This window comes from Coregonus lavaretus (genome assembly GCF_964263955.1).
Source record: "Coregonus lavaretus genome assembly, chromosome: 3".
NCBI classification, from domain to species: domain Eukaryota; kingdom Metazoa; phylum Chordata; class Actinopteri; order Salmoniformes; family Salmonidae; genus Coregonus; species Coregonus lavaretus.
The window spans coordinates 26,349,183-26,463,712 of record NC_139990.1 but is presented as its reverse complement, the minus strand read 5'-3'; the positions used below and the strand labels follow the sequence as shown (position 1 = coordinate 26,463,712).

The 114,530-nt window shown below is 43.7% G+C and overlaps 2 protein-coding genes across 4 annotated transcripts; both read right to left on the bottom strand.

Annotated features, from left to right (window-relative positions):
• Window positions 1-30,293: 30,293 nt before the first annotated feature.
• On the bottom strand, window positions 30,294-59,400 carry LOC311110368 (cell adhesion molecule CEACAM20-like). Of its 2 annotated transcripts, XM_084153001.1 has the most exons (9): window positions 59,285-59,400; window positions 58,655-58,993; window positions 48,921-49,205; window positions 47,991-48,257; window positions 45,029-45,307; window positions 44,526-44,780; window positions 44,200-44,320; window positions 32,425-32,465; window positions 30,294-31,887 (listed from the first exon to the last, which is right to left on the bottom strand). In XM_084153001.1, exons 1-8 carry the CDS (start codon window positions 59,331-59,333, stop codon window positions 32,447-32,449), a joined length of 1,614 nt encoding a protein of 537 aa, XP_084009127.1. In that variant the 5' UTR covers window positions 59,334-59,400; the 3' UTR covers window positions 30,294-31,887; window positions 32,425-32,446. The 2 variants fall into 2 exon arrangements, with proteins under 2 accessions (XP_084009127.1, XP_084009128.1); XM_084153002.1 differs by lacking the exons at window positions 30,294-31,887; window positions 32,425-32,465 and adding an exon at window positions 42,995-43,084 and having other exon boundaries at window positions 59,285-59,371.
• Window positions 59,401-62,972: 3,572 nt separating this feature from the next.
• On the bottom strand, window positions 62,973-92,094 carry LOC311122849 (glutamate receptor ionotropic, kainate 5-like; the record flags this gene model as incomplete). Of its 2 annotated transcripts, none has more annotated exons than XM_084158110.1 (19): window positions 91,941-92,094; window positions 90,868-91,032; window positions 89,012-89,109; window positions 86,468-86,633; window positions 84,359-84,537; window positions 83,451-83,504; window positions 81,230-81,391; window positions 79,248-79,400; window positions 77,243-77,347; window positions 76,949-77,056; window positions 74,157-74,360; window positions 71,988-72,101; window positions 71,008-71,117; window positions 70,559-70,732; window positions 69,596-69,761; window positions 68,880-69,105; window positions 67,240-67,368; window positions 64,569-64,735; window positions 62,973-63,626 (listed from the first exon to the last, which is right to left on the bottom strand). In XM_084158110.1, the coding sequence occupies exons 1-19, from the start codon at window positions 92,047-92,049 to the stop codon at window positions 62,973-62,975; spliced, it is 3,243 nt and encodes a 1,080-aa protein (XP_084014236.1). In that variant the 5' UTR covers window positions 92,050-92,094. The 2 variants fall into 2 exon arrangements, with proteins under 2 accessions (XP_084014236.1, XP_084014237.1); XM_084158111.1 differs by having other exon boundaries at window positions 64,614-64,735.
• Between the last annotated feature and the right edge of the window lie 22,436 nt (window positions 92,095-114,530).

Genomic DNA, 114,530 nt, shown 5'->3' with positions numbered 1-114,530 from the left:
ACTGAACAAAAATATAAATGCAACATATAAAGTGTTGGTCCCATGTTTCATGAGTTGAAATAAAAACTCCCAGAAATGTTTCATATGCACAAAAAGCTTATTTCTCTAAAATGTTGTGCACAAATTTGTTTACATCCCTGTTAGTGAGCATATCTCATTTGCCAAGATAATCCATCCACTTGACAGGTGTGGCATATCAAGAAGCTGATTAAACAGCATGATCATTACACAGGTGCGCCTATAAAAGGCCACTCTAAATGATACACAGGGACGATAAAAGGCCACTCTAAAATGTGAAGTTTTGTCACACAACACAATGCCACAGATGTCTCAAGTTTTGAGGGAGCGTGCAATTGGTATGCTGACTGCAGGAATATCTACCAGAGCTGTTGCCAGATAATTGAATGTTAATTTCTCTACCATAAGCCGCCTCCAATGTTGTTTTAGAGAATTTGGCAGTGCGTCCAACCGGCCTCACAACCGCAGGTCACGTGTATGGCGTCATGTGGGAGAGCGGTTTTCTGATGTCAACGTTGTGAACAGAGAGCCCCATGGTGGCAGTTGGGTTATGGTATGGGCAGGCATAAGCTACAAACAACGAACCCAATTGCATTTTATCGATGGCAATTTGAATGCACAGAAATACTGTGACGAGATCCTGAGGCCCATTGTGAGGCCCTTTTTAAGATATCTGTAACCAACAGATGCATATCTGTATTCCCAGTTATGTGAAATTCATAGATTAGGGTCTAATTTATTTATTTCAATTGACTGATTTCCTTATATGAACTGTAACTCATTAAAATCTTTGAAATTGTTGCATGTTGCGTTTATATTTTTGTTCAGTATATATACAGTTGTGGTCAAACGTTTTGAGAATGACACAAATACAAATTTTCACAAAGTCTGCTGCCTCAGTTTTGATGATGGCAATTTGCATATTCTCCAGAATGTCATGAAGAGTGATCAGATGAATTGCAATTAATTACAAAGTCCCTCTTTGCCATGAAAATGAACTTCATCCCCAAAAACCTTTTCCACTGCATTTCAGCCCTGCCACAAAAGGACCAGCTGCCGTCATGTCAGTGATTCTCTCGTTAACACAGGTGAGAGTGTTGACGAGGACAAGGCTGGAGATCACTCTGTCATGCTGATTGAGTTAAAATAACAGACTGGAAGCTTTAAAAGGAGGGTGGTGCTTGAAATCATTGTTCTTCCTCTGTTAACCATGGTTACCTGCAAGGAAACACGTGCTGTCATCATTGCTTTGCACAAAAAGGGCTTCACAGGCAAGGATATTGCTGCTTGTAAGATTGCACCTAAATCAACCATTTATTGGATCATCAAGAACTTCAAGGAGAGAGGTTCAATTGTTGTGAAGAAGGCGTCAGGGCGCCCAAGAAAGTCCAGCAAGCGCCAGGACCGTCTCCTAAAGTTGATTCAGCTGCGGGATCGGGGCACCACCAGTGCAGAGCTTTCTCAGGAATGGCAGCAGGCAGGTGTGAGTGCATCTGCAAAAAAAAAGACTTTTGGAGGATGGCCTGGTGTCAAGAAGGGCAGCAAAGAAGCCACTTCTCTCCAGGAAAAACATCAGGGACAGACTGATATTCTGCAAAAGGTACAGGGATTGGACTGCTGAGGAAGGGGTAAAGTCATTTTCTCTGATGAATCACCTTTCCGATTGTTTGGGGCATCCGGAAAACACTTTGTCCGGTGAGTGCTACCATCAGTCCTGTGTCATGCCAACAGTAAAGCATCCTGAGACCATTCATGTGTGGGGTTGCTTCTCAGCCAAGGGAGTGGGCTCACTCACATTTTTTGCCTAAGATCACAGACATGAATAAAGAATGGTACCAACACATCCTCTGAGAGCAACTTCTCCCAACCATCCAAGAACAGTTTGGTGACGACCAATGCCTTTTCCAGCATGATGGAGCACCTTGCCATAAGGCAAAAGTGATAACTAAGTGGCTCGGGGAACAAAATATCGACATTTTGGGTCCATGGCCCGGAAACACCCCAGACCTTAATCCCATTGAGAACTTGTGGGTGATCCTCAAGAGGCGGGTGGACAAACAAAAACCCACAAATTCTGACAAACTCCAAGCATTGATTATGCAAGAATGGGCTGCCATCAGTCAGGATGTGGCCCAGAAGTTAATTGACAGCATGCCAGGGCGGATTGCAGAGGTCTTGAAAAAGAAGGGTCAACACTGCAAATATTGGCTCTTTGCATAAACTTAATGTAATTGTCAATAAAAGCCATTGACACTTATGGAATGCTTGTAATTATACTTCAGTATACCATAGGAACATCTAACAAAAACATCTCCTAACACTGAAGCGGCGAACTTTGTGAAGACCAATACTTGTGTCATTCTCAAAACTTTTAACCACGACTGTACAGTGCAATCAATATACTAGAGATTATGATTAGCAGAGTGCACCGCTCGCCTTCAAAATGATTAAAAATTGTTCCATGTAGGCTATTGTAATAAAAAAGTGTGTATTTTTTTCTGCGCTTATTTTCCTTTGATCAGCCACTAGAGTGCACCACTAGCCTTTAAAATGCTTTCATGTACAGTGTGTACAGTTGTCTATAATCATTATACAGCTACAGTAGTAATGCACTTCTGTAAACAGTTTTATTTTCATGACTGAGTCTGAGGTAAAAAAAATTCTGGTAAGTGAACTACTGTCTATTTATTAAAGGTGTGTACAATTAAGACTATTAGGTGACTGACAAGTGTGGAAAGGGAGTTGTATAGGCCTACATACACGTTGCATACAAAAACTACATTGATAAATCATTAATGTTTTTTCAGCATTGATTCAAATACGCAGGTCATGGCAACTCAATGCTGCCCCACTTCTTGTGTAGTGTTTTCACTTTGAATGAGAAGGGGGTAGCTGCATCCCAATATTGCGACCGGAGTTTGGGCGGGTGGGTGTATCAAAAGGAAAGTAGTGGGCATGTGGAAAGGAGTGGGCGTATGGAAAGGAGTGGGCGTATGGAAAGGAGTGGGCATGTGGAAAGGAGTGGGCGTATGGAAAGGAGTGGGTGTGTCGAAAGCGCTCTGCTATAGGTTGGACAGTGTTTATTGAGCAGTAGTTTTTTTCTTCAGTTTCTTACCACACAAGCTAACGTACTGCGAGAGTTTGGACTTCTGTTTTTAAGCCAGAGGATGAGTCTGAGTCGTATTTCACTGTTAGTTTTACACAAATAATTGTACATATCAAACTGACGATTGTTTATTTTTTATTAAAAGTATTTATGATAGGTGTACTGTCACCCTGATATTGGCTACTAGGTAGCTACTTCCCACGCAGTTGCCGGACAGTAGTGCTTGTCAAGCGAGAGCGAAGGGCACTGTGTCCCGGTGTTACCCTCCCCATAGAGTAGTAGACTTTATGTAGGCTATGTATCAAGGTGACATCTACAGCGCATTCGGAAAGTATTCAGACCCTTTACTCAATACTTTGTTGAAGCACCTTTGGCAGCGATTACAGCCTTGAGTCTTCTTGGGTATGAAGCTACAAGCTTGGCACACCTGTATTTGGGGAGTTTATCCCATTCTTCTCTGCAGATCCTCTCAAGCCCTGTCAGGTTGGATAGGGAGCGTAGCTGCACAGCTATTTTCAGGTCTGTCCAGAGATGTTAGATCGGGTTCAAGTCCGGGCTCTGGCTGGGCCACTCAAGGACTTTCATAGACTTGTCCCGAAGCCACTCCTGCGTTGTCTTGGCTGTGTGCTTAGGGTCGTTGTCCTGTTGGAAGGTGAACCTTCGCCCCAGTCTGAGGTCCTGAGCGCTCTGGAGCAGGTTTTCATCAAGGCTCTCTGTACTTTGCTCCGTTCATCTTTCCCTTGATCCTGACTAGTCTCCCAGTCCCTGCCGCTGAAAAACATCCCCACAGCATGATGCTGCCACCACCATGCTTCACCGTAGGGATGGTGCCAGGTTTCCTCCAGACGTGACGGTTGGCATTCAGGCCAAAGACTTCAATCTTGGTTTCATCAGACCAGAGAATCTTGTTTATCATGGTCTAAGAGTCCTTTAGGTGCCTTTTAGCAAGCTCCAAGCGGGCTGTCATGTGCCTTTTACTGAGTAGTGGCTTCCATCTGGCCATTCTACCATAAAGGCCTGATTGGTGGAGTGCTGCAGAGATGGTTGTCCTTCTGGAAGTTTCTCCCATCTCCACAGAGGAACTCTGGAGCTCTGTTAGAGGGACCATCGGGTTCTTGGTCACCTCCCTGACCAAGGCCCTTCTCTCTCGATTGCTCAATTTGGCCTGGCGGCCAGCTCTAGGAAGAGTCTTGGTGGTTCCAAACTTCTTCCATTTAAGAATGATGGAGGCCACTGTGTTCTTGGGGACCTTCAATGCTGCAGAAATGTTTTGGTACCCTTCCCCAGATCTGTGCCTCGACACAATCCTGTCTCAGAGCTCTACAGACAATTCCTTTGACCTCATGGCTTGGTTTTTGCTCTGACATGCTCTGTCAACTGTGGGACTTTATTTGGACAGGTGTGTGCCTTTCCAAATAATGTCCAATCATGTGAATTTACCACAGGTGGACTCCATCAAGTTGTAGAAACATCTCAAGGATGATCAATGGAAATAGGGTGTATCTGAGCTCAATTTCGAGTGTCATAGCAAAGGGTCTGAACACTTACAGTGGGGAAAAAAAGTATTTAGTCAGCCACCAATTGTGCAAGTTCTCCCACTTAAAAAGATGAGAGAGGCCTGTAATTTTCATCATAGGTACACGTCAACTATGACAGACAAATTGAGAAAAGAAAATCCAGAAAATCACATTGTAGGATTTTTAATGAATTTATTTGCAAATTATGGTGGAAAATAAGTATTTGGTCACCTACAAACAAGCAAGATTTCTGGCTCTCACAGACCTGTAACTTCTTCTTTAAGAGGCTCCTCTGTCCTCCACTCGTTACCTGTATTAATGGCACCTGTTTGAACTTGTTATCAGTATAAAAGACACCTATCCACAACCTCAAACAGTCACACTCCAAACTCCACTATGGCCAAGACCAAAGAGCTGTCAAAGGACACCAGAAAAAAAATGGTAGACCTGCACCAGGCTGGGAAGACTGAATCTGCAATAGGTAAGCAGCTTGGTTTGAAGAAATCAACTGTGGGAGAAATTATTAGGAAATGGAAGACATACAAGACCACTGATAATCTCCCTCGATCTGGGGCTCCACGCAAGATCTCACCCCGTGGGGTCAAAATGATCACAAGAACGGTGAGCAAAAATCCCAGAACCACACGGGGGGACCTAGTGAATGACCTGCAGAGAGCTGGGACCAAAGTAACAAAGCCTACCATCAGTAACACACTACGCCGCCAGGGACTCAAATCCTGCAGTGCAAGACGTGTCCCCCTGCTTAAGCCAGTACATGTCCAGGCCCGTCTGAAGTTTGCTAGAGTGCATTTGGATGATCCAGAAGAGGATTGGGAGAATGTCATATGGTCAGATGAAACCAAAATAGAACTTTTTGGTAAAAACTCAACTCGTCGTGTTTGGAGGACAAAGAATGCTGAGTTGCATCCAAAGAACACCATACCTACTGTGAAGCATGGGGGTGGAAACATCATGCTTTGGGGCTGTTTTTCTGCAAAGGGACCAGGACGACTGATCCGTGTAAAGGAAAGAATGAATGGGGCCATGTATCGTGAGATTTTGAGTGAAAACCTCCTTCCATCAGCAAGGGCATTGAAGATGAAACGTGGCTGGGTCTTTCAGCATGACAATGATCCCAAACACACCGCCTGGGCAACGAAGGAGTGGCTTCGTAAGAAGCATTTCAAGGTCCTGGAGTGGCCTAGCCAGTCTCCAGATCTCAACCCCATAGAAAATCTTTGGAGGGAGTTGAAAGTCTTTGTTGCCCAGCGACAGCCCCAAAACATCACTGCTCTAGAGGAGATCTGCATGGAGGAATGGGCCAAAATACCAGCAACAGTGTGTGAAAACCTTGTGAAGACTTACAGAAAACGTTTGACCTGTATCATTGCCAACAAAGGGTATATAACAAAGTATTGAGAAACTTTTGTTATTGACCAAATACTTATTTTCCACCATAATTTGCAAATAAATTCATTAAAAATCCTACAATGTGATTTTCTGGATTTTTTTTTCTCATTTTGTCTGTCATAGTTGACGTGTACCTATGATGAAAATTACAGGCCTCTCTCATCTTTTTAAGTGGGAGAACTTGCACAATTGGTGGCTGACTAAATACTTTTTTTCCCCACTGTATGTAAATAAGGTATCAGTTTTTTCTGTTTTATAAATTTGCAAAAATGTCTAAAAACCTGTTTTTGCTTTGTCGTTATGGGGTATTGTGTATAGATTTATGGGGACATTTTTTTAACATAATCCATGTTAGAATAAGGCTGTAACGTAACAAAATGTGGAAAAAGGGAAGGAGTCTGAATACTTTCAAAATGCACTGTATGTACTGTATAAGGATAATGAAACGGTAAGACAGACATTTCTCAACATGCTCACAACCTGCCGTTGTAAACAAATTTTGAAAAAAAATTGTGCATGTCAAGTTATAGTTAAATACTGTAAGGAAAATGATATTTACCATCTACTATTCGTTCTAGTCAGCACTTCAAGAAGAACAGTTTTGAAATATGTATCTTGTATTTTTTGCTATTGGATTAAAGGTAGTTAAAATGACTAAATGGTGATCCTATCACAAAAGGTTCTTATGGTATTTCATGAAAAACTTTGCATGAATGAAAGATGTGTGAAACCCCAAATGAATGCACAATCAATGGTTCTGAACATAAGATTGGGCCATTACTAGTGTTATCAGTTTTGAGTTTTGAAAATTCACAACATGCTTGGGAAAAAAGTTCCAAAGCGATAAAAAAAATACTGTAATGACCGGTGGAGATAAATGATGTAAATTCAATGTCTTTAGGTGTGTGTGTGTGTGTGTGTACCTTAAACTTACATTGTGTAGGTTTACTAGGCTACACATTACATATCACATTGAGCCAGACAGTAACAAAAGGTTAATTCCCGTTTTTTGTGTCTGTTACTGTGTCACTAAGTCTTCTCACATCAGAATGCTGTGTGATACTCCCCTGGATTCATTCACTATCTGGGAGTTGGCAATGTCAAAATAGATATGGGAAGTGGGTGACTCCTTTTCAAGGGAATGCTGATCTTGTTTACTTTAGGATGTTGAGTAATACTATATGTGTTTGGGGGTTGGGAAGGGATTGGGAAATGTCACAGTGTGTTCCTGGTACTATTATAAACCAATACAAGCCTGCCAGAATGTGTGTGTTCCTACTACTGCTTTGAAGCAACTGATAGAATGCAGGGGAGTTACTGTGACACAGGGGGAAATTATTACCATTAGGCTACACTACTGTAGGGCCTAGCTAGCTAGTCTGGCCAAGCAAGACTGAGGCCTAGCAAACCTAACTACCAGCATCAAATTCTGAGTTTGTTTTGGTAAGGATGGTATGATTGCGCAGGCATAGATAGACAGTTGCACCACTCCCTCTGTAGTGCCAAGACAAAAAGGGAATAACATTCAAAAGTCATGTAGAAACCAGTGTTGGGGTCAATTCCATTTCAATTCCAGTCATTCAAATGAGTAATTGTAATTGTAGTTTTGTTTACTTTCTGAATTGACTGAAATTTAAATGGAATTCAACCCAACCCTAGTAGAAACTGAGGATAACTGGATCTGCTCACAAAAGTGAGAGGAATATAAGGAGGCTTAAGGACCAGCAGGTGGCACTACAGTCATTGTGACACCCAGGCTGAAAAGCACACCATTAAAGACCCAGTGCAGTCAAAAACGAGATGTTCCTGTATTTTATAGATAGTTCCACACTATGAGGGTGGAATAATATTGTGAGAATTATGATAATGCCCCTTTAGAGTTGTTTAAAAAATGGAAGCTGGATTTTCAGCCCGTTTTGGTGGGATGGAGTTTTGGCCTGCCTGGTGACATCACCAGGCGATAAATTAGTTAATAGACCAATAGGAAAGAGAGTTCCAAACCTTTCTGCCAATAACAGCTAGTTTTCAGTTTTCCCCACTCAGATCCCTCCCAGACAGTCCTCGGAAAATTCTTGCTTGAGAAATTGCTTTTGCGAAGAAGCTATTTTTGTTTATATTTTACCATTTAGATTGAAAACAATCACAGTAAGGTAATTCATTGTTAGCCAGAAATATTTTGATATTGAGATAAAAACAGCTGCATTGGACCTTGAAATTTCCCCCATTAATGTTATGGTTTACAAACACTACCTGGTCAAAGGTCAATGGACTTAAAAGATGAAATATCTTGAGTGAGTGCCAAAATGGTCACATGCAAACACCTCTGATAATACACATCATGTTGTGCATTGCTGCTTTATCAAACCATAGTAACACTGTCCCAAACAAATAACATATTAGTGCCTGTTTGAATCCTGAAACTACTTTAACTTCCGCACAGACTAATAGATGACCAAAGACCACACTGGTTCTACTGAATCTACATAAGCTATGAGAGAGGATATGATGTGGTCATTGATGCCTCACAGGAAAGTATGCATCACTTAAAGAGATGTGACCCAAGATGTGGCTTTGTGGCTTGCAGAGTGTGGTGTTACTATTTCTTGGTAAATGTTATTTCAACACTTTCCCACAATCAGTAAGTCATGAATAATTTACCCCAAACTTGTACAATTAGGGGTCTGTTTTGGAAACTATGAAACAAATCGTTTCATAGAAATCAACAATCTGTTTATTTTTTAGCATACAGCAATGTAGGGCTAATGTATGAAACAATTTAAAACCGAAACTAACTTAATTTAAATGAACTTCATATTCATCGTAAAATCAATTTGTAGTAAATACCTTTTTAGGGTCAATGAAAAGTTGTGATGGTATAGAGCATCTCAAACATGTGGACACCTGATGACATTTCACTTAGTTTTGTTAAGAAGAGAGATCTGGACAAAATTAAAATAAGAACTCCCTCACAGTGTTTAGTCTTGTTATTGTTTAGTTTTTCTGCTCCATCCTTTGCACTCAGGCGTACCAGGTAAGAGCATGCCAGCCAAACCTGTACCTCCATTGTCAAGGCGTCAGTGTAATGCGGTAGGACGAAGTGAGGCGCAGGACACAGAGCTAAATGAAAAACGTACTTTACTCGTAGGTATCTGAATGAACAAACCCGCTCACATACGACAACCAAAACATGAACAAACACGCACAACACACAGTGTGAGCCAGAGGGTTAAATAGGGAAGACATAATTACATGATGGGAAACAGGTGAGACCAATACAGACAAAACAAGTAGAACATAGAAACATGGATCGGTAGCAGCTAGTACTCCGGTGACGACGAACGCCGAAGCCTGCCCGAGCAAGGAGGAGGGGCAGCCTCGGCTGAATCTGTGACAGTAACCCCCCCCCCCCCCCCCTTGACGCGCGGCTCCAGCCGTGCGCCGACCCCGGCCTCGGGGACGGCCAGGAGGACGCGGAGCAGGGCGAGTTGGATGACGACGGTGTAAATCCCTCAACATGGAGGGATCGAGGATGTCCCTCCTAGGGACCCAGCACCGTTCCTCCGGACCGTACCCCTCCCACTCCACAAGATACTGCAGGCCCCCCACCCGACGCCTCGAATCCAAGATGGAACGGACCGAGTACGCCGGTGCCCCCTCAATGTCCAGTGGGGGCGGAGGAACCTCCCGTACCTCAGACTCCTGGAGTGGACCAGCTACTACTGGCCTGAGGAGAGACACACGGAACGAGGGGTTAATACGGTAATTAGGAGGAAGCTGTAACCTATAACAAACCTTGTTCAATCTCCTCAGGACTTTAAATGGCCCCACAAACCGCCGACCCAGCTTCCGGCAGGGCAGGCGAAGGGGCATGTTTCGGGTCGAGAGCCAGACCCGGTCCCCCGGTGCATACACCGGGGCCTCACTGCGGTGGCAGTCGGCGCTCGCCTTTTGTCGCCTGATGGCCCACTGCAGGCGTACATGGGCAGCGTTACAGGTCTCTTCCGAGTGCCGAAACCACTCATCCACCGCAGGAGCCTCGATCTGGCTCTGATGCCAAGGTGCCAGGACCGGCTGATAACCTAACACACACTGAAATGGAGAAAGGTTAGTAAAGGAGTGGCAGAGTGAGTTTTGGGCCATCTCTGCCCAGGGGATGAAACCCGACCACTCCCCCTGCTGGTCCTGGCAATATTTTTTGCTATTGGATTAAAGGTAGTTAAAATGACTAAATGGTGATCCTATCACAAAAGGTTCTCATGGTATTTCATGAAAAACTTTGCATGAATGAAAGATGTGTGAAACCCCAAATGAATGCACAATCAATGGTTCTGAACATAAGATTGGGTCATTACTAGTGTTATCAGTTTTGAGTTTTGAAAATTCACAACATGCTTGGGAAAAAAGTTCCAAAGCGATAAAAAATACTGTAATGACCGGTGGGGATAAATGATGTAAATTCAATGTCTTTAGGTGTGTGTGTGTGTGTGTGTACCTTAAACTTACATTGTGTAGGTTTACTAGGCTACACATTACATATCACATTGAGCCAGACAGTAACAAAAGGTTAATTCCCGTTTTTTGTGTCTGTTACTGTGTCACTAAGTCTTCTCACATCAGAATGCTGTGTGATACTCCCCTGGATTCATTCACTATCTGGGAGTTGGCAATGTCAAAATAGATATGGGAAGTGGGTGACTCCTTTTCAAGGGAATGCTGATCTTGTTTACTTTAGGATGTTGAGTAATACTATATGTGTTTGGGGGTTGGGAAGGGATTGGGAAATGTCACAGTGTGTTCCTGGTACTATTATAAACCAATACAAGCCTGCCAGAATGTGTGTGTTCCTACTACTGCTTTGAAGCAACTGATAGAATGCAGGGGAGTTACTGTGACACAGGGGGAAATTATTACCATTAGGCTACACTACTGTAGGGCCTAGCTAGCTAGTCTGGCCAAGCAAGACTGAGGCCTAGCAAACCTAACTACCAGCATCAAATTCTGAGTTTGTTTTGGTAAGGATGGTATGATTGCGCAGGCATAGATAGACAGTTGCACCACTCCCTCTGTAGTGCCAAGACAAAAAGGGAATAACATTCAAAAGTCATGTAGAAACCAGTGTTGGGATCAATTCCATTTCAATTCCAGTCATTCAAATGAGTAATTGTAGTTTTGTTTACTTTCTGAATTGACAGAAATTTAAATGGAATTCACCCCAACCCTAGTAGAAACTGAGGATAACTGGATCTGCTCACAAAAATGAGAGGAATATAAGGAGGCTTAAGGACCAGCAGGTGGCACTACAGTCATTGTGACACCCAGGCTGAAAAGCACACCATTAAAGATCCAGTGCAGTCAAAAATGAGATTTTCCTGTATTTTATAGATAGTTCCACACTATGAGGGTGGAATAATATTGTGAGAATTACGATAATGCCCCTTTAGAGTTGTTTAAAAAATGGAAGCTGGATTTTCAGCCCGTTTTGGTGGGATGGAGTTTTGGCCTGCCTGGTGACATCACCAGGCGATAAATTAGTTAATAGACCAATAGGAAAGAGAGTTCCAAACCTTTCTGCCAATAACAGCTAGTTTTCAGTTTTCCCCACTCAGATCCCTCCCAGACAGTCCTCGGAAAATTCTTGCTTGAGAAATTGCTTTTGCAAAGAAGCTATTTTTGTTTATATTTTACCATTTAGATTGAAAACAATCACAGTAAGGTAATTCATTGTTAGCCAGAAATATTTTGATATTGAGATAAAAACAGCTGCATTGGACCTTGAAATTTCCCCCATTAATGTTATGGTTTACAAACACTACCTGGTCAAAGGTCAATGGACTTAAAAGATGAAATATCTTGAGTGAGTGCCAAAATGGTCACATGCAAACACCTCTGATAATACACATCCTGTTGTGCATTGCTGCTTTATCAAACCATAGTAACACTGTCCCAAACAAAAAACATATTAGTGCCTGTTTGAATCCTGAAACTACTTTAACTTCCGCACAGACTAATAGATGACCAAAGACCACACTGGTTCTACTGAATCTACATAAGCTATGAGAGAGGATATGATGTGGTCATTGATGCCTCACAGGAAAGTATGCATCACTTAAAGAGATGTGACCCAAGATGTGGCTTTGTGGCTTGCAGAGTGTGGCGTTACTATTTCTTGGTAAATGTTATTTCAACACTTTCCCACAATCAGTAAGTCATGAATAATTTACCCCAAACTTGTACAATTAGGGGTCTGTTTTGGAAACCATGAAACAAATCGTTTCATAGAAATCAACAATCTGTTTATTTTTTAGCATACAGCAATGTAGGGCTAATGTATGAAACAATTTAAAACCGAAACTAACTTAATTTAAATGAACTTCATATTCATCGTAAAATCAATTTGTAGTAAATACCTTTTTAGGGTCAATGAAAAGTTGTGATGGTATAGAGCATCTCAAACATGTGGACACCTGATGACATTTCACTTAGTTTTGTTAAGAAGAGAGATCTGGACAAAATTAAAATAAGAACTCCCTCACAGTGTTTAGTCTTGTTATTGTTTAGTTTTTCTGCTCCATCCTTTGCACTCAGGCGTACCAGGTAAGAGCATGCCAGCCAAACCTGTACCTCCATTGTCAAGGCGTCAGTGTAATGCGGTAGGACGAAGTCAGGCGCAGGACACAGAGCTAAATGAAAAACGTACTTTACTCGTAGGTATCTGAATGAACAAACCCGCTCACATACGACAACCAAAACATGAACAAACACGCACAACACACAGTGTGAGCCAGAGGGTTAAATAGGGAAGACATAATTACATGATGGGAAACAGGTGAGACCAATACAGACAAAACAAGTAGAACATAGAAACATGGATCGGTAGCAGCTAGTACTCCGGTGACGACGAACGCCGAAGCCTGCCCGAGCAAGGAGGAGGGGCAGCCTCGGCTGAATCTGTGACAGTAACCCCCCCCCCCACCTTGACGCGCGGCCCCAGCCGTGCGCCGACCCCGGCCTCGGGGACGGCCAGGAGGACGCGGAGCAGGGCGAGTCGGATGACGACGGTGTAAATCCCTCAACATGGAGGGATCGAGGATGTCCCTCCTAGGGACCCAGCACCGTTCCTCCGGACCGTACCCCTCCCACTCCACAAGATACTGCAGGCCCCCCACCCGACGCCTCGAATCCAAGATGGAACGGACCGAGTACGCCGGTGCCCCCTCAATGTCCAGTGGGGGCGGAGGAACCTCCCGTACCTCAGACTCCTGGAGTGGACCAGCTACTACCGGCCTGAGGAGAGACACACGGAACGAGGGGTTAATACGGTAATTAGGAGGAAGCTGTAACCTATAACAAACCTTGTTCAATCTCCTCAGGACTTTAAATGGCCCCACAAACCGCCGACCCAGCTTCCGGCAGGGCAGGCGAAGGGGCACGTTTCGGGTCGAGAGCCAGACCCGGTCCCCCGGTGCATACACCGGGGCCTCACTGCGGTGGCAGTCGGCGCTCGCCTTTTGTCGCCTGATGGCCCACTGCAGGCGTACATGGGCAGCGTTACAGGTCTCTTCCGAGTGCCGAAACCACTCATCCACCGCAGGAGCCTCGATCTGGCTCTGATGCCAAGGTGCCAGGACCGGCTGATAACCTAACACACACTGAAATGGAGAAAGGTTAGTGGAGGAGTGGCAGAGTGAGTTTTGGGCCATCTCTGCCCAGGGGATGAAACCCGACCACTCCCCCTGCTGGTCCTGGCAATATTTTTTGCTATTGGATTAAAGGTAGTTAAAATGACTAAATGGTGATCCTATCACAAAAGGTTCTCATGGTATTTCATGAAAAACTTTGCATGAATGAAATATGTGTGAAACCCCAAATGAATGCACAATCAATGGTTCTGAACATAAGATTGGGTCATTACTAGTGTTATCAGTTTTGAGTTTTGAAAATTCACAACATGCTTGGGAAAAAAGTTCCAAAGCGATAAAAAATACTGTAATGACCGGTGGGGATAAATGATGTAAATTCAATGTCTTTAGGTGTGTGTGTGTGTGTGTGTACCTTAAACTTACATTGTGTAGGTTTACTAGGCTACACATTACATATCACATTGAGCCAGACAGTAACAAAAGGTTAATTCCCGTTTTTTGTGTCTGTTACTGTGTCGCTAAGTCTTCTCACATCAGAATGCTGTGTGATACTCCCCTGGATTCATTCACTATCTGGGAGTTGGCAATGTCAAAATAGATATGGGAAGTGGGTGACTCCTTTTCAAGGGAATGCTGATCTTGTTTACTTTAGGATGTTGAGTAATACTGTATGTGTTTGGGGGTTGGGAAGGGATTGGGAAATGTCACAGTGTGTTCCTGGTACTATTATAAACCAATACAAGCCTGCCAGAATGTGTGTGTTCCTACTACTGCTTTGAAGCAACTGATAGAATGCAGGGGAGTTACTGTGACACAGGGGGAAATTATTACCATTAGGCTACACTACTGTAGGGCCTAGCTAGCTAGTCTGGCCAAGCAAGACTGAGGCCTAGCAAACCTAACTACCAGCATCAAATTCTGAGTTTGTTTTGGTAAGGATGGTATGATTGCGCAGGCATAGATAGACAGTTGCACCACTCCCTCTGTAGTGCCAAGACAAAAAGGGAATAACATTCAAAAGTCATGTAGAAACCAGTGTTGGGGTCAATTCCATTTCAATTCCAGTCATTCAAATGAGTAATTGTAATTGTAGTTTTGTTTACTTTCTGAATTGACAGAAATTTAAATGGAATTCAACCCAACCCTAGTAGAAACTGAGGATAACTGGATCTGCTCACAAAAGTGAGAGGAATATAAGGAGGCTTAAGGACCAGCAGGTGGCACTACAGTCATTGTGACACCCAGGCTGAAAAGCACACCATTAAAGACCCAGTGCAGTCAAAAACGAGATGTTCCTGTATTTTATAGATAGTTCCAGACTATGAGGGTGGAATAATATTGTGAGAATTATGATAATGCCCCTTTAGAGTTGTTTAAAAAATGGAAGCTGGATTTTCAGCCCGTTTTGGTGGGATGGAGTTTTGGCCTGCCTGGTGACATCACCAGGCGATAAATTAGTTAATAGACCAATAGGAAAGAGAGTTCCAAACCTTTCTGCCAATAACAGCTAGTTTTCAGTTTTCCCCACTCAGATCCCTCCCAGACAGTCCTCGGAAAATTCTTGCTTGAGAAATTGCTTTTGCAAAGAAGCTATTTTTGTTTATATTTTACCATTTAGATTGAAAACAATCACAGTAAGGTAATTCATTGTTAGCCAGAAATATTTTGATATTGAGATAAAAACAGCTGCATTGGACCTTGAAATTTCCCCCATTAATGTTATGGTTTACAAACACTACCTGGTCAAAGGTCAATGGACTTAAAAGATGAAATATCTTGAGTGAGTGCCAAAATGGTCACATGCAAACACCTCTGATAATACACATCCTGTTGTGCATTGCTGCTTTATCAAACCATAGTAACACTGTCCCAAACAAAAAACATATTAGTGCCTGTTTGAATCCTGAAACTACTTTAACTTCCGCACAGACTAATAGATGACCAAAGACCACACTGGTTCTACTGAATCTACATAAGCTATGAGAGAGGATATGATGTGGTCATTGATGCCTCACAGGAAAGTATGCATCACTTAAAGAGATGTGACCCAAGATGTGGCTTTGTGGCTTGCAGAGTGTGGTGTTACTATTTCTTGGTAAATGTTATTTCAACACTTTCCCACAATCAGTAAGTCATAAAGAATTTACCCCAAACTTGTACAATTAGGGGTCTCTTTTGGAAACTATGAAACACATCGTTTCATAGAAATCAACAATCTGTTTATATTTAAGCATACAGCAATCTAGGCCTAATGTATGAAACACTTTAAAACCGAAACTAACTTAATTTAAATGAACTTCATATTAATCATAAAATCAATTTGTAGTAAATACCTTTTTAGGGTCAATGAAAAGTTGTGATGGTATAGAGCATCTCAAACATGTGGACACCTGATGACATTTCACTTACTTTTGTTAAGAAGAGAGATCTGGACAAAATTAAAATAAGAACTCCCTCACAGTGTTTAGTCTTGTTATTGTTTAGTTTTTCTGCTCCATCCTTTGCACTCAGACGTACCAGGTAAGAGCCTGCCAGCCAAACCTGTACCTCCATGCTCTGAGCCACTTGGGACAACGTATCAAAATGGAAGGGCATACCCCATCGCTGCTTTACGCTGCTAAGGTGTAATATGAATGACAGTTTTACATGTTTTTGGATTCTGCAGACTTCTTTTGTGGTGTGTGACAATTCGAATGCCAGATTTTCAGGCCAAGTCTGTCACATACATTGAGTGTACAAAACATTAGGAACATCTTCCTAATATTGGATATGCAACCCCTTTTGCCTGCAGAACAGCCTCAATTCGTTGGGGGCATGGACTCTACAAGGTGTCGAAAGATTTCCAAAGGAATGCTGGCCCATGTTGATTCCAATGCATCCCACAGTTGTGTTAAGTTGGCTGGATGTCGTTTGGGTGGTGGACCATTCTTTATACACACAGGAAACTGTTGAGCTTGAAAAACCCAGCAGCGTTGCAGTTCTTGACACACTCAAACCGGTGTGCCTGGCACCTACTACCATACACTGTTCAAAGGCACCTTTGTCTTGCCCATTTACCCTCTGAATGGCACATACACAAATCATGTCTCAATTGTCTTATAAATCCTTCTTTAACCTTGTCTCCTTCCGTTCATCTACACTGATTGAAGTGGATTTAACAGGTGACATCAATAAGGGATCATAGCTTTCACTTGGATTCACCTGGTCAGTCTATGTCATGGAAATAGTTCCTAATGTTTTGTACACCCAGTGTTGTCTCCTTAAGATCCTATCAGTAATATCAGTTATGAAATATAACATCTTAGTCAATCATAATGTCAATGAGTTTTTATATTATCACGTCATCACTAAAGGCTGTTGTAATTCAGTGTTTTGTAAAAGAGGGGGGAATAATTTAAATAAAGAGATACATTATATTACACAGACATGTTTTACTTTAACAACAATTTACAGTTATCAATTTATCCTTGGCAAACAGTGACATTAGATCCCAGTTAAGCTGCAAAGGCTGCTACTAGTTTGGGCTCTGCCTCAGCAGAAGTTTTTTGGGAAAGGTTGTCACCGACACCTCGCCCAGTCTACTATGGTGGCAGCAGTAGTTGTAAAGATCACTCTTAATCCTGCAGGTCTGGTTCATCAGGATTTCCTTCGAATTCTATAAACTATGTAAATGATGAATGCAAATACTTTTATCTTATGTCTCTCGTTTGTAACAGACCATGAACCCACAACCAGGATACAGTCTGGGCTCGATTTTAACAAACCTAACGCAATGGTTCATCTTAGCACTGGTGATAGCGTTATATAGGTTCGGGGGCGTTCATAATTATTAGGGGTTCAGAAGCAAAGCTGGTTATTTTTTCTGCCAATTGGTGAAGAAATGCTAATTCCTATGAGATGGTAAGGCCTAGGAGGTTGCAACTTTGCTTGATGGTAAAGGGGCAAGGGCCACACCCTCTCATGCAATGTCATGACAATTGGCCACATGGTGGCGTAATAAAAGGCCATAGAAAATGCTAACTTTGAAAGCTCACGCCCCTCATCCCATTTGAGTCCTGAAATTTGGTATATAGGTCCCTCTCCTCACAACGAACACATATGCCTCAAGGACCCATAAGGTCCGCCATGATGAATTTTGAATTTTGTGAAAAACACTTAAAACTCTACTTCTCTGGTACCAAATGACCGATCTGCACAAAACTTGATAGTTGGCATCTATGGACCAAGCTCTCACAAATTATGTTTATCCAGGATAGTATCTCAAACAACATGGCCACTACAGACCAATAAACATTCATGTGGGTGTAGTCTGGCACATAAATACATATAACTCTGACACAGATATTTGTATTGTAACAAAACTTGGTACACATGTTCCAAACATTGCAAGACTCAACATATCTAAGCACATTCAGAACGACCACACGGTGACGCTATAACAGACACGTTTATATGTTTGACTCAGTGTGATGAAATGTAGCACATGTGCTCAGGGATATGAGTCTAGCTAACCTGTAAAGTATGATTAAGTTTGGCTGCATGGTGGCGCTGTTTGACAGGAAAAATAATTAATGCAAGCTCATTGGCTCATAGCGGCTATATTGTGTTGCGCAAGAGTTTTGGAAAATATTGAGTTTGAAGATGTGCATCTATAAATGCTATATATCAAATTTGGTGCCAATCGGTTCAGCGGTTCTGGAGAAGAAGACGTTTAAAGTAGTCAACCTCATTGAAAATGGTCCAAAATACATCAAAAGCATCATATTGCATGATCTGTTTGATGTTGAGTTCTGATATTTAACAAGTGTGGTACGGAGTACAGAAGTAGCTCATCCTAGGGTGATGTGTCCAATTTGTCCTGATGTTGGCACAGTGGGCCCACTGTGCTTGCAGCTGCTTGCAGCTATATTTATTATTATTATAATTGCATTGCTTCAATATGGAAATACATTGTTAAACATAGGCTACTGTAAATTGCAGTCTGGACATGGACATACCAAGCTTAGTCAATAAGCAAGATTAAATTCACTAGGTTCTAAAAAGACAGGCCTAAAAAGGCCTAAAAAGACAGCGTGTAATTCTAATTATAAACTGGGTGTCGAGCCCTAAATGCTGATTGGGTGAAAGCTGTGGTATGTCAGACCATATTCCATGGGTATGACAAAAATAATACTTTTTACTGTTCTAATTACGTTGGTAACCAGTTTATAATAGCATTGAGGCACCTCGGGGGTTTGTGGTATAAGGCCAGTACACCACGCCTAAGGGCTGTGTCCAGGCACTCCGCGTTGCGTCATGCGTAAGAATAGCGGTTAGCTGTGGTATATTGGCCATATAAATCAAAATCAAATCAAATCAAATTGGATTGGTCACATACACATATTTAGCAGATGTTATTGCGGATGTAGCGAAATGCTTGTGTTCCTAGCTCCAACAGTGCAGTAGTATCTAACAATTCACAACAATAACAAATCTAAAAGTAAAGGAATGGAATTAAGAAATATATAAATATTAGGACGAGCAATGTTGGAGTGGCATTGTCTAAAATACAGTAGAATAGAATACAGTATATACAGTTGAAGTCGGAAGTTTACATACACCTTAGCCAAATACATTTAAACTCAGTTTTTCACAATTCCTGACATTTAACCCTAGTAAACATTCCCTGTCTTAGGTCAGTTAGGATCACCACTTTATTTTAAGAATGTGAAATGTCAGAATAATAGTAGAGAATGATTTATTTCAGCTTTTATTACTTTCATCACATTCCCAGTGGGTCAGAAGTTTACCTACACTCAATTAGTATTTGGTAGCATTGCCTTTAAATTGTTTAACTTGAGTCAAACGTTTCGGGTAGCCTTCCACAAGCGTCCCACAATAATTTGGGTGAATTTTGGCCCATTCCTCCTGACAGAGCTGGTGTAACTGAGTCAGGTTTGTAGGCCTCCTTGCTTGCACACGCTTTTTCAGTTCTGCCCACACATTTTCTATAGGATTGAGGTCAGGGCTTTGTGATGGCCACTCCAATACCTTGACTTTGTTGTCCTTAAGCCATTTTGCCACAACTTTGGAAGTATGCTTGGAGTCATTGTCCATTTGGAAGACCCATTTGCGACCAAGCTTTAACTTCCTGACTGATGTCTTGAGATGTTGCTTCAATATATCCACATAATTTTCCTTCCTCATGATGCCATCTATTTTGTGAAGTGCACCAGTCCCTCCTGCAGCAAAGCACCCCCTCAGCATGATGCTGCCACCCCCGTGCTTCACGGTTGGGATGGTGTTCTTCGGCTTGCAAGCAACCCCCTTTTTCCTCCAAACATAACGATGGTCATTATGGCCAAAGCGGTTGCAAACCGTAGTCTGGCTTTTTTATGGCGGTTTTGGAGCAGTGGCTTCTTCCTTGCTAAGCGGCCTTTCAGGTTATGTCGATATAGGACTCGTTTTACTGTGGATATAGATAGTTTTGTACCTGTTTCCTCCAGCATCTTCACAAGGTCCTTTGCTGTTGTTCTGGGATTGATTTGCACTTTTCGCACAAAAGTACGTAAATCTCTAGGAGACAGAACGCGTCTCCTTCCTGAGTGGTATGACGGCTGCGTGGTCCCATGGTGTTTATACTTGCGTACTATTGTTTGTACAGATGAACATGGTAGCTTCAGGCATTTGGAAATTGCTCCCAAGGATGAACCAGACTTGTGGAGGTCTACAATTTTTTTTCTGAGGTCTTGGCAGATTTCTATTGATTTTCCCATCATGTCAAGCAAAGAGGCACTGAGTTTGAAGGTAGGCCTTGAAATACATCCACAGGTACACCTCTAATTGACTCAAGTGATGTCAATTAGCCTATCAGAAGCTTCTAAAGCCATGACATCATTTTCTGGAATTTTCCAAGCTGCTTAAAGGCACAGTCAACTTAGTGTGTGTAAACTTCTGACCCACTGGAATTGTGATACAGTGAATTATAAGTGAAATAATCTGTCTGTAAACAATTGTTGGAAAAATTACTTGTGTCATACAGAAAGTAGATGTCCTAACCAACTTGCCAAAACCATAGTTTGTTAACAAGACATTTGTGGAGTGGTTGAAAAACAAGTTTTAATGACTCCAACCTAAGTGTATGTAAACTTCCGACTTCAACTGTACATATGAGATGAGTAAAGCAGTATGTAAACATTATTAAAGTGTGATGACCCTCCCACTCTGTCTGCTGTTTCTCTCTTTGCTCTTGTTTCCTTAGTAGGATGCCGGTGGGCGGAGTTGGGAGGGTCGTCAGCTACATGGGAAACACCTGGGCCGGGTGTGTCCCAGCATAAATGGACCTCTTCCACATTCATTGAGAAGTCTCTCTCCAGGCAGATACTTTGACTTTGGTTGTGGTATTTTTTGTGGCTTTTTGGTTGTTGCTTTGGCACCTCTCAACACCTTTCCATATTACATTTATGCATGCAAACACTCACTTGCATTACTGATTACACACACCATTGTCATTTGATTTAGTTTACTTTAGTTAATAAATATATACTTTGAGTATTCCTTGTCTCCACGTGTCTCCCTTTTGTTACGAACTTGAGCCGGTTCGTGACAAAAGTCACTAGTGTTCCATTATTAAAATGTCAGTAATTCCATGTCTATGTATATAGGGCAGCATCCTCTAAGGTGCAGGTTGAGTAACCAGCTGGGTGGTAGCCGGCTAGTGATGGCTATTTAACAGTCTGATGGACTAGAGATAGAAGCTGTTTTACCACACCTCCTCGGGTCTTATTGCGTAATTATACAACGGGTGGTTTGGAATTCCCATTGTTAGTCTATCCTGCCCATAATATACTAGACAACATCGGGACGAGTAATGAGACAGACAGGCAGCTTTTCTCAGCTAGTCGAAATCTTGAATCAGCATAATTTTATGGATATAGATACAAAGAAATGTCGATAGAAAAACAGGTAAAATGAAATGAAATGCTGCTAGTTTGCTGTCTTCCCAGCTTCAGTCTGAAGTGATTGTGTTAGCTGTGTAGTTGGGTAACTATCAAGGGGGTAGAGCCTGCATAGCAACCATTATTGTTTACATGGCAGTCAATAGGAATAGAACTAACCAGAGAACACCTAAAACTGGACTTGACAACAAGTGTTAGTGAATGGAGCATCAGTTTTGGTTGAAAAATTGATGGCTTGGGAAAGAGTCTTGCTTTTTAATGCTGGTAACCCGTTGCATAAAAGTAATAATACACTTGAGTCGATGTGTTATGACATTTTTATCATGGCTGTGACATGGTCATAGCCACAAGTTCTCTCCTGTATCATTTATTAATCAAATTCTATTAAAAACAAAACAACATGTTTTAAATAGGCTATATCTAAATACAGTACAGGCACCATAATTGCTCCCCGTGGGCGTATAATACAGACAAGGCAACATAGACTATGGAGGGTTTTACGCACATCCAAACTTTTCACAGGAGCTGGATAAAGATCCAATATAAAGAGAAAGGGGGAATGTCCATTCACCATTATACTGCTCGCAAATGTAATGTTTTCTGGAACCATCTTACAGATCATATTTGCACTTCTCCAGAAATAGCAGACAGAATTGCATTGCATTCGAGCCATGTACGTTCTTACCATAAACCCATGGACAGTTAATCTTTCTAATACATTTGGTTTTTAATCAAATTAAACAAAAAACAATCAATCCATTTTTTAAACCAACAACAATATTTCTAAATAGGATCGGGTCAGAAGCATGATATCATAAATTGCTTCTCTCGTTCCATGGCACTGTGTGCGCACGTAGGCCTAAATGTCTTTATGCATTACAGTTGCACGTCTATACAAATACTAGGCTCCTGTTAATTCTATCGCTGCCTATATGTGCGAAGCGTATTCCCCCAAAAAATCTGCCATTGATATATGGCATTATAGGAAGATTGAATAGTTTGGAGGAGCGTGTCTTTGGTAATCTTAGGTCCCCTGTAGCTCAGTTGGTAGAGCATGGCGCTTGCAACGCCAGGGTTGTGGGTTCGTTTCCCACAGGGGGCCAGTATGAAAAATGTATGCACTCACTAACTGTAAGTTGCTCTGGATAAGAGCGTCTGCTAAATGACTAAAATGTAATCGGGCGTTCTTTGTAAATGGAGATGGATAGCCTACTTGAACAAGTGAAATGCAGGTATGTGAATTGTGAATATTTGGTCTTCAAAGCACTCTCAGTAGACCATTTAAAACCCCTTTATTCATAGGCTACTTTTGGCTAATGGCCAGGAGAAAAAGACGCACCTATGCCATGCTGCTAAACCAGCCATGATTAAGGGGAGGGTAGGCTATGCTTGGTTTTAATCAAATTAAAAGAAATGGGATTATTTAAGATACTCTTTGAAGAGATAGGGTTTCAGATGTTTTCGGAAGATGGGGTTCCACCATTGGGGTGCCAGGACAGAGAAGAGCTTGGACTGGGCTGAGTGGGAGCTGCACTCCTGTAGGGGTGGGAGGGCCAAGAGAACAGAGATGGCAGAATGGAGTACTCGGGTTGGGGTGTAGGGTTTTAGCAGACCCTGAAGGTAGGGAGCGGCAGTTCCTCTTGCTGCTCCATAGGCAAGTACCATGGTGGATGCGCGCTTCGACTGGAAGCCTGTGGAGTGTGCGGAGGAGCGGGGTGACACGGGAGAATTTAGGAAGGTTGAACACCAGGCAGGCTGCAGTGTTCTGGATAAATTGCAGGGGGTTGATGGCACAAGCGGGGAGCCCAGCCAACAGCGAGTTGCAGTAGTTCAGACAGGAGATGACAAGTGCCTGGATTAGGGCCTGCACCGCTTCCTGTGTGAGGTAGGGTAGTACTCTACGGATGTTGTAGAGCATGAACCTGCAGGAGTGAGTCCCTGCTTTGATGTTTGCCTGAGAAAGACGGGGTGTTGTCGAGGGTCACGCCAAGGTTCTTTGCACTCTGAGAGGGGGACACTGTTGAGTTGTCAACTGTGATGGAGAGCTCTTGGAGCGGGCAGGCCTTCCCCGGGAGGAAGTGCAGTTCCGTCTTGTCGAGGTTGAGCTTGAGGTGGTGGGCCGACATCCAAGATGAGCTATCTGGCAGGCACGCAGAGATGCGTGTCGCCACCTGGGTGTCAGAATGGGGGAAGGAGAAAGGTGGTTGAGTGTCATCCGCATAGCAACGATAGGAGAGACCATGTGAGGATATGATGGAGCCGAGTGTCTTGGTGTATAGAGAGAAGAGGAGAGGGCCTAGAACCTAGCCCTGGGGGATACCAGTAGTGAGAGCATGTGGTGCAGACACAGATCCTCTCCACGTCACCTGGTAGGAGCGGCCTACCAGTTAGGATGTAATCCAAGAGTGTGCAGAGACGCCCAGCCCTGAGAGGGTAGAGAGGAAGATCTAATGGTTCACGGTGTCGAAGGCAGTGGATAGATCTATGAGGATGAGAACAGAGGAGAGAGAGTCAGCTTTGGCAGTACGGAGAGCCTCTGTGACACAGAGAAGAGCAGTCTCGGTTGAGTGACCCGTCTTGAATCCTGACATGTCAACCAACATACATGACACAGTGGTAGACACACATACACACACCAACACAAATGAACACACACAACGCACATTCCATGAGTATTTTCAGACTGACGAAGCCCCAAAACACTGATAAGGGGAAGGAGGGCATACTGCAAGAGTTGCACAATCTCACTACATCAAGTTTCACTGCTAAACTTCCTCTCCTCGTTTCCGTGGAAACTGGATCTTGACCTCTGACCCCTGGTGTCACTAATAGTGACCCTGTCCCTGGGTGTAGGCTAGGCTACTCAATCTACTATGGGCATTGTGACTTTGAGCGAGCTCATAGTCATAGTGGGTACATTCCAGTGTAATTGCTTTGGGCATGTCCCATCCTGTACCCTATACCTCTCTCAGAAAGGCTGGGCTTTTCACTAGTGATGGGAACTTCAGCTCTTTTTACTGGCTCTGTTCTTTTCCACTCATTCAGTCAAAATAACTAATCTTTCGACTCATTTCGTTCATTTGAGTCAGTAATACCAGAGCATGCAGGACCCCCTACCGGCGAACGATGAACTGAAGGGGGCTTATTGGAGCTGTCATTTGTGACTGAGACTTAGAGGTGTGCTTTAAACAATGTACATTTGTTGATTGCTAGGCATACAAATAAGATTATTTCTTGATTCATTTGAAACTAGGTCTATTTGTGGCTGCAACCGAACTAGTTTGTGAATGACGGAATGTATTGCTTGACTGTCATGAGGGTGATAAGTAGCCTGACGACTCTTCCGATGCTCTGTCATTCACTACATACTTCTCATTATGGAGAAGAAACTAACGTCCGTGGGCGTGGCATAGCGTTTGGCCGGAGCAAGTAACCTAGGTAGCCAGGCAAGGTGGTAAGCACAGTCTTTCGCGAACTGCAGCCCCCCAAACCATTCGTTCTCAAGTTCGAGTTTGTTGAGCAGAGGCTGTGTATGTTTTGGTTCTACAAAGCTGTGTCCATCATAACATTCAATAATCAATCAATTGCATTCATTCTTGCACCATGCGATCAATGATCAGTGCTAAACATGTATTTTTCTTCTCTAAGCTCATGATCTATTTACCTGCCCGCATATGACAGACAGTTAGTGGTCAGAGCACGTCTCTGGAGCTGTTGAGCTAAATATTGAGATAAATAAACACACCCATGTTTTCGTTATAAATCAGACCCGTCCTGAAACTGTGTGCGCGTGGAGATGATTGTGGACTACAGGAAAAAAAAGAGGACTGAGCACGCCCCCATTCTCATCGACGGGGCTGTAGGGGAACAGGTTGAGTGCTTCAAGTTCCTTGGTGTCCACATCACCAACGAACTATCATGGTCCAAACACACCAAGACAGTCGTGAAGAGGGCACGACAAAGCCTATTCCCCCTCAGGAGACTGAAAAGATTTGGCATGGGTCCTCAGATCCTCAAAATTCTACAGCTGCACCATCGAAAGCATCCTGACTGGTTGCATCACTACCTGGTATGGCAACTGCTTGGCCTCCGACCGCAAGGCACTACAGAGGGTAGTGCGTACGGCCCAGTACATCACTGGGGCCAAGCTTCCTGCCATCCAGGACCTCTATACCAGGCGGTGTCAGAGGAAGGCCCTCAAAATTGTCAAAGACTCCAGCCATCCTAGTCATAGACTGTTCTCTCTGCTACCGCACGGCAAGCGGTACCGGAGTGCCAAGTCTAGGTCCAAAAGACTTCTCAACAGCTTCTACCCCCAAGGCATAAGACTCCTGAACAACTAATCATGGCTACCCGGACTATTTGCACTGCCCCCCCACCCCCACCCCCCACCCCATATTTTTACGCTGCTGCTACTCTGTTAATTATTTATGCATAGTCACTTTAACTCTACCCACATGTACATATTACTTCAACTACCTCAACTAGCCGGTGCCCCCGCACATTGACTCTGCACCAGTACCCCCCTGTATATATACTGTTATTTTATTTTACTTCTGCTCTTTTTTTCTCAACACTTTTTTGTTGTTGTTTTATTTTACTTTTTTATTAAAAATAAATGCACTGTTGGTTAAGGGCTGTAAGTAAGCATTTCACTGTAATGTCTGCACCTGTTGTATTCGGCGCATGTGGCCAATAACATTTGATTTGATTTAATTTGAACAAGCATTAAAACGCCGCCTGAAAAAACGCACATCGTTCACCTTTTATGATGACAATAACGCCCGTATTTGCTGTATACTTTGGAAGTATTCGAATTAGGACGAGGCAGTTTTTTAAAAGGAAATAGCAATAGCGAACTTAATCAAATGTCTTTATTGGTGATGGCAGAATGTTAAACTTTTGCAGTGACATTTGCTGTAGGTTTAGGCTATCTGTCAGACAAAAAGTTTATGAAAGACAACAGCAATTGCAAACAGACCATTTAAATTGAATAGGTCCTCACTTATTGCATTTACTTTTTCTCAAACTGATGCTTCACTGCCCGAATTCTGAAACATTGTCTACTTACAGTGGTAGCCATACACACTTCAACGCAAAAGATAAACTGTTAGATTCTACTGTATGTTATAAACCACGCTTCCTTTCTGATGCATAGAACAAAATACTTGAAATAATAGCATATCTAATAGGCCCAATTAAATGAGAGATGCGCATGGTCATTTGTTGTACGCTATGGCTACTTCGGAATATGAACCTACCATGGCCAGAAAAGGTGAAGACTTTATTCTGCAATGGTTATGAAAATATTAATTATGTGTATAAATGCAATATTGTCTACTCGAAAAATGGGAAATTACAGTATTCAGACGTAAACTACAGAAGTAATCTACAACCGTCATCAATAAACTGCGCTCCGGATCGGATGGCATAGAGTAAAATACTTGAAATAGCTTATCTGTTTACTACTGTGAAGTGGGTCCAATTAAACTAGAGATGGGACGAATGGTATCCTTGTTGTAGGCCTATGCAACTTCGTGAGGATGAAACCATGACAGAAAAGGTGAGGAATGTATTATGCAATGATCATGGAAATGAAATAAATAATAGCCTAGGAAATGGATGCCTATTTTTTATTATTTTAAAATGCAAAGATAAACAAAATAGATTTTTCTCTCTTCTCACTAACGGCAAAGGATTGCATCTTGTTATTAACCTGTTTATTGTTATGAATAAGCCGGTCTATCATATCTCCCATTTGCACAAAATACTAATCTACTTGCCTGCTTGAAATGCAATACTTTAACCACTAGAAACTGTGAGTGCTCATTATCTAAAGTTTGTGGGAAGGTGATCACACAAAGTTCAGTTTTTATAAATGCCAACTTTAGCGTGAAAACTGGCGCACGCATGTTTTAGGGTCTATTTTTTAAGTACGCATGGTTTTACAAATGAGGCCCCTGGGCCTTGGACGTGGAGGGGGATTCACTCCAAGGTACGTTTCAGGTCTGTGCGCTAGAGAAGCCATTGGTAAAGAAGTAATTGACACCAAGTTTTACTATCTAGGAAACTGTCTGTATGTTGAGGATAAGTGTGTAAATGCAATGGTAGAGGATTGAGAGAGCTGAATGGACACTGCCCCCATGACATTTCAGCAAAACCTGAAAGTCCTCATTTGTGACTGGGGGCTATTCTTTAGCCAACACTCTTCATGGGTGAGACACTCACTCACTCACTCACTCGATCTGCCAAGCAGACTTATTTATGAACTAATGTCCTGGGCAGGCACACCTTCCTGACAGTGACAGGGTTATTGAAAGTCAGGTAGAGGTAGCCTACACCCAACATAGCCTTCAAACCACATGGCCACAACAAACATGTTACAATCAAGTTATTAAAGAATTATACAAACTCCTCTTGGCTTTAATTTTCAAGATAATTGCTCAAAAAGTCATTACATTCAGTAGATTTGATTTCATGGCTTACTACACACTGTTGTTTGACAAGCAGAACACTTTGCACTCAATAAAACTAATACACTGGCAACAAAAAGCTTGAGATCCTAGATGTGGTGTAATCTTATAAGACATAAAGACAGCTTTAAACGGGATCCAGATATATTTTTGTACACTTACATTTGATTGAGTTTTCTTTTACATTCAAGTACAGTGTTACACAGTTGTCCCATTGTTTTAACACCCAACCAGACAAATATTTTAAAAAGCCATTGTTGACTCAGGCAAATTGACTTGATAGACTTGTCACTACCAAGAGCTTCCTGCACCTTGTAGTGTTTGTTCATCCAACCGTGCATTCGTATTCCCTTTCCAATTACACTAGACAGGTTAGCTCATTTTATATGAATGTGTTTACAAGAGGATCAAATCCAGTTCAAATGTAAATATGTGGTTTCAAATCCAGTCTATTATGGTTTGGATAAAATATGGATGCTTTATTTAACCCACCCCAGAGCTCAGGGTGTCGGTTTCCCACCCTGAGCACACAACTTGCCCACCGCAGTGATTCTCTGTTGTTAAAGCAGGTCTTTACATCGTTTCTTTCTTTCTTTCTTTCTTTCTTTCTTTCTTTCTTTCTTTCTTTCTTTCTTTCTTTCTTTCTTTCTTTCTTTCTTTCTTTCTTTCTTTCTTTCTTTCTTTCTTTCTTTCTTTCTTTCTTTCTTTCTTTCTTTCTTTCTTTCTTTCTTTCTTTCTTTCTTTCTTTCTGAGGCATATCTGTGAAGAAACAGGGGGACTGGTGTGGCAGGAGAGGAGAGCACCATTGCATACACACACACCAACTTCAGCAAAACAGAAATCCTCTCAGTTATCTCACCAGTAAAGAGTAAACACAGGATTTCAAAAATGAACCGTTGGTCCGCCTTTATGTTCTGTCATTCCAAATCCCAGGAACGAGAGAGAGAGAGAGGTGATTGGGTGTTTGGAAACACAGCGACTGGGTTGGCTAGCTAGACATAGGTAGAAAAGTTCACTTTGAAAAAAAACAAGACTGTAACACATGCAAATCGCATTAACAACAGAATAATAAATACAACTAAAAATGATTAATGAATATAGGCTGGTCAGTCGTTAAAGAATAATACGCCTTTCTGTAAAAAACCTGAGAAAGTTTCTGACATTTGAAATATTCAAATTAAGATAAAGCAAGAAACCCCAAATAGATGACCGAATGAAAAGCCCCAAAAATACAATGTTCATTACAGTATACATTTACATTAAGTAAATAATATTTACAAAGGGAGCAGTTTATCGATGTGCCATTTTTCATCAGAGCTGGTCTATCCCTTTAATAAAAATGCTCAGCTACACTAAAACACTGTTCAGGTAAAGTTGTCAATTTCTCCCTGTTTATCTTCAAGAATTAGACCAACTAGACAAAAACGTAACAATCGCATTCTTCCTCAGTCAATCAAGTTTCTTATTTAGATCTCTTTGACAACTAATGAGCCATATGACAATATCAAATGCAGTGGTAAGACCAGTGTATCTATGCTGAACAAAAATATAAACTCAACATGCAACAATTGCAAAGATTTTGCTGAGTTACAGTTCATTTAAGGAAATCAGTCAATTAAAATAAATTAATTAGGTCCTAATATATGGATTTCACATGACTGGGCAGGTGGGCAGCGATATGGCATAGGCCCCCCCACTTGGGATCCAGGCCAACCCACTGGAGAGCCAGGCCCAGCCAATCAAAAAGTGCTTTATTGCAGACCACCCCCCCGCAGGTGAAGAAGCCAGATGTGGAGGTCCTGGGCTGGCGTAATTACACGTGGTCTGCGGTTGTGAGGCCGGTTGGACGTTCTCTAAAACGACGTTGGAGCGGCTTATGGTAGAGAAATTAACATTACATTCTCTGACAACAGCTCTGGTGGACATTCCTGCAGTCAGCATGCCAATTGCACGCTCCCTCAAAACTTGAGACATCTGTGGCATTGTGTGTTGTGTGACAAAACTGCACATTTTAGAGTGGCCTTTTATTGTCCCCAGCACAAGGTGCACCTGTGTAATGATCATGCTGTTTGATCAGCTTCTTGATATGCCACACCTGTCAGGTGGATGGATTATCTTGACAAAGGATAAAATGCTCAATAACAGGGATGTTAACAAATTAGTGCACCAAATTTGAGAGAAATACGTTTTTTGTGTGTATGGAACATTTCTGGGATCTTTTTTTCAGCTAATGAAACATGGGACCAGCACTTTACATGTTGCGTTTATATTTTTGTTCAGTGTATTTGGTTACTTTCTTCAAATTCTGGTGTCCGTGTATCTGTCTTTATGTGTGTGTCTTTCTGTTTGAATAGACCGAATGCTTTATATAATTACATGTTTTAACAGAGTAGGTCAAATCACAAGAGTAAACACCTTCCACAGCCAAGTGACATTAACATCACCAGGCCTACCAGAGTAACTGCCCTGTACTGTTCATGCAACGCAAAACCCCCCACTGGCTTTGATTGGCGGGAGAAAACTCAACAGATAAAGAACTCTTAACCCATAGTACTGTGTGTTCTAATTGAAGGTGTGTATGATTGAGTGTCACACACCTGTGTGAGCTGTTAAACAACTAATTGTTTGACAGCAAACAACTCATTATCATTCATTAGATAAAAGAACATCATCAGCTCAGTGTATTCATCTGAGGGTTCCAAAAAAAACAAAGCTAAGAAGCAGGTAAAAAGGGGTTGTGTTACAGTTAACATAAAATGGCACTTGTTCATTCATGTTTCTTAAAACATAGTTATGTATTTTTTTGGTTTAAACTACAAAAGCCCAAATTATAAAAACAATATTCCAATTTCAACGATGGATCCATTTGAAAAGTGGAATACAGCAAATAACGAAACTCAATAGCCCTGAAGCACACACATTTTCCCTCCAAAACCAAAGAATGTCTTTGCCCACAAAAATTCCTACCTTTCTTTTCTCCCCCGAACATTTGCTGCGTGTTGGATCTTGTCATTGCTGTCTTCACATTAAGATCTTACGAGCAGATCTTGGAGAAGTAAAGACCAAAAAATAAAAGGGAAAAAAAGCAATCCTTGGGATCAAGCAGACACCCGGCTGTGGTAACGTCAGATTTACAAACCTGTGTCCGTCAGGTGTTAGAAAGTTTCAGACGATACTTGCCCATTCGCCTTGATGTTGTAATCAGTGAGAAGTGACCAAGTGACTAAGGACTCCAATGTATTGCACCACTAAATCCTCCTCCAGTTTCTCAAAGCTGAAAGGATCACTTGTGACGGACAGGACATCACCATCGCTCAAGTCTATGATGCGATTCATTTCCCAAGGAATGTGTGGAGAAATTGATGTATGCGATGACATTCCTCTGTTTTGTGAGAGGAAGAGTCAGCATCCCAGGGAGTGTTGGAAGCTGTTTACCTTAGCCAATGGGATGGATGGAGAGGAGGGAAGGTGTGTGAAGGAAAATAAGTCATTTCAGACAGATAGATGTTAGATGGGATAGATATGTTGGAGCTTTCTGGTCCAATCCAAGCCCAAGGACCCAGAGTTCCAGACACACACCACCATTTTCAAAGGAGATGACCAGGTCCTCTGATGTGTGAGGGTTAGGGAGGGGTGATGTTGTGACCACTGGGGTTATGTGGACTTTGTGATTAATAGTTTGTATGGCTGGACAGACCTGGGGGAGGTTTCCACCTGAGTGGTCTTCCTGACTGCAGAGATTGATCTTGAGGGGAATAATTGGCTGATTCTTTGGGCTGATAGCTCCTGTGGGGAAGAAGAAAGGGGTCACATGACTCATAGTTTACCACTAAGTGATACTTACAACAACAAGAACAACTTCTGAAGTTAAATAACTTTTTATTCATCATCCCTCGTCTGAAAGTCTTTCACCTCTTAGGTGAACATTGGCAATAGTTAGGCTATACAGTATCTAATGGCTTTTGTTCTACTTCAACTCCCAAAATGCTAATAGGCTAAAATTAAATAATAACAACAATGAGGACCTTTGCATTACTTGTTCATTCAGATGAAAGGACACACTGATTTACTGTAGCTATGCCAGACTCGGACTTGGTGCCAGACTTGGTACCCACTCCCTCCGTATAAAGTCAACATTCTTATCTGAAAGTCAGAGGCCTTTCAGGTCAAATGTGAGTGATAGGGAGTGGCATGTTTGTCCCAGGTCAGTGGAGACAGCCTTGATAACTGTTGTCACAACACAGGATAATGCTAGCCTGCGTTGCCTGACAAGGGAAATCAAACAACTTGAGGATAACATAGAGTTATCAAAGAGCGGCTTACCAGCTTTCCTCTGGGCACTCTTCTAGTAGGGCGACTCGATCCTGAAACAGAACATAAAATAAAATAGTGGCGATTACTGTAATGATGACCTCGCTTTGAAGGGATTTGAGAAAACAAGACGCCTCACTATTGTGGGGATGATAACTTCACTTTGACAACCTGAATTACATGATTTTAGGTCATATACCCACATGACAGCAACAAATATAAAGCAGGCAGCTATTATTTCAAAGGAATTGTGTCTCCTAATTTGAAAATGGCAGATTTGGACACTGATAAGCACCTAAATTGGTACGCAGTGGCTGTACAGTAACATGCTATACATAGTTTATTTGGTACACCCATCTAGGACCGGGTCAGACACCCATTTGCCCCCAGAACAGCCTGAATTCTTCGGGCATGGAAACGTTGCTCAATTGGTATCAAGGGACCTAGCATGTGCCAGGAAAACATTCCCCACACCATTACAGCACCACCACCAGCCTGTACCGTTGACACCAGACAGGATGGGGCCATAGACTCATGCTGCTTACGGCAAATCCTGACTCTGCCATCAGCATGACGCAAGAGGAATCGGGATTCGTTGGACCAGGCTATGTTTTTTTACTACTCCTCAATTGTCTAGTGTTCGTGATCGCGTGCGCACTGGAGCTGCTTCTTCTTGTTTTTAGCTGATAGGAGTGGAACCTGGTGTGGTCGTCTGCTGCAATAGCCCATCTGTGACAAGGATTGACGAGTTGTGCGTTCCGAGATGCCGTTCTACACACCACTGTTGTTGCCGGCCTGTTAGCTTACACGATTCTTGTCATTCTCCTTCGACCTCTCATCAACAAGCATTTTTCGCCAACAGGACTGCCGCTGACTGGATGTTATTTGTTTGTCGCACCATTTTCGGTAAACCCTAGACATTGTTGTGCGTGAAAAGCCCAGAAGGCCGGCCATTTCTAAGATACTGGAATTGGTGGGACTGGCACTGACGATAATACCATGCTCACAGTTTTACCCATTATAATGTTCAATTGAACAATAACTGAATGCCTGGATGCCCGTCTGCCTGCTTTATATAGCAAGCCACGGCCACATGACTCACTGTCTGTAGAAGCTAACCATTAGGTGTACCTAATAAACTGTCAACTGAGTGTACATGACGTCAGAGCTCAAAGTCTCCGCCTCACAGCGCGGTATGGGTTTTGACTGACAGCGGTTCTGAACTTGAGCACCCCGAGCGACAAGATGTTGCCCCCATCCCTCCGTCTAATTGGGTAATTTGAGCAAATGTTTTGTTGTCTGAGTGAGGGAAATGCTGTAAATAAAGAGGACTCAATGTATTTTGAAAGATGAGACGTTGGGGATTATAATAAATATCGCTTTTATGCCATAGAAACAAGCCAAACACTTCACATTTCCGTATCATAAAACTCATGTAATATACAGTACATTGTCAATGTTTATGATCACTATGCTTGATGTTCAGTTACAAGATGACGTGGAGTCATACCCTGGGTTGTTCTGAACAGAATGAGCCTGTGTCAAAATAACTACAAGTCTGCTTGCTCTACTTCCTCAACAGCACAGCTAGGAGAGCTTGAATTAGCACCTTATAGTTAAAGACTCTTCTTTGAGTCATAAAAGTGCATTAAAATTGCTTAGGAGCTGTGCACACTTTGGAGAGGTGTGTAGCCACTTGGAGACACCAGTTAGACCTCTCACTCAAACCCTTGTCATTTTTTGTCTTATGTTGTACCTACCCCAAATCTTCCATGAATATTCTTATCATGTTACTGAATGTATCCAGAGTATTTCCAGATTTCGTTATCAACAAATGCGGCGAAAAGTACAGTAAATGTAAAATGCACATACAATCAACAGTGTAATGTTTGGATTCAGTCTTGTGTCAGATTAACTGTTTTGTCCTTGCCTTTAGTCTAATAATTTTCCCATAATCTCTAAACTGTTTCCTTTTAATTGCTACCATGGTCATGCATACGGTTTTCATCTTTCTTCTGTAAGAAACATTTCTTTTTAGCCCTATCCATATAGGCCAATTCCTACAAGTTTAAATGGTTCATGAACAAATCCTAATGCCCTGACGAACACGAGCAGTGTTGGTAGGTACTGTAACCTTTTTAATGCTGGGATCTCATCTCAGAAAGCACCTAAGCATCTAGCCTAGTTTTGTGCCATTGATAAGAGCAGTAGACATAATAATGGGGACAAACACAGGAAGAGGATGACTCATTAACTTGCCAGTTTTCACATTGATCCTGCAGGTATGCCCGTGTACCATTACTATGGCTGAATTACGGCATGCCTTCAGATAATATGAGTACTTCCGTAAGGAATGACCCTCAGGACAAACTCTATGGAGGACACTTTAAGTCATAGTGGAAGGTAAGCGAGGACAGAGGGAACCAAGTGGAAGAGAGGAATGTTGAGTAAGAATGTTAGAAAGAGTAAAAGACAGTAAAAGACAGAAGCGGTGAGAAGAAGAGGGAGATGGACAGAAAGCGAGAGAGAGACCTGTGCAGACACGACGGTGACATTCCAACCATACTCTCAACTCAGCCTCTCCCCTATAACCAGTGACTACCCTGGAAAGGGGGAAAATCCAAGTGATGGCAATAAAGAAGAGCATACCTTTATCTAATCATTGTTCCACTGACTCAATCTCTGTCCACCTCTCTAGTCCATCAAAACGTACCCAAAATCTGATAGAGGGAGATGCTGCTTATAAACAGGGCAAGGTGACCAGGGACAATTGTTTGGTTAAACAGTACAAATATGACTTACGCAGATCGATCAAGATGGCGAAACACAAGTATAGGGAGAAAGGGGAGGAGCAATTTAGCGGGTCGGACACAAGGCGTATGTGTCAGGGGCTCCTAACGATCACAGACTATAAAAAGAATGCCAGCCACATCACGGTCACCAACGCCACCCTACTGGACGAGCTAAACACCTTTTTCTCAAGATTCGAGCACAATGACCCTGAGCTGCCAAGGAGAGCCCCCGATGACAACACACTCACCGTCTCCACTGACGACATATGTAAGTCATTCAAACGTGTTAACCCTCGCAAGGCTGCCGGCCCAGACGACGTCTCTAGCTGTACCCTCAGAGCATGTGCAGACCAGCTGGCTGTTGTGTTCTCTGACATTTTCAATCTCTCCCTAGCTCAGGCCGCTATCCCCACCTGCTTCAAGATGTCCACTATCATTCCCGTGCCCAAGAAAGGGAAAGTAACTGAACTGAATAACTACCGACCCGCAGCATTCACTTCCGTCATCATGAAGTGCTTCGAGAGTCTGGTCAAAGACCACATCACCTTCTCATTCCCCGACACACTCGTCCCTCTCCAATTCGCCTACCGCCCTGACAGATCCACAGACGACGCAATCGCTATTGCACTGCACACTGCCCTTACCCACCTGGACAAAAGGAATGCATATGTGAGGATGCTGTTCATCGACTACAGCTCAGGCTTCAATACCATAGTGCCCTATAAGCTCATTACAAAGCTCATGGCCCTGGGTCTAAACTCCTCCCTATGCAACTGGGTCCTGGACTTCCTGACAGGCCGCCAGGTGGTAAAGGTAGGCAACATGACCTCCTCGACACTGATCCTCAACACATCCTGTATTCCCTGTATACCCATGACTACGTGGCCTCACACAGTTCCAACTCCATCATCAAGTTCGCTGACGACACGACAGTAGTAGGCCTGATCACCAACAACAACGAGACAGCCTACAGGGAGGAGGTAGGCCCTCTGATGGCTTGGTGCCCAGTAAACAACCTCTTAGCAAAACAAAGGAGCTGATTGTGGACTTCAGGAGGAACCAGGCTGGACACGCCCTCATCCTCATCAATGGGGCCGCCGTGGAGACGATCAATAATTTCAAATTCCTCGGCATACACATCTCAGAGAAGCTGAAATGGTCTAACCACATGGACACCGTAGTGAAGGCGCGACAGTGACTCTTCAACCTCAGGATGCTGAAGAAAATAGGCCTGTCCTTGAGGGCCCTCACAGTGTTCAACAGCAGCACCATCACAGCCTGGTACGGCAAAACTCCACTGCCGCGGACCGCAAAGCTCTTAAGAGGGTGATACGTGCAGCCGAACGCACCATTGGGTGCACACTATCTGCCCTACAGGACACCTACAACACCAGGTGCTGTAGGAAGGCCAAGAAGATCATCAGGGACCCCAGCCATCCAAGCCATGCCCTGTTCTTCCTGCTTCAATCACTCAGACGCGGGCAGTACAGGAGCATCATTGCAAAAACTGAAAGACTGGCCAATAGATTCTACCGTCAGACCATCAGACTGCTGAATAGCCACCACTAGTCAGCTACCTGCTATACCCTCCCCCCTGTTACTCCCCCGATGGACAACCCCCCCCCCAACTACTTTATTTATTTATTCATCACCGCCACAGTTGTTATTATGTGTATAGTGCTATTTCTTTTTTATTACCAGTTCCATTATTTTATTTCACTTAGTCCTGCATGTTGTAGCTCGAAGCCTAAGATTTTCACTGTACCCTGCAATCACACCTGCAACTCTGTACATGTGACTATTAAACACTGAATCTCTGAATCTGAAGTGAGGAGAGGGGCTTAAGCTCGGCTGGAGGGGCCGTTCCACTCCTGGGGCAAAACATTCCGACAGCTTGTTATCTTAAGGTGATTCAGAGAGGAGCGAAAAGAGGCGGACCCCGCTGTTGAGATGGAATCTTCCTCTCCTGAGTGTGATGCTAGAGAGAGTGTTGGAATGTGGTCCGACTGTGTTTTCAAAATACTGAAACCCACAGCGTTGATCCAGGCTGATAAGGCCAGGCAGAATGAGTAGAGTGAGCCAGCATAAATACATATGCAGGTCTTTGGCAGTGGTTTATCTGTGAGTGACATATCACAGTTATCTACTGTAAACATGTTGTCATGGTATTGATCTAGCAAATATCAACAGAATCATATCTTAGTTGCTTAAATCAGTCTTGGATACTCTGTAAAAGTGTCATGTAACGTATATCAGAACATGGTTAAACAAATTCAGTGTACACCTGAGAAATAAATCTACAGTTGAAGTCGGAAGTTTACATACACTTAGGTTGGAGTCATTAAAACTAGTTTTTCAACCACTCCACAAATGTCTTGTTAACAAACTATAGTTTTGGCAAGTCGGTTAGGACATCTATTTTGTGCATGACACAAGTAATTTTTCCAACAATTGTTTACAGACAGATTATTTCTATTATAATTCACTGTATCACAATTCCAGTGGGTCAGAAGTTTACATACACTAAGTTGACTGTGCCTTTAAACAGCTTGGACAATTCCAGAAAATGTCATGGCTTTAGAAGCTTCTGATAGGCTAATTGACATCATTTGAGTCAATTGGAGGTGTACCTGTGGATGTATTTCAAGGCCTACCTTCAAACTCAGTGCCTCTTTGCTTGACATCATGGGAAAATCAAAATAAATCAGCCAAGACCTCAGAAAATAAATTATAGACCTCCACAAGTCTGGTACATCCTTGGGAGCAATTTCCAAACGCCTGAAGGTACCACGTTCATCTGTACAAACAATAGTATGCAAGTATAAACACCATGGAACCACGCAGCCGTCATAACGCTCAGGAAGGAGACGCGTTCTGTCTCCTAGAGATGAACGTACTTTTGTGCGAAAAGTGCAAATCAATCCCAGAACAACAGCAAAGGACCTTGTGACGATTCAGGAGGAAACAGGTACAAAAGTATCTATATCCACAGTAAAAACGAGTCCTATATCGCCATAAAAAAGCCAGACTACGGTTTGCTACTGCACTTGGGGACAAAAGATCGTACTTTTTGGAGAAATGTTCTCCGGTCTGATGAAACAAAAATAGAACTATTGGCCATAATGACCATCGTTATGTTTGGAGGAAAAACGGGGTTGCTTGCAAGCCAAAGAACACCATCCCAACCGTGAAGCACGGGGGTGGCAGCATAATGCTGTGGGGGTGCTTTGCTGCAGGTGGGACTAGTGCACTTCACAAAATAGATGGCATCATGAGGAAGGAAAATGATGTGGATATATTGAAGCAACATCTCAAGACATCAGTCAGGAAGTTAAAGCTTGGTCGCAAATGGGTCTTCCAAATGGACAATGACCCCAAGCATACTTCCAAAGTTGTGGCAAAATGGCTTAAGGACAATAAAGTCAAGGTATTGGAGTGGCCATCACAAAGCCCTGACCTTCACCCAACTTATTGTGGGAAGCTTGTGGAAGTCTACCCGAAACGTTTGACCCAAGTTAAACAGATTAAAGGCAATGCTACCAAATACTAATTGAGTGTATGTAAACTTCTGACCCACTGGGAATGTGATGAAAGTAATAAAAGCTTAAATAAATAATTCTCTCTACTATTAAGGTGGTCCTCTGTAGCTCAATTGGTAGAGCATGGCGCTTGTAACGCCAGGGTAGTGGGTTCGATCGCCGGGACCACCCATACGTAAAAATGTATGCGCACATGACTGTAAATTGCTTTGGATAAAAGCGTCTGCTAAATGTCATATTATTATTATTATTATATTATTCTGACATTTCACATTGTTAAAATAAAGCGGTGATCCTAACTGACCTAAGACAGGGAATTTCTACTAGGATTAAATGTCAGGAATTGTGAAAAATGAGTTTAAATGTATTTGGCTAAGGTGTATGTAAACTTCCGACTTCAACTGTACCTGTATCCTCTACCGGAGAAAATAATCTGCTCACTATAAAGACAGTGACAGTGACCTTTACCAGAAACCTACACTATCGGCACCTGTCATCTCTAATCCCCCCCATTTTACATAGGGGCCTGGCCTGCTGTGAACTAATTTACCAGTCACCTATCACACTAATCAGGAACAGGATCGTGTTTGGGGCTTTGAACCTGCAAGTCCCTCTCTCATATAAACAGGTGTGCATCTGTGTGAACCCAGTTGTGCACACAGGGTGGTCTAAACCTAACCAATCAGGTCTGCTTTTAACACCACACTGCATTCCCCTTGTTCACTGGCTGTAAACATGACAATGAAGTGAACTCAAGTAAAATGTTGTATCTTTTGTGTTTTTTATCTTTTTGTCAGCTTGTTAGTTATCCAGCAGGAAGTCTGCAATTTTTGTGAAATGCATGTTATGCTGGTTGGTTATCTGGAGGCTCATCTTCCTGTCTGGATAAAGGCGGTTGGTCTTTGCATCAGTAATCCCTGTAGCTATATTTCCCTTTCCTTGTTTGAAATCAAATCAAATCAAATTTGATTTGCCACATCCGTCGAATACATCAGGTGTAGACCTTACAGTGAAATGCCCTTAACCAACAATGCAGTTTTATGAAAAAAATATAAAATAATTAAAGAGCAGCATTAAAATAAAATAACAGTAGGGAGGCTATATACAGGGGGTACCGGTACAGAGTCAATGTGCGGTGGCACCGGTTAGTCGAGGTAATTGAAGTAATGTGTACATGTGGGTAGAGTTAAAGTGACTTTACATAGATAATAAACAGAGTAGCAGCAGCGTAAAAGAGGGGGTGGGGTGTGGGGGACAATGCAAATAGTCCGGGTAGCCATGATTAGCTGTTCAGGAGTCTTATGGCTTGGGGGTAGAAGCTGTTAAAGAAGCCTTTTGGACCTAGACTTGGCGCTCCGATACCGCTTGCCGTGCGGTAGCAGAGAGAACAATCTATGACTAGGATGGCTGGAGTCTTTGACAATTTTTAGGGCCTTCTTCTGACACTGCCTGGTATAGAGGTCCTGGATGGCAGGAAGCTTGGCCCCAGTGATGTACTGGGCTGTACGCACTACCCTCTGTAGTGCCTTGCGGTCGGAGGCCGAGCAGTTGCCATATCAGGCGGTGATGCAACCAGTCAGAATGCTCTCGATGGTGCAGCTGTATAACTTTTTGAGGATCTGAGGACCCATGCCAAATCTTTTCAGTCTCCTGAGGGGGAACAGGCTTTGTCGTGCCCACTTCACGACTGTCTTGGTGTGTTTGGACCATGATAATTTGTTGATGATGTGGACACCAAGGAACTTGAAGCTCTCAACCTGTTCCCCTACAGCCCCGTCGATGAGAATGGGGGCGTGCTTAGTCCTCTTCTTTTTCCTGTAGTCCACAATCATCTCCTTTGTCTTGATCACATTGAGGGAGAGGTTGTTATCCTGGCACCACATGGCCAGGTCTCTGACCTCCTCCCTATAGGCTGTCTCATCATTGTCGGTGATCAGGCCTACCACTGTTGTGTCGTCGGCAAACGTAATGATGGTGTTGGAGTCGTACCTGGCCATGCAGTCATGGGTGAACAGGGAGTACAGGAGGGGACTGAGCACGCACCCCTGAGGGGCCCCTGTGTTGAGGATCAGCGTGGCAGATGTGTTGTTACCTACCTTTACCACCTGGGGGCGGCCCGTCAGGAAGTCCAGGATCCAGTTGCAGAGGGAGGTGTTTAGTCCCAGGGTCCTTAGCTTAGTGATGAGCTTTGAGGGCACTATGGTGTTGAACGCTGAGCTGCAGTCAATGGATAGCATTCTCACGTAGCTGTTCCTCTTGTCCAGGTGGGAAAGGGCAGTGTGGAGTGCAATAGAGATTGCATCATCTGTGGATCTGTTGGGGCGGTATGCAAATTGGAGTGGGTCTAGGGTTTCTGGGGTAATGGTGTTGATGTGAGCCATGACCAGCCTTTCAAAGCACTTCATGGCTACAGACGTGAGTGCTACGGGTCGGTAGTCATTTAGGCATGTTATCTTAGTGTTCTTGGGCACAGGGACTATGGTGGTCTGCTTGAAACATGTTGGTATTACAGACTCAGTCAGGGACATGTTGAAAATGTCAGTGAAGACACTTGCCAGTTGGTCAGCGCATGCTCGGAGTACACGTCCTGGTAATCCGTCTGGCCCTGTGGCCTTGTGAATGTTGACCTGCTTAAAAGTCTTACTCACATTGGCTATGGGGAGCGTGATCACATAGTCATCCAAAACAGCTGATGCTCTCATGCATGCTTCAGTGTTGCTTGCCTCGAAGCGAGCATAGAAGTGATTTAGTTCGTCTGGTAGGCTCGTGTCACTGGGCAGCTCGCGGCTGTGCTTCCCTTTGTAGACTGTAATAGTTTGCAAGCCCTGCCACATCCGACTAGCATCGGTGCCGGTATAGTACAATAAAATCTTAGTCCTGTATTGACTCTTTGCCTGTTTGATGGTCGTCGGAGGGAATAGCGGGATTTCTTATAAGTGTCAGGGTTAGAGTCCCGCTCCTTGAAAGCGATAGCTCTACCCTTTAGCTCAGTGCGGATGTTGCCTGTAATCCATGGCTTCTGGTTGGGGTATGTACGTACGGTCACTGTGGGGATGACGTCATCAATGCCCTTATTGCTGAAGCCCGAGTGGCGCAGCGGTCTAAGGCACTGCATCTCAGTGCTTGAGGAGTCACTACAGACTCCCTGGTTCGATTCCAGGCTGTATCACAACCGGCTGTGATTGGGAGTCCCATAGGGCGGCGCACAATTGGCCCAGCGTCGTCCGGGTTTGGCCGGTGTAGGCCGTCACTGTAAATAAGAATTTGTTCTTAACTGACTTGCCTACTTAAAATAAAGGTAAAATAAAAAAAATTATCAATAAAATGTGATGTACTCCTCAATGCCATCGGAAGAATCCCGGAACATATTCCAGTCTGTGCTAGTAAAACAGTCCTGTAGATTAGCATCTGCGTCATCTGACCACTTCCTTATTAACCAAGTCACTGGTGCTTCCTGCTTTAGTTTTTGCTTATAAGCAGGAATCAGGAAGATAGAATTATGGTCAGATTTGCCTAATGGAGGGCGAGGGAGAGCTTTGTACGTGTCTCTGTGTGTGGAGTAAAGGTGGTCTAGAGTTTTTTTTCCCTCTGGTTGCACATTTAACATGCTGGTAGAAATGAGGTAGAACAGATTTAAGTTTCCCTATATTAAAGTCCCCGGTCACTAGGAGCGCTGCCTCTGGATGAGCGTTCTCCTGTTTACTTATGACCTTATACAGCTCATTGAGAGCAATCTTAGTGCCAGCATCGGTTTGTTGTGGTAAATAGACAGCTACGAAAAATATAGAAGAAAGCTATCTTGGTAAATAGTGTGGTCTACAGCTTATCATGAGATACCTCAGGTGAGCAAAACTTAGAGACTTCCTTAGTATTAGATTTCATGCACCAGCTGTTGTTTCTAAAAATATACACAGACCACCACCCCTTGTCTTACCGGAGTCAGCCGTTCTATCCTGTAGCGGATATCCCGCCAGCTGTATGTTATCCATGTTGTCGTTCAGCCATGACTCGGTGAAACATAAGATATTACAGTTTTTAATGTCCCGTTGGTAGGATATTCTTGATCTTAAGTCGTCCATTTTGTTTTCCAATGATTGTACATTGGCTAATAGGACTGATGGAAGAGGCAGATTACTCGCTCGCCGTCGGATCCTTACAAGGCACCCCGGCCTACATCCACGATATCTCTGTCTCTTTCTCATGGGAATGACGAGGATTTGGGCCTTGTCGGGTGTCTGTAGAATATCCTTCACGGTCGACTCGTTGAAGAAGAATCTTTGTCCAATACGAGGTGAGTAATCGCTGTCCTGATATCCAGAAGCTCTTTTTGGTCATAAGAGACTGTGGCAGAAACATTATGTACAGAATAAATGACAAATAACGCGAAAAAACACACATAATAGCACAATTGGTTAGGGGGCCGTAAAATGGTAAAAATTAAGTGAGCAATCCAAATAGTTCAACTTCACTTATAGAGTTCCTGTTTTTCCATTGACAACCTTACAATAATTGCCTGCCAATGATCCAAACCTGACATTCTTAGTCAATGGAGACAGGCATTTTCCTGTCTATGACCTCCAGGAGTGCGAACGCCGTCATGGAACAATAGCCTCAAATATCAATTTTGAGTTTGTCAGATTATGACGATGAGGAGCAGGGAGACAAACTCTGAACCTTGGAGTGGTGGTGGTGGTAGACCGTGCTCTGCAGGTACACTTGACCTCCAGTGATCTCTTTCACGTCAGGTGACTTTTTTGTCTGCTCTGTCTGACAACACTCTTATTAGCGAGGAAGGGGTGAGGAATGAGAACGTGAACATGTAATACAACAAGCTGGAGTTCCAATGAGAAATGGGTTTTGATGCAAAACCGTGAGCAAGGACACCTGTGTTATATTTCTCCCTTTCTGGTTTGTTCAGAATGGGGTGTTTTCATAGATTTCTGTTGCCAAATGCTGGAATGTGCGAGGCGTGTCACCCTGTGTCTGCCTTGACTAAACTGTTTGTTCTTTGCTTTAAGATAATGATTCCTGAATCCACTGGCAGTTAACTCAGAGGATGTGGTTTTTTGCATCACTTTCACTTTGGCGAGACGATTGATCAGAAATGACACTTTGGAGTTCCATATGAAACCTTGCTGTAAATCCAATAAAATCAGTATCTTTATCTATGTTGAGGCAAAGGAAACGCTACAAAGAGTTTGCTGAAACAGGGATTTGGAAGTGCAGAGAGTTTGGATGCTATGAACAGAGTGAAGATACTTGGTAACAACCTGATGTACAAGTTCTGGGATGCCAAAGAGTGAGAGGACTGAAGCGAGGACTGGAGATTCACAGGAAGAGCATTTAGAGACGATGACATATTGTGTATCATTACACACAACAGCTGTGTCTGCAAAGCCATACTGTATTTTATGGAATAGCATAAGTGGATCAAAGGTAAAACCAAGAGAACTCACGGTCTTTTTTTCCGTCTCATGTAGAGGACTCCAGCGATGATGAGCACTAGAGCGATAAGCACGCCGATGATGATCCCAGCGACCTGCCCACCCGTGAGACCATCATCCAGTGTTCTCTCCTCTGCGGAATCACAAGAACAATCCATCGTTTATCATCATCATCATCATCATCAGAACATCTCAAAGTAATGCAACAGCTTCATATGAGATAAACGTGTACAGTGGTACATGATTTATGAGTAGAATATCCCTACAAAAGTTGAGAAGACATTCTAAGAACCATGGTGCCAAATGGTAGAATACTCTTATAGCCTCCACTATCAAACCTTTGACGGACAGCTTGTGGGCAACGGCAGTGCTCAGCCCGGTGATGGCGTTGCTGGCTTCACAGGTGTAAATCCCAGTGTTCTTGTACACAGCGGCTTCGATGATGTACTCGGCTGTCATCACGCCGGTCAGCGTCCCGTTGAACTTCCAGGTGTAGGTGGCAGCAGGGAGGGAGACTGAGGTACACTTCAGCGTGACAGGGGCATTCACCTCTACGGCAATTTCCCCCTTCACGGACACAGCCTCAGGACCAACTGAGATACAGGAAAGGAGAATTTCAGCTTTTCCCTTCATAAGCTTTATACCTGAAATTCACCTGGATTTGGCCATCTGACCTCAATAATAGTACACTGTAGCATTCAGAAAGTTTATCATGGATTTGGGTAAAACACAAAGCTTTTGTTTTTGGATAACTGTAACATTATGAATATACAGCAGAATATAAAGTAAACTTTGTTTATTGGTGTTTATTGGTGTTAATGGTCAGGATGCCTATACTCACAGTTGACTAGTATCTTGAGGCTGGCAGAGTCTGTGTTCACAGCATTGGTCAGCTTACACTGGTACTCCCCACTGTCTTCCTTTTGCACTGGCTCGATCATGACCGAGCTCTTGTCTGCCGAGACCACGACCCTGTTGCTAGGAGACAGTGCCACGCCATTCTTCAGCCACTCTCGGGTGCCGGCGGTGCCGGCGCTTGCCTGGCAGCTCAGGGTGGCCGTGCTAATACCTGCGACGAGCGTTCCATTGGGGCCTGTGATCTTAGTGCCGGATATGGCCTCTACAAACACAGGGGGAAAATGGAGTTAGGGTTTATACAGACCAGATGATAACACTCTGAGAAACAGCTTGTTTCACTCACAACTACCAGAGTGCTAGAACCACAAAGTATTTAGAACATAAACACCCCATGAAGCTTGATGAACTATTCATTAGAGTTCAGTTGGATGGATTTAACGATGACTACTAAATTGGAAGACATTGTACTTTCATTATACCTTAATGACATTACATCTAACCACTGGGTACACACTGGTTGAATCAACGTTGTTTCCAAGTCATTCCAAGGAAATTACGTTGAACAAATGTGGAATAGACGTTGATTTGACATCTGTGCCCAGTGGGTAGCTACTATATCACTGTCCAGCTTATACCAGGCCACGTTTCCATAAAATGTGACATCAAATCAAATGTTATTTTACAATGAGTCTTTGAATGCCCTGATGTACCAAAAACTTGTCAACCAAGCAGAACCAAATTGCCTACAGTTGAAGTCGGAAGTTTACATTCACTTAGGTTGGAGTCATTAAAACTCTGCCGCTCAGCAAGGAAGAAGCCACTGCTTCAAAACCGCCATAAAAAAGCCAGACTACGGTTTGCAACTGCACATGGGGACAAAGATCGTACTTTTTGGAGAAATGTCCTCTGGTCTGATTAAACAAAAATAGAACTGTTTGGCCATTATGACCATTGTTATGTTTGGAGGAAAAAGGGGGTGGCTTGCAAGCCGAAGAACACCATCCCAACCGTGAAGCACGGGGGTGGCAGCATCATGCTGTGGGGGTGCTTTGCTGCAGGAGGAACTGGTGCACTTCACAAAATAGATGACATCATGAGGAAGGAAAATTATGTGGATATATTGAAGCAACATCTCAAGACATCAGTCAGGAAGTTAAAGCTTGGTAGCAAATGGGTCTTCCAAATGGACAATGACCCCAAGCATACTTCCAAAGTTGTGGCAAAATGGCTTAAGGCCAACAAAGTCAAGGTATTGGAGTGGCCATCACAAAGCCCTGACCTCAATCCTATTGAAAATGTGTGGGCAGAACTGAAAAAGCGTGTGCGAGCAAGGAGGCCTACGAACCTGACTCAGTTACACCAGCTCTGTCAGGAGGAATGGGCCAAAATTCACCCAACTTTATTGTGCAAAGCTTGTGGAAGGCTACCCGAAAGGTTTGACCCAAGTTAAACAATTTAAAGGCAATGCTACCAAATACTAATTGATTGTATATACACCTCTGACCCACTGGGAATGTGATGAAAGAAATAAAAGCTGAAATAAAGAATTCTCTCTACTATTATTCTGACATTTCACATTCTTAAAATAAAGTGGTGATCCTAACTGACAGAGAATTTTTACTAGGATTAAATGTCAGGAATTGTGAAAAACTGAGTTTAAATGTATTTGGCTAAGGTGTATGTAAACTTCTGACTTCAACTGTACATGAATAGATAATGCAATTAACATGCTCACTGTCATGCTAGACCACTTGAAAGTGTGACTAAGGGCAAGTTTGTATTTTGGTTTTGGACCAGCTGAACAGGTGAACAGGAGAAACCACTGTCTTGTTTATCTTGATATCTTCTTTCTAGACTAGTAAGTGTTGGAAAACTAATGCCAAGATAATATGTTTTAAACACAAAGTTCATGGCCCTCAATGGTGACTCATAACTGCCTAATCAATACTTTGGCCAATAAGTGTCAGGCTTGAAGGTAAACATTTTCGGAGGCAAAGTCTTATTTCCTCAGCTTTAGTCAGTCATTAAAAGTAAAATGTGTCACTATGATTCATGGCGGAATAATTGGACTTGAAGTCACTACTGTTTACCAAGTAGAGGGGAGCATTCATAGAATAACTGAACCCCCACATCCCACAATATCTCTTCCTTTGAAAAAACAATACACGACTCAAGGACTCCAGGCATTTTGAAAGACCATCCCCCCAACCAAGCAGGTTTTAGGCACTCACAACATGGTAGACTGTCTCCCATTGTAAAAAGTTTCAGTACACACCGAGGGCCATACACTCTTTGTACTGTATGGCATGGAGCACATATTTCACAAGCTTTAAAAACCTATAAGGGAACGTACAAAGTTGCCATGATACGAGGTCACTGGGTTTGAAACTTGTACCGTATGCTTAAAAATTATATGAAATCCATTCAGTGTTCGGTGTTATGCCTTTGGGGCGTGAAGCCAAGAAACAGGTTTCATTCTGTCTGTTCATGGTATCACCTTAATAAGGATGATACAATCTCTTTGAGACAGGGCTGCAGGACTAACGGCAAATTCTTTATCTTACAGTTACAGAAACCGTTTTAAAAGTGTTTAATTGGCTGTAACAAACCTTTTCCAGGCAATATTCACCATTAAATGGAGAAAGGTTAATAACAACCTCCTTGTAATTAGTTCAACAAGAACAGGTCAGTCTATAAGTCTAATAAAATCAAATGAGTGTAACATCTGAAAAACATGTTACTGACAAGAACCTCAGAAGAATACTGTAGCTCAACTGAATGCAACAACCAGTTTCACTACTTTGCTTTCCATTAGAGCAAGATTTGCCTCTCTAGGTCTCTACCAGTATACTGTACATGGCTACCCTTTGTATTTGCTAAAGCACCCGTCCTATTCATGTATAAAACCTTGATTTCCCATTGGCTCTTGTGGTTCTTCTACTCACCTACTACAGTGAACTTGGCTGTGGTGGATTCCAGGTATCGCAAGGTTTTGGCATTGCTGGCCATGCAGGAGTAGTTTCCACTCTGTGCCTCTGCAATGTTGGCCAGTACCAGCTTGGGGCCCATCACATTGAGCGGGACTCCATTGTGGATCCACTGAAGCACAGCCACAGGGCTAGACTGGGCTGAGCAGGTCAATGTAATGTTGGAACCCTTCTTTTGGACCTCACCGGTGGGGGTGACTGTCATGGTGACGTTTTCTGGCCCATCTGCAAATATATTGGAAAAGAGGTCCAGCTGTTTTTAATTTAGGCCTAGGCCTAAGGCTGCAAACCACAATGTAGCAGCTCATTAAATTCTTAACAAAAACAAGCCGCAAGTTCTATCCCCTCCCAGGTGCTCTACTCAGATGGGCTAGGACGAAATGTGGATCTTATCTGACCATTTTCCTGTCGCCTGCATTGTACTACCCTGAGCTGGATGGCTGATTTAGATCAGCAGCCTCTCACTGTTACAATATAGAACATGGCTGGCATGACTTATTCTAAAGCCATCACACAAACTAATTTATCTACTGCTTAATATCATATCTAAGTGTTGATAAAACAGATATTTTTTTCTTCTTCACTCTCTTGAAAAGGGTAAATCAGCATAACCATCGGACCACAGGCATGGTGTAAACAGGAGAGTTGGGTTTGGGTGTAGAAACCCCTACCGGGAGTGTCCCAAGTCACACAAAGCCTCCTAAGACTCTAAACTTAACTCTACCTGAGCCTTTCAGATAGCCTTGCATAGACGTGAGTGGAATCAATGGATACAAATATTAGCCTGGTCCCAGATCTGTTCGTGCTGTCTTTCTAACAATGACCATAGGAGTAGGCGAGACAGCACAAACAGATGTGAGACCAGGCTATAAGAACATATGTACTTACAGCTGACAGTGAGGTTGAAGGGGGCACTGCTATTGCTCTCTAGTTTGTTGGAGGCTGTGCAGTAGATGGGTCCGACCAGATCCTTCCTGAACACTCCAGCCACGGTCAGCACTGTGGAGTTTGCACTCAAAGTCACATGATTCCCATCGGCGACCAGCGGGGCAGTGCCGTTGAGCCACTTGTACATGAGGAAGGATCCTTTGGCCGAACAGGTCAAGACCACAGTGCTGTTGAACTCGAACGCTTCATTCAGGTTGGACTTGATGGTCACGACAGAGACCGGTTCTAAAGAGGGGAGGGAGGAGGTAGAGGAGGGTGAATGGGAGGATGAGGTGATGTGATAGGCAAACAGAGCAAGGGGTGTCAGGGTAATTGTTATGTCAGTGCTTGAGTTTTGAGGCAGAGTGAGGGGAGAGTGGCGGATTAATGAACCTGTACTCTAAGGCTAAGCAATGTTCTTTGGTAGTAGAAGACTAGGGGGGATGGAGCGAAAGTATTAAACTCCTGAATAGTAAACAACAGGTTGGCAGCAAAGGCTTTCTGAACATGTTGTGAACTGAACAAGTGCTCATTCAATGGCTGTGATGTCATAGAATAAACTGCAGTTTAACTGACCAAAAATACACATGGGTCATTCTAATCTGACCTAACAAAATGGTATATAACCTCTTAATGGTTTTACACTTTGCCATAAACCTGAAAGTCCAGTTAACGTGTCAGCCATTTTCCCTAGTTCTGACTCATCATTGCCATCCTTCAAGCTTTGAATATGTGACGCAGCACGCAAATGGGGCAGATGACGAACGTTACTACTTTACATGAGAAGCATTTGAAAAAATGCAAACTTTTTGCATCAAAATGCATTTTTGGGGGGCAGATATGCCTTCTTGAACATGTGAACTTTCAATTACAAACCAGTATGCGAAAAGTTCATGCTAATAAAAAATGTAAATTGCGAGCCTAGTTGGTAAGGCACGGAAAAAGACAGGAACCTTCCCGCTAGCCGTGATTGGTTGAAATAATAGAGGGGCTGGACATGCAGAGGGATGAGTTCTGATTGGTCTGCTATGTCACAGGCTTCTGTCTATAACAAGAATGGGAGCTTCTTTGGTCAGTATGTAGATCATTTTTCTACCACAGGATTTTTAAAAGATATAGCCATGGACAACCGCAAATGTTGGTACAGCTCTCAACAACATTGCTGCCCTGAATTTAGTTGGAGCTATCGATAAATCTCAGTGCGAAAAAGTTGTGAGAGACTACTTTCTGGAGGACGATCATCATGCCATGCTGACTCTCTGACTCTGAAAAATAATCAGACGACGAGGAAATTCCTGACTTTAGTAATGTTCAAAATGTTGTCAGAGAACGAGACATTGCAGAGTTTTCTGATGACAGTGATGGGGAAGAACCGGAGATCGACAGTGTTTTTTAAAATGGACAGCTTCAGTCGGCTGATTCTAGCCATCCCTTCTGGTTAGTTCTAGTCGGGCAGCTTAGTCTCCCATTCAGAGGAGACTTTTGTTATTGTCTTATTGATGAAGATCACGCCAATTACTTATCACCACATCTCGTTCAGCCTATCAGCGGCCTAGATTCCCGGGACTTGAGTTTCAGTTAGTGTATGACCTCACCATGTGGTCAGAAAAGTGCTTTCCCAATCCTGATGAGCACTACCACAGTTTCCCCCCTGCTGAACTTTTCCTCCCGTGGACTGAATCCCTGTCTGTCTGATTAATTGTGTGTGCATCTAAACGTGAGATCTGTGTCCTATTATGTGGAGCTAAGTTGTGTGATCTATTGTGTTGAGCTTGTTAGCTAGCTCCCGCTACCGTTAACATTTTGCATTGGAATGCATGAGCATTTAGCAAGACTGTTAGCGATTAGCCGTTTATTAGCATTGCTCATTTTATGATGCTAGGTTATTTTCTATTCTACATATATCGCTCATGCTCATTGTGTTTATATTATGTATTCATTTCAACATTACTGTAATGTTTACTTGAGCACATTTGCCTGAGTTTCATGTGTACAAGTCCACTAGGCTGTTCCCTTACGAAAAAAGATTGCAGTCAGAGTGCAGTATAACTGCAGTACACTGCAGTATAACTGTAGCATGCTGCAAATACTGCGTCCAAAATACCACAGTCGACTGCAGTTACTGCACTTTTACTGCAGTTTCAAAACTCGGTCTTGGACCCCTTGTCCCTTGTACCCCTCCTGGTCTCGGTCTTGACTCAGTCTCGGATTCGATTTGCTCCGGTCTTGATCTTGAATCGGTCTTGCTTTAGGTGGTCTCGAACACAACACTGACTAGGCCTTATGCCTGATGTAGTGTATAGCCGTTGCTGTTATGTACTTAACCTGCACTAGCTTCTACAGCCATGTCATTCATATTATAGCACTGAAATCAGTGTAATGCCTGTTCTCATAGACTAGACGTAACATAGTAAACATAAATCCGGGACACTCAAATTGGTTACATAAGGCAGAAGGTTACTTAAGGCAAAAATAAAATTAGGGTGGATGGGTGGGCATATAACGTGAACATCTAGCAACCTAAAGGTTGCGTGTTCGTATCTCATTACGGACAACTTTAGCATTTGAGCTAATTAGCAACTTTGCAACTACTTACAACTTTTTAGATACTTTGCAACTACTTAGCATGTTAGCTAATCCTTCCCCTAACCTTAACTCTTTAACCTGACTCCTAACCTTAACCTAGCCTTGCAATTCGTAACATATCATACAAATTGTAATTCGTAACATATCATACTAATTGGGGTGTCACGGATTTACATTTATTATGTTACGTCTACCCTGGAGTCCAGGTTGATGCCCGGTAAAACGTTTACGTTGACACGTTTATCTATTTTGATATTGATACTGCACTATTGAGGAAGAGCTTGCAAGTAAGCTGCAAGTAAGCGTGTCACTGTACCGTTTACACTTGCTGTATCCTGTGTATGTGAAAATAAACTTTACTTTGATTTGGTTTGATATAGTGTGTGTTTACCAGAGACAATAATGTAAAGACCAACATGACCTGCATCAAATTCAGGTTAGGATATAAGCCAAGGACTAGATAAAGTGCATTTTTACCTGGAGTTATTTGTTGTTGTAGGCTACTACTTTCACCACTCTCACTCAGTTTAGCACAAGGCCATAAACTGGTTGGTTGTTTAGCAACAAAACCGAAGCATGTGCAAACAGACGGGGCTGGCTTAGATTGTTGACAACAATATTTAGTCTCCAAAGGTTTATTGAAAACATAAATACATTTGCACAATGAGGACTTGGTATCTCTCAAATACATCGTTCCAGTTGTTGGTTAGCTAGCTAGCAAATTTGAGCCATATTAGCGTTGACATGAAATCAGTAAAAACACCTCAAAACAGGACATGGTAACAAGAACAAGATAAAACTATCTGAAACGAGCCGCCTACGATTCCCCACATGGCAGCTTCTTGTGATTGTTGCTAGCTATCTAACCGTTCAGATTCATAAAAAAAGCATGGCTTCCGGCCCCATGGATGCGCGCACATCATTTTTGTGACGTTGTCAGCCAACCCGTCTATAGACAGAAACATGTCCCTATGTGAATCCTTAAAGAGATGGGTGGGGCTAAGGCTTAAGAGGTTGTGAGCGATGCTGAATGGGCGTAAACAAAGAATAGCTCTCTGACGAGTGTGAAAAACTTTGAATGGCTTTTCTCAACAGGGTATACAAGATTATCAACGTTTAAAGCAGCATAGCTTTCCCATAGCTTTCTCCAACTTCAGTGTATGATATACAAATTTGAAGCTCTGAGTCTGTACTTTTATGCATTGTAAAAAAAAAAGCTAATTACTTAAAGCGGCAATCAGCAGTTGAAACAATAAAAAAGCGTTTCCCCGCCCCTGTTTTGGTAAAAAGCTGAGGGATGGGGCTGGAGAAATGTAACCACTCTCAAATTCATAGACAGAGCTATGGATGCAAGGACTGATATCAAAATGATAGATTTAACATTGTTTTGAGGCTATGTAGTCTTTGTTGACATTTCCTTTGTTTACATTGGAGTACTACAAGCTTATATTTTCCGTTCTGATGGAGTACGACAGTTAACTTAAACTAAGCTCATGAGGCATTTATAAGTTAGATTTTTCAGGAATCAGTGGGTACATATCATTAATTTATTAGTCCAAAAATGGATGTAGCAACTGCTGATTGCCCATTTAAATTTGACTTAAGACCCCAAAGATAAATTGCGTCACATAGCCTACAGTGCATTCAGAAAGTATTCACACACCTTGACTTTTTCCACATTTTGTTGTGTTACAGCCTGAATTTAAAATGGATTAGATTGAGATTTTGTGTCACTGGCCTACAGACAATAACCCATAATGTCATAGTGGAATTATGTTTTTAGATATGTTTACAAATTAATTAAACATTAAAAAATGAAATGTATTCAACCCCTTTGTTATGGCAAGCCTAAATAAGTTCAGGAGTAAAAATGTGCTTAACAAGTCACATAAGTTGCATGGACTCACTGTGTGCAATAATGGTGTTTAACATGATTTTTGAATGACTACCTTATCTCTGAGGTATGACTACACATACAATTATCTGTAAGGTTCCTCAGTCGAGCAGTGAATTTCAAACACAGATCCAACCACAAAGACCAGGTAGGTTTTCCAATGCCTCGCAAAGAAGGTAGATGGGTAAAAATAAAAAAGCAGACATTGAATATCCCTGAGCATGGTGAAGTTATGAATTACACTTTGGATGGTGTATCAATACACCCAGTCACTACAAAGATACAAGCGTCCTTCCTAACTCAGTTGTCGGAGAGGAAGGAAACCGCTTAGGGATTTCACTATGGTGACTATAAAACAGTTACAGAGTTTAATGGCTGTGATAGGAGAAAACTGAGGATGGATCAACAACATTGTAGTTACTCCAGAATACTAACCTAATTGAAAGAGTGAAAAGAAGGAAGCCTGTACAGAATAAAAATATGCCAAAACATGCATCCTGTTTGCAACAAAGCACTAAAGTAATACTACAAAAATGTGGCAAAGCATTCAACTTTTTGTACTCACTCAAGTGTTATGTTTGGGGCAAATCCAATACAACACATTACTGAGTACCATTCTCCATATTTTCAAGCATAGTGGTGGCTGCATCATGTTATGGGCATGTATATATTTTTTATTATTATTATATATATTTTTAGGGGTTAGGTCAGCTTTAATATTGCATATAGATTATGGGTTCTATCAATGTAATTGTCTGCATCATTTCCAATCCCCCATATAGTTTTTTCTTCATTATTTTACCCTAACCCTACCACCCCTCCCATAATTGGAGTAAACTAATGGAAAACAATACTTAGGCTTCTACTTCCATCTTATACATACTATATACAGTGCATTCAGAAAGTATTCAGACCCCTTGACTTTTTCCACGTTTTGTTACGTTACAGCCTTATTCTAAAATTGATTAAATATTTTCTTCCCCCTCATCAATCTACACACAAGACTCCATAATGACAAAGCAAAAACTTTTGCAAATTTTTGCAAGTGTATTAAAAATAAATAATGGAAGTATCACATTTACATAAGTATTCAGACCCTTTCCTCAGTACTTTGTTGAAGCACCTTAGAAAGCGATTACATCCTCGAGTCTTCTTGGGTATGACGCTACAAGCTTGGCACACCTGTATTTGGGAAGTTTCTCCCATTCTTCTCTGCAGATCCTCTCAAGCTCTGTCAGGTTGGAAGGGCGGCGTCACTGCACAGCTATTTTCAGGTCTCTCCAGAGATGTTCGATCGGGTTCAAGTCCGGGCTCTGGCTGGGCCACTCAAGGATATTCAGACAAGCCACTCCTGCGTTGTCTTGGCTCTGTGCTTAGGGTTGTTGTCGTGTTGGAAGGTGAACCTTCGCCCCAGTCTGAGGTCCTGAGAGCTCTGGAGCAGGTTTTCATCAAGGATCTCTCTGTACTTTGCTCCATTCATCTTTCCCTCGATCCTGACTAGTCTCCCAGTCCCTGCCACTGAAAAACATCCCCACAGCATGATGCAGCCACCACCATGCTTCACCGTAGGGATGGTGCCAGGTTTCCTCCAGACGTGACGCTTGGCATTCAGGCCAAAAAGTTCAATCTTGGTTTCATCAGACCAGATAATCTTGTTTCTCATGGTCTGAGAGTCCTTTAGGTGCCTTTTGGCAAACTCCAAGCGGGCTATCATGTGCCTTTTACTGAGAAGTGGCTTTCGTCTGGCCACTCTACCATAAAGGCCTGATTGGTGTAGTGCTGCAGAGATGGTTGTCCTTCTGGAAGGTTCTCCCATCTCCACAGAGGAACTCTGGAGCTCTGTCAGAGTGACCAATAGGTTCTTGGTCACCTCCCTGACCATGGCCCTTCTCTCCTGATTGCTCAGTTTGGCCAGGTAGCCAGCTCTAGGAAGAGTCTTGGTGGTTCCAAACTTCTTCCATTTAAGAATGATGGAGGCCACTGTGTTCTTGGGGACCTTCAATGATGCAGAAATAGTTTGGTACCCTTCCCCAGATCTGTGCCTCGACACAATCCTGTCTCGGAGCTCCACATGACAATTCCTTTGACCTCATTGCTTAATTTTTGCTCTGACACTCACTGTCAACTGTGGAACCTTATATAGACAGGTGTGTGCCTTTCCAAATCATGTCCAATCAATTGAATTTATCACAGGTGGACTCCAATGAAGTTGTAGAAACATCTCAAGGATGATCAATGGAAACAGGATGCACCTGAGCTCAATTTCGAGTCCCATAGCAAAGGGTCTGAATATTTATGTAAACAAGGTATTTCTGTTTTTTATTTTTTATACATTTGCAAAAATGTATTTGTTTTCGCTTTGTCATTGTGGGGTATTGTGTGTAGATTGTTGAGCCATAAAAATTATGTAATCCATTTTAGAATAAGGCTGTAACGTAACAAAATGTGGAAAAAATCATGTGGTTTGAATACTTTCCGAATATACTGTACATTTTACACTAGTTATCTTATTTTGTTTTACTTTTTGTCCCACCCTTCAGCTACACTCAACCCCTCCCATCGATCTCTGAAAACCCATCAGTTTAGATTTCTACTTTCCATATATTTTTCAACTGTGCTGTGATGTTTCACAAAAGCTCTGAACTTTTCTATTCTCATAGTTTCTACAGATTTTAAATTAAAGATGAACATTTTTACTAAGAGTTTTATTATATTATTGACGATCGAATGACTGTGGCTTTTCAAGTCACCCAGCAGTGCTATTTGCAGAGTTAGGTTTAGGTAAATGTCGACAGACAAGTTCCTTAGCTTCTCCCCCTTTCATATTCCTCCTCCATTTGTGTGGTAATGTGGCAATCAGTTGGTTGTAATTTTGGATCGAGCAGACATTTGTTAGCTGCATGTGTGACAGCTTCACCAACTCTATTTATGATATCATTAACAAAGATTATACAAGTTTATTTATATTTGTTGTAATATTTGTTCTGTTATGGTGGATTAAACTGAAATTGCAACCAGCTTTCTATGGTTAAAAAAATAGCGATATTTTAGAGATGATTTCATTTCACCTCAAGGTCAAGAGGCTAATTTTTAACACGGGGTGAGCCTTTCTTACTTCTGCTGGAGAACCAGTTCAGAGTTTAAGTATAACTTTTGTATGACTCGAAGCCTTTAGTGAGCGGTTCAATGCTTTAACATTTAATAATTTTAGCCCACCGAATTCGTATTTATTATATAAATAGGCCCGTTTAATTTTGTAAGGCTTGCCGTTCCAAATAAAATTTAATATTTTTTGCTCATAGAATTAAAAAAACTAGTTGTTCGGTGTAGGCAAGGCCATAAGTAAATAGGAAAACTGGGATATGACTAAAGAATTAATCAGGGTGATTTTTCCACAAATAGACAGGTATTTACATTTCCATGGTAGCAAGATCTTATTAATTTTTTGCTAACTAAAAATGTATAGTAGTGAGATTATTTATTTATTTTGGGATATATACCGAGTATGTCCACTTCACCGTCAGACCATTTTATTGGTAAACTACACGGTAATGTAATATGGTACACTTATCATAGTTCGGTTGTAATCCAGAGAGGTTAGAAAAGTTATCTAGATCCTCTATGAGGCTGTGCAGGGATCCAAATTGCAGATTTAAAAGAACATGAGTCGTCAGTGTTCAATGACACCTTTGTTTTTAAGCCCTGGATTTCTAGCCCCTTGATTTTATTGTTGGATCTGATTTGAATAGCTAACATTTCGATGGCCATAATAAATATATATGCCGATAGTGGACAACCCTGTTTTTGTCCTCTTGACAGTCTAATACTTTCTGAGAAGTAGCCATTATTTATTATTTTACACCTGGGGTTACTATACATACCTTTAACCCATTGTATAAGAGATTTTCCTAAATTAAATAGTCCAGGCATTTATATATATTAATTATAGTCGTACTTTATCAAAAGCCTTTTAAAAATAGGCAATGAATACCAGGCCTGGGTTCCCAGATACTTGTCTTATATTATCTCCAATGTATCGTGTAAAAAAACCTGTCTGACTAGGATGAATAATATCTGACAATACCTTTTTAATTCTATGCGCTATGCATTTTGTTATGGGTATGCTTGTAATCGTTAAGGACTGGGGAGTTTTCAGGATAAAAAAATAAATATAGAATGTATCTAAGCACAGGAAAACCTGATTCAGTCTGCTTTCCAACAGACACTGGAGTTGCTTACCAAGAAGACAGTGAATGTTCCTGAGTGGCCGAGTTACAGTTTTGACTTAAATCTACTTGAAAATCTGTGGCAGACCTGGAAAAGGTTGTCTAGAAATGACCAACAACCAATTTGACAGAGCTTGAAGAATTTTGAAAAGAGTAATAGGCAAATATTGTACAATTCAGGTGTGGAAATCTCTTAGAGACTTACCCAGAAAGACTCACATCTGTAATCGCTTCCAAAGGTGCTTCTACAAAGTATTGACTCAGGGGTGGGAATACTCATGTAAATGAGATATTTCTGCATTTCATTTTCAATAAATGTGCAAGAATGTCAAAAAACATGTTTTCACTTTGTCATTATGGGGTATTGTGTGTAGATGGGTGAGATTTTTGTATTTATTATACACTTTTAATTCAGGCTGTAACACAACAAAATGTGGAATAAGTCAAGGGGTATGAATACTTTCTGAAGGCACTGTATGTGTCTAGCTGAGATATGGCAAAACTAATTTGGGATATTGGCATGGATAAGCATCAATCCGGGAAATCCGTTGTGCCATCACAGACACCCACACTGCTGAAGATAGGCCTAGGTCTGTAGCAATACAGTATCATGCCAGTGACATAACTCCATCCCATATTGCTAGAGTGTGGTAGTAGGTTAGAAGGTCCCTTTTCCAAGCAACAGGGCCACACCCTAAAGATGGATTTAATTCAAAGACCCTGAGCCTATAGGCTTAGCAGCACCTTTTCAGTTTATTTCTCACTTTGATCGTTTTAGGCTTTTATATATTTTTCTCCCCAATTTTGTCACAGTCTTGTCCCATCGCTGCAACTCCCGTACGGACTCGGGAGAGGTGAAGGTCGAGAGCCATGTGTCCTCCGAAACACGACCCCGAAAAGCCGCACTGCTTCTTGACACACTGCTCGCTTAACCAGGAAGTAAATAACAAAGTTGATTTTGGCAAACATATGCCAAAATGTGTACTCACCTAGAACTCTGAGCGCCGTTACACCTGTGCGCTGTTCTGCAGCACTTGTGACCATGGTCACCGCATAGTCCCCGCTATCCTTCGCCGTCAAGGTTCCCAGTTTCAATTCACCGGTGGATGAATTCAGTGACACTCTTCCTGCGTAGCCAGCGCCAACTGTCTCTCCTTTAGGCGCAGAAGTGACAACAGCTACAAGTCCACTAGCACCTTTGAAATTCCAAGATACTGTGATAAAGTTGCCTACATCTGTGGGCATGATGATGGTTTTGAACGTGACGTTCTTTCCCTGTACTCCCTCCAAGGGGCCCGCTGGCAGTACGCTCTGCCCGTTGCAGCGTCCTGAGAGAAACCAGTTTGAGTACAGGTGTTCACTTCAACATATAAGTGTGTGATAGACATCAAGACAGAAGCAAGCTATAAGCAATGCACTAGTGAACAACTATAAATACATGTTTGTTATGGTAGCCTATTATTGGCCTGAAAATGGCATTCTACTACAACAACGCCAATGCACCTTCAGATTGCGCCTCCAAAAACAAACCCACCCAAACACATCTCAAAACATTTTGTTTTCTTCGGTCCACTATTAAATGTAGGGCTAACAATAATTCATATATTCATGAATCTTACCAACAGCTGACAGCAAAATGACAAGCGACCTCAAATTAAACAAATCCATCCCAGATGTCTGGAACCCTTCTTGCGACAGAGAATAATGCGGACTACCAGTTGCTTTCACAAACTGAATGAGTACTCTCCGTAATGGTACACACCCAGTAAAGGTGTCAACATCAGTAAACCCGCCTCTTAGAATGGATTGCTACCCCATCCACATACCACACTCTATTTTGACATACTACCAACTCTTATTACTGCTGAGAATGAAAAAAATCGAATAAATTATACTGTCTAGTTGTGTGCCCAAAATATTTCAAATAGCCTAACAATTTATGACACGTCATCATATCAGCTCATATAATGGCAAGGCTACTATTACTGCAAATGTAGCAATTCAACCATTTAAGAAAAACTAAATACAATGTATTGCTTGAAAAGTAGGAATTACTGTACCTTTCCACCATGGGAAACAATTTCTAAGACAAAAAAATACATCTATGTTTTAAAAAGATATTCACCCCAAACCCTAAAAAACATTGTACAGTAGTCTACTGTAATTGTTTTAGGTAAACGTTGGATTTTGCCATCTGCCTTGACAGGGCTGACACCCAGTGGAATAAGGTAGACAAGGTTTCATCTTGACAGTTCAGTTGTACAGTGGGCACAAGGTTTGGGTCTTTCTTAGGCAGACGGGTTGCCTCCCACATTAACTATGTTTCTAGGTCTGGAATTTCTGAGACTAGGTCTTGGAGGCAGAATATCAGACAGAAGTAAAGAAAAATTCAGTCTGGACAATAAAGTATCTATTCTATTCTACCGTAGATCCTTGAGACATGGTACATCGTTGAGATCTCTCATGACCTGTATAGATGTGCCAATACAGTGCACAACATCCTGTGAGACAGCGGGAACTGGAATCTTCAATGTACATTTAAAGTCACTTTTATGTTGACACTAGCTGCGTTACACAAATATGAACCTTACAATTATCTCATAACCTGTAACTGAAGGAGTCAGGTGAATTAAGAACTCCTTTACATGGAGTGTATTTTCCAGTTTTCCTCAATGCCTTGACTATAGGCCTACTGACACCCTGTGGCACTGGTTAGCATTGTGGAGTGGCTGTATTACACTGTTAACTACTGATCCTGTGTCAGATTAGTGATGGCCTCATACTGTGTGAAGATGTGGCTGTGGTAAGAGAAGCTGAAGGTTGGCCAGGGGATGTTGTGCTGTGAAAATCGATCAAATATCTCTATCCCAAATAAAAAATACCAGATATAGGCGCTTGTAATCATATTTTTTATATATACAAGCCTGAAGGTAGGGAATAATCCCCGCTATCTTTCGTCATCAAAGGTACAAGTCGGGCGCAGGTAGATTAATTCAATGACACTCTTCCTGCGTAGCGCCAACTGTCTGTCCTCTGGGCGCAGAAGTGACTACAGGTACAAGTCCACTGCCACCATTGAAATTCCTAGCTACAGTGATAAAGTTGACCACATCTGAGGGTTTGAGGGTGGTATTAAACGTGGCATTCTTTCCCAGTACCACAAACACAGGGCCAGCTGGCAGTTGGCTCTCTCCATTGCAGTATCCTGAGAGAGATTAGTTTTACTTCAGCAAACAAGTGTGGATGGCATGGATATAGGCCTGGACTATCTGCAGTGGTAAGAGAGATACAATCCACCCAATACATCAATAAAGTTTGTTTTCTTCGCTCCCCTATTTAATGCAACAGTCAAAATGTATTAATTAATCTTACCAACAGCTGACATCAAAAGTCACAAGTGACCTCAAAATAAACAAATCCATCCAGGACGTTTAAAACCGTTCTAGTGACAGAGAAAAATGCATGCTACTTGTCGCTTTTACAAACTGAATGACTCTATTCTGCACTGTACTGTACTCTACTGCACTGTAGATCCTTCTACTGAGACACAATGTATTGTTGAGGCCTCTCATGACTTGTATGAATCTGCCAGTGCAGTGTACAGCATCCTGTGTGACAGACCACCAACGACACAACTACATACAGCAGGAAATTGTAACTTATAGATATGAAATCACGTTTATGTTCATGCACACACAGGACATATGCAAAGACACCAGATTCAGTAGTTTGTATACTGTTTTTTATTCCAAATACCTTTGTGTGTCTATATATTTAACATAAGAGGACTGCGGCCCTCCTACAGTACCCCACACGTAAACTGTAATAATAATAACAATATAATAATATATATTTGTCGTCATTTTCTTAATAATCCATTTAGCACTGGTATAGAAACCTGAGGGAAAATAAGAAAGAAAGAAAAAAAGAAAGAGCATAAAATAAAACAAAATGCACTTTGACCCATCCTTTCCTCTGTATGCACGCACACACACATACAAACTTATGACACCCATATGAATCCCACAGAACACACATTAACACAGGTTTCCTGTCACCTTTGGCCAGAAAGGACTGTGCATTACGTTTCTCCTGTTCTGCTTTGTATAACTATATTGAATCATCATTTTGTCTCATTTGTCATTCCTTTTGCTGAGTATGGTATTCTCCTTTTCCCTTGCTCTTTATATCCAGTATCTTAAATTCTGATCTGTTTGAAGGATTCACAACATATTGTGTTGTTAAACTGCGTTCTGTAGCTCTGATGCTCCGTAATGAACTCCGATACACTAACTCTGTGGTTAAAACTCTGTGGCAAAACTAGCTTGTTGATCAGTGGAATGCAAAGCCACACTCTGCTACTGTGACAAGCCAACATGGACTGTAATTTTGAGTCATTTGATCTGGGTATACTGTCAGTATATGTTTTAGAGAAGTCCTCTTTAGACTATTGACCTTTGAACTTTGCTCCCGGGCTTGTGATTGGTGGGAAAGAGACCTAATTTATGCACAAATGGTCATGATCTCCACATTGGCTTTTTTAAGGATCTTTAATGACAAACCAAAAACATGAGTCAATAACTAAACAGTGACCAAGAAACCAATGACAACAATAAAAATATATAACGAAAGAAAGAAAGATATAAAATAAATTAGGCGAGTTAGACTCTGAGAGAAAGCAAATAAAAAACACCTTTTTTTTATCCTCTGGTTTTACATGTCCCAGAATTCCAAAGTTCAAGCTCTTGCAGCAGCTCTGGGGAAAAAATATGCATCTTCTTGTGAGAACCAACTTCTCTAAGCGCAAGAGTTTCTGTGTAAGTGTGTGTGGTTGAAGTCTCTATGGTCCCCTGAACCGCTCTGGCGCTTGTGGGATAGGTGAAGTCCTCCATCAGATCCAAGTGAAAGAGAGAGAGAAGGTCAAAAGCTAAACCGGGCAGTTTGAACACACTTATGCCTACTGTCGAACGGTCACCAGATGGTCTCTCAATGCACCGTAGGCAGCTAACTGTCATATGTGGTCAAAAGTCATTTTCCACTCCATAGACAGCCTGTTCCATTGCTTAGCAGGACTCCTGGTTTAGGAGGACGGCCTTGACTGGGTTGGTATCTCCCCAAATTCGGCCGTGGAGAATAACCCCTTCGCCACCCTCTCAAACGTGTCAGAGTGGTTTGATCCTGCCGTGCAATGCGCTACAAGCTCACAGCCCCCTCCGCTCCTCGTTCCTACGCGTTTCTCTGTAAGAACCCTGACCTTTGACTTTTAACCCTCGACTCTTGTCACATGTCCAACCCCTCCGTCCCTCCTCAGTCTTGTTTCCCCAGCAGCAGGTCTGTGGTGGGCGTCTTGGCCGGGGGTAAGGGCCGTGGAGGGGGCGTGGGCTTAGGTTTGGGGCGCTTGGGGCTCACTGTGCCGCAGCCGCCCCCCTCGCTGTCGGTATTGGTGGAGGAGGGGGGCGGGGGTGGAGGGAGGCGGGGCAGGGACAGGGAAGAGTGTGGACCGAGGTGGGGCGGGATGCGTGAGCAGGACGATGCCGACCTCAGGCTCTGGATGCGCCGGCACTCCTGGCAGATCCGCACGTGGGCACAGCTCCGAGAGGGAGGTACCGTGGCAGCCTCGGGCGGGGGAGGGGGCGTTGTGGTGTTGGCACCCAGCGGGTCCTCCAGGAGGCGCTGTGGCCCCGGACCCATGTCTGACGGTCCCCCCCCTACGGCCCCGCACACCCCCCCTTCTGCTCCCCCGCCACCCGTCAGGTGGCCCGAGCTGCTGTACAGCTTGCCGTTGCTGAGGCGCATCTCGCGGACTAGGCGGATGGGTCTCGGGACACCCAGCTGGAGGCGGCTGGGGTGGCGCAGGACGCCGCCAGTGCTGGCCAAGGGCCGCCGGCGCCGAGAGCGTGAGCTCTTCTTACAGGAGATGGCGTTGCGGAATTCAGTCAGCATCTCCTGACACACTGACACCTAGGAGAGAGAGAAGAGGAAGATAGAGAGAGAGAGAGGGAGAACGACAGAGAGAGGGAGAGGAGCGATATGGAGATTTAATTTTTTTTACATTTTAGTCATTTTAGCAGACGCTCTTATCCAGAGCGACTTACAGTTAGTGAGTTCATACTGGAAACGAACCCCACAACCCTGGCGTTGCAAGCACCATGCTCTACCAACTGAGCTACACGGGGGGAGATGAAGAGAGAAGGGGATGATAGTGTGAATGTGGTAGAGAGAGAGGGAGAGAAAGAGAGAGCAAAATCTTCCGAGGTTTACTAAAGCTGTTGTACTGTTCAAATACGGTGTGACCTCTGGGCAACGAAAATATGAGTAATGAGTAGCTACCTCTAGTGACACTATTCAAAAGGATGTCAAATACAGAACAGAGATAAAGATGGAGAGAGGGAGAGACAACTGAGACAGGAATCACAAAAACAAACAAAGCAGCAAGCAGAGATAAAGCAGGAGCAAATGAAAGTCACAAACAGCGTTTTACCCAGACGACAATGAAATAAACAACACAATGGACTAGAGAGAGGAATAACAATGACCAACACAAAACACAGAGAGAGAGACAAAGGAGCGAGGGATAGAGAGAGGGAGAGAGGGAGAGAGAGAGAGGGGGAGAGAGGGATAGAGAGAGAGGGAGAGAGAGGGAGAGAGAGCGGGGGAGAGAGAACTGAATTACAGACAGCCTAGACAGAGAGCTAGGGAGACGAGGGAGCGAGAGAGCGACGGAGAGGGAGAAAGAAAGGAAACGCAGACGACGACCATCACCCTCTGTTTGCTTGCAGCCATTTACACATCAGCACAACGACACCAAAGCACAACATTCACTGCACTGCACTACACACCACACGAGAGAGAGGGAGAGAGAGCGGGCTGGCGGGCGGGAGTTGTGTTGCCATAGTAACCTACTGGAGGGTGTCTGTGGTTTCGGCCGGGGCAGAAGTGAGGGCGTACCTCATCTGTCTCTGCCGAGCGGCGGGTGGACCACACAAACTCCATGATGGCCACGAACACGGCGATGATGAGGCCACAGATCAACACCACGAAGATACCCCCGATGTTCTCCATGCCCAGACCTGGGGAGGAACAGATTAATGATGTATGCAGTTCTCACCCATGGATAGAGAGGTAATGGTAGAGCTGTGTGTAGGCACGTGCGCACACACACATAGGGGACAGAAAAAGCACAGGCAAATGTACACAACGAAATAGCCTCCACAGGATCATAAGGTCCCTTTGATACTCTCTATACAAAGCCTTAAGGGGAGAAAAGCTAAATGAACCTTAAGCGGCATAATGTCCCCACAGTGAGTATGTGTGTTGTGAAAGACTCCAGTCACCCTAGCCATAGACTGTTCTCTCTGCTACCGCACGGCAAGCGGTACCGGAGCGCCAACTCTAGGTCCAAAAGGCTCCTTAACAGCTTCTACCCCCAAGCCATAAGACTGCTGAACAATTAATCAAATGGCCACCCGGACTATTTACATTGACCCCCCTTTTGTTTTTACACTGCTGCTACTCGCTGTTTATTATCTATGCATAGTCACTTTACCCCTACCTACATGTACAAATGACCTCGACTAACCTTTACCCCCGCACATTGACTCGATACCAGTACCCCCTGTATATAGCCTCATTATTGTTATTTTATTATGTTGCTTTTTTATTAAATTTTTTACTTTATTTAGTAAATATTTTCTTAACTCTATTTCTTGAACTGCCTTGTTGATTAAGGGCTTGTAAGTACGCATTTCATGGTAAGGTCTACTACACCTGTTGTATTCGGCGCATGTGACAAATACAATTTGATTTGATTTGATTTGTTGTGTGTGTGTACAATTCATCAATCCTGCATTCATTGACTTAATAAGTAAATCAACCACAAGAATCACCTTTGGCTCTTCCTGTTCTATTTTTAAGACAGAATATTCAACATGAAGGTTTTATGTTTTTTATCTTCAAAATGTCTCATAAGAATGCAAGTACCCTTGTTATGTCGAGTGTATCAAAACAAAGGCTCAAGTCTCACTGCTTTAACCTGAGGGCATACCGATTTATCCCATGGATGACTCAACCATAACTAGTACCAGTGTGTCTGGTCGAAAGTAGTGAACTATATAGGGATAGGGTGCCATTTGGGACAAACCTGTGTCTTACTGTGGGCTGCCTAATATGCAAAACACAAACAACATCTAGCGTGCTAATTCTTATTCTATATTGTCCAGTCTGTTGCTTGTAGCTATCTAGGCATTTTGAATGGGAGAAGGGGACAGAAAGTCCCAAAAGCAGATGTCCCAAAAGGAAACAGTAGAAATGAAAAATAAGAAACATTTCGGAAAAGGGGAAATGTCTACCACACAGGCAAAGCAAATACAAAATTTGCTTTGGCACACATGCACGCACGCGTGCACGTGCACACACACACAAACACACACAAACAAACACACCATGTAGACACTTATATGCAGTAATCATAACACTAATAAAATAAATCTTCCAAATTTGGTTTGTTCTTAAACCTGGAATCCTTAATGGTGAAACTGCCACATCCGTTTGAGATATTATAACAACAAAGAAGTTATTGCAAACAACGAACACTGTTTTTCCCTTCGAACTTGCATGCTCGATAGAACAGCAGAATATGTACTGCAATTATTTTTTTCATGTTGCGAGATGCTCGTCACCTGTGCTTCGTCAACAAAACAAAACAATAACAATGGTGGTGGTGGGGCGGACAGTGACACCGTTTTCCCCTACTGCGGAATCCATCTTTAAGGATGAGGCATAATAAACCCAACATGTTACACACATATCTAACGCAAATGGAATTTTCCAGCTGTGAGTCATTGTGATGGGAATAGAATGGGCTACATTTACCAATACACTTGTGTCCACGATTCTGTGATACCAAAAAACATTGACTTTATGAGTATCTAAGAAACAAGTGCTTGCTACTACTTGAGGAAATGTCTGCATTGTATTGTGTACAACTGTTATTGTGTACATTAGTAGTGTGCAATTCTAATGTGACTGCATAGGAGCTGGTTTGGAACAAATTAACATAATCTCAGCAATTAGTATACATTCTAATAGCAAAGTTCAAATGACGGTTGCTGGGTGCTCGTTGAAAAGATTAACGTGGGTGTCCTTATAAACATTTTAGAGCACCTCCAAGACTAGGACCTGACGGAGATCCACTCCTGGTTGGAAATGTTGTGTATTTACTAGCCTAATTCAAGGTATGCTGGGTTGTGAGGGTATGTGAGGGTTAGGGTCCTACTTAATTTCCCCACAAGTGTTTCATTGCAGACCACTAGCCGTATGTATCAAGCCTCACAGATTAGAAGTGCTGATCTAGGATCAGGTCCCCCCTGTCCATGTAATCTTATTGATTACGATAAAAAAGGAAAAACTGATCCTAGATGAGCAGTCCTACTCTGAAACGCTTGATATGGGGGGCCCCTGATCATTAGTGCTGGTATTTTGCCAGGTCTCCGTTTCGAAAGAAGTCTTCTGACCTCAATGGGACTTCCTGGTTAAGTAAAATAAAAACTACTAGCACAGGTGGTGCTGTACCCACCCTTGGCTCGGTGGTCCTCCTCCTTGGGGCACTGCCCCCCTTCCCACCACCTCCTCTTCAAGATCTCCAGCCTGTTGTTCTCTGCCAGCTGTAACACCCCCAGAGTGATCTCCTCTTTAAACGGTGAGCCTGAGGAAGAGGGGGAGGAGGGAGAGAGATAGAGGGTTGGGGAGAGAAAGAGAGAGAGGGCGGGAGGGAGGGAGAGAGAGGGAGAGTTACAGAGAGAGGGAGGAAAGGAGAGAGGGAGAGAGAGAAACAGACAGACAAGGAAGGAGGGAGTGAAGGATTGAAAGAGAGAGAGAGAACAATATTACTGTATTGTTAATTGTGTTTACTATTCATTGTGTATCACCATGTCCTCATTATTGATTTAACTTCCTGTGTCCTTGCTTGGCAATAAAAGATAGTGACTTATCGTGCCAATAAAGTTCATTGAATTGAATCGAATCAAGATGGAGCGAGGAAGCAAGAGAGGATTGGGAATAGAGAGGGCTTAACAAAGAGGTAGAGAATGTGGTGATGGAGAAAGAAAATGAGGGGGGGGGGGGGGGGGGGTGAGTGAGCGAGAGGGAGAGAGACAGAGAGAAATGTATAATTGGGGCTCTGCACTACATGTGAGCCAACTGTAACCTTAGAGGTTGGCATCCATGCTGTTGTGCCAATGCAACAAAGACCAATTATACATGTAAGTCAGAGGTCGTAAGGTAGGCCAACCAGACATATTGTTAATATGCAGTAATAGGCTAAGCTGGGGTGGAACCTGGAGAAATCACTCTCTGAACCCCACAGATGGATCTCCGCTAACAAAGCTAACTAAATGTTAAATGTCAAAATGTTCCTCCTGAGATTTTCACTTTGGGACCTCTGTTCCCAAGCGTTCCACCCCAATTCCAACCCCGGCTAATAGGGAAAGCGAAAGAGCTCACACATAGCTGGAGTCATGTAAAGACATATTTCCTAAAAAAACAAGGAACCAAGTCTGTCCATGAGTCTGTTGTTGAGAACCACCTGCTTGTGTAACATCAAGGTTGCTGAGGAACAAGCAACCGTAGCCATGGCGACAGGCTTTTTATTGAAAATGTGGGTGATGAGACCTTTGGGCTGGAAGGCAATGTAAAGGCATGTTGAGGAAAGAAAGAGGAAACATGTATCCCTAGTCAGTCCTTGAGGGAAATGTGATACTGTATCTCTGAGGCCTACTTTGATGTTTTGAAATTCAGTGAAGTCTTGGGAGACATTTTTTTTTTTTGCGATTGGAATTGTTTGATGATGGATTAGGGGATTTAACAGATGAAAGAGATAGTGGATATGGTGGGAGGCTAAAACAGAGTGACCTGTATGGTCATTTGTCCCGAGGCTGTAATATGTAGTTAGGAATCAATCTGAACCATGTGGGTTTGATGTTAAAGTGGGCCTCCAGCAAGAATATGCAAGTTTACATTTATTTTGATCTTGAAAATAAAATGAGAGAGAGGTGTAATAACATGATACGTTAGATGTAATTACACCAAATAAGACTAAAGCTCTTGGTGGTTAAGGTCTACAACCGTAACCCTTGGTGTCCAGCATGCCTCCTACCCCATCCTTCTCTCCTTCCCTCATTCTCCCCCTCCCCCCGACCACACTCCCTCTCCACTCACCCAGGGGCATGCCGATGCCGTAGCCCTTGGTGTCGAGCAGACCTCCTATTTGGGTGAGGTTACAGTTGAGGCGGCGGTGGTACTCGTTCATGGTGCTCTCCAGCAGGAAGGCATATTTAGAGTTGACCACACGGGCGATGCCCTCCTCCGTGCTTTTCACAAACACACTGGGCTGCTTGGAATGCATGTAGTTCCACATACGCTGGTATGTCTGGTAGCGCGAGTTCTGTTTATGAGTGTGTTGAAGGTTGTCATGGCAAGAAAATAAGGGTTTAGAACTTTTTGTGATACCCTGTGATACAAACACATGTACCCCCACCAAATACACATTAACCCCCATCCTTCCTGTACCTCTATCTATCTATCTATCTATCTCTCTCTCTCTCTCTCTCTCTCTCTCTCTCTCTCTCTCTCTCTCTCTCTCTCTCTCTCTCTCTCTCTCTCTCTCTCTCTCTCTCTCTCTCTCTCTCTCTCTCTCTCTCTCTCTCTCTCTCTCTCTCTCTCTCTCTCTCGCTCTCGCTCTCTCTCTCGCTCTCTCTCTCGCTCGCTCGCTCTCTCTCGCTCTCTCTCGCTCTCTCTCTCACCCCTGAACCAGTGGCATACCGCAGTGTCGTTGGGCCCCTCGCAACGTCTGAGCAATTAGCAGTTTTATAGCTAATCTCATGCTATTTTACACATTTTGCCATGAGGCTGTGAGATAATGTTGCAATCCCCACCATGAAGAAGGTCATGGTGGAGCCTCCTTGGATGGTGCCATACTGGATGTTTGTTTGGTCAGCCAGGTCGTCAGGCGACTCGATGGGCACCTCCATCCTCTGGACGGTCAGGAAGGCTGCCAGGTTGGCCGTATAGGAGGAGATGATGATTAGAGTGAACGCCCACCTGGGAGGGAGGGACAGAGGACAGGCATATTATCACAAGTTACATTATGGCAAAGTTAAGCCTAGGCTACTCCTGGACTAAAAAAGCAACCTATATGATCTTAGTTGTTAGTCCAGAATAGGGTGGCAGAATTATGGTAACTTTCCCAAAATTCCCAGATTTTCCAAAAATCCTGGTTGCATTTCCTGCTTTTTCACTCCTTATTCCCACCTGATTCTTGAAATCTTCCACCCAGGATTTTTGAAAAACCTGGGAAACGTGAGTAAGTTATCAGAACCCTTCATCTTTGTCCAGAAATAGGCTTAATCTTTGTCCAGTAGACCGTCCCATTGTATTACACCTCAAAGTTTTGTTCTTGTTCTGAATTCTTGTGAAGGTCAAAATGACAAATCGTTGAACTCTTTCCATTCACAGAGTGCTGCTGCACTGATCTAATGAAACGTTTGTTGATTGTCTGAGCATCTACATAATTATCAAAAAAAGTAACTTATTGTACTACTTTACCCTTTAGGTTGAACACAGTTTTATTCTGAACAGCGCATTGCAGTATCAAGACAATTCAGAGTCAACGGAGCTAACTAACTAGAGTAAGAAGTGGATGAGGTTGGGTGTAATACTGCAGCATAAGATAATTCCCATCACCGTATGACTGCCATCTGGCTGATCTGATGAACAGTAGCTTTGGGAGAAGAGTAAAGTGGAGGAGGGAAGGAGGAAGGAATACAGAGATTGATACTGTAGCTAGACACACACACACGTCCCAAACCCCCCCTCCCACACACCCCATACACACTCACCAGACCCCGGAGACGCAGCGTGTGGACAGGGCGCGGGGCATGATCTCAGAGCCCTGCTGCATGAAGCCTCCAACGGGGAACCACAGGCTGTTGCCCAGGGTGTACTGGTTCTCCAGCATGTCCTTTCGCCCTATCAGACACGGGTGGGGGTTGTACCACTCATACGGACTCAGCCTGGGAGGTGGACAGAGAGAGAGGTGGACTATGAGCTTTAGTCTTCAACATATGATTTACACATACTAGCATCATGTCTTAATGAGTGAAAAAGGATCTTCAAAATTGCATTTCACTTCTCTCTATTAGATAAGTAGATGAGGGAAAGAAGACTTAGAGCCACATGTATAACCTGGTCCCATATCTAGCCAACAGATATAGGACCACCAGGCTGCTCTAGCTAGTGTATGCAAGTTGAGGTGTCCCCCAGCCCACTAGGTGGGGTAGTTAGCTACCTGGCGGCTAGGAAGAGCACACAGCTGACAGCCAGGTAGGCCAGCAGCATGAAGAGCCACACGGCCGGCGAGAACGGGTCCAGGAAGGAGAAATAACCGGGCTTCCGTCCCTGATTGGAGGACGAGGACAAAGCTTGTGTTAATGGAGATCAATACTGGACGGTTCAGATTTCAAACACAATGGGGCAGAGTATTAGCATTGATTGCATTACAGACTGGGCAATGTGAGTACAAGGTCGAATTCATTAGGACACAACAGAGCAAAAGGTTTTGCAACAGAAAATGAAAACAAGTTGTTTCAGTCCATTTTCTTCCATTTGGTACCTAATGAATACGACCCAGGACAGCTTGAGTAATTACATTGATAATGGAATATATTACACTACAGAGTAATGTGGTTTGTTTGTTTGTTTGTTGTCCATAAATTATAATTGCTTTTTGGATGAATCCGGTTGGGTGACACTTTATTTTAATGTCTGCTTATAAAATGCTTATAATCATCATTACATAGTTTGAATACATGCATATTTATGACTTGTATATGATTACGTGTCCTCATAAGAAATTATTTATACATGTACTGTACCCACCAATGGTACTAAATATATCCTCATCTGATAGACAGTTTACTAATGCTTAACAAACCATTTATAATGATCTATAAACAGTTTATAGGCACACAAATAAAGTGTTACCCGAGGTAGTAACAACTAAGCCATATACGGAACAATGTACAAAACAGTGCATTTTCTACTGCAGCCCTGGTCCAGCTTGAGGCTTTCCATGGACTTCTGTGTCATACTGGGGAAATTGCTTTTTCATAGCTAACACTGACACTAAGGACATGGGAAGAGCAGTGACAACTCCCACAGTGGAAAAGCACCAACATAGTACAGCACACATAATCTGTACTTAATGACAGTGCCTTACCATTAGTGGTAAATCATAACTAAATGGACTGGTCTCTGTGGTCATCTTACCAAATGGACTCTGTACAGGATGCTGATGCCCAGAGACATGAACGGTTTGGAGAAATCTATAACCTTCTCCCTCTCTGAGGTGATGGTGAACCCAGCTACCGCCAAGTCTGCTTTCTGTAGTAGAGAGGGAGGGTCGGAGATGGATAGGGCGGGGGGGGGGGTAGAGAGAAAGAGAGAGAGGTAAAGAGAGAGAAGGGAGAGAGAGAGAAAAGACAGAAAGAGAAAAATATAGAGGGAGACAGATTTAAGACAGAGGGGAGTGGAAGAAAGAGGAAGAGAGAGCAGAGAGATAAAAAAAAAAAGGATGTCAATTGGGGTTATCGAGGAGGACTTGAAAGCAGTCTTGACATATAGGAGAGCAGGAGGGGAATAGTCTTCCAGAGGGAGGTCGAGAGGAAGGAGAGGGCCGGGAAACACCATAGAGGACACAGTCATCATAGAGTGCATGGCTGATCCAACAAAAACAAGACACCAGACACCTCTCAGTTTCTTAATTACAGCTTAATTGATTAACGAGGACAGACTCATTAATGAGTTTCACCCACTTTCATCTTGCCGTACCAGAAGAGAGGGAGAGAAGGGGGTGGGTTAGTGTGTTATTTAATGAAGTGTTTAGGCAATGTTAGTTTTTGTGTGTGTGTGTGCTTATTGCATTAGTATGCATATTAAAAAATCTAGTGAGTGTGTGTTTTCATGGAATTTACATAACTTTGTGTGTGTGAGGGCTCACTCTGCATATCCATTTGTGTGTGTCTCTCCGTGTGTGCCACAAAGAGTGTGTTCACTCCACATGAATGCAGGTGTGTGTGCACTTACAGTGTATACACTCTTAGAGAAAAAGGTGCTATCTAGAACCTAAACCTAAAGGTGCTATCTAGAACCTAAACCTAAAGGTGCTATCTAGAACCTAAACCTTAAGGTGCTATCTAGAACCATTTGAAGAACCATTGTTGGTTACATGTTGAACCCTTTTGGTTCCAAGGAGAACCATTTTGGGTTCCATGTAGAACCCTTTCCACATACACTATATGACCAAAAGCATGTGGACACCTGCTCATCGAACATCTCATCCCAAAATGATGGGCATTAATATTGAGTTGGTCCCTGTTTGGCTGCTATAACTGCCTCCACTCTTCTAGGAAGGCTTTCCACTAAATGTTGGAACATTGCTGCGGGGACTTGCTTCCATTCAGCCACAAGAGCATTAGTGAGGTCGGGCACGCGCTGATGTTGGGCAATTAGGCCTGGCTCGCAGTCGGCGTTCCAACTCATCTCAAAGGTGTTCAATGGGGTTGAGGTCAGGGCTCTGTGCAGGCCAATCAAGTTCTTCCACACCGATCTCGGCTGAGCCGTTGTTGCTCCTAGAAGTTTCTACTTCACAATAACAGCACTTACAGTTGAACGGGGAAGCTCTAGCAGGGAAGAAATTTGACGAACTGACTTGTTGGAAAGGTGGCATCCTATGACGCTGCCACGGTCATTCTACTGGCAGTTTTGTCTATGGAGATTGCATGGCTGATTTTATACACCTGTCAGCAATGGGTGTGGCTGAAATCGCTGAATCCACTAACTTGAAGGGGTTTCCACATACTTTTGTATATATTGTGTATGTGGTAAAAGCTGTGTCTAGGGTTGCAAAACTTTGGGGAAATTAACAGAATTTTGTGACACCAGCTCTTTATCCATAAGTTCTTACCACTGAGAGCTACAGGTTAACCCGACGATTAGCAGACTTTGATTGATATGCATAACTTCACACCCCTTTGATTAGTGGTTACCAACCATGGTCCTAGAGAGCTTAGCAGGTTTTTGTTCAATCACAGCACTAACACCTGATTCAATTAATCAAATAATCATCACACTTTAGATTAATTGTATCATGTTTTGTAGTGCAGAGCTGGGGCAAAGCCTGCACATCCCTATTGCTCTCCAAGACCAAGGTTTTTAGCCAGGCTTCTCGTTAGTTATCATGGCGATTACCTTAGGCTGCCTTTGACTGATTGACGACCCACCCTATCGACCCACTTTTACAGCCAGTCGTCTAGACGGTGTGCGTATGTGTGTGTACATGCGTGTGAGTGTAGGCATGTGTGTGCTTTTTGAAATGTAACCTTTATTTAATTAGGCAAGTCAGTTTAGAACAAATACTTATTTACAATGACGGCTTACCCTATTGATGAGCTCTCCCACCATGCCTGTCCAGGATCCATTTGGTTCAGGCGCTCCGTACAGTCCGTCATCCACCAGCTTGATCCTGAAGGAGAACTTCAACATGTCCGACAGCTCTCTTAACATGTCCACACAGAAACCCTGGTACCGGTCGTTTCCTTGCAGCTCCTGGTAGTTGGACTTGCGCATCACGTACGGGTTCTCCTGCAATAGAAGGAAAGCAAAAGGTCATTCAAGAGCTATAATTCAAAGAAGGTGAAGGCATTTACCGAAACTATTTTTTTTATTTTTTTTATATACTCACACTGACTTTGCTAATAGACACTTATTAAGGAAAACATTTGCTTACTATGGCTGTGAGATGCGTTTTTCTCTCTTAGCTAGCTTAAGATGAATGCACTAACTGTAAGTCGCTCTGGATAAGAACGTGTGCTAAGTGACAAAAATGTTAATCTATATGCAGGGACGGCTTGTTCAATAGGGCGATATGGGCGACGCACTGCCAAACGGGAAAAGGAAGGGATTTTTTTTCTAATCAATTATATCACGGCAACAGCAGTTATCAGTGTTCACGTCTGATCTGCCAGCCACTAAATGTCAAATCAGGCTAAAGTCGTGCTTCAAATGGCCCCGCCCGTTTTTGGGGCGATTTCAGTCAAGTTGAAAATCGCCCAGAAGTCTCTCATAGCCTGTCATGTAAAATCTATTTTTTTCACATTTCAAAGCTTTCAATACATTCTCTATGGGTGTCTGTGGGCTTGCACTTACGCGCTTTCGTCATACGTGACGTAACGTTGAACGTAACTAAGACAATGGCGGCTACCAGCGTCTCTGTTGCGACCTGCAGTGCGGCGTTATTTTATGTTTTTAATTTGTAGACTTAGTTTACAAACATTCTGCCAACCATGGATTTCCAGTGGTTGGTTTTGGACTGATCTTGTTGATCGTGTACATACCCGCTACGAACGGACTAAATAATGAAAACGCTGCTGGCAGCTGAATCCCAATACAGCTGGGAGACTTGGCTGGATGAGTCCCGGACAGAGAAGTGGAGCCGGCCACCTTCACCCTGGTCAGAGCGGACCGCGATCCTGGTAAGAGAGCGACTCTGTACCCCGACATTGAACTGCTTTCTGTGTCATTGCGACCTTACTATCAATTCAATTCAATTTAAGGGCTTTATTGGCATGGGAAACGTGTGTTAACATTGCCAAAGCAAGGGAAGTAGATAGTAAACAAAAGTGAAATAAACAATAAATATTAACAGTAAACATTACACTCAGAAGTTTCAAAAGAATAAAGACATTTCAAATGTCATATTATGTATATATACAGTGTTGTTACAATGTGCAAATAGTTAAAGTACAAATGGGAAAATAAATAAACATAAATATGGGTTGTATTTACAATGGTGTTTGTTCTTCACTGGTTGCCCTTTTCTTGTGGCAACAGGTCACAAATCTTGCAGCTGTGATGGCACACTGTGGTTTTTCACCCAGTAGATAAGGGAGTTTATCAAAATTGGGTTTGTTTTCGAATTCTTTGTGGATCGCTGTAATCTGAGGGAAATATGTGTCTCTAATATGGTCATACATTTGGCAGGAGGTTAGGAAGTGCAGCTCAGTTTCCACCTCATTTTGTGGGCAGTGTGCACATAGCCTGTCTTCTCTTGAGAGCCAGGTCTGCCTACGGCGGCCTTTCTCAATAGCAAGGCTATGGTCACTGAGTCTGTACATAGTCAAAGCTTTCCTTAAGTTTGGGTCAGTCACAGTGGTCAGGTATTCTGCCACTGTGTACTCTCTGTTTAGGGCCAAATAGCATTCTAGTTTGCTCTGTTTTTTTGTTTGTTCTTTCCAATGTGTCAAGTAATTCTCTTTTTGTTTTCTCATGATTTGGTTGGGTCTAATTGTGTTGTTGTTGTTGTTGTTGTTGTTGTTGTTGTTGTTGTCCTGGGGCTGTGTGGGGTCTGTTTGTGTTTGTGAACAGAGGCCCAGGACAAGCTTACTTAGGGGACTCTTCTCCAAGTTCATCTCTCTGTAGGTGATGGCTTTGTTATGGAAGGTTTGGGAATCGCTTCCTTTTAAGTGGTTACTATCTGCCCCGTGAGTTCCCCCAATTGTTTGTTACCGTTGTGTACTGTTGATAATCACAAGTTTACTGGAGAACTGAGACCAAGTAGAGACTTTGGACAGGGTGGATATGGTATAATAAAGGCAGTTTATTCAGAGGTAAAGATATCTGGAATCGCGTGCACGGACTCGTGCACGTGTGTAGGTCACCTAAATCATCAGAAAAATTGCCCCTCCTGAGAATTTTTTCAGGAGCCGCCACTGTCTATATGTAATATATATTTTTTATGTAAACATCCTACCAACAGTTGCTGAATATTTCTTCATCATAATTCAAATAAGGAACAGTGTATTGAAGCATTTACTAAGGGCTGAATCTTTACTTGGAATGCGTGCACATACCTGCATTTACATATATTGTAATTTCTTGCATAGAGGTCACTGGCGAAATGATTTGTCATTAAGTGGCTATATGTGACTTATTAGTCATGAATGAGATTAACATCTACTTAGCACTGACTTGATGAGGTGTATAGAACTGATATTACAAGTTACTGTACAATAAAATGATTAGTGTACCCCTGACTGACTCCTTTTTTTGTTCTTGGTAAATGAAATTAATCTTGAACACTTGAGAAATGTTGTTTGACCCAAAATGGCCAACAGAAAACCAACAGTTTCACATTCTACCAATGCAAATGTGCAAAACCACTACGTTTTTACCAATATGGTGGTGACGATGAGCGTCTTGTTAGCCAGCGTCTCCGACACGTTGATGTCCAGAGACGTGGAGTTCATCGCCAACGTGTTGTTAGAGTACCAGATCCCGATCTGAACACAGGGATGACAAAGGAAAGAGAGATGGATAGAGAATAGGGTTAAACCCATGATCAATGTTTATGTCTTAGTCAATATGCATCTAACTCCAGTGCTTGTGAAATAAACTCCTAAATAGAGCCATTCACCCCCGACCCCCCCCCCATGACCCAGTGACATTTGAACCCATGACCGCTTCACCTCTTTATGACCCCCACGGTGCTTCTCCAGGATCCTCAGGGTGTAGTTTGTCCTCTGGCCTTTGCTGTTGAACTCCACCCTGCCGGTCAACCCATCATACTCCACCTGAGAGAGAGAGAGAGAGAGAGAGACAGAGAGAGAGAGAGAGAGAGAGAGAGAGAGAGAGAGAGAGAGAGAGAGAGAGAGAGAGAGAGAGAGAGAGAGAGAGAGAGAGAGAGAGAGAGAGAGAGAGAGAGAGAGAGAGAGAGAGAGAGAGAGAGAGAGAGAGAGAGAGAGAGAGAGAGAGAGAGAGAGAGAGAGAGAGAGAGAGAGAGAGAGAGAGAAAAACATACATTTATTATTTCAAGTGGCAAGAGAAAGAGAGCGGAAAATAGAGAGAGGCGGGAGGGACAGAGGAACAGAGAGAAAGAGAGAGGTAAAGATTCAGCCCATACAAACAGACAGGCTATAGCTAGGCTTGGCCGCAGTATATTAGATGGCTGACAGTGGCGAGAGAGACAGAGAGATGTATGGCTAAAACAATAGGCATGCAGAGAGACGGAATGTGCGGCGTGGAGAGAGACTCAGGATGAATTACACCCTAAAAGAGAGGAAGAAGGAGAGATGCCCAAACGAGGAACAACAGAGTGGGGGATGGAGAGGGGAGAAAGGGGGAGAGGAGTGGAACCACTGCCAAAGAGAGTGTAGGAATGATGGAATGATGCGCGGAGAGCGAGAAAACATTGTCTGAGATGGAGAGAGATGAGGGGAGAAACAGATGGGGGGAAGTTAAGAAGTGGCAGACTCCGATAGGAGAGGAGGAATGAAGGAGGAGGAGAGGATGGAGAGAAAATAGAGAAAATAGAGAAACTACGCTGCCCAGCAGAGTGCAACAATGACGATAGGAAGAATACCATCAACACCACAATACACACCAACAACCCTAACAACAATAACAGCAACAACACCCACAAAACAAGAGCAGTAGTGGCATCAACATGGCATCAACCGAAAGTCCCAACGGTGACAGGAAGGTTATAAGACAGTGCTTCAAGCACTAACGTATAAGTGGAGCTGTGCTATTCACTAGTTAGTCTACTGGTAGGGTTGGGGTCAATTCCAATCCAACTCAGTAAATTGCTCAATAATTCAGGATTCACTTCATGAACTGAAAAGTTCAGTCACTTTTATTTCATGAGCTGAAATGCCATTCATCCCGAAAATTGACTGAATTTAAATGGATTTGTCCCGCAACCCTTGTTTCTTCTGTAGTTCAGGACCAAAGGCAGCCATGTTTCAGCTAAGCATGGAATCTACTGGTACCTGACTGTTCTGTATTCAACTACATTACATTGCTGCCTTGGCAGGAGAACGAGTTGGCTAAGGGGACAACTGCATCAATAGCTAGCCAAGCTGGTTGGGACAGTGTTCAGTAACAGGTGGATGTACCATGCCATATTGCATATTTCAACTAAGTGCTGGACCTGTAGTAGCCCTTTCCTGCAGTCAAATGACTGCAGAAAATCTGGTGTTTCTATGTCAAACAGTTTTGTTATATTTCAGTCTTCTGTGAAGTATATCATGTGTAATATTGGAATGCAAACTCAAAATTGAATACATTTGAACTCTATATCTGACATGGTACAGGTGTCTTATTTTTTGTAAGCACATAACCATGAGGTGTATACTTTTCTTTCAAAGTAGATTTGTTTAAGACTACCAAGGGACACTCTACCCTGATTTAGCCCACTGCAGTAAAAGGTTAAACAATGTTACATTGTTGCTGGGGCAAGACAGCAATTAGTTGGCTTATGTGCAGGTGGCACAACTGGCTAGTTGAGACACACAGGTGAACTAACGGTTTCTGCAGTCAACAACATTACATCGTCGCCTTGGCAAATTAATCAGTTGGCTAATACAAAATGGGCTAGTTGGGACAGCATTGGGACAGCGTTGGGACAGCATTGGGACAGCATTGGGACAGCATTGGGACAGCATTGTGTAAAGAGAGAGCAGGTGTTGGTACCATGCGCAGGTAGTTCATCAGGCTAGTGCCGTGCTGCCAGATCTGAGGAGTGCTGCAGCTGAGCGGCTTCACTCCAATCTCCTGACTCCGGTTGAGCTCACGCACCGCCCCCACCACCACATGCACAGCATCAAACATGAGAGCCGACGAGAGCTGTGGGAGAGAGAGAGGGAAGGGGAGGAGGGAGGGAGGGAGGGAGGGAGGGAGGGAGGGAATAGTTGATACAAATGTTCAGAGAGAGAATAAGAAAGACGTAGGGAGGGAGGGAAGGAAAGAGAGAGATGGAGAGAGGCACAATGGTAGAGAGAGAGCGAGAGAGAAAGATGAGAGAGGCAGGCATAAATATACAGAGAGGGAGAAAGAAAGACAAAAAGAAACGTTGAGGTAGAAGTAACGTTACTCAATCAAGGTGACACTGTGGTCTGTGCCAAAGCTGTGTGATTCAATCAAACCTTAAAGGGATACTTTAGGATTTTGGCAATGAGGCCCGTTATCTACCTTCCCAGAGTCAGATGAACTCGTGGATACCATTTTTGTCTAGTATGAAGGAAGTTAGAGGTAGTTTCGCGAGCCAATGCTAACTAGCATTAGCACAATGACTGGAAGTCTATGGGTATCTGCTAGCATGCTGGCAGCTCCCAATAGAATACCCATAGACTTCCAGTCATTGCGCAACTTCCTTCAAACTGCACACAGAGACATAAAAATGGTATCCACGAGTTCATCCGACTCTGGGAAAGTAGATAAAGGGCCTCATTGCCAAAATCCCGAAGTATCCCTTTAAAAATGAATGACAACTGGTCAGGCATCAGCCAACCTGGCAGAGTGTGAATCACGCCGATTGTGAGTGACAGCATGACAATGTGTGTACTTCGACTGGCAGTTTGACCGTGTAAAAAGGAATAGTGATAAAGTCTGTGTATCAGAGGAGGCTGGTGGGAGGAGCTATAGGAGGATGGCTGGATTGGAATAAATGGAACGGAGTCAAACATGTGGTTTCCATATGTTTGATGGGTTTGATACTGTTCCATTTATTCCATTCCAGCCATTACAATGAGCCCGTCCTCCTATAGCTCCTCCCACCAGCCTCCTCTGTTGTGTATGACCTAGAAATGTATGAGTAAATGTGTGGCATTGCACGTACGAGTAAGTGTATGAGTGAGAATGTATGAGGGAATGTGAAATTGGATGTCATTATACTGTTATAGTTAAGTAATAAGGCCTGAGGGGGAGTGGTATATGGCCAATAAACCACAGCTAAGGGCTGTTCTTAGGCACGGTGCAAATTGTAAACTGTGTGGTTCGAGCCCTGAACGCTGATTGGCTGACAGCTGTGGTATATCAAACCGTATACCACGGGTATGACAAAACATTTATTTTTACTGCTCTAATTACGTTGGTAACCAGTTTATAATAGCAATAAGGCACCTCTGGGGTTTGTGGGATATGGCTAATATACCACGGCTAAGTGCTGTATCCAGGCATTCCGCGTTGCGTCGTGCATAAGAACAGCCCTTAGCCGTGGTATATTGGCCATATACCACACCCCCTCGGGCCTTATTGCTTAAATATATAATACTATATCAGTACAAGTTATCATAGTCGAGAGTATACGGGTAACAGCACGTGGGTAACTTAGCAGTAGAGAGTACACAATAAAAAACTTGGCTGACAGTATATGAGTAAGTTACTGTAGCAGTATATGAGTAAGTTACTGTAGCAGTATATGAGTGACAGCAGTAACAGTATGTGACAGTGTATGAGAAAAACTATGAGTAATAAGTATATGAGTGTTAGTAAATAATTAGTATACGAGTGACAGTAAGACTATTTAAACAGTATATGACTGTTTGCAGAAGATATGAGTTATAGTATATGATAGTATATGAGTACGGTATATGAAAGAGAGTGAGTATGAGTATCAGTTTTAGTAACAGTAATAGTGTATGAGTACAACCACATAGAAGGTGTCAGGTTCTCACCGCTGGGCCGGGGTAAGGGCTGAGGTCACAGCCCTCCCTCCAGGACAGGTTGAGACTCCTGATGAACTCCAGGTAGAAGGGATGGCTGCTGTTGAGCATGGAGAAACCCACGATGTTGGACAGGTCATCCACCACGTCGTCCAATTGTAGCAGGGGAAAGTCCTGATTGACACAAGAGGGAGGGAGGAGCTTGGGAGTGAACATTCTGAGAGAGCTAGCTAAACCATACAGGTGGGCAAAATGTTTTCCCCCTCCCCAGTGATGTACACTACCAGTCAAAAGTTTGGACACACCTACTCATTCAAGGGTTTTTCTTTATTTTTACTATTTTCTACATTGTAGAATAATAGTGAAGACATCAAAACTATGAAATAACACATACGGAATCATGTAGTAACCAAAAAAGTGTTAAACAAATCAAAATATATTTGATATTTGAGATTCTTCAAATAGCCACCCTTTGCCTTGATGACAGCTTTGCACACTCTTGGCATTCTCTTAACCAGCTTCATGAGATAGTCACCTGGAATGCATTTAAATTAACAGGTGTGCCTTCTTAAAAGTTAATTTGTGGAATTTCTTTCCTTCTTAATGCATTTGAGCAAATCAGTTGTGTTGTGACAAGGTAGCGGGGGTATACAGAAGATAGCCCTATTTGGTACAAGACCAAGTCCATATTATGGCAAGAACAGCTCAAATAAGTAGAGAAACGACAGTCCATCATTACTTTAAGACATGAAGGTCGGTCAATACGGAAAATGTCAAGAACTTTGAACGTTTCTTCAAGTGCAGTCGCAAAAACCATCAAGCGCTATGATGAAACTGGCTCTCATGAGGACCGCCACAGGAATGGAAGACCCAGAGTTATCTCTGCTGCAGAGGATAAGCTCATTAGAGTTACCAGCCTCAGAAATTTCAGCCCAAATAAAAGTAACAGACACATCTCAACATCAACTGTTCAAAGGAGACTGAGTGAATCAGGTCTTCATGGTCGAATTGCTGCAAAGAAACCACTCCTAAAAGACACCAATAAGAAGAAGAGACTTGCTTGGGCCAAGAAACATGAGCAATGGACATTATACCGGTGGAAATCTGTCCTTTGGTCTGGTCTCCAAATTGGAGATTTTTGGATCCAACCGCCTTGTCTTTGTGAGACGCGGTGTGGGTGAACGGATGATCTCGGCCTGTGTATTTCCCACAGTAAAGCAAGGAGGAGGAGGTGTTATGGTGTGGGGGTGCTTTGCTGATGACACTGTTGGTGATTTATTTAGAATTCAAGGTACACTTAACCAGCATGGCTACCACAGCATTCTGCAGTGATATGCCATCCCATCTGGTTTGGGCTTAGTGGGACTATCATTTGTTTTTCAACAGGACAATGACCCAACACACCTCCATAACTTTTGATTTCTTTAACACTTTTTTGGTTACTACATGATTCCATATGTGTTATTTCATAGTTTTGACGTCTTCACTATTACTCTACAATGTAGGAAATAGTAAAAATAAAGAAAAACCCTGGAATGAGAAGGTGTGTCCAAACTTTTGACTGGTACTGTATATTAAATGATTGTTCGACAGTGAGGTATGAGATAGCAGTGTGGAATAGGGGTAGAAGAGGGTAGTAAGTAAGTACATCTTTCTTCTTTTTGAAATACAGTATATTTGAAATATGGCTCTGAAAAAGTGAATTGCAGTTGGACAGCAGTAGTAACAGTGTACCACAGCGTCTCACAATAGCTGTATACTGTAAGGCCACAGTGTAGCAGTACGATATAGGACCATGGTACAATATAGGGACAGCGTTTTGGTACCGGGAGGCAGGACACAAATGGTTCTAGTTCCAGACAGTAGAGTGGCGTGCCATTCAGCTATGAAAATGAAAGGGTCATGATTTAAAGATTTCTGGTCCCTCTCTAATGTTCAGGGAACTGCCGTTTCTCCCTTGGGGGTGTGAGGCGTGCGCCCTTGTAAGTACCACAGTAAAAATTCCCTGCACTGTAGACGGGACGGGATAAGATGTAGAAAATATTATTAGCTATGTAAGTCACCTCGCACAAGGGCATGCGCTGAGCAGGGAAATAATGATGACAAACTGTGCACTCCCATCATGCATTTCAGATGAGATCCGCCGCGATAGCCGTCCATAGGCCAAGCAGAGAGGATTGTGGGTAGGGTACGGAGCGGGAGGGGTGGAGAATTTAGATTGGTATGCTCTTACCATGGTGGTGAGGATGTACTTGTAAAACGCTGATGTCATCCCCAGTTCTGATGCCTGAGGGGTGGAAAAGGAGAGAGGGGGGCATTGTAACAGTGCTGATACACTGAACTGTACTGCACTGTGGGTGATGCAGTAACTTTATCATATGGCATTCAGATAAGAAGTTTATTAGCTTTATACACATGAGCAGGTGTTTAACATGTACAATTTTGACCTAAAAGTGCATATCTGCTATTTTGACAGTTGATTACACGTGCATACACATAACATACATGAACACTACATCTAGCATTTACATAGTTTACGGTACTGGTAGTGCCACCAGTAGACTACAGAATAGAATAATACATCATTTAAAAGCATACATATATCATGTGCCTTCTGGACGCAATATAGAGTAGGATAAATGGTACTATGTTTTATATTGCAGAGAATGACATTGAGCTGGGCAAGGCAAACCTACATAAGGATCTCATAACACATGAATAATTCATACATAGCAGATTCAGATTCATAAGCAGTGCTTAAGCATTTCTTGAATTTAATACATTCTCATGTCAACACCTTCAAGTAGATTAATTGTGTCATGGTAACATCACTATAATACAATTATCAACTTGACATAAGCATTTATGGAATGTTTATGTACTGCTTACAAATGTGTTATATATGAGTTATACATGTTACATAATTTTTTTAAAAGATTTTAAACTATAATATATAATACATGTCATTTAGAAGGACTTATATCCAAAGCGACTTACAGTCATGCGTGCATATATTTTACGAATGGTTGGTCCCGGGAATCGAACCCACTATGCTGGCATTGCAAGCGCCTTGCTCTATCACCTGAGATACAGAGGACCACACTGTTGTTAGTTGTCTTTGTGACTGGTGAGGGTCCTGACCTTTCTGAGGATGAGGTAGGAGATGGAAGCATTGGCGTCGATGATGATAGTGGCCACTTTGTCATCTCTGATCTCCTTCAGCAGGGGGGTGGGGTCCAGGCTTTCGTCCAGCATCCTAATGGACAGTGTTTCCCGGGAGATCAAGAAGCGCCGCACCAGCTCCTCCAATCGCAGCAGGCCTATGGGGTGGAGGCAGAGCACGTCAGAGGCTTAATGAAACACATACTTTGTGATACCTCAACCAAACATTACAGAGCACTGTATTGCTATTTCAAAATACATTTTGATTACTGCTACCGGAAAAAAACGTTATATTTTGCTCTATTTCTCTGTCCCCCCGTCACTTTATATTATGTTGTGGAGTAACTTTAAAACTACTTTGGTAACCAGAAGGTCACATTCTCTGTAAACCAGTATGTTTAATCAGATATTCAGGTGAGGTGTGTAACAAAGGTATAATTTGAGTTAGGAGGATTTCTGAATGTGTTAAATTGTTTCACTTTTTCCTTAAATTAATGAGGAGGACCATCCTCCTCTTCCTCCCTGGACAAGCCTCCTATGGAAGTACATGTCCACCTTTACTTCCTACCCCTTTTTATAACATTTAGTGACCAGTGAGTTACTCTATCCAAAAACTAGTAAAATCACATGCAAATAAATGTATGCATTCACTAACTGTAAGTTGCTCTGGATAAGAGCGTCTGCTAAATGACTAAAATGTAAATGTAATGACCTTGATAATGGCAACAATAAACTCTCCATAGGGTGACTGGAATTTAACTGGGCCTTGAACAGGGACCAGAGAAACCAATACAGTGGCAATGTAGCCGACTGGAGAAAAAAAAACTAGAAAAACCAAGAGAAGAGAAAAAACATAAACAATTTTGCTTAATAACATTACTCAGAGCACAGACCAGACCAGCCAAGTAGAAAACAGTGGGATCGATAAAGAGGGAGGGTGGCGTGGACTGTAAAAAGATGCATTCAGCGCACCCGACCTTGGCCCAGACCTGAGCAGTCGAATAGAGCAGCAGCTCATAAATGGAAGGCATAATCCACTCTGGAGGGGAACTGGGCTAATCCACCACCTGGACTGACTGGGCGGCTGCACTCTGTGTGCAGGGGACCCTGGAATGCAGGAGGACTGATGGGAGGGTGATAGAGGGATGTACGAATGGCTCCAGGCTACTGGAATACTCTTGTACAGTTCAAGGTCTTTGTTGAACTTGGATTATTTCAAGAGTGGAGCATCAGACCAATGCAAAATGATACACTCTACTACTCAGCTGAAGCTTCAGGGTCATCGGCTGTACGTTGACAAGTCTAAAGCGTCAAAACATATACACAATACATAAACCTCAACGGATAGCTATGCACTACTTTAACCTACTTGGCTAAATAAAGGATTATGTGAGCATGGAGGCAGCAGGTAGCCTAGCGGTTAAAAGTGTTGGGCCAGTAACCGAAAGGTCACTGGTTAGAATTCCCGAGTCGACTAGGTGAACATGCTATCGATCTGCCCTTGAGCAAGGCACTTAACCATAATTGCTCATGTTAGTCGCTCTGGATAAGACACATAAAGCAACGCAGGGCATCTCATATGACAACATATACAATGTATCATTCCTTATACACTCTCCACACTCAGCCTTGGCACAGGTGTAACAATAGGCAAGGTCTAGAAGCATAAGACAAACGCAGTATCGAACACCCTGCACTCACACTCAACATTCGCTCAGATCAAACCGTAGAGAGTTGATGTATGGAGGTAAATTTGGGTGTCCCCATAGGAGAAACCTTTTTGGTTCCAGGTAGAACCCTTTTTGGTTCCATGTAGAAATTCTGTGGAAAGGGTTCTACACGGAACCCAAAAGGGTTCTACCTGGAACCAAAAGGCTTCTACGTGGAACCAAAAATGGTTCTACCTGGAACCAAAAAGGGTTCTTCAAAGGGTTCTCCCATGGGGACAGCCAAATAACCATTTTAGGTTCTAGCTAGCACCTTTTTTTCTAAGAGTGTACGTAGGGAAGTATCGTAGTATGGAAGTATACAAGTAGGGAAGTATAGGAACATGCATGCAGTATCAGATACCCTGAGGCATACACTCACACTCTGCCTTGGCGCATATGAGGCTGGCGGTGGGATAGCTGAAGGAGCGGAGGATGGCCCCTATAGCCAGGCTCAGGTCCTCGTTGCTGGGGTAGAGGCTGACCGAGGCGAAGCGGAGGTATGGGAGTTTGGGCGTCTCCTCCGGGCCTATCTTCACATGAGGGATCTGAGACAGCAGACAACATAAGGCGTTATAAATGCACTTTTAGGCATTATGAATCGGTCATGGGAAGTGTTCATAATTGTTTATATGAGTATGTTATAAAGGATGGACATGTATGATAATAATGGATTATTATTATCATACATGTGTATACTATAATAAGCAAAGGAGTAAAGGAAGGGAGAGGAAGGGGTTGGGTGGTAAATTAAAGGCCCAGTGCAGTCAAAATTATGTTTTCCCTGTGTTTTGTATCATATTGTACAACAGCTGATGAAACTAACACTGTAAAAGTGTGAAAACATTTGATCAGGGATATTTCCTGATAGTTGCTAGTTGAAAATACAATCTACACAGGACCTTCTAATCAGCAGGTTTTGCATGGGTGGAGTTTTGGCTTGCCTGGTGACATCACCAGGCAGTATAAGTTCATATAGACCAATAACAAAGAGAGTTTCAAACCTCTGCCAATAACAGCTAGTTTTCAGATTACATATCTCTCCCCCTCCCCCTCGTCACTCAGACCACTCCCAGACAGTCCTAGCAAAATTCTTGCTTGAGAAATCGTTTTGCTAAAAAGCTATTTTTGTTTATTGTTGACCATTTTAATGTAAAACTATTACAGTAACGTAATTATTTGATATTGAGATAAAAAAAAACGGCTGCATTGGGCCTTTAAGCGTTCAAGCTTTTACCCTGGACAGTATTATCATGCTCTGTCCATAACATTGACATATTCAACCCAATTGAAGTGCAACAAAACAAAAGGTGTTTTTATACTGGTATTTCATCCATAGACAACTCCAAGGTAAACAGGCTACGTTTTTTCACATTTGCATTTTCTCCCTATAGCGAGATTTTATCCCTGTTTGACTTAATCTGGCTAAGGGCCAGGTCTGAAATGTTTCGCCCCTGGGATGAATTGCTGTTTGCCCCGTACTGAAATAAAGTCTAATGTGAAAATGCCTGAAGAGATTTCCATTGGTAGATGATTGACAGCATACATGGATTATATTATTATCCGTCCCGTTGCAGATTTAGATGACGAGAGATCGTAATCTAAACATGGAATAAGACTGATTCATTATCATTGCTAGTGAAAGAAGCAGTATTAACCAGGTCAAATCTCTGCATGACCGAAGTGTGACCATGCAGGTTCAAACTGAATGAACCACAGTTAACTCATTACAGAGTTCACTGAACTATGACCGAGCGAGAGAGATCAGAGAGGACATTTCCTAGAGCGATGTTGGCTGTGTCCCAACATGAACTGTTTCCACATCTCCTCTTCCTAACATCCACTGACCTGAAAGGACTTATAACATATGCCATTTAGCAGGGGCTTTTATCCAAAGCAATTTATAGCAGTGCTACATAGAGTCACTGGTCAGTTTATTAAGTACACCAACCGTTCATGAAAATGGATCACTCCTACAGACAGTGAGTCACGTGGCCGTGGCTTGCTATATAAAGCAGGCAGACAGGTATCCAGGCATTCAGTTACTGTTTGATTGAACGTTAGAATGGGCAGAACGAGTGACAAAGGCGACTTTGAGCGTGATATGATCGTCTGTGCCAGGCACGACAGATCCAGTATCTGAGAGACGGCCGCTCTCCTGGGCTTTTCACGTAAGACAGTGTCTAGCGTTTACCAAGAATGGTGCGATAAAAAAAAAACCCAGTCAGGGGCAGTGCTGTGGGTGAAAACAGCCTGTTGATGAGAGAGGTCGAAGGAGAATGGCAAGAATCGTGCAAGCTAACAGGCGGGCCACAAACAGACAAATAACGGCGCAGTGCAACAGTGGTGTGCAGAATGGCATCTTGGAACGCACAACTCGTCGATCCATGTCACAGATGGGCAGTTGCAGCATACGACCACACTGGGTTCCACTCCTTTCAGCTAAAAACAAGAAGAAGCGGCTCCAGTGGGCAAGCAATCACCAACACTGGACAATTGAGGAGTGGAAAAACATTGCCTAGAACATGACAGCGTGTTCAGTTTACTTGAGTGGCCTGCGCAGTCCCCAGACCTCAACCCAATAGACCATCTTTTGGATGAGATGGAACGGGTTGTTCACAGCATTAATGTACCGCCGTCCAATCTGCAGCAACTGTGTGATGCCATCGCGTCAGCATGGACCAACATCCATGTGTAACGTTTCCAACACCTTGTAGAATGCCCCAAAGAATTCAGGCTGTTCTGGAGGCAAAGGGGGGTCCGACCCGGTACTAGATGGGTGTACCTAATAAACTCAAATCCAGTCCTTTCAATGATCGGTAATCATCCAGTAAGCAGACAAGTAGTGGAGTAGTGGTTTATGGGACTAAGGGGATACAGTATGAGTAGCAGTGTGAATGTGGTTTAGAGGACATAGCTAGCTCACCTCCTTCTCCCCACAGATGTGACTGACAGTTGACCCTGACGCGGGACTGGAGGCGGGGCCAATCACAGAGACCACCCCCTTCGGCAATATCTGACACACTGAGACAGAGGGGAGAGCGAGAGAGAGAGAGAGAGAGAGAGAGAGAGAGAGAGAGAGAGAGAGAGAGAGAGAGAGAGAGAAGGGTGAGAGAAGGGTGAGGGAGAGAGAGAGAAGGGTGAGGGAGAGAGAGAGATAGAGAGAGAGAGAGAGAGAGAAGGGTGAGAGAGAGAGAGAGAGAGAGAGAGAGAGAGAGAGAGAGAGAGAGAGAGAGAGAAGGGTGAGAGAGAGCGAGAGAAGGGTGAGAGAGAGAGAGCGAGAGAAAGAAAGAAAGAAAGAAAGAGAGAAAAAGAGAGAGAGAGAGAAAGAGAGAGAGAGGGAGCGAGAGAGAGAGAGAGAGTGAGAGAGCGAGAGAGAGAGAAGGGTGGGGGAGAGAGAGAGAAGGGTGAGGGAGAGAGAGAGAGAGAGAGAAGGGTGAGAGAGAGAGAGAGAGAGAGAGAGAGAGAGAGAGAGAGAGAGAGAAGGGTGAGAGAGGGAGAGCGAGAGAAAGAAAGAAAGAAAGAAAGAAAGAAAGAAAGAAAGAAAGAAAGAAAGAAAGAAAGAAAGAAAGAAAGAAAGAAAGAAAGAAAGAAAGAAAGAAAGAAAAGAGGAGACAGGTGGGAGTGAGAGAGGGGGGAATTAGTAAGGAGAGAGAATTTGCCAGCAAGACGGAAGCGTCAATGTCTTGGACGAGGTCCAGTTCTGTCTCTGTCCTGTTCTTGGATGATATATCAAATTAAGAGTCAATGCCGGACACTTTTGATTAATTGTAGCCATAACGGCAATCTGAATCCACACTCTGTCTATTGGAGATTAGGGTTATTATTCTGTCCAGAAAAACCTGTACAGCTCTCCCAGATCCGAGACAGATCAGCAATGTGTGTGTGTGTGTATCAGTGGAGGCTGCTGAGGGGAGGACGGCTCATAATAATGGCTGGAATGGAGCGAATGGAATGACATCAAACCATGTGTTTGATGTATTTGATACCATTCCACTCATTCCGCTCCAGCCATTACCACGAGCCCTTCCCCCTCCAATTAAGGTGCCACCAACCTCCTGTGGTGTGTATGGCCTCCTGTAGCTCAATTGGCTTGCAACGCCAGGGTTGTGGGTTCGATTCCCACGGGGGGGCAGTAGAAAAATGTATGCACTCACTAACTGTAAGTTGCTCTGGATAAGAGCGTCTGCTAAATGACTAAAATGTAAAAAAGATGTGTGTGTGTGTGTGTGTTTTCACGTGAATACTTGCAGATCACTCACTGCTTTAGGAGCAACTGTTAACACCCACTACCATATTGCCTCCTTTGTGATGGTGGGAGTACAAAAATCTATAACGTGAAAAATAATGATCTCGCACACACACACCTAGCTTACTCGGTCGATTTGTCCTTCTCCAAGACAATAACTTCTGTCAGTGGTACACTGTACTGTGTGAGTGTATGTCGGTGTAACTCATGTGATGAGTAACCTTGCCTGGGATCAGAAGACTTGCATTAGCTCCTCTGAGATAATGCCTTGTCTTTAGCTCAGAGGGCTAACACAGTCTTGTGGCACTCAGGAGATATTGGTTTGAACCCATTCTGTCAAATTTGTATGAGTAAAGTGTCTATCCAGATGTAGTTGACAGTAAGTGGAACATTGGCATTAGCTCAGCGGGCTAACACATGATTGCGGTACCCAGGATTTGACCTGGGTTTGAAACCCGTCAGTCACATTTGATTGAATTAAATGTATATCCAGCTCAATTTAGAAAATAATGGTTTATACTGATCATGCTCACTGGTATCGGTGGTCTCGTACTGTGAGTCCTTCTGCAGCTCGAAGATGTCCACCTCCACCCGGGCTCTGGAAGAGCCCTCAAAGATACTGTTAATGTTCTCCCTGGCCAGGGCCAGTGCTAGCCGCTCCCCTCGCCCACACACCGACTGGTCGTCCAAAATGGCCGCTGGGGGGATAAATAGAATGATAGAAAGATAGACGAGAAGATAAAGGAGCATGAAAAACCAGACCCGGGGGCAGATGGATTCAAATGTTGTGTTTTGTCATTCCTTTCAAAATAAGTTTATCTGATCTATGTTCCAATAAGGCTGACCTTTTGACTAACATTCAACCCATCTGCGAAATGGATGCTAGGGGTGAGTCACAGAGAATCACACAGACTAGAGACATTTTCAAGGAAAGGTTATTCAGGGGGAAAAGTGGACGACCTGTCATCTGACATTTAGGATGATCACTGAATAATGATCACATCGGTGAAGTCAGCGAGATGTACATAACCAAATGAGTTAATCAATTAGTGGATGAACCTATTGACACAGCCAATCCTTATGGTAACGACCCTTGTTTACATTACAATTACTGAGGAATGAGGCATTCTCTGATCCAAGCCTTAGCTTCCTGATCTTAAATTAGCCTACAGTATGTGTATCCATGGAGACATTTATAGACTATTTTACTGTGAACTGTACTGCACTACAGCTTCCTGATCTGTATTGTTTTGTGGTACGTATGGTGAACTAAAATCCCATTCATCAAAATGGCAAGTCAATAACCACAAACAGTGGGTAAAGACACTGAGGAGTAGATGGCCTTGTCAGCCATGACAGTGTGATCCCAACGCACACATTCGGTCGTCACTAGTTACCACAGCCACAGAGTCATAAACCCCGCCTATTTCTACAATTTATCTTCTTAAAATTTGATTTTAAACCTAACCCTAATCTTAACCACGATGCTAACCTTATGCCTAACCTTAACCTTAAATTAAGACCAAATACCTACTTTTAGTTTTCATGCAATTTTATAATATACCCAACTTTGACTTTGTGACTGTGGTAACTAGCGGAAACCCACCCATTCTGACAGAGGAGAGCGCGGGAGCCTGGGTGAATGAGAGCGGGGCCATGGTCAGCAACAGCAAGAGGAAGTAAATCGACAGCAGCAGTGCTGGCAGAGCCGGCATCTTCCACTACTCCTCATGGAGAACTGTCTTCTGTCTGCCTGGTCCACCACCTGCTGGACGGTAGGACTCATTATAACATAATATACAACTATATGACATAATATATGGCTACAGCTAAATTACATAATACACACCTGACTAGGGGAGAATCTCAACTGCATACTCCTGGCATCCTCTCTCCTCGCCTCCTTCTTAAAACCCATTGGATGAGAAAGCCAGAGGTCCCTCCCCTCTGACCTTCTACTCCAATGGGTTTTAAGGAGGTGAGGAGAGAGGACGTGAGGAGAGTGCAATTGAGATTCTCCCTAGGACTTCATGTATATATTTCAGAGGTAAGGAGGCAGCACACACTCAGATAGTTCACACTCACATAGAAACTCACATGGTTACCAGAATTAGTCACTCAAGGAAACTTAAAGAGCTCAAAGCATGTAAGAAATAGGGGAAGCCAGGAGAGAGAGAGAAATGGAGAGTGAAAAAAAGGAAAGAGAGAGAGAGATTTAAGGTGTAAAAAAAAAGGTCATTAGCTGAGGAGGCATGACAAAATGAGTAAAAATCTTCAAAGTAGATTACAGCTACAGTAGTGAGATTTAGGGAGTGCCGGCACAACTGAACACAGGAAGTAGCCACGGGGTAAAACAAATCTAATATAGTTCCATCACATCCCATAACTTCATCTGTACTCTGGACAGTGAGTTATTTTGTCAACTGTCTGATTTGTAACCCCTGCTAAATGTTTATCTGTCCTGACAATGACGCCTTCTTGCATGCATTTAAATTGGATTCCAAATTGAATTTAAATTGAAAGAGTTGAGTAGGACAGGCTGACAAGGCAAGAGACTGAGGAGCGCAAGACAGTGTGAGATGAGCGGTAATAGATAAAGAAGGAGAATTTAGCTAATATTAGAGGAAGAGAGAGAGAGCACACGAGACAGCTTTAATGAGTGACAGAAAATATAGTAGGAATAGACATGGTACAAACTGTTGGAGAAAATTAGAAATGGTGCCTGGTAGAAATAAATATTATAAGGATCCTAATTAATTAGGAGCTTCCTCTAGGCTATAAGTGGTGTCATGTAGTGAGCTTGCTGTTACGGTACACTGCTACAAAACACTGCACCTCTGGGTGCATTAGCTTAAAGAGGCAATCTGCGATTGCTACATCCATTTTTGGACTTTTAAATTAATGATACATATAGCCATTGATTCTTGAAGAATATAACTTCTAAACAACTCATGAGCTTAGTTAAACTGTTGTATCCCATCAGAACCCAAAATATATGCTTTGTTTACAGAACATGGTCAAAACTATGATGTTGATCTCATCGATGGTGAGTCCTTGCATCCACAGCTCTGTCTATGAATTTGAGAATGGTTACGTATCTCCAGCCTCATCCCTCAGCTGTTTACCAAAACACTGGTGGTGTGGTGGCTTTGTTATTGTTTGAATTGCAGTTTATCTTATATTATTTTAAATGTATACATTTTAAAATATATTTTCCTTTATTATTTTCCCCAAACCCTAATTGGAATAAACTAATGTACAAGAACACTTAGGCTTCTACATCCAGCTTATACATACTATATACATTTTACGGACACAATATACTTTACATTAATATCTTTTGTTTGTTTTTAGTCCCATCCTTCAGATACCCTCAACCCCTTCCATCTATCTCTGAAGACCATCCAGTTTTGATTTCAATTTGCCATATATTTTTCAACTGTGCTGTGATGTTTCACAAAAGTTCTGAACCTTTTTATTCTCGTAGTTTCTACAGATTGTAAATTAAAGATAAACATTTTTGCTAAGAGAATTATTATATTATTGATCGATTGACTATGACTTTTCAGATGACACAGCAGTGCTATTTGCAGAGTTAACTCCAGATAAATGTTGCAATTCTTCAGCCATTCTAGACCAAAAACAAGCTACATATGGACAGTACCAAAACAGATGATCTAATGATTCTGTCTCTTTGCAGCTAAATCTGCTGAGCTGGGATGGGTGTATCCCCTTTATATATAACATTCTATTAGTTGCAAGAATTTTGTATAATCATTTAAATTGAAAAACTATACGATTTGAATCCAGCGCTGTTTTGTGTATCAGTTCATAAACCATGTGCCATGGAATCGATACATCGAAAATCTCTTCCCAACTATTTTGCAATCTGTATGGCACAACTGTCCTTTTTTTAAATCCTTGAATGAAACTGCTATACTTTTTTATTTATCACAATTTTCTTTAACCAATTTAGGTCCTTACTTTCTCCCCCTTCCACTTGCCTTTTCCATTTTTGTGGTAATGCTAAAATTAGTTGGTCATAATTTTGGAAAGAGCAGACATTTACATATATATTTTATTGCTGCATGTATGACATAACTCCACCAGTCCTATTTATGATGTAATTTACAAAGATCATGCAGTTTTTTTTTTTCTTCCTAAAATAAGGTTTTTTAATCAATTAGTGTATTTGAGTTTAACCATAATATTTGTTGTAATATTTGTTCTGTCTTTTCTGGTGGATTACACTGAAATTGCAACCAACTTTCTATGGCTTGTTTTAAAAATAGCAATATTTTGGAGATTATTTCATTTTCAAATAACCTAAATTGAGAGGTTGTAATCTGAATAAAGGGAAAAAGGCCATTTTTGAACACGGGTGTCACGGGTGCTGAAGGTGGGTGTGGTGCAGGAATCAAGCGCAGGACGCAGAAACTAAGTCCAAAAGACTTTAGTGAAATATTCACGTAGTACACGAGCCCAACAAGCCCGGAGGTGAAATAAAGGCGCACACAGGCATCAAACAAAAGGCGCAATAACATGTGCGAAAAACCTCTCCAAAACAACGGAGGGAAACACGTAGCTCAGAACACCAAACAGAAGCGTAATCACACACAACACCTGACACACACAACGAGAACTAAATAGGACACTAATGAAGACTAACTAGAAACAGGTGTACAACATCAAGACAAAACCAAACGAACATGAAACATAGATCGGTGGCAGCTAGTACTCCGGGGACGACGACCGCCGAAACCTGCCCGAGCAAGGAGGAGGAGCAGCCTCGGCCGAAACCGTGACAGTACCTCCCCCTTGACGCGCGGCTCCAGCCGTGTGCCGACCCCGGCCTCGGGGACGACCAGGAGGACGCGGAGCAGGGCGCGCGGGATGGCCCCGGTGGAACTCCGACAGGAGAGACGGGTCTAGGATGTCCCTCCGCGGCACCCAGCACCGCTCCTCCGGGCCGTACCCCTCCCACTCCACGAGATACTGGAGACCCCCCATCCGGCGTCTTGAGTCCAAGATGGACCGAACGGTGTACGCCGGAGCCCCCTCGATGTCCAGTGGGGGCGGAGGAGTCTCTCCTATCTCACCTTCCTGGAGTGGACCAGCTACCACCGGCCTGAGAAGAGACACATGGAACGAGGGGTTAATATTCTTATATTCAATAGGCAGATGTAACCTATAACACACCTCGTTCAATCTTCTCAGGACTTTAAAAGGCCCCACAAACCGCCGACCCAGCTTCCGGCAGGGCAGGCGGAGGGGCAGGTTTCTGGTTGAGAGCCAGACTCGATCTCCGGGTGCGTACACCAGCCCTTCACTGCGGTGGAGATCGGCGCTCGCCTTGTGTCGACGGATGGCCCGCTGCAGGTGGACGTGTGCACCGTTCCACGTCTCCTCCGAGCGCCTCATCCAATCATCCACCGCAGGGGCCTCGATCTGGCTCTGCTGCCAAGGTGCCAGAACCGGCTGGTAACCTAACACACATTGGAAGGGGGTTAGGTTGGTAGAGGAGTGGCGGAGAGAGTTCTGGGCCATCTCGGCCCAGGGAATATACCGAGCCCACTCCTCCGGCCGGTCCTGGCAATACGACCTCAGAAACCTACCCACATCCTGGTTGACTCGTTCTACCTGCCCATTGCTCTCTGGGTGGTACCCCGAGGTAAGGCTCACCGAGACCCCCAAACGCTCCATGAACGCTCTCCAGACTCGGGAGGTAAACTGGGGGCCTCGATCAGACACTATATCCTCGGGTACCCCGTAATGCCGGAAGACGTGGGTAAATAGTGCCTCAGCGGTCTGTAGGGCAGTAGGAAGACCCGACATAGGGAGAAGACGACAGGCCTTAGAGAACCGGTCCACAACGACCAGGATGGTGGTATTCCCCTGAGAGAGGGGAAGGTCTGTCACAAAATCCACTGAGAGGTGGGACCATGGTCGTTGTGGAACGGGCAGGGGTTGTAACTTACCCCTGGGCAGGTGTCTGGGAGCCTTACACTGGGCGCACACCGAGCAGGAGGAGACATAAACCCTCACATCCCTGGCTAACGTGAGCCACCAGTATTTATTGCTAAGACAATGCACTGTCCGGCCAATACCCGGATGTCCAGAGGACGGTGACGTGTGAGCCCAGTAAATGAGTCGATCCCGAACTTCGAGCGGAACGTACTTCCGACCCACAGGACACTGTGGAGGGCTGGGGTCGGTACGCAACGCCCGCTCGATTTCAGCATCGACCTCCCACACAACCGGTGCCACAAGACAAGACGCCGGTAGTATGGGAGTAGGCTCAACGGACCTCTCCTCCGTGTCATACCGCCGGGACAGCGCATCTGCCTTACCGTTCTGGGACCCAGGGATGTACGTGATTTTAAATACGAACCTGGCGAGAAACATACTCCATTGAGCCTGGCGAGGGTTCAGTCTCCTCGCTGCCCGGATGTACTCCAGGTTCCGATGGTCTGTCAAAATGAGGAAAGGGTGTTGAGCCCCCTCAAGCCAATGCCTCCACACCTTAAGGGCCTGAACTACAGCTAACAGCTCCCTGTCCCCGACGTCATAATTTCGCTCCGCCGGGCTGAGCCTTTTAGAGTAAAAGGCACAGGGGCGGAGTTTAGGTGGCGTGCCGGACCGTTGAGAGAGTACGGCCCCTATACCGGCCTCAGACGCGTCCACCTCGACCTGAAAGGGTAAGGCGGGGTCCGGATGCGCCAGCACCGGAGCCGACGTAAACAGGTCCTTCAGTCTCCCAAAGGCCCTGTCCGCCTCAGCTGACCACTGCAGGCGCACCGGACCCCCTTTCAGAAGGGACGTGATGGGAGCTGCCACCTGTCCAAAACCCCGGATAAACCTCCGGTAGTAATTCGCAAAGCCCAAGAACTGCTGCACCTCTTTGACAGTGGTTGGGGTTTGCCAATTACGCACGGCTGACACACGGTCCACCTCCATTCTCACCTCCATTCTCCTCCCCTAGGCGACAACCGATAACCCAAAAAGGAGACCGACTCCTGGAAAAACAGACATTTCTCTGCCTTGACATACAGGTCGTGCTCCAACAGCCTCATCAATACACGACGCACCAGGGCTATATGCTCGGCTCGGGTAGACGAGTACACTAGAATGTCATCAATGTACACGACCACCCCTTGCCCCTGCATATCCCGGAAAATCTCATCCACGAAGGATTGGAAGACTGATGGAGCATTCATCAACCCGTATGGCATGACGAGATACTCAAAATGACCCGACGTGGTACTAAACGCTGTTTTCCATTTGTCGCCCTCCCTAATGCGCACCAAGTTATACGCGCTCCTGAGATCCAGTTTTGTGAAAAACCGCACTCCGTGCAATGACTCCGTCATGGTCGCAATCAGAGGGAGTGGATAACTGTATTTCACAGTAATCTGATTGAGACCACGGTAATCAATGCACGGGCGCAACCCTCCATCTTTTTTCTTCACAAAAAAGAAGCTCGAGGAGGCGGGAGAAGTGGAGGGCCGTATGTATCCCTGTCTCAAAGATTTGGCTATGTAAGTTTCCATAGCTTTTCTCTCCTCTTGAGACAAAGGATACACGTGGCTCCGTGGGAGCGCTGCTCCTGCCTGGAGATCAATCGCACAATCCCCCTGTCTATGAGGAGGCAACTGCGTCGCCCTAGCTTTACTAAACACGATAGCCAAATCCCCATATTCAGGCGGAATGTGCAGTGCGGGCACTTGGTTTGGACTTTCCACCGAAGTCGCCCCCACGGAAACCCCCAGACATCGCCCCTCACACTGAGCAGACCACCCATTGAGAGCTCTCTGTTGCCACGAAATGGCAGGGTTATGGGTACTTAACCAGGGAATTCCCAGCACCACCGGGTACGCAGGAGAGTCGATCAGATATAGCTGTATTGTCTCCTCATGACCCCCCTGCGTACACATCCTAAGTGGCGCTGTGATTTCCCTAATCAACCCCGACCCCAACGGGTGGCTATCTAAAGCATGAACGGGAAAATACTTGTCAACAGGCAGGAGAGGAATCCCTAAATCTAAACAAAACTTCCGATCAACAAAATTCCCAGCTGCGCCTGAATCTACTAGCGCCTTATGCTGGGAATGAGGTGCAACCTGTGGAAAACAAACAGGTATACAAAAGTGCACAACAGAGAGCTCTGGGTAAGTGGGGCGTCTACTCACCTGGGAAGGCTCCCCAGTGCGTGGCCTGTTGTCTCCTCCCTCTGGGAACCCTCCCCAGCACCTGGCCGCAGTGTGCCCTCCACGACCGCAATTGGTGCAGGGGACAGGCCCCCTCGGGCTCCTCCTCCTCCTTTCTCTAGCGCCAGCACCCCCGAGCTCCATAGGGCTCGGCTTGGAGGTGCTGGAGGGTGGAATGGACGGACCCCACTTGGGACGTCCACGGGTGGCCAGCAGGGTGTCCAGACGGATGGACATGTCGACCAACTGGTCGAAGGTGAAATTGGTGTCCCTGCAGGCCAACTCACGTTGAACGTCCTCCCCTAGGCTACATCGAAAATGGTCGATGTGGGCCCGTTCATTCCACCCTGCGTCTGCCGCTAGAGTCCGGAACTCCAGTGCGAACGCCTATGCGCTCCTCCTCCCCTGTCTCAGGTAGAATAGACGCTCCCCCGCCGCTTTGCCCTCAGGTGGATGGTCGAACACGGCCTTGAAGCGACGGGAGAACTCTGCGTAGGAGATGGTGGTGGCGTCCATCCTCCTCCACTTGGCGTTGGCCCATTCCAACGCCTTGCCCGTGAGACAGGAGATGAGGGCGGAAACGCTCTCGTGTCCCGAGGGCACCGGGTGTACAGTGGCCAGGTAGAGCTCCACCTGCAGGAGGAACCCCTAACACCCGGCAGCTGTGCCGTCATACGCCCTCGGGAGCGAGAGCCGAATCCCACTGGGTTCCGGACCTGGGACTGGTGGACCGGCCGATGGGGGTGGCAAGGTAGGTGGAGGTGTGGGTACCCCTCTGGACTCCCATCGGTGCAGGGTGTTGATGACATCCTGTAGAGCGGTCCCCAGTTGTCTGATCTGGTCATCCTGGCAGCGGACATGCTCCTCCAGCGACTCAGGTGTGGCTGTTGCTCCTGCTGATTCCATTATATATGGTGTGTGATTCTGTCACGGGTGCTGAAGGTGGGTGTGGTGCAGGAATCAAGCGCAGGACGCAGAAACTAAGTCCAAAAGACTTTAGTGAAATATTCACATAGTACACAAGCCCAACAAGCCCGGAGGCGAAATAAAGGCGCACACAGGCGTCAAACAAAAGGCGCACTAACATGTGCGAAAAACCTCTCCAAAACAACGGAGGGAAACACGTAGCTCAGAACACCAAACAGAAGCGTAATCACACACAACACCTGACACACACAACGAGAACTAAATAGGACACTAATGAAGACTAACTAGAAACAGGTGTACAACATCAAGACAAAACCAAACGAACATGAAACATAGATCGGTGGCAGCTAGTACTCCGGGGACGACGACCGCCGAAACCTGCCCGAGCAAGGAGGAGGAGCAGCCTCGGCCGAAACCGTGATAACGGGGTGAGCCATTCTTACTAATGTGCTAGATAACCAGTTTAGATTTAAGTATAGCTTTTGTATGACTGAGAGGTCTAATGCTTTAATATTTAATAAATTCTGCCCCCTGAATTATTTTTTCTTCTTTTTGTCTTTTCAAGATGGTGTAGCAGTGTGGTCGTGTTTCTTTCTGTGTCCTTGTGTAAATAGCCAGTTTTTTTTGTGTGTCTATTTTGTATATATTTCTCAATTTTACTTTTCATTCTTTAACTAAATATACTTTCCTGCAACCTGCCTCACCCAACGTGGAAAGGATTCTATTATTTCTTTATAACTTTTATCAAGAACCTTAAGCTGAAACTAGTCTAGCTGCAACCGAATGGCTACTTGCTATTAGCCACTGTTAGCGTCTTCACCATTGTCCGTGGCCTGCACTACCCACCAGCCAGCTCTAGCTCTAGCCTGGACAATTTGTCGGCCAGTCTGCACAGCATGCTATCGACCCAGAGCATATCGGATTTTCTGCCGGAATCACTGGACCCTAGCGCCGGATCATCGCAACCAGCTAGCTGCAACCAAATGGCTGTTGTCGTTGGCTAATTACCATTGCCCCTTAGCAAGCACCAGTTAGCCTTGAGCTAGCCTCGAGCCAGGCCCATCTCCCGGCTATCTACCGCTCTGTCAGCCGGACGGGAACTCTTAGTGTTGACATGGAGCCCCGCCGATCCAACACGACTGGTTTGCCGACGAAATCGTCTGATGTGGTTTCAACACGCTTCCCGTTACGACGTCGACCACGAAGATCCATCTGCTAGCCCCGGCCCGCTAGCACACGCAAGCCGGGCCTCTTGCTCGCCAGTGCTGTAGCAGCCCCCGAACTACCTCCGAACTCTCCTATTGCTGTTCACCGGACCTTATGATAACTCAGCTATACAGCTGATGCCTGCTGGACTGTTCCTTTATACGGTACCGCATCCTGTTTATGTTTAGCCTCAGCCCAAACTTTGTCGCCATTACCAGCTGTTGTCTTAGCTCTCTTGAATAACACCTGTGATTGCTTTATGCCTCTCTCCCATGTCAATATGCCTTGCTTATTGCTGTTTCGGTTATTTCTTATTGTACTATTTCACTGTAGAGCCCCCAGCCCAGCTCAACCTGCCTTAGACAGCTCCTTTGTCCCACCCCCCATACACGCGGAGACCGACTCAATCGGTGCCTCCAGTGATGCTATCTCTTTCATTGTTACCCAACGCTTAGGTTTACCTCCACTGTACTCATATCCTTCCATATCCTTGTCTGTACATAATGCCCTGAATCTATTCTACAACGCCCGGAAATCTGCCCCTTTTTTTCAATGTACCCAACGCACTAGAAGACCAGTTCTTAAAGCCTTTAGCAGTATCCTTATTCTACTCCTCCTCTGTTCCTCTGGTGATGTAGAGGTTAACCCAGGCCCTGTAGCTCCCAGTATCACTCCTACTCCCCAGGTGTTATCATTTGTTGACTTCTGTAACCGTAAAAGCCTTGGTTTCTTACACGTTAACATCCGAAGCCTCCTCCCTAAGTTTGAGTTATTCACTGCGTTAGCACACTCCGCCAACCCTGATGTTCTAGCAGTGTCTGAATCCTGGCTTAGGAAGGCCACCAAAAATTCAGAAATGTCCATCCCCAACTACAACATTTTCTGTCTCGATAGAACTGCCAAAGGGGGTGGGGTTGCAATCTACTGTAGAGATAGCCTGCAGATCTCTATCATACTATCCAGGTCTGTGCCCAAACAGTTTGAGCTTCTACTTCTAAAAATCCACCTTTCCAGAAATAAGTCTCTCACTGTTGCCGCTTGCTACAGACCCCCCTCAGCCCTGAGCTGTGCCCTGGACACCATATGTGAACTGATTGCCCCCCCATCTATCCTCAGAGTTCGTGCTGCTTGGTGACCTAAACTGGGATATGCTTAACACCCCGGCTAACCTACAATCTAAACTAGATGCCCTGAATCTCACACAAATGATCAACGAACCTACCAGGTACAACCCAAAATCTGTAAACATGGGCACCCTCATAGATATCATCCTGACAAATTTACCCTCTAAATACACCTCCGCTATCTTCAACCAGGATCTCCACAGTCAAACGACCACCCCTCATCACTGTCAAACACTCCCTGAAACACTTTAGCGAGCAGGCCTTTCTAATTGACCTGGCCCGGGTATCCTGGATGGATATTGACCTCATTCCGTCAGTAGAGGATGTCTGGTTGTTCTTTAAAAGTGCTTTCCTCTCAATCTTAAATAAGCATGCCCCATTCAAAAAATTCAGAACTAAGAACAGATATAGCCCCTGGTTCTCCTCATACTTGACTTCCCTTGACCAGCACAAAAAGATCCTGTGGCGTACTGCAATAGTGTTGAACAGCCCCCGCGATATGCAACTTTTCAGGGAAGTCAGGAACCAATATACACAATCAGTTAGGAAAGCAAAGGCTAGTTTTTTCAAACAGAAATTTGCATCCTGTAGCACTAACTCCAAAAAGTTTTGGGACACTGTAAAGTCCATAAGAGCACCCCCTCCCAACTGCCCACTGCACTAAGGCTAGGAAACACTGTCACCACCGATAAATCTACAATAATCGAGAATTTCAACAAGCATTTTGCTACGGCTGGCCATGCTTTCCACTTGGCTACCACTATCCCGGCCACCAGCTCTGCACCCTCCGCTGTAATTTGCCCATATCGGAGGGCCTGTTGTCTGGACCTCTGGCAGTCTTGTCGTCTATCGTGTCGGATGCTGGTGGTTATTGCTGTCAAACAAAGAGTCCGCTTAGGCTGCACTTTGATTAGAAGTTTTATTCATATCACAAGATGTCAGCATAAGTTTACAGACCCGCAGTGTCTGGAGAAACAGCGTCCCAAACTAATCTGTCTGTTTCTAACACCCCCTGCCTCCAGCATATACTTATAAACAATGTAAAAATATGGGTTGCTCCCTCTGCTGTCCAATCACCTGTCTCCCCTGGGGCGTCACCCTACAACTGGCTACTTTTGAACTAACATAAACAACATTCCATTTCTTCATGAAAAACATTAACAAAGACATAATCCTAATACACTACAGTCTCTATGGGGGTGCCACAGGGTTCAATTCTTGGGCCGACTCTTTTCTCTGTGTATATCAATGATGTTGCTCTTGCTGCTGGTGACGCTCGGATCCACCTCTATGCGGACGACACCATTTTGTATACATCTGGCCCTTCATTGGACACTGTGTTAACAAACCTCCAAACGAGCTTCAACGCCATACAACACTCCTTCCGTAGCCTCCAACTGCTCTTAAACACTAGTAAAACTAAATGCATGCTCTTCAACCGAACGCTGCTTGCACCCGCCCACCTGACTAGAATCACTACTCTCGGCGGGTCTGACCTAGAGTATGTGGACAATAAAAAATACCTAGGTGTCTGGTTAGACTGTAAACTCTCCTTCCAGACTCACATTAAGCATCTCCAATCAAAAGTTAGATCTAGAATCAGCTTCCTATTTCGCAACAAAGCCTCCTTCACTCATGCTGCCAAACATGCCCTCGTAAAACTGACTATCCTACCGATCCTTGACTTCGGCGATGTCATTTACAAAATAGCCTCCAACACTCTACTCAGCAAATTAGATGTAGTCTATCACAGTGCCATCCATTTTGTCACCAAAGCCCCATATACTACCCACCATTGTGACCTGTACACTCTTGTTGGCTGGCCCTCACTACATATTCGCCACCAAACCCACTGGCTCCAGGTCATCTATAAATCACTGCTAGACAAATCCCTGTCTTATCTTAGCTCACTGGTCACCATAGCAACACCCACCCGTAGTCTGCGCTCCAGCAGGTATATCTCACTGGTCATCCCCAAAGCCAACACGTCCTTTGGCCGCGATTCCTTCCAGTTCTCTGCTGCCAATGACTGGAACGAACTGCAAAAATCTCTGAAGCTGGAGACTCTTATCTCCCTCACTAACTTTAGGCGTCAGTTGTCAGAGCAGCTTACCGATCACTGCACCTTTACACAGCCCATCTGTAATTAGCCCATCCAACTACCTCATCCCCATATTGTTATTTATTTTGCTACTTTGCACCCCAGTATCTCTATTTGCACATCATCTTTTGCACATCTATCATTCCAGTGTTAATACGAAAGTGTAACTATTTTGCACTATGGCCTATTTATTGCCTTACCTCCATAATTTACTACATTCGCACACACTGTATATATATTTTCTGCTGTATTTTTGACTTTATGTTTTGTTTACCCCATATGTAACTCTGTGTTGTTGTTTTTAATCGCACTGCTTTGCTTTATCTTGGCCAGGTCGCAGTTGTAAATGAGAACTTGTTCTCAACTGGCTTACTTGGTTAAATAAAGGTTAAATAAATACATAAATAAATATATATATATGAATAGAACCGTTTTAATTTTGTCTGGCTTGCCATTCCAAATCAAATGTAAATATATTTTTCGCATATAATTTAAAAAACAAGTCGTTAAGTGTAGGCAGGGCCATAAGCAAATAGGTAAACTGGGATATGACAAAATAGTTAATCAGGGTGATTTTCCCACAAATAGACAGGTATTTTCTTTTCCATGGTAGCAACATTTTATCTATTTTTGCTAACTTTCTATTAAAATGTATTGTAGTGAGATCATTTCTTTCTCTCGGGATATGAATACAGAGTATGTCCATTTCGCAGTCAGACCATTTTATTGGTAAACTACACGGTAATGTAAAAGTTGTATTTTTTAGTGATCCAATATGTAATATGCTACACTTATTACAATTTGGTTGTAATACAGAGAGGTTAGAAACAATTTCTAGATCCTCTATGAGGCTATGGAGCAATCCAAATTGTGGATTTAAAAGAAAATATGAATCATCAGCGTATAATGACACCTTTGTTTTTAAGCCCTGGATTTCTAGTCCCTTGATATTATTGTTGGATCTGTTTTTAATAGCTAACATTTCGATGGCCGTAATAAATAGACATGGGCGGCAGGTAGCTTAGTGGTTAAGAGCGTTGTGCCAGTAACCGAAAAGTCGCTGGTTCTAATCCCCGAGCCGACTAGGTGAAAAAACTGTCTGTGCCCTTGAGCAAGGCACTTAACCCTAATTGCTCCTGTAAGTCGCTCTGGATAAGAGCGTCTGCTAAATGACCAATGTATTTATTTTATTTTAGTGGACAACCTTGTTTTACTCCTCTTGACAGTTTAATACCTTCTGAGAAGTAGCCATTATTTACTATTTTACACCTAGGGTTAATATACATAACTTTAACCCATTTTATAAGAGATTCTCCAAAATTAGGCATTTATATATACACTGAACAGAAATATAAATACAGTGGGGAAAAAAAGTATTTAGTCAGCCACCAATTGTGCAAGTTCTCCCACTTAAAAAGATGAGAGAGGCCTGTAATTTTCATCATAGGTACACGTCAACTATGACAGACAAAATGAGGAAAAAAATTTCAGAAAATCACATTGTAGGATTTTTAATGAATTTATTAGCAAATTATGGTGGAAAATAAGTATTTGGTCAATAACAAAAGTTTCTCAATACTTTGTTATATACCCTTTGTTGGCAATGACACAGGTCAAACGTTTTCTGTAAGTCTTCACAAGGTTTTCACACACTGTTGCTGGTATTTTGGCCCATTCCTCCATGCAGATCTCCTCTAGAGCAGTGATGTTTTGGGGCTGTCGCTGGGCAACACGGACTTTCAACTCCCTCCAAAGATTTTCTATGGGGTTGAGATCTGGAGACTGGCTAGGCCACTCCAGGACCTTGAAATGCTTCTTACGAAGCCACTCCTTCGTTGCCCGGGCGGTGTGTTTGGGATCATTGTCATGCTGAAAGACCCAGCCACGTTTCATCTTCAATGCCCTTGCTGATGGAAGGAGGTTTTCACTAAAAATCTCACGATACATGGCCCCATTCATTCTTTCCTTTACACGGATCAGTCGTCCTGGTCCCTTTGCAGAAAAACAGCCCCAAAGCATGATGTTTCCACCCCCATGCTTCACAGTAGGTATGGTGTTCTTTGGATGCAACTCAGCATTCTTTGTCCTCCAAACACGACGAGTTGAGTTTTTACCAAAAAGTTCTATTTTGGTTTCATCTGACCATATGACATTCTCCCAATCCTCTTCTGGATCATCCAAATGCACTCTAGCAAACTTCAGACGGGCCTGGACATGTACTGGCTTAAGCAGGGGGACACGTCTGGCACTGCAGGATTTGAGTCCCTGGCGGCGTAGTGTGTTACTGATGGTAGGCTTTGTTACTTTGGTCCCAGCTCTCTGCAGGTCATTCACTAGGTCCCCCCGTGTGGTTCTGGGATTTTTGCTCACCGTTCTTGTGATCATTTTGACCCCACGGGGTGAGATCTTGCGTGGAGCCCCAGATCGAGGGAGATTATCAGTGGTCTTGTATGTCTTCCATTTCCTAATAGTTGCTCCCACAGTTGATTTCTTCAAACCAAGCTGCTTACCTATTGCAGATTCAGTCTTCCCAGCCTGGTGCAGGTCTACAATTTTGTTTCTGGTGTCCTTTGACAGCTCTTTGGTCTTGGCCAAAGTGGAGTTTGGAGTGTGACTGTTTGAGGTTGTGGACAGGTGTCTTTTATACTGATAACAAGTTCAAACAGGTGCCATTAATACAGGTAACGAGTGGAGGACAGAGGAGCCTCTTAAAGAAGAAGTTACAGGTCTGTGAGAGCCAGAAATCTTGCTTGTTTGTAGGTGACCAAATACTTATTTTCCACCATAATTTGCAAATAAATTCATTAGAAATCCTACAATGTGATTTTCTGGATTTCTTTTCTTCTCAATTTGTCTGTCATAGTTGACGTGTACCTATGGTGAAAATGATAGGCCTCTCTCATCTTTTTAAGTGGGAGAACTTGCACAATTGGTGGCTGACTAAATACTTTTTTTCCCCACTGTACAACATGCAACAATTTCAAAGGTTTGACTGTGTAACAGTTCATATAAGGAAATCAGTCAATTGAAATAAATTCATTAGGCCCTAATCTATGGATTTCACATGACTGGGAATAAAGATATGCATCTGTTAGTCACAGGTACCTTAAAGAAACGTAGGGACGTGGATCAGAAAACCAGTCAGTATATGGTGTGACCACCATTTGCCTCATGCAGTGCGACACATCTCCTTCGCATAGAGTTAATCAGGCTGTTGATTGTGGCCTGTGGAATGTTGTTCCACTCCTCTTCAATGGCTGTGCGAAGTTGCTGGATATTGGCGGGAACTGGAACACGCTGTCGTACACGTTGATCCAGAGCATCCCAAACATGCTCAATGGGTGACATGTCGGGTGAGTATGCAGGCCATGGAAGAACTGGGACATTTTCAGCTTCCAGGAATTGTATACAGATCCTTGTGACATGGGGCCGTGTATTTTCATGCTGAAACATGAGGTGATAGCGATGGATGAATGGATTATCTTGGCAAAGAAGAAATGCTCACTAACAGGGATGTAAACAAAGTTGTGCACAAATTTGATTGGGTTCGATCCCCGGGACCACCCATGCGTAAAAATGTATGCCCACATGAATGTAAGTCGCTTTGGAAAAAAGCGTCTGCTAAATGGCATATTATTATTATTATATTATTGTTACAGGAGGGGGTCACAGTTCCGGAGCGACCCACTAGGTGTCATCCTCCGACAACCTTAGGCACCTCCTCACTCACAGTCGGGACTAATCATCATCCTATTGGTGTCACCTGTGACTATCGGTTCACCTGTGTATTTATGCCCTCACTTCCCAGTGTTACCTTGCTCAGTTTTTTCTGCTAGTTTCAATATGCCAAGCAGTACTACTCAGTGTCTGATCGGAGATCTATGTACAGGTACTTGAGAAGAGTTCTCCCTTTTTCGTTATTTGTTTCAGTCTTAGGTAGTATTTCGTATTTTGGCTGTCCGCCGGTTTTTGGAAACGTATTTGCTCCGCCTTTCTTTTATCGTGATAAGTCCGTTATTTTGTATTTTCGCTTCGGGACCACCAGTAAAGATCCTTGTTTCACCATCTCTGCCTACTGCCTACTGTATATCCTGCACCGCACCTGGGTCACATCTCACCCCAACCCTTACAGAAAACTGAGCCAATATGGACCCAGCGGAGGCAGCACAGTATCGGAGCGCATTGGCAACACAGGGAGCTATGCTGAACCAACACGACCACAGCCTGCAGCAGATCACCGAGAATCTCCGCCAGCTGACGATCGCCATGCAGAGCTGGGTGGACACCCGACCTGCCCCGGCAGCCGGCGGAGTGGAAGCCGCGGCAGCACCGTCTCCAGTCTCGCCTGCGACATCGCGGGAACCCCACCTACCACCTCTGGAGAGGTATGGCTGCAGGGAATTTCTCACCCAGTGTTCCCTGGTATTCAGCCTACAACCCTCCTTCTTCCCGACGGAGCAGGGCCGGGTGGCCTACATCATCACTCTGTTGACGGGTCGGGCCCTTTCCTGGGCTACCACGGAGTGGGAGAGCCAAACTCTGGCGTGCTCTGACTCCTACCAATTCACCCGGAAACTACGCAAGTTGTTCGACACCTCTAAGGTGGTGTCGGGGCACGAGGCCGGGAGGTGGCTCACGGCCTGTTGGCAGGGTGACCGTTCGGTGGCGGACTACTCCTGGAGTTCCGGACCCGGGCTCGAGAGGCAGGATGGGAGGAGGCCGCCCTGGTTGTCCTTTACGCCCAGGGGCTATCGGAGGGGATGAAGGACGAACTCTCCTTCAGGGAGCTGCCTGAGTGACTGGACGGCCTCGTCGAACTCTCGGTGCGGGTAGACAATCAGTGTCGTGAAAGGGCGCATGAGAGAGGGATGACGCAAGGCGCACCTCCGCATCCCCCTATCAACCCAGAGGCTTTCCGCCGATTCAGGGAGGAGACACCTCAGGAGGAGGCTATGAAGCTGGGGGCGGCGCGCTTGTCCAGGATGGAGAGGCAGAGGCGTCTACGCCTGGGACGTTGCCTGTACTGTGGCCAGGCAGGTCACCACTGCGACTCATGCCCGGAGAAGCCGGTAAACGGGAGGGCTTGCTAGTATCGGGAGGGGTGCTAGCGAGCCGGAACCAAAACCCCAACACCAGAGACTCCTGGACTTTTCTCCCCGTCAGGGTTCAGTGGGACTGCGCTGCGCGTCGGGTGCATGCACTGGTGGATTCTGGGGCCGCGGGAAACCTGATGGACGCTGGGCTGGCCCAAGGGTGGAGCGTTCTGTTACTTTCCCTCTCCGAGCCGGTTCCGGTCATGGGCCTGGACGGCCGGCCATTGGGGTCAGGCTTCATCACCCGGCGCACTGTCCCCGTGCATGTCCGGATGGCAGGGGGGCTATGGGAGGATATCCAGTTTTTCATTGTGGATTCTCCAGAGTGTCCCCTCGTCCTCGGCCACCACAGGCTAGTCACCCACAAACCTCCTGGAGGGAGGCTCCGCTTCCGTCTTGTTCCGGTCTCCACCAACCTCTCATCAACCCAAACCATTGTTCCAGACCACCTACCAGTCCTCACCTCTTCCCCAGGTCCCGCACTCCGAACCGCCTACCGCCTTAGCGGTGGTTGCCACCGGGAGGACGGCGGCTACAGACTCCGTCACAGGCCCAGACCTGGCAGGCGTTCCACGGGAGTAATGGGATCTGGGGGAGGTGTTTAGTAAGAGGCGTGCCAAGGGCCTACCTCCTCACAGGCCTTACGACTGCGCTATCGAACTCCTGCCGGGTGCCATGCCCACACGAGGGTGATTGTTTTCCTTGTCCCGGCCGTAGACACTGGCCATGAGGGAGTATATCGACGAGGCACTCGTTGAAGGTCACATCCATCCCTCTACCTCACCCGCGGGCGCGGGCTTCTTCTTCTTGGAGAAAAAGGACAGTGGGCAGCGGCCGTGCATTGATTACAGAGCGCTTGACGACATCATGGTTAAGAACCGCTACCCACTCCCCCTGATGTCGACGGCATTCGAGTCGTTGCAGGGAGCCCGGGTCTTCACCAAGATGGACTTACGTAATGCCTACAACCTGGTGAGGATTCGGGAAGGGGACGAGTGGAAGACGGCTTTTAACACACCCAGTTGGCATTATGAGTACCAAGTCATGCCGTTCGGTCTAGCGAACACGCCTGCGGTGTTCCAGGCATTGGTCAATGACGTGCTCCGGGACCTCCGGGACCTCCTCGACTACAGCGTCTTCGTGTATTTGGATGACATCCTAATATTTTCGAAGGACATGAGTGAACACCAGCAGCACATTCGACAGGTCCTCTAATGCCTTCTCCATCACCAGCTCTACGTCAAGGCGGAGAAGTGTGTGTTCCACACAGAAACAGTCTCCTTCCTGGGGTTCGTCATCACCCAGGGGGACCTACGGATGGACCCAGCCAAGGTCAGTGCGGTACTAGATTGGCCCCAGCCCTCATCCCTCAAGCAACTACAACGGTTTTTAGGGTTTGCTAATTTTTATAGGCGATTTATTCACAATTTTAGCTCCCTAGCCGCTCCCCTGACAGCCCTCACCGAGAAGAGTGTATGCTCCTTCGCCTGGACCCCGGAAGCGGGGAACGCATTTGATGCGCTTAAGCGGCGCTTTACATCGGCCCCGGTCATCGGGCATCCTGATCCGTCCCTGCCGTTCACTGTGGAGATGAACGCTTCAGACATTGCGGTGGGAGCATTCCTGTGCCAGTGGTTCCGTCTATCTGTTACAGGAGGGGGTCGTAGTTCTGTAGCGACCCACTAGGTGTCATCCTCCGACTTCCTTAGGCACCTCCTCACTCACAGTCAGGACTAATCATCATCCTATTGGTGTCACCTGTGTCTATCGGTTCACCTGTGTATTTATGCCCTCACTTCCCAGTGTTCCCTTGCTCAGTTTTCTCTGCTAGTTTCACTATGCCAAGCAGTACTACTCAGTGTCTGATCGGAGATCTATGTACAGGTACTTGAGAAGTGGTCTCCCTGTTTAGTTATTTATTTCAGTCTTAGGTAGTATTTCGAATTTTGGCTGTCAGACGGTATTTGGAGACTTATTTGCTCTGCCTTTCTTTTATCGTGATAAGTCCGTTATTTTGTATTTTTGCTTCGGGACCACAAGTAAAGATCCTTGTTTCACCATCTCTGCCTACTGACTACTGTATATCCTGCACCGCACCTGGGTCACATCTCACCCCAACCCTTACACAAACTGCACATTTTAGAGTGGCCTTTTATTGTCCCCAGCACAAGGTGCACCTGTGTAAGGATAATATTTTATTTCATCTCATGAAACATGGGACCAACACTTTACATGTTGTGTTTATATTTCTGTTCAGTATAATTCCAGTCGTAATTTATCAGCCTTTTCAAAGTCAGCTATGAATACCAGGCCTGGTTTCCCAGATTTTCCATAGTGTTCTATTGTTTCCAGTACTCATATTATCTCCAATGTATCGTCCATGTAAAAAACCTGTCTGATTAGTATGAATAATATCCGACAATACCTTTTAATTTCAATGCGCTATGCATTGTGCTAGAATTTTTGCATCACAACACTGAAGTGTAAGGGGCCTCCAATTTCTTAAATGGACTGGATCTTTATATTTACCACCTGGGTCCGGATTCAGTAATAGTGAAATCAGACCTTCTTGTTGAGTATCTGATAATCTAAACATTTTATAGGAGTGGTTAAAACATGATAATAACGGTCCTACATCAAAAAAGGTTTTATATACCTCAACTGGTATGCCATCCAGCCCTGGAGTTTTCCTGGACTTTAATTGCATCAAGAAGTTCCTCCTCTGTAATTTGGCCTTCACATGAGTCTTTCTGTACAGCTGTTATTTGTACATTATTAATAGAAAAAATCCTTACAATTAACTTCAGTTAGTGGAGGAAACTGAAATGAAAACATATGCTTAAAGTACTTTGCTTCCTCTTTCAAAGTATTGTTTGGTGAATCATGGGTGACTCCGTCATTTGTAATACGTTTCAGTAAATAATTTTTGGTAGCATTTCTATGTTGAAGATTTAAAAAGAATTTGGTGCATTTTTCCCATATTCCATCCAGTTCGCTTTATTTTTTATAATATATTACACTTGTTCTCTCTTGAATAAGTTCCTCTAACTTATTATGTGCCTCTATGGTACAGTTTTATTGGTATCTATCTCTACTATTAGTCCCTCTATGTCCTTTGTTAATATGAACTATTTTGACCTAAATTACTTTTGTTTTAAAGATTAATATTCAATTGCATGGCCTCTAAGGTGATCTGCTGTACCTATGTTATGTTGGAAAAAGTCAGTTATAAATTATTCTGTCCTAGTTAAAAACAAGTTGTCATCAAATAGGCTTTGATTAAATTCCCAATATCCTCTCCCACATGGAAATCTGTAAGAGTAATGTATATGCCAATTATTTGATGGTCCGACCACATTCTGTCCAATATCAACACGTTTTAAACTTTTGGTGCCAGCGAGAATTACGTAATTTAATCAAGACGACTTGATTGAGCCTCCGCCATGTATATCTCACTAGGTCAGGATATTTAAGCCTCCATTTATCCACTTGTTCCAATATATCCATGATATTCGTGCATGAGGGTGATAGTTTGTAATGTGGTTTCCTTTATGATCCATTGAGCTATTTAAAACCGTATTATAATCTCCCACCATAATAATAGAGTCTTGTATTGCTTGTAGGCTAGATACATTTTTATTTATATTTTCAAAGAAGCATGGATCATCATTATTTGGACTGTATAGTTTAATGAGCCAAATATGTTTATGGTCCAATAACATATTTAAAAGAATCCATCCGGATCGACTGTTAGTCTGTTGGGTAATGGGACTTAATACCATCCCTAAATATAAGATATTAGCATTATATTCCTGGGGGATAAGACGGTTTTGTTTTGCTTTGCCGGCATCATGGAGCTGTCTTGCTGACTCAAATGCTATAATGACATGGTAATCCTTTCATTTAGCCCGAGACACATTACATATTTCTCCCTACAAACAGTGGCATGGGTTCAACACAAGAACACGCCCCTCCGCTGTGCTTTCTTCCGACAGCTAGCATGCCACTTTAGGCTACCGTCATCACATGCGGCACAAACAGGAAATGACAGAGTGAGCCCAATTGATTTGGAATGGGTAGTGGATGGTGAATGGTGGTAACTAGCTATATTGTTTACATGTATTCCATAATTGCGGTTTTGAAGTCTCTGTGTCTTAATGCGGAAGACACATTTCAGTTGAATGCATTCAGTTGTACAACTGACTAGGTATCCCCTTTTCCTTTCCCTTTCTATGCATATAAACTGTGACCCATTGTCTGATACAAATGGTTAGGGAAAACCACCTGAACACTAAACTGTTTAGTTAATGCATTGCACAGTCCAACAAATGGTTGTTCCATTGTTGGTACCAACTGTGTATGTATACAGTTGGCTGCACTGTAGGCTGTACTGTATATATAGGGTTCATGAATAAATGTATTAAAGACATGCACTGTGCCTCTTTTCTACATTGCTTCAGCTGTTCATTCCAGGTTTACTCATGTGGTAGGTGTGTTTCTCTACTCTAATCGTTGTTAAAGCACTCAATCACAAACATGGAGAAAGGAAGGGAGGGAGGGATGGATAGGTGGAGGAGAGGGCACTGTTACTACAGTGTGAAGGTGAGGGCGGACCTCCGTGGCCTGACTGCGCTCAGCTGCAGAGGAGCACGAGACATCACACCAGCGGGGAACGAGGCAGAGAGTACAGTGTCAGCAAAGACAGGATGAGAGAGGGGGAGAGAGGTAGATTGGAAGGAGAGGGGGAGGGTGTATATATTTTATATATTGGCAGGAGGGTAACTGCAATATAAAATGCCTAGAGAGTACAGAAAGTCATACAAATTGGTCAAGTTAGAGAAAACATTTGCTGTCCAACTTGACCAAGGTTACACATGTAACGCAAGGTTCTAAGGATTGAACATAACACAACCTTGACTGGCTCTGAGAAAACGTTCTTGATTCTACGAGCACGACCTTGGCTAAAGAATACAGTGAGCTAGCTAACTACAAGGGATGTACGTAGTAAACAGATTCTAATCCTGGTAAAACATTCTACAGTACAACCAAGAAAATACCTTACACAGATACACATTACATTAAGGTACATTTAACAGAGGCTTGGCCAAAGAATAAAGATAGCTAACTGCAAGGAATGCACATAGTAAGTAGACTCTAAGCCTGATAGAACATGCAGAGACACATTCAATTAAGAGGCCACTAACTGAGCTAGTCATAACGCTAGTCATAACATTGTGGATGCTACTAGAGACTCACTATTTGGGGTGCATTAAAATGCTGACCACAGTTTTGCAATTGCAGATTCAAGCATTAATAACCCCCCCTATAAATTATGAATTAGTGTTAGGTTAACATACACCATGCAATATCAGCATCCCTTCTCCCTCCCCCTGCGGCTGTAGACTCTCTGCCAGTCCCACTGTCAGCACAGAGCCAAATGACAGTCTAACACCCCTAGGGACTTCCCCACATCAACCGCTCATATAAAAGGTAGAGCCATGCTAAGTCTAATATGAGTTAATCAGAGTGCTGCTAAAA

Excerpts from the sequence above, each read along its gene's own strand:
- LOC311110368 (XM_084153001.1), bottom strand. The coding sequence starts at position 59,333 with ATGGATTTGTTTAATTTGAGGTCGCTTGTCATTTTGCTGTCAGCTGTT. Across the intron at positions 58,994-59,284 it reads CATTTTGCTGTCAGCTGTTG|GACGCTGCAACGGGCAGAGC; the intron begins GTAAGATTCATG and ends GGTTTCTCTCAG. Across the intron at positions 45,308-47,990 it reads AGCCAAGTTCACTGTAGTAG|AGGCCATATCCGGCACTAAG; the intron begins GTGAGTAGAAGA and ends CTGTGTTTGTAG.